Source organism: Camarhynchus parvulus, chromosome 9, assembly GCF_901933205.1.
Source record: "Camarhynchus parvulus chromosome 9, STF_HiC, whole genome shotgun sequence".
Classification (NCBI taxonomy): Eukaryota; Metazoa; Chordata; class Aves; order Passeriformes; family Thraupidae; genus Camarhynchus; species Camarhynchus parvulus.
The window spans coordinates 3,083,925-3,227,612 of NC_044579.1; the positions used below are offsets into that span (position 1 = coordinate 3,083,925).

Below are 143,688 nucleotides of genomic sequence, written 5' to 3' on the forward strand. Positions count from 1 at the left end.
GGCTTTCCATAATTCATCTCTGAAAGCCCTAATAAAACAGCAATTATATAATCAGTAAAAGCAGGAAATCTCTTTTCCTTTCCTTTCCTTTCCTTTCCTTTCCTTTCCTTTCCTTTCCTTTCCTTTCCTTTCCTTTCCTTTCCTTTCCTTTCCTTTCCTTTCCTTTCCTTTCCTTTCCTTTCCTCTCCTCTCCTCTCCTCTCCTCTCCTCTCCTCTCCTCTCCTCTCCTCTCTCCTCTCCTCTCCTCTCCTCTCCTCTCTCCTCTCCTCTCCTCTCCTCTCCTCTCCTCTCCTCTCCTCTCCTCTCCTCTCCTTTCCTCTCCTTTCCTTTCCTTTCCTTTCCTTTCCTTTCCTTTCCTTTCCTTTCCTTTCCTTTCCTTTCCTTTCCTTTCCTTTCCTTTCCTCATATGCTACAAATGATCTGCCGTTTATCCAAGCTCTTAATTTAAGAACTAGCTCAGTTTTCACATCAGAAAACATCACATTTTTTTTCATTAAAGTAACTTTTTCAATAATGTAGTGTGGAAGGGTGTGAGGAATTTTCTGTCTCCTCTTAGCACCCCTTTGGCAAATGGAAAACATAAAATGGCATAAAATAATGGGCATCTAAGTGACAGTGGAGATGCTCAAGGAAAGGGGTTCACAACTGAAAATGTGCTGGTTACAAATGAAAATTTGATACTGGCAAACTCCATCATAAAAAATAAAGTTAAATTACCTCCAATTCCCTCCCATCCTTGCTGGATGTAATAAATCATTGTTCAGCTTTAAAACAAGTGGAAAAGCAGATGAAGGACCAGAAAACTAAAATAGAAATTAACTTAAAGGCAAAATTTACATTTCCAAGGTGTAACAGAAAAATGGAGGCTGCAGTCCTGGAGGTCCTGGAGTTGGAAGTTCTTCCAATTCTTTCTTTTAATTAAATTACAAGAAACAACCACGGACATCCTCACAATTTCTTTGTCAAGCTTTGCATTTTTACACTGACAACCAACAAAAGATAATGGAAAGAAGTAAAATTGAAAAATATATATTACTTAAGATTTTTTTCTCATCTTCCTCCTGAACTTCATGAAGCCAGGCTCAGCTGGACTGTAATTCCTTTGTCCTACCACTCCCACAGCTCAGCTGTTTGGCCTAAGCTGAGTCCCTCCTCTTTTTGGGACCATTGCAAAATCTGATCATTCCCATGATTGTGAGAAAAATGGCTCCAACAGAGGCAAAAAGGTTTGCTCAGTAGTTGATGATGATGAAGGCAATAACTAATATTTGATAAATGTGGAGAACCTGCATTTAAATTAAAATACCAGTTCCCGTTCTCTGGGAAAAAATACAGCATCTCAGGAAAAAAAAACATTTCAAGTCCATCCTTAGAGCACTTTTCCAAGACAGAAACTTTTTGCTTGGTGAATTCCCAATGTCCCAATTCCCCAAGCTTTATCAAACATCACTCTGCAAGACAATATTAAGAAATGTTTCTAAGGGTTGGGAATCTAAAGAAAACCCCAGATGTTTTCTGAGCAGTTTGGAGTCCTTGTCCCTCCCAGATCAGCTGTTGGTGCTGCTGACTTCCAATTCCACTGGGCAGTGCCTTGGATCCATCACAGATCAGAAATTCATTGCAAAGCAAACATTTAGGACATGGGGGAAAGTGGAGAATAACTGGCAATAAAATTATTCTGAAAAAAGGAAAAAAAACTGTAGAGGATTTACCATCTGTTTTGTTTTCCATCCAGGTACTTCTGGGCTCTGAACAAGCTCTTGTGCCTTGGAAATTCACCAGTTCTCTGAAAAAAAATCCCTTGTTGCCATGGAAATACCATCCCTTCCCGATGAATACTTCTTGAAGGTGGAGGACATTGGCAAGAGTAAATGTAAACTTTTGGGGTTTTTTTAAATGATGTGTCAGACAAAAGTGGCTGGAGCAGGGAGAATTCCTCACCCCCCAAAAAACACTCGTGGGGATCATCACCTGCATGGGAGGAACACGAAGAAGCTGTGGTGGGGTCATCGTCCATCCCCAAAACATAACCAGAGTGCCCAAAACACCATCCAACCCCAAATTATCCATCCCAAAACACATCCAGAGTGCCCTAAACACCATCCATCCTCACATTATCCATCCCAAAACACATCCAGAGTGCCCAAAACACCATCCAACCCCAAATTATCCATCCCAAACACAACCAGAGTGCCCTAAACACCATCCATCCCCATATTATCCATCCCCAAAACACAACCAGAGTGCCCAAAACACCATCCAACCCCAAATTATCCATCCCCAAAACACAACCAGAGTGCCCTAAACACTCTCCATTCTCACATTATCCACCACAAAACACATCCAGAGTGCCCAAAACACCATCCATCCTCACATTATCCATCCCAAAACCCATCCAGAGTGCCCAAACCAGCATCCAACCCCAAATTATCCATCCCCAAAAACACAACCAGAGTGCCCTAAACACTCTCCATCCCCATATTATCCATCCCAAAACAAATCCAGAGTGTCCAAAACGCTCTCCATCCCCACATTATCCATCCCCAAACCACTATCCATCCCCACATTATCCATCCCCATATTATCCATCCCAAACCACATCCAGAGTGCCCAACTATCCATCCCCATATTATTAATCCCCAGAACACATCCAGAGTGCCCAAAACACTATTCACCCCCAAAACTACATCCAAAGAGCCCAACTATCCACCCCAAAACACATCCAGAGTGCCCAACTATCCATCTCCACATTATCCATCTCAAACCACATCTTGAGTGCCCAAACCACTCTCCATCCCCACATTATCCACCCCAAACCCCTCTCCATTGCCACATTATCCACCCCAAACCCCTCTCCTTCCCCACATTATCCACCCCAAACCACATCCCGAGTGCCCTGGAGCTCCTGGCACGGCTGCAGAGCAGAACTGAGGGCTGGCTCCGTGCCCAGAGCTCTGTTTTAATGAAACACAAAGTTGAGAGGGATCAATAACGCTCTCCCCTCCCTAACAGCCCCTTAGAGCAAGCTTTGGGAAGGTGATGGGGAAGGAAATTAGATGTCTGTGAGAACTGGCAACATTCCTGGCAGGTTCACACCATGGAGGCTGCCTTGTCATTCCGTGGCAAACCTCAGCAGGGGAAATAGAGAACAGAGTGAAAGACAAGAGTGTGAAAAGAACATGAGAGAAAACCTCTCTTTTCTTCCCCTTTCCCCTTCCTCCCACTTGTTTCTTCTCTCTGCCTGCAATCCCAGCAACCCCCAAGTGAAATTCCCCCAGGTGTGACCCTCAAGATGAGCAGCCAGCCAGAATGACAGACCTGGTGGTGTTCAAATGCTTCCCCCACTCAGAGCCCTCCCATAAACAGAACCTGATGGCTGCTGAGGATGCTATCGACCCTGCAGGAGTAGAGTGGGAAATAAAACGGAGGCACCCCTTCAGAATCAAGCCCTAATCCATCCTCCTGCAGCTCAGACTTGTGCAGTGATTTATGACCGAGTTCCTCCCTCCCCTATGATGCACTTACCATCACAAACAGGCTCAGGGGCCACTCAAAAAAATTAAAAGGCAGCTCAGCATAAGCATGGCAAATCTGTCTGTTAACCTCATGAGTTTCTTCAAAGGGTAATACCCAATGAAAGTCATTTCAAAAGCAACACATGGGAAAAAAGCAATTTAAAGATGGTGTGCCAGTGAGATCTTGTGGTTCTCTAATAAATTGATGTCAGGAGCTGAAATGTTCACAGAATCCCAGAATGGTTTGGGTTGGGACATTTAGGATAATACAGCTCTACCCCTGCTGTGGACAGGGACACCTCCCACTGTCCCAGGTGCTCCAAGTTCTGTCCAGCCTGGCCTTGGACACTGGAGGGATCCAGGGGCAGCCACAGCTGCTCTGGGAATCTGTGGCAGGGCCTGCCCACCCTCACAGGGAAGAATTTTTTCCCTAATATCCAATCTAAACCTGCTCTCTGTCAGTGGGAAGCCATTCCCCCTGCTCCTATCACTCCAGGCCTTTGTAAATTGTCCTTTTCCATCTCTTCTCTCAGCTCCTTTCAGGTACTGAAAGTCTGTGATAAACCCACCTCAAAGATTTCTCCTCTCCAGGCTGAACAATCCCAATTCTCCCAGCCTTAGAGCAGAGCTGCTCATCCCTCTGATCATCCTGGTGCCTCTTCCCTGTGCTGGGACCCAGAGCTGGAGGCAGCTCTGCAGGTGGGGTCTCACCTGAGCACAGGGGCAGGAGCAGTGGGACACAGGTGAGGGTTTAAATCACTTTGGCTGTTTTTATTGAGAACACTCCTGTTTTCAAATCTTCAGCTCTTTTTGATTGTAGCTTTTTATCTGGGGAGCCTGAGCCGGCTGCAGTTCCAGAGCACTCCCACTGATGTCACCAGCATTACAGCTAAGCTGCTTTATGCCACTCCACCAGTTCACTTTATTACAGCTTATTTTCCCCTCTCTTCAGCTGCCTGCTCATCTTACTCCATTCTTCCGAGACTCCTTTTTTACAACCTTTCCAGCATGGATCCCTTCAGTGTTTTTGCCCTCTGCAGGGAGAGCTGTGCTCAGACCATCTTGTACCAGCAGGCAGCCTGAGGAGAGCCCTCTGTGCCAGGGACACCTGGCAGCACTCAAAGCCCTGCTGCTTCCTGCAACCTGTCTGCTCAAACATCCCTGATGATGGGGGAAACAAATCCTGTCAGCTGCAAATCACCTGCCAGAGTGGCCAGGCTTGCATCACAAACCTCTGCACAATCAATACTTGAGGAAAGCCAAGTGGTCCCTTGGTAAGTTCATTTTTTCTGAGAGTTTAGAAAGGTCTGTGGAAGGAAACAGCTCAAAGCAGCATTCAATGTGCTGAATACTTCTTATTCCAAGTGCAAACCTGTGACTGTACCTGTTGAGATTGTATTAGAATGATAAAACCGATTAAAACAGACTTATTGCCTTTCTAAGATCCCCTTTTGGGATGGAAATAGTCCTGCTTTTAAATCATGAATTCATCGGTACCATACGGGTTGCAGACATGAAAAGTATTACCAAAAACTGTGGGACTGCCTTTTGAAGTAATTTTTTAATCTTTCACTGCCTGCCTTACTTGGCTGAAACAAGTCAGCAGAGAACACTTTTTAGGGAAAGCTGAGAAGAAAATGGAGCTACAGCAAATTTCTGACATGGGACCAGAATCTGACACCAGAAATCTCTTGTGGTAGGAACAAATCCCCCCAGGAATTTGAGTGAGGAGCCCATGGTTTGTACACACACAGCCCTGGGCTCAGATCCTGCCCTGCCTGCTCAAGCCTGGCCACAGAACAGGTCCTTGGTTGTCCCAGGTTGGTTTGGGATGCTCAGGAGAGCTCCACATTCCCTGTGCACGCTGGAATTGAACTCCAGTGCTTGACCACCTGTGATGGTGTTCACAGGGGTCCGAGGAAGAGACGAGGAGCTGACTCCATGTTTCAGAAGGCTGATTTATTATTTTATGATATATATTACATTAAAACTATACTAAAAGAATAGAAGAAAGGATTTCATCAGAAGGCTAGCTAAGAATAGAAAAAGAATGATAACAAAGGCTTGTGTGTCGGACAGAGGGTCCGAGCCAGCTGACTGTGATTGGCTATTAATTAGAAACAACCACACAAGACCAATCACAGATGCACCTGTTGCATTCCACAGCAGCAGATAATCATTGTTTACATTTTGTTCCTGAGGCCTCTCAGCTTCTCAGGAGGAAAAACCCTAAGGAAAGGATTTTTCATAAAAAGTGTCTGTGACAACCACCCTTCCCATGAAGAAATTCCTCCTGCTGTCCATCCTGACCCTGCCCTGCTGCTCGAGCTCCTTTCCTCTCGTCCCATCACTGGTGGCCTGTGAGAAGAGCCACCTCCCTTTTTAGAGTTATTTACTACATGTGAGAAACACTTTTAAGTAATAACCTGCTGCAATTTATGGCAGCAGCAGGAAATCCCTGCCAGAGAACAGCCAGCAGCAGGACAGAAGACACTCACCATCATCTCAAAGCTGCTTTTAAGAGCTTGTCCTTTGTCCCCACTGCCCCATTTCAGGCACTGGAGCAGCACCAAGGGGTGAAGAACCCCATGGAGAGCCAGTCCCAGCACTGGGAGCTCAGAGACAGGGGCAGGGTCCCAGCAGGGACATCCCAGCAGAAGCAGAGCTCAGCTGTCACACCCTTGGCATTATCACACCGTTTATTGCACTTTTTCCCTGCCAGATGATTGAAACCAATTAAATTATTGGAACCAGGGAAGTGATTTATCTTCAAAGTACTGCTCTTGCCTGAGAAAATTAGATAAAACTAGTGAATTTTCTGAAGTTTTATTGCTCCCTGTCTTTACTCACGGAAGGAAGTTGTCCACATCTTTTGGGAGAGTTATCTCTGACCTGGAGCAGGAGTGGGTGTAAATCAGCCTTCCAATGAAAACTCCTGTATCTGAATGGGTGTGCCAGATCTAATCCCACAAAAATCCATGCCAAGGAGAGTTAAAATTCCTATTTAGGGCTTTCTTATCAGAATTATTTGGATAAGGAACACATTCCTTTAAATGCCCCACTCACAGACGCAATAAGAGAGTTCCTTTCCTCCTGAGAAACAAATTCAGTGATTGTCTCATTTGCCTGATCTGAGCAGCAAATGTTTTATCCACAAATGTTGTATCAGTCTTACACACAAAACCAAGCCCATGCATTATTTCAATTCTTGAGAAATGCTATTGAGAAACACTCTGCAGCAAGTAGAAGGTGGCTGTCATGGCAAATACAAACCTGGACTTTCAATTTTGTAGTGCTTCCCTTCAGAATTTTTAAGTCAAGATGACTAAAATCCTGGCAAAAAAATTAAAGAATAAGAAATGTTTTTTTTTTGCAGATCCTTGGGAAGCCAAGTCAAACTTTCCTTTAGAAAGGCATTCAGATGTTGACTTAGAATTCCACTTCAAAAGGATCACCAACACCCTACACCCCCTTTTCTTCCATTCAAAGAACTGCCACAACATATTTATTTTCTTTCACGGGGATCTTATTTATTGCTGGACAAGCAGGATACAAAGAAATAGGATCTCTGTAATGCCTTAACCCAGAGTATAAACGTCAATCACATCAGGGAGCTGAAAGGGGGATTTTAAAAGCATCTCAGCAGCTCTTGGGAGAATCCTGCCCCAAATCCATCCTGCTGTTTATCACCTGCACTGTCCTGAAGGCATCAGCTGAAAAGGAATAAAACCAGAGGGACCCTTCCCATTTGCTTTAATGGACTTTGGACCAGTGCCCAAGCACATTAAATTTCAGAGATAAATATATTTTTACTTCAATCAAGTTTTCCAAAGTTTCTGTTGAGATCAATCAGGAACTCGGTGGTCTTGTGGGAAAGAGCAGAAGCCCACGCACAGCTCTGCCTTCTCCTAAAGCTCAAGCAAATTTAACCCAGATTTAGGCACTGGGAATACCAAACATCACTTAAAATATGTAACTTTCCTCTGTTAATGGCTGTCTCTGGCGGCTGTTGCAACTCCGTCCCCCGTGAATCCCATCACTGCCACATGAACTGTTCCCAAAAGCCTTGGCAAGGATTGTCATGCACAACTACCTGGACAACACTGTCACACCTCTCCACTGGTCGGTGTTAAAGCAGGTTTGCCTTGAAAAATAAAGCCTGAAACAAGGACACAGATAAGCCTAACATGAAAAACAATTTGATTAATGCACCAAGGGCCACCACAGGCAGGCAGTGAACGCTGGGCTGTCAGGGCTGCCTTTGGAAGAAATTAATGGAGGGAACAAGGTTTCAGTTTAATGGGATTAGGAGACCTTAAGAAATGCTCATTTCTGTCTCAATTTACCTGACATTTTCGTTTACTTTGCAACCTCTTGTGTAACAGAGTTCAGAGCTCTGCATTTGTAACTAATACATTACATAGGGCTCGTGATAATCTTGTCCTGCGTGGCTCCCACAAGGAATTGCTCTGTCCTGTGCCCTTTTCCTCCCTTCCTTCCCATAGAAAAGGGAGTCAGAAGCAGCCTGAGAAATCTCCCTTAGTCAGCACAGGGCTGTGGCTCAGCCCAGCCTTTACCCTGCAATGCAAACCCATCCCTCACTCCATCACCAGCTAAACGTGAACAAAACAGCTTTAGTCTAAAAGCAATCTAATCTAAACCAGAGAAATACTGTGACATTAAAAGCACTGGAAATAGATGATAGAACATCTCGAAAGCTTTTAATCTGGATGGGTTGGAGATAAGGCTGTTGTCACTTGCAGGAGGCACGACAAGCTGGGTGTGACTCGGTGATGGATGACCCAGCCTGGGAGTGCCGGGTCTGTACAAAAACATTATTTGTGGCCTCCTTACAAACATTCATTGTCACTCTGCCTGTTTTAAATCTGAGCCTGCTCAAGCTTTAAAGGAAGAGAATGCCATAAATAATAGCTTAGAAACTTCTGAAATTGAGCAAAAAGGCTTTTCTGTGCATCAAGGTGGCACTGGTTTAAAGCCCAATATATTGCCATCTCCTCAGACTAGAAGTTGTGGGAGGGTTGAAATTTGGATTCTTCAAGAGTACAAAGGTTTCATTTTGAGTCCTGAGGACAGAAATAATCAGGCCTAAGTCCCAGGGCCAAGCAAAGCTGTGTCCCATTCTCACCTCAGCCCTGCACATCTGGGGCAGGTGTGCAACGCTGGCTTTCCACTCCCACCAGGCACGAAAGGCCATGGCTACAGCAGATCCATTCTTAAAAAGTGGCCTCTGCCTGAAGCTCCTCAGGTTTGAAATTAACTTTAACTGATATGAAGAAGAGAGGGTTCAGTGCAAGCATCAGGCAGCCAGAAGGGAAGGTCCCTGTGCTCCTGCAGCAGGGGCAGACACAGATTTCTGTCACCTCCAGAGCAGCCTCCCCACGCCCTGTGACCCCAGAGAGCTCAGCCAAACCCCCTGTGCCCCCACCCTGCCACCCCAGGCACACACCTGGGGGCAGGAACTGCTCCTTTCATTTCCCCGTGCCCTCGGATTATTTTAATCATCTGGCTCAGAGTTAGAGTTTCTCAGAGCAAGGATAATTTTTCACCACTTAGAAAGCATCAAGCATCTACTCTGTGTGTAATTGAGGTCCTAAAGTCGTTTAGGCAATAACACAGGAGAGCTGTAAAAAAATTATCAGGGAAAATACAGACGGGAGAGATAAGATGCAGCTCTGGGGAAAGGAACAAAAGTCCTTTAAAGTTCCATTCTTCGAGTCTTTGGCTTAATTAATTAACTCTCCTCAGCTTGCTTTGCTTCACTCCCCATGCCTGGCAGTGTCCAAGGCCAGGTTGGACAGGGCTTGGAGCAGCCTGGGACAGTGGAAGGTGTCCCTGGAATGAGATGGACTTGAGGATCCCTACCAATCCAAACCATTCCATGGCTCTCATATCCACAGCACTGATGCTAAAATGGCTCTGAATTAATGAGCACATATTTGACATCACCCATTATCACGTTACTCTGCAAATGTGTCCTTGCAGGAGGAGATTTTATTTGCTTTGAAGTTTCCGTGATACTGGGAAAAAAAAAACAGGCTTTGACCTTGTAAACAGCTCTGCACTTAGGATTTGTTTTTTCAAAAGCATATGTAAACCTGAACAGTCCTCCTGAATTCAGCGTGACTCAAATCTCTGCAGGATTTGGTCTGGCAAATTACACATGCAAATTATTCTACAAGAGGATATTTTGCAGATTGACTTAAACTTGAGGATGAGCCAATATAGTAACTATTGCAGTAAGATATGTAAATTGCTTTGAATAAAGCCCATTTTCTAGTAACGAAATATTTTCCAGGAGAAATGAGATGACAAACATTCAACCAGATACTGCAGAGAGCAGCATCTCCTGAGCAAAAGCTGCCTCTGAGGTAGGAAAGCAGCTCATTGTTTTCTTCCTACAGTGTCTGACCTTGCTCCTTAATGAACAGCAAAGTTCCCGGCAGAGGAAGAATTAAAGCTGGAGTTTTTAGAGAAAGTACCTCTTAAAACATTGCTGTCAGTTCAGGCAAGCGCTGAATCCTCAATTACTTTCCCCAAACTTATCCAGAACAGGTATTAAGCTGGAAAATGGGGGAAATGAGGTTGTCTACAGAGATTTCTTGCCCTTCAGGTTCAAAGAGGAAATTAGAGTAAAACAGTGCCAGAATAGTTGGGTTTTTTCATATTCAAACACAAAATATTTTTTCCTTTTTTTTTTTTAGCTGAAAAGATCCACGATTGCCATGATTAATGCTTTGCCACCACCTAATGCAATCAAGCATTCAGCTCAGCTGCTAATTCCATTTTCATGTGGCTTCCCTGGTACACAGGGATGGGCTGGTACAAGGGGGAGATCAGGCTGGGGGTCCGCTCTTCCTTACTCTGAATTAATGATATCAAACCCTGGGGACAATCCAGGGAAGAAAATCCCTGCAAACACCAAGTTCTTCTCTGGGCTCACACTGGCATTTGCTTTTTAGGGCTAGAGCAGGGAAATCGGGGGAAACCTTAAATTTGGAAGTGAATAACTGACAAGTAACTTCACTGCACTCCAACTATTTGGTTTAAATCAGATGAGCCCTTGATCTCTCATGGTTTTAAAACATTCCAAGAGCATCCTAATGCCTGGAAACTTCAGCTGGATTTCAATCAGGGAAATTACTCAAACCACAAGAAATAAAGCATAAAAGTGACCTCCTTGATTTTGGTTTCTTTGATGAAAAACTCAGGATGAGCTGGAGGGAGAGGATCCTAAGGGCTGGGTAAGGATGAGATCCCAAGTAATGCCTGGAAATATTGCTCCTAAGAAAAAAGGGGAAAAAAACTAATGGCACAGAGCAAAGACAATTTCCCTGGATCTGCATTCTGTGTACATACCTTCATTTGGAAGAGGAGGTTTATTTTTCTGCCAGCTTTGCTTGTTGCTTATTTCTTTTTATTTTTTCCTCCACACTCGCTGACAGAGTTGCTTCGCTTGTTTTGTTCAGGATCATGAATTTCTTTTGGGAACAGGCTCTTCTCATCAAATATTGCTTTCAAGGCTACAAAACAGGAGTGAGCTCCACATCAAAACCAGGGGAACATTTGGTGAGGTGCACTGTGAAAATCAGGCTGCAGGAAGAATTTTGAAAAATGAGAGGGGCAGAGCCCAAGCACTGCCCTGCTCCAAGGGAAACACTGTATTTTCTGCTTCCACTTCTGCTGAAAAATTTAGATTTTTGGCTATTTTTCTCCCAGTTAGAGAACTGAGACTTGTTCAGCCCTGAGTGCCATGGTGTATCTATCTCTGCCTCACACCCTCTGAGTTCATTGGGCAGGTCTAGCACATCTGATGGGACGGGATAATGGAATTTTTATGGTTGGAAAATACCTTTAAGGTCATGGTGGTCAATAAAGGACCACCCTCTGTTCACCATTGGACACAGAAGGGTGAAGATCTCAGGGAGCAGAATTCCTACAGGGCAGGAATGCAGAGACTGGATGGATGAGGAGCAGCCCTTCCTGGGCAATCTTCACCCAGAGCCAGCTCCCCTTTGGGCACCAAAGTCAAACCAGTCCATCTCAAGGGAGGAATCTCTGGCAATGTGCCTTCAGCAGTGCCTTTGTGACTGTTCATTCCATTTTATTCCTTCCCCTTTGGACTGAAAATCTGCTGCAGATCCTGAAACATCCAAAGGGAGAGGCCTCCCTCCCTCATGTGCCACCCCTTCCAAAACCTTCCCTGTATCAAGCAGAACTTTGCTTTTGACTTTTGCACAGGGGCAAATTAATCCCCTACTTAACTCAGGGAGTCTGGACTGGCTTTTTTTCCCCCCCCTTCCTCCTCCAAGTCTCCATTCCTTTAATTTATTAAAACTCCCATCCTGCCATTAAGGACTGAAAAAAAATAATCAAATTATCCTCTACTGAAGCAAGAGCTCTGAAACTGTTCCCTGAAGGCCTGCATGACTGAGCAGGTTTAGCCTGCAGCCATTTATTTACGTGGATAGAGAGGGATGATTTCCAAGGATTCCTCCAGTCCCAGACAAGATTCCTTCTCCTCACGAGCACCAATCCCTCCTGCTGAAGCCAGGCTAATTCATGAATAAGAATTCAATGATATTCACTGAGCTGTTACTATGACACCTGATAGCATCTCGGGAGCAGCGTGGGAGGCAGGGCTGTGCTGCTTTCTTGGGGAAAGGAGTTGCCAGGCCAGGAATTTTGGATATTGTTAACGAGATGATGAGCACGGAACGGGCACAGATCTCAAATTGCTGCAGCCACTTCAGCTGAGAGTGCACTTGCATTTAACAAGGCAGGAAAGCAGCAGGCAGGGGCTGGACTTGATGCCTGAGTGATTGTTATCACTGTAGAGAGCATTAAATCAAATCAAAGCAAAAGTACACAACGCTCCTGGAGCCCTGCTCGTTACTGGCCAGGCAGGAGTCCCTGAGTGCTGAGGGGGCAAACAGCAAAGCATCCCAGGCAACTTTCTGTCCACACTCTGGAGTCTCACCTTCCAGCTCTAATTACAGGCATTTAGCTCTTGGGAAAGCTACAGGGCTTTATCTATTGATTTCTGTAAGTTTAGGACAAAACTTGCAACGATTTAAAGGATTGGGATTTTAAATGTGCAAACTGCATTTCTGGCTTCAGTTAATTAAAAGGAACATTAAACTAAAAAAAAAAAAGGCTAATTAATACATTGCCAGGACTTAATTTCAGATACAAGATAGCCATTTAAACACACCCTCAAATGAGAAAGGTTTTGACTGGGAATTGTTAAAGTTAGCAGCAGAAAAGAATGTGATACAGATTTACTGCTGGCCTGATCCTAAAGGCAGCAGAGTGGCTTTAACGAGTGATGGTTCAGAGCCTCAAACAGCAAATCAGCTCCCAGTGCCCACATCTGCAGCACAGCCAGAGCAGGAAAAACCTCAATATTCAGCCACATAAAAACTGGCCCGACGTGGCAGGGATTTGTGTGAACAATCCAGCTGTTCCCTCTCTGTAGAGGTCACTGAGAAGCCAAGGCCATTTAGAGCTGAAATTCAGATTTGCCAACAGCTGGGCTTATTTACTTTGGTAATGGGGATATTCACACACAACCAGCACGCTCCACTCGAGTTTGGCTGTTAAAATTGCACTGCCCACATCATTTTAATGGCTTTATCCCTCATTTATCTCCCATTTTGAGCGACTCATGGTAATGTGGAAGTGCCAGACCCATTTTTCTTTTGCTTGATGAGGGCAAGGTTTGGACAATTAAAACTAAATTAGTGAGGGAAAATGCTGGAATTGTCTGAATAAAAATGACACAATGCTTACACCTGGCCTTCCACAGAAAAGCAGAGAAAGCATCGCTGCTATCATCCCTACACAGAAATAGCATCCCCTGGTCAGATAGAAACAGGCACCTGATTAAAAAATTCACAGCTCATGTGACAATCAAATCAGCGTCAAAGTATTTAATTTGGAGGTTGCACACTTGGCCTTGCTGAGTCAGCTGCAGGGTGTCCAACACAATCAGGTTCTTTCACCTCATTTCTTTCTGGGGGCTGAGCTATCGACCTCTGAAATCCATCTCAGCCACGGTGAACGTGTCTCACAGCAAAAATCCAAATTTGCACCTCCAAATTCCTGATCCTGGGATCTACAGCCACAGTGAACATGTCTCTGCAAAAGCAAAGCTCCAAATTTTCACCTCCAAATTCCTGATCCTGGGATCTACAGCCCTGGGATCAGCTCCAGCCTGCAGGGTTGGATGTGCCCAAATCCTTCATCCTTCCCACCATGGGCAGGCTGGGAGCTGTCAGCTTTGGAGAGGAGCTTTTCTAAGGATGAGGAAGTGCCAAGCAAGATTCCAAAGCCATCAGGAAGCCTCCTGGAGGCTGCAAGGACACTGATGGATGCACCAGTCAGATGCTTTAATGCATGCAATTAAGCAGCTGCACAGACCCTGTCAAGTGGTTTCCAAATGGACCAAGGGAAGTCTCTCATCTTATTAAACAGAAATCACCTGGTGCAATCCCCAGATGTAATTTTCCTCTCATACCCCCATGTATTTCACAAATTAAAATCCCTTTTCTTCCATCAAACCCATTCAGGAGCCAGTATTCCAGACCGGTGTTTTCAGTTATCATGTGAAGTCTGATCCAGTGCCTGATGAAGGAAGTTCTGATGTTTCCATCAAATTCAGGGGGTTCTGGAACGTCCCTTTACAAAATAAGGAAGTGTTGAGATAGGATTAAGAGTCTCACCACTTACTTGGAGCCTCAAATCAGCTGCTAAGCAATAAATCTTGGAGTTCTCTATTATCTTCATCTCATTTTAGCACAGATGGTAAAAGCTAGTGACCTTTACATTTTTTTGTCTTTCTGTGCTGAGAGCTGGAGTAATGAGAATATAATGAAGGTCTCTTTATTTTCCAGCAGCCTGGGAGGACACAGATTGTCCCAGCACTGCTCTGCTGTCTTTTCCCCAAAGTATTTCTCAGGGAGAGGAACAGAGTCAGACTGGTTCATGCCATCAGTCTCCTTGAGGGCTCCAACACTCAGTGACCCAAACACACCCTTCAAATCCAGGTTTGCTGGAACACCAAATGGAATTGTGCTTCTCTGAGTTGACTTATCTCATCTTTGCCACACTGTTCTACCAGGCACATAATGTAGTTACAGGCAAAAAGTGTTCAGAAACTCTAAATAGAGTAAAAACGTGTTTTGTTTGGGGTGTTTTCCTTTTAGGGGAAATAAAATGTTCCAGGTTTTTCCTAAACCAGTTTCCCCTTCAGTTAAAAAGCCCAGACTGCCTGCTCTGGTGGGATTCTTCCCAACTAAGATGAACACAGGTAAGTGCAGCAAGTGCTGGGAAACTGGGCCAGCCTCTTGAAGATAATTAATAGTGCTAATTACTGCTTTGTTTTGTGTAAACAATTCCATCCTGAGGAAAACTCAGGTGCGACACATCATTTGTTGCTGAGATATTTCGATGCCACTTGAAAGAAAGACACCAAGACTCAGCTGGGATTCAGTACCAGAAGCAGAAATGCTGTGAAATCAGCCGTAGAACTGAAATAAGTCTGTGCTTCCTGTCGGTCACAGCCCTTGTGGACTCTCCAAAGGCAGGAGAAGGAAGGCAGTGATGTCTCCCTGAAGGTCAGGCTGAGGAGGATCCCTGGGGATGGATCCAGGAGCAGTTCCCTGCCTGATCCTGCCCTTGTTTAGGTCCTGCTTTTGCTGTCACCTTCAGCGCTTTCCTGAGCTTTGAACTGTGAGACCCATCTGTATTTGCAGAGCATTTGGGGAGAGATTTTTCATACATGCACAGTTTATATATTTATTCAAAGTATTGATATAGTTATGAATATACAGAAATACAGCGTGGGGCAGACCTTGAGGAAAGGTTGCAGGATGAAAGTTTCTGTCTGCAGTCAAGGAGGAGTTGGAATGGTTTGGGTTGGAAAGGACTTAAAAACTCATCTCATTCCCTTCCACTATCCCAGGTTGTTCCAAGCCCTGTCCAGCCTGGCCTTGGACACTTCCAGCGATGGAGCATCCACAATTTCCCTGGGCAAGAAGCTGCTTCCCCCTCAGGGCCAGCCTCTGCTTCCACAGGGGGATCAAGGGATGGGACATACAGCTGTGCAGCTGCTTCCATCTGACCTGGTTTGAAAAGCCAGGTGCCTGCTAAGGAAGGCAGGAGCCCCCTTAAAATGGAAAATGTAAACCCCCTTCCTCCAAATTATTATAATTTTGAAATTAAGGGACTCTCAAGCAAAGATATGGGAGTAGGAATAACAGTTCTTTACTAGGAAAATTAAAAATACAAATGCAGTAGTACAAAACAAAAACAAACCCCTGCCAGAGTGAGAGCAGGAGCTGCCCCTGTGTGTCAGGGGGTGGCACAGCCCCATCCCATGGGGGCTCAGCCCTCCTGCAGTGCCAGCTGTGCTGCTGCTGCAGCAGGGATCCTGCACAAGGGGGGAGTTTTCCTCTGCAGCTCCAGGGCTGCTGCAGATGGGCCTGGGCTCCCTCTGGCAATGCAGGGCAGCAGAAAGCTGCTCCTCTGGCAATGCAGGGGGCAAAGGCTGCTGTGCTGTGCCAGGCTCAGATTGGATCCAGGTAGGAATGCTTGGCTCCTCCCCTGGGCAGAGCATCTCCCCACAGGATGCTGGAATTGGATCAGCCATGCAGGGACACTCAGTGGCCATGGACAGAAGATAATTAATAATTAATGGCCCATGGACAGCAGAGATCTCCTGGAGGGAGGATTGGTGTGGGAGAGATAAAGAAAACTGCCCCATGAACAGCAGAGAACTGCCTCACCTCTGACAGATGGGAATTGAATACACACATATTTTATAACCCAGGACACAATCAAACGCAAGCAGCAAATCCAGTTGCAGCAATTTAAGGTCACACCAAGAACCTTTTGAATCCAAGAGAAAGTTTCTTCACCATTTTGGAGGGTTTCAGGCCAGGTAAGGAGAAATCTGCAAATCACAGCCTACTCCTACAAATACAAGATGTTTAGCAAGTCAGCCAGAAATCCAACTTACATAATAAGGCTTCTAATCATCTTTTTAAAATTAAATTTTAATTATGGAAAAATTAGTAACCGGTCTAGAGGTTTCTGCATTACCATAAATGTCTCCAAAAAAAGCACATGCTCCAAGAAATACCTCACATTGCTGCAGAGCTGGAAAGTGGGACATGTTGATGGGATCCCAAAGCAATTTTTACTAAAAGCACTATTTCTGAGGAATCTGGCTCCAACAAAAGAGAGAATCTCTCGTGAAGCCACTTCCTAGTAAAATATTTACAAGAACACCCAGAAGCCAGTTTCTTCTTCATGTGCTTTTGGTAAAAATGTACCAAAAAGTGGAACAAGTTCATCTGTTTCTCTTCCAGGCACTGAAAACTCAGAGAAGGAACCTTCTGCCAGGGTTCCCACTGGGCTGGGAGGTGGGAGAAGGGGATCACACCTCTGCTCCTGGCTGGCATGGCTGGGAATGGGCAAAAAATGGCAATTCTTTGGAAAAATGCACCTTTTTGGTAATTTTCTGTTTTCATATAATAAATAAAATAATAAAATAAATAGAATAAATACAATAATAAAACCTACAATTCAGGTGTGATTGCTGACAGCTTTATAGAATGAAATCAAGGGAGAATGCTCTGGAACTGGATTCTGGATTGAAAGTGTTCAAAAAGTGCTTTTCACTCCATATTCCTTTTACTTCTGCTCAGTCTTCAACTAATATCCCATACAGAATTAACCCCACATATAACAAAACCCCCTTCAATTCTAATTCATTTTGATGATTCAGATGATGAAGCTGGGAAATCACATTTCCTCTTTGCCCATCACACGATGGTTCAGTTCCTAACTGAAAGCAAACTTGAGAAAGCAAGAATTTACTTAAAAACTAATTTCTGTCATGTTAACAGACAAATGGTTCAAATTGAAGGCAGTTTAAGTGTTTTCTTTTAAGATCAAATCCTGTCTTCCATCATCCTTAAAAAAATTATTCTGAAATATCCTATTTTTTTTTGCTTTTACCTAATTTTGATATGTCAAAGAATACCCCCTTGTATAAGTTACTTACAAGCAAAATAACTGTTTATCTCCAAAATTTGGAGATTCCTCTTAAAAAAAATGAGGTTGCTTTTCTTCTTGTCTTCATCCTCATCAGCCTTTGTTCTTGTACTTGTTTTTTGCAACATCCTTCCTGTGAAAGACAAGCAAGATTTTCAATTTGCTGATTTTTCTTTCAAAAAAAAATACAGAGGAAATTTTTGCTTGAAGCTTGAATAATTTCTTGTAGTGTTCAAATAAAATCGGCAGGCTCTCCTACAGATAAATATATCAGTTGTCATTCTTTTCCTGGAAGGAAAAAGAGAGAGAGAAAGCACATCCCTCCCCTGGGACATCTGCAGAGCCATAGTATTTATTTCTACCAGAGAGGTTCTTAAAAGTGTTGTTTTTAGAAGTCAGGATAACTCCCAGACCACAGCTGCTTTTTATTTATAGTTCATCTTTCTACCCAACTGCTGCTAAAGAGAGAGAAGCTGTTCCTAAGGTACTCCAGCCTTCCACACGAGTTGTACAGAGAGTGGGGCTGGGACCCAGCATTGGAAAAAAAACATTTTTCAGGAAAGAAATACCCAGAAAAGCTTGGAAGCTTCCCAAGGCCCATGACTTGCTGTTTGTAATTCTAGGTCTGGAGGATTGATAAGGGAAAGTGTCCTCCTCCTCTTCATCTTGTTTATCAAATGGTTTTTGTTGAGCACCCTGCTGGGCACTCGTTGGGTTGAAACAGATCCCTGGACTTCCCTCAACAGCTCAGACCTGGAGTTTGAAGCTTTGCTCCATTTTTCCCTTTGCTAAAACAATGTCAAAAATTAAAGCCACGAGTGAAATTTGATTGATTTGCCCTTGGCCTATAGGGAACAAAAATCAGTGGGCCAGTTTCCTTGCACTCTGGCTGTATTTTCCATAATTTCCCTTGCCTGATCTATCAGGAGATCCTGAGAGCATTGATCAGTGGCCGTCCTGGAGCTCCAGCCTGAGCATCCTACCCAGGATTGCACAGCTTCCAGGGGAGCACAGTTTGCTCCAGATTTCTCCTCCAACACCAAAGGGTCTGAGCTGATGCCTCAGGTTTTATCTTTTCTATGTTTCAGGTTCTGTGCTGCTTCAGTGTGTGGGTCTGAGCTTCATATTATGGGATGGTGAGCTCTGTGCACAGAGCAGGGAGACAAAACAATTCCTGCTCCAGCTGGGCACCAAGGACAAATGATCCAAATCTCAGCCCAGGAGCACAAACACCGTGGGCTGGAGAGAGAAAAACAAGCAGGGTGGGACTGCAGGGGCTAAAGCTGGAATGGGACAATGAACTGCAAGGTGCAAATGGAGCAGAACTGATCCCAGGGAGAGACCCCGGAGCGCTCGTGCATTTTGGGGCCATTTTGGTTCATCTTGGGTGCAGCCCTGGCTGGGCTCTTGTGCTGCCCAAGGTGGATCCATGGAGGAGATCCTTTGGATAAATCCCTGCTTTATTCTGGGACTCTGCCCAGCCTCTGCTCCAGGGCAGATTCTCAAGGCATCAGAGCAATTCTGCGCTGAAGCAGCCTCTGCTGTGCACAGCCTCATTGTTCCAGTCATCCCTTAAACACTGGCTGGCACAAACCTGCAAATCAATTCCCTCCGCAGGAAATACATCCTGCAGGTGGCTGCTGGAAGGATTCATTTCTCTGCACAGTGCAAAATGAGAAAGAGTTACAGCAGAAAACAAGCTTCCTTCAGAACTGTGCCTTTATTTCCTATTCATGAATACAGTGCTCCAAAGTAAATCTCACTTTGTAAACAGTTTTCTTTATAGGACTGAGAGTACCTGGTGAAACTGAATGTAGATGGGGAGGGGGAAAAACTATAAATCAACAGCCCAATGGACAGATTTCTTTGAGCATAGTAAATAAATCTGCATGTTTTCAAATTGTTTTACAACTGAAAAAGACACATGGTGCAGGTTCAAAGAATGGCCAGGAGAAACAACAGAGAATTTATTTCACTTTCTCCAGACCGGAATCAGCTGAAGATCCCACACAAACCCAGAGTGTGCTGTCACACATATCCTGTGCAACCTCAGTGACTTTAGGACTATTCCATGGGCTGAAGGCTGCACACATTAGGATTCTATGTTTGTTGCCAGGCTGGGTTTAGACTATTTAAATTCCCTGTCAGGATCAGTTATGGTCAAATCATTCCCCATAAAAAGAGAAATGGATCCGTAACGAGACTTAATGCTTTGTTGTTTGAAAAACCATTTCAACACACTATTAAAAACTCCAAGGACTCTAATTGAACTGGTTTTTTAAGGAGTAGACAATTAAAGTTTGCTGCATAATTAATACATCACAGCCATTAATAACCCCTAAATGATCCCTAAATTTCATTTTATTCATTATGGACAAATTGAGCCGACTCATTGTACAGGAAATACTTCAAAACACCTGTCAGTGAAACATTCCTTCCACCATCTAGAGAGAAAAGCCTCCTAACAGCTCCCTGAAATTGTTGTCACTCATTAAAATCATCTTCAGACATTGTGTGCCTTCCACGAGTCCTCTGAGCAGGATCACGGGGCTGCTTTAGTCACCGCTCATCTCCGAGAGATATTCCCAGCTTTTATCAAGGAGCTTGTGTTTGTAAATAGGCAGCACAAAAAGCCACAGCTCATTTCCCCACTTTTGTACTGAGCTGCTTCATGAATCCCCGTCTCTTTTGAGGAGAATTTGCGCATTCACAGGGTTTTATTTTAACGAGCTAAATCCTGCCACCCCTCAGGCTGCTGGAGGGATTCGGATCCCGGAGATTAATCACGGAGTTTCAGAGGAGCCATTCACTGAGGGATGATCAAACTGCACAAACAAGGCAGCAGATGGTGGCCAGGGAGGCTTCCAGGCCCTTCTCTAAGGAGCACAACACCGGCTCTGCCTCCTCTGCACATCCCAGCCACCACAGCCAGGAGCTGTGTCCTCACCAGCTGGGAGTGGTGCCTGATCCTTGTGGGACCTCAGCTCCCGGCCTGGCTCCTTTTGGAGCCCCAGAAGTGGAGAATTCAAGGAGAGTTTGGAAAACACTCCCAGGCACATGAAGGGATGCTTGGGAACCCTGTGATCCCTGAAGGTCCGCTCCAGGATGTTCATAGAGCCATGGAAGGGTTTGGAAGGGAATTTAAAGATCATCCAGTTCCACCCCCTGCCACGGGCAGGGACACCTTCCACTGTCCCAGGTTGCTCCAAGCCCTGTCCATCCTGGCCTTGGGCACTGCCAGAGATCCAGGAGCAGCCACAGCTTCTCTGTGCCAGGGCCTCACCAACCTCACAGGGAACAATTCCTTCCCAGTATCCAACCTAAACCTGTTTTGTCGCTGTGAAGCCTTGTCCTGTCACTCCAGACCCTTGGTAAAAGTCCTTTTCCATCTTTTTTGTTGGCTCCTTCAGGCACTGGAAGGCCACAATTAGGTCACCCAGGAGCCTTCTGCTGTCCAGGTGAACAATCCCAGCTCTCCCAGCAGAGCTGTTCCATCCCTCTGCTCATCCTGGAGCCTCCCTGGGCTCTCTCCAGCAGCCCCAGGTCCCTCCTGTGCTGGGGCAGCTCTGCAGGTGGGATCTCACCTGGGCACAGGGGCAGAGTTCCCTCCCTCACCTGCTGCCCACGCTGGTTTGAATTTTGATATTTTAGAGTTTGACAAATTTCTGTCACCTCAATGTTGCATTCATGGCTTCTGGGGATGTTCTGTAGGCCTGCAGAGCCCACGGCACTGGCAGCCCAACTGCTCCCAGCAGCAGGGTGAAGAATAAACCCCTAAAAGCTCCACAAGCTTATTGTTCCTCTGACATATCAGTGACATTCACAGCACCATAAACCTTCCTCATGTGAAATATTCAGCTCCTTAGCAGCAGTCAAACAGACATGCATCCTGCCTGGCACATCCGCACCGCGGAGCACTAATTTATTTCTTACAGCCCTCCTGGGTGCTGTATGTGCTGAGACAACTGCATTCCCAGAAATGGGCATAAATATCTGTATTTATTTTCTCATCATACTGGCTGGGGAGTTGGGGAGAGAGAGAGCCAGAATAAGAATCATACAGAGAAAATGGCCTGAGTGCACTTCCTCCAGCGGAGCGCTCGGCATTATTCCTCATCTGCTGTGCCACAGCTCAGAGTGGGCCCTAATTATGGATTTCCAACTGGCATTATGGTTATTATAGATTAGATGTTCGTCTGTAAAGTCTGTCAAACCAATGAAATTTTCAGGTTTTGAGTAGCCTCCAGGGCAGGGCTCTGCAAGGCTTGCTTTCCTGAGCCGTTAGTTTTATTTATAGTCCAGGACTAAACAAGGCAGGAATTAAGGGAATGCTCCTCGCTGAAGGTAATGGCATGGAAATGCTGATGTAGGTCTGTGACAGCAGACAGCAGCAATAGCCTTGAGGAAATATTGAAAGTGTGGAGCTGAGCAGAGCAAGCAGCACCTCAAGGCTGCTTTTTGTCACTCTGACAGGACAAAGTTGTAAATAACCCCCCCACACTCTGCACTCAATTATCAGTAATTTAGTGGCTCCCAGGATATGGTATGCACAGGAAAGCACAGCTCTCACCTCGGGTTCTCACCAAAATCTCTGGGATGAGTTGCTTTCTCACCTGGCTTGGGCTGCAGAGGCTTTGGGGATTGAAGCACAGCTTGAGGTTGGCATTTTCCAGGCTGCTGTTTTTTTCCAGAGGGTGGGCAGCCCTGGCACAGGGTGCCAGAGAAGCTGTGGCTGCTCCATCCCTGGAAGGGTTCAAGGCCAGTTTGGGTGGAAATTGGAGAAACTTGGGATAGTGGCAGTGTCCCTGCCCACAGCAGGGTGTGGAATGAGCTGGGCTTTAAGGTCCCTCCCAACCCAAGCCATCTGGGATTTGGTCACAGCTGGCCAGCGCCACCAGCCCAGGGATGGGTCCAGCCCTGAGTGAAAACAGGGACAGATTCCCACTGATCCTGGGGACAATGGATCCATCCTGATCTCTGTGACTGGAGCAAAAATGCAGCACAAATTTTAGGGCAGGACACTGATCCCGACCCCCTTCCCCTCCTCCAGCCTGAACAGACAATTGCTTCCCATTGCTGTAATTACCCTCATAAAAGATGCCCAAATAAACCAGTCTCAAAGAAATTAATCCAGTCACACCTTGCTACTTCACAGGAGTGTTTTATCTGCACTGGCTTAAGCACAATTATTATTTCTAATAGGTCGAGCTGGGTTTTGAGCAGAGCTTCCATAAAAGTGCTGCCTGCTGACAAATCAAAGGTAAAGCAGGAACTGCTGCAAAGGCAGCTCTGAACAGGCTCCCAGCATGTTCTTATCAGATCATGGCTACAGGGACTCCAACAGGTACAGAAATCATATAAATATCTCATAATAGCTGTTACCAGCCAAGCACAATGACACCCTGATCTCAAGGAGGCTCAGATCTTCATCTCTGGGACAGAAATCTCCCCCCCTTGAAGAGGTGTGGATGCTTTCCCAGGAGGATGTCAGCACTCACACAGAGCTCTCTGAAAGCCAAGGAATGTCCAGTGAAGCCTTTCAGGGGTGAAATTCTTTCTGCTGCTGTTTATCCATTGATAGGAAAGAGACAAACTGAACCGGGCAGCAAAATTTGTGTCTCCCCAAGGAGTCCCAGGGGCAGGATTGTGTCAGATACAGGTGGGCATGGCCCAGCTCCAATCAGGGAAAACAGATGGCTGCCTTTTCACCAATGGGAATTTAAATGAGACCTTGCCTGATGGAAATAGAAAGCAGAAATAATCACTAACAAAACTCTTATCCTTAATTTCCCCATTTGTTTTTAGGGAGGAAAAAGGGTGAGTCAGTGAAGTGATCCCAGCTGAAAAGTGGCAGTGTTCAATGGCTTGGTAGGAAGGAAAATACATTGATCTTCACCAAAATAGAGACCTTTAGTCCTGCTTCATGTGCAGAATACAAACAGAATTTAGTCTGTCTGCAACAATATTTTACAGGGTACAACAGTGTTTTGGTGTCTGTAGATTATCACTGACTTTCTACTCACCATGGCAAATAAAGCCTCACTTTAAGAGTTCAAAAATAAAGAAAAAATATATCAAAACAAGCGTTTGGATGATGCAGTTAGAATAAGGTGAAGTTTAGACCCAGCTCTCTGCTGAAAACAACATAATGATGAGCATTATTCTTGGTTCACTGCAAACATCCCTGATCCAGGGGTTCAGAGGGAGTTTTGGCTGCTCAGGAGCCGTAATTCCTGTGGACAGCAGCAGTTTGTTCCCATCCCTGGGAGCAGCTGGGAGTTATTCCATAAGCCCAGTAAACACTCTGAATACACACTACAAAGCACAGGGAGAGGCAGCACACACCTCTGCCTCTAAAGGCATTTCCCTCCCAATACCTGGTGTTTTCCTTCCTGAATTTCAGTCCTAAAAGGCAAAGATGTTTGTTTGGAGAGTTTGAAAATAGACAAGGGCACAAAAGCAATTTATCCCTTTTTGTTCCTCCTCTCACACTGAACAACTGCAGTGCAAGTCTTCTCCTTAGCCAGAGCAGCATCTGCATTCCTGGAAATTCTGAGTTTACAAATAGAATGTTTGGAAATCATGCTTCAATATTTTTCATAATAATGGCATAAAAACCTAGCAGAGAAGTGCCCTTTATCATTTCAGCACTCTGATGAGCCTGAGCCATTTTAAAATGCCCTTTCTTGTCTACTGCAAAGCAGAGAGAACAAAGCCTCAGGAAGTCAATATTGGTCAATTCAGTGCAGTAAACACCTGAGCATGGACAGAGCCATGGATTGAAATGGGATTTATCGAGGACAGCTGCTGCCTTAATTTGCAGGAGATCTGGGAAGGCATTTCCTCAGTGTGCTGCAGCTTTTAGAGCAATTTAGTGATGTGCAGCCAGACCCCAATCTTCTTCCTGCACCAGGGTTGCCAACCAGCCAAGGGAGTCACTCAGCTTGGAGGAAATCAGGCTTTGATAGATTTTTATACCTTAAAAAAAAAAAAAACAACTGTAGCAAACAATACATTTCAGCAATTTATCTTTGCCTGCTTTTTCTTATAACATGTACCTGTACCAGCACATCACACTTTTCATGCTCTTTACTGCCAGTGGATCTGCACTTTCCAACCCCAACTTCATGGTGACAGTGAAATCAAACTGCTAATTAAGAAAGAAAAACAAAGGAAGAAAGTATCATAGGCAGAGTAGAAAAATTCTCTGTTGTATTCAGAGTCAATATAGCAAAAAATAAAGCAAAAAAAATTATATATAAGCAAAGAAAAATCAGGTGACAAATCAGTAGCTACTGTGGCCACATCACACTCCTCTCACTATGGATTTTTTATCTGTATAACAGTTTTCCCAGCACCAGTCCAACATCAAGCTGAAACCCAATAAAAATAAAGCCTGTACCTTGCTCTGTACCAATATTTGCTTTTCCTAGGCTGTTTTTTGGTTAATTTACAGTCTGGCTCCTGCAGATTAAAACAGCTTTTGAACGGATGCAGTTTGGGGGAAACACTGGTAGCGCATCTCATTTAAATGCAGTCTAATTCATGCAGTGATAATTTAAATTGACAGGACTTGGAGATAGGAGGTGTTTGCCATTATAAGCTGGAATGCATTTCACCTGCCGGAATTCCAACATATGCATATTTCATGGCATGAATGGATTTCAGAGGTGTTGCATGTGTTTGTTTTATGTCTGTGAGGTTCAGGGGGGCTCCATCTTCAAGTCTTATTTACAGGACAGGAAAACTGAGATAAGGAATTCCCTTGCTGCACCATCCCTGCTGGATTCACTCAACCTCAGCTTCTGGACAGAAATGTAAAATTCTGACTGTTCCTAAGATTTGAACTTCCAGATTATTCTTTGAAGAGCCTCACCATTGCACCTGCTTTTTCATTATTATTTAAAGCAGGGCTGTGGTTTTGTAATGAGCTTTTTCAAAGTGGAAATGGAAAGCAGGTACAATACTCAGAAGACCTGATGAGACCTAATGTTCTAAGGCAGAACTTCTGTATTTAGACAAGCCCTAATGGAGCACTAAGAGAAGCCTCTTTTCCAGGAAATGCATATTATTATTACCATTTATTAGGGCTTCTCTGAAATAACCTTCCTGTGAGAGCACTTCTAATTAGACAAAGCCAAGAGCTTAATTCACATTAACCTCAGCTGCAGCCTCCTGGATAATGGGGAAAGGCAGAAGGGCTCAGGCTGGGTCTTTGTACAGCAAAGCAACAAGAACAGAACATTTTAAAAGAATTTTCATTAGGGAGAGAATCTTCTGCCTGTGAGGCACGTCCAGAAGCAGAAATGCATTACAAACCTGTTAATTGTTATTTATTTTTTAACACGGCAGCACCTGGCTGCACAAAGGCAGGGGAGGCACCACCACAGATCCCACTGCAAAACCTTCCTCTGGCAGGGATAAATGTCTGGTGCCAGGTCTGTAACTGAGGATTCTCCCCCTAAATCTCCTGCTGGGGTTTCCAAGAGTCTCAAACAATGCAGGGTTTTGTGGGCACTGCCAAAAAGGGCAGCAAACCCACGGAGCTTTTGTCAGGTTTCTGACACAGCCTCTCTCGTTTGGCTGGAAATAATTCAGTTAAAACCAGCAGGATTTCTACCATATGTTGCCCAGTCCTTGAATCAAGGATTACAGGTCGTGGTTTTTGTGAGTGACTTGGGGTTTAGGTGAGTGATAAAACCAAACTCCATTTCCCCACCAGCATCAGAGCTTCAGCATTTTCCTGAGCAAGGCAGGGCAGAACAATTCCCTGTGGTCTGGCCATTTTGCACCTGTGTGGATGAAGCTGTGAGACAGGAAAACGCCTTGCAGGGCTAAAGGAGAAAGATGGGCTTCCCCACACCTTTGCAGCCCCACTGGGGGGAGAACCTGGTCCTGCTGGCTTTGGGGTGCTGCCCCCCAGCATCCCCATGACAACACCTTGGGTTTGCAGCAGAGGCAGCAGCTCTGAGTCTGAGCTAATTACCTGGGGACTGCAGGAACTGCTCAAACAGAGGCTCTGCCTTGATACATCTTCATTAAGATCATCTCATACGTTTGTGCTCTAACCTGGGCAAGGCTAAAAGCTGAAATGCACATCACGGAGAGCTCAGCATTGATTATTTTTATTTTCCCCCCACTCCTTTTCAATGCATTGGGAAGGAAGATTTCTGATCCCACAGTGGTGGAGCTTCCAAGGGAGCAGCTGGGTCACTCCTTTGTACCGCAAGTACAGCCTCTGGAAAACGGAATTTAAGGAGGACAAGGAGACAGCAGCTGAATTGAGAATTCATTGATAAGATCACAGTTAAAAATCAGGAGAAGTTTCATTAAAAATCCATCATCATTTGGGGTTTTTTCCCATGTTTTGGCCCCAGGACAACAAACTCCTGTTGTTTGCAGCAAGCTCCCCTCAGAGGGCTGGGTTTGCTGCTGGCCTTCAGTCCAAAGCCAAGGAACCACCAGCAGAACGTGGCATTTCTGACTGCACCATCACAGCCATGATCCTGGGTTTATAAATTACAACTGACAGGCTCTTGATGCTCACGAGCATCCCGGGAAGTGCCCAAATCCAGGCTGGATGGGGCTTGGAGCAGCCTGGGACAGTGGAAATGTCCCTGTCCATGGAGCAATGGCACTGGATGCGCTTCAAGGTCCCTCCCAACCCAAACCTCCCGTGGTTCTGTCATTACCTCCCAAATTCTCTTCCCAAAAGCTTCTCACTGTTTCTTGGGGCTTTAAAAACCAAATTTAAATGTTGTATTTCCTCCCAGTGCCAGTGAAACCTGAGAATTTATCCCGAGGTTTGCAGCCAGGACATAAAACAAAACTGCTGAAGCCTCACAGCGCAAACCAACATTGCTCTTATGATTTAAAGCTGTAAATATGACACTGGTCTATTCTAGCAAAATCTGGTCAAAGCCATCAGAAATCTCTTCTTGTATCCTTGGAAAAATTCATTGAAGTGAGGCAGCATGATGCTGCCCTTTAGAAATTCTTATTTAATTACTGAAGCCCATTTGAGAAGCAATACACTTCATACTTCCCCAATTACAAAGTCTGCTTCTGCCCTTAAAAAAATCTCAAGCAGAGCCAAAACTAAGCTCTGATTATAATTAAATTTCCTTTTTACATGAATGTTGGTATTTTCTTATGCATTCTGAGCTCTCTGCTGGTTATTGAAGGATACTGAGAGGGTACAGGGTGCTCAAAAGCAAAAGAAAGATGAAAAAGAAGAGAAAATATTATTTGATCTACTAAGGAATCATGCACTTTTGCAAAAATATGCTGGGAAAGTTGTGGGGCAAAAAAGGTTATTTAAAAAGAAATCATGGGAGCCATCATGATATTATCACTAATTTCAGAAGGTTTAATACATCTATCTATATAGATACAATTTTTTATGAGCAACTAGCAGAATCAAGAGCATTGAAAAGTACAATTGCACAAACATGAATAATAATTTATAATGTAAATAATATAAACAATAAAATAGAATATAAATAATATCTATTTATATATTATATATTCTTTATATATAATCTATATAAAATATATAATAAATAATATATTTTATATAGAATATATAATATAAATATATAAAACATATCGATTTTATATGTAATATACATTTTTATTTTTATGTATAATATAAATATATAAATATATAAAGATATAATATAGAATTATTTATATAATATATAATATAGTATAATATATTAATATATTATATATAAAATACAGTATATTTATATAATTATATATATAATTATAGATATACATATATTTAATGTATATGTATAAAAATAATTAAAAATTTATTCCAAGGCAAAGTAAAGCAAGAGCAAAGACAAGAGGGAAACCAGGGGGAAATGTTGGTCCTTTGGAGAAAGATTTCAGCACCGCCAAGGCCAGAATGTTCAATCCATTATTTAATTAGTCTTATTAAAGATGTCAAGCAGGGAGTTAACAGCAAGGACAGGAGGGTGAGGGCTGCCCCTGGACCATAATGGGAGCAGACAGATGTTTGCAGAGTCTGAGCACTGAACCTCAAACCCCAACAGCTCTTTGAGGCACCATGGAAAACAGCCCAGGAGCAGGAAATTGAAAAAGGCAATTGTTCTCCCTGGCTGCCAGCAAAGGGAGGACAGAACAACATGACAGCAGCATTTCCATCCAGGAAAAAAAAAAAAAAGTAATCAGGAAGAAGATAATGATGTTAGTGGGCTGCCAGCAGAGGAGGTGAGCAGTGCCCAGGACACCCTGAGCAAGGACAGAGCTCCTGCCACAGCCACAGCCAGAGCAGCACAGGGCACCCAGAAATCCAGGCTCCAGACAGGTTCTCCTCATTATTGTGATGCCTCAGGTTTGAGCTTTTCTATGTTTCACATTCTGTGCTGCTTTAGTGTGTGAGTCTGAGCTTCACATTATGGGATGGTGAGTTCTGTGCACAGAGCAGGGACACAAAACAATTCCTGCTCCAGCTGGGCACCAAGGACAAATGATCCAAATCTCAGCCCCAAGAGCACAAACACCGTGGGCTGCAGAGAGAAAAACAAGCAGGGTGGGACTGCCGGGGCTAAAGCTGGAATGGGACAATGAACTGCAAGGTGCAAATGGAGCAGAACTGATCCCAGGAGAGACCCCGGGAGCGCTCGTGCATTTTGGGGCCATTTTGGTTCATCTTGGGTGCAGCCCTGGCTGGGCTCTTGTGCTGCCCAAGGTGGATCCATGGAGGAGATCCTTTGGATAAATCCCTGCTTTATTCTGGGACTCTGCCCAGCCTCTGCTCCAGGGCAGCCTGCTCATGAATTGTGAAGATTAAACGCAGTCAGGAGAGCAGCAGAGCAGGGGTGGTCAGGGTTCACCCCCATGGGAGGGTGAGCTCAGCACCTGCTGGTTTTTGGTGTTTTCAAAAATAAAACCAGCAAACACCCTGGTGCCAGGCAGCTCAGGTACCACCTGGGTGACAGCAAGGCTCTGGTGGCACGGATTTGGGAGGCAGCACCTGCCAGCAAAGTTAGAGATCAGGATTATTTAAATGCTGTTCTTTCACAAAACACAGGAGTTAATGATATATTTAAATATATCAATATTTATGCACACATTTATGCATATTTACAGTGCTGGAATGAGGTCCAGCAAATCTGTGGATCAAGGAGACAACAAGGCAGAGCTGTGTGGTTATTTTAGCTCAGAGGGAACTGAGGGAAGCTGTGACAGCAATCCCCAGGTACCTCCTTCACTGCAAAGAGGGAATTCCCCATTATCTGTGTTCAGGAAAACTTTGGGGACCTCAAACTGCAGCGAGGAAAATTCTAATTAGACAAGCAGAAAAAGCTTTTTACAACTTTTTTATTCTTTAGAATATAAGTCTAAAAGAAATTATTTGAGTAATTAATGAAGACTCCATTACCTGAAATTTCTGATATTTTAGAACAAATTTTAATGGTCCAGGGCTGCCTCCTGAGAGCCACTTGTCCCCTGTGGCCAGCACCCAGAGGAGTAGCTCACCCAAGGTAATCTGAACAAGCAGTGTGAGAGGGAAGTTCATATTTGGCAATGAAGAAATGGGGGAAAAGAAATAAAAAGATCAATTATAAGAACTGGAAGTTGCTGTTGCAGGTAAAAGGTACAATAAACCAGAAAATGTGGTTGTACCCCAATATAAAAGTCAGAGAGGTGAGGAAATTCATTCAGGAATGGTCAGTTATGGTCACAGCCCCAGATAACTTCAAAAACTGAAGTTTCATTGCTGCTCTGGTGAGATTTAATTACCAAAGCAGTAAAATTCAAGCATTTCACAGCCAAGTGAGCAGGCTGGTCACTCCTGTGAAGGTTCTCCCATCCAAGCTCCCACCCAGGATGCTGAAAGCAGCTTTGGTTTGAGCCCTAAACTCCAAACTCTTCTTCCCAGCTTGTGCAAACCCCAGTTTTCTGGATCAGAGGTTACACAGGGCTTTCCCCCCCATTTTAATCAAAGTGTTTTTAGTAACACATTCATTGGCAGCTCCCACCCATTTTCAGTGTCCAGCTGCACAGTGAAATCTGGCCTTTTAAACCTTGCAGGGAGCATCCCAAGTGGAAAACTCAGATGTTGCAGGACCTGCCCATGGAAAGGGAGCAGCAGAGCATCCCCCAGCTCTGCTGAGCTCTGAGTGTGCTGGCATTCCCAGAAATGAGCTCTGATAAAATCCAGCTCTGTGTACACCAATGGGTGGTGTTGAACATGCCCAGCTCAACAGATGGACAACAGAAAGTGCTCAGCTCAGGAAAACCAGGATCTAAAATTGGAATGTTAAATAGCAGAGGGGAAAATAAAACACAGGACAGGGAATATCAAAACCCAAGAGAGCAGTGAGGGTGAAAAATGCACATTTGCAGCCCAAAAACCACAAGTTTCACAGGTACCTGCCCTAGATGTATTTATCATCTCCACAACCATGGTTCCAGATACTAAAAAGCAAAAATAGCTTTAGTAATAAAAAACACAGGCCACAGGGCAAGAAAATAGGTTTAAATCTAGATACTAAGAACTATAAACCTCTGAGGGAAATAAATCTGTAATCTAAATCACATCCATTTATAGATGGGAGACAGATTTGCTCTATAGAAGGAGCTGATTCATCTAAATAAACTACCAGGCTTGTATTTACAGCTCTGCTGAGATGACTCTGTTCTCCTTCACGTGGGTATTACTTTATTATCAGCTTTCTTGGAGCAATATTTCATTTCAGAAAAATGAACTGAAAGCCCAACATTTCATGCCAAAGCCAGGATGCTCATTCCAGCCAGGATTAGCTGTGGTATTTAATGGTGGTATTCCCAAACCACCACGAAGCAACACCTTACCTTGTTCCCCTGTGAGCTGTGGGGTCATGGGATGGTTTGGGTTGGAAGGGACATTAAAGTCACCCAGTGCCACCCCTGCCATGGCAGGGACACTCCCACTGTCCCAGGTGCTCCAATCCCAGTGTCCAGCCTGGCCTTGGGCACTGCAGGGATCCAGGGGCAGCCCCAGCTGCTCTGGGCACCTGTGCTGCTCTGCCCACCCTCCCAGGGAACAATTCCTTCCCAAAATCCAATCTAAATCCACCACCCTGCAGCTTAGAGCCGTTCCCTGTGTGCTGCCCCTCCATCCCCTGTCCCCAGTCCCTCTGCAGCTCTCCTGGAGCCCCTTCAGGCCCTGCCAGGGGCTCTGAGCTCTCCCTGGAGCTTCTCCTCTCCAGGTGAGCACCCCCAGCTCCAGCCCTGGGATCCCCATTGACGAAACAACAACAGAACTCCTCCTCATCAGAGTTTAAAGTAATCTTTTCTTCTTGTTTTGAGAGACCTGTTCAAGGGCCAGTTTTCCCTCTGACCTGAGAGCATTCTGTGCAGAGGGAGCAGATTCCCAGGGATGCTCTCAGCCAGGCTGGACAGGGCTTGGAGCACCTGGGACAGTGGAAGGTGTCCCTGCCATGGCAGGGGTGGCACTGGGTGAGCTTTAAAGTCCCTTTGAACCCAATCCACTCTATGATTTATGATCATGAGATAACTTCCCATTAAAGTTAGGGCTTGCTTCTTTTCACCCCTCTGACAGCTCTGAAATCCTTTCCAGTGACACACTTTCAAGCTGTATTTTTTTTTGTTTTCCAGGGGAATGCAGAAGAAGATCAGTTTGCCTTTTTCCCTTGGCTGCTTCAGGACGGAGTTGCCCAGGATCCAAGCAGAGCTTTGCCTCTGACCCTGGCTCCATTTGCAGGAGCATCAGCTCATTATTAGGGGAGATAAAGGGGCACCTCTGAGCTTCATTAGGACAGAGAGAAGAATGGGATTTCAGATCTCTGGGAAGAAACCAGCAATCTTCTGGGTGCACAGCTGATGCTGAGTGCCCCCAGTCCTCAACACCTGTGAACATAACAAAGAAATCACCAATTATCTCCAGGTCTTGCCTCAGAATGGGATTCAGGAGCAAATAGCTCACACAGCAGAAGGTCTGCCTTGCTTATTATTTTCCTCATTTGCAACTAAACACATTTTGGTTGGCTCTATAAAGAGTTGTTATTTGTTTTGTGTCAACAGTCAGGGTCCTGCTGTACTATTATTCATTGCATAAACACACATTTATTCCAGCAGTATCCTGCTCCTACTCCAGCACATTTTATTCTCTGGCTTTCAGATTCCTTTACAAAAGAAGAAAGGAGCTGCAGGGATGTTTGTGGCTTGCAACACTTGTGCATCTCAGCTCATCAATCACACTCGTTTCCTTCCCCACAGTCTGGTGATGTGTCTGCATTAAAACCTATTTTTTTTTTAATAATCAGGTGAATCAGAGGCAGCAGAGCCTCTATTGTGTCTGTGGCTCATAAACTCAGAAGGAAATCAGAATTATCAGAGAGGAGCTGGAGCATCAGCACTGGCAGACCTGCATTCTGCAAGGGTCTCCAAAGAGCTGGGAGTGTCAGGCAGGAGCTGGGCAGCCACTGAGGAGGAGATCCAGGAAAAATCCCCTGTGGGATCACCCAGGGCTGGTGCAGGAGGCTCAGGTGGGAATATCATGGTCTGTGTGCACACACAGGGGCAGGCAGGCTCAAACTGGTATTTACTGGGTGTGCTGTGAGGAGCTCTCAAGGAGCTGGTGGAGCAGAGGAAATCCTGCAGGGGCTGGGCTGGGATCTCTGCAGCACTCCTGGAACATTCCTGCAGCATTCCCTTGGCTGGCAGGGATCAATGACGGGGTGCAGAAAAGGAATAAACCTGTGATCACAGAAATCAAACAGGGATTGGCACTCACCTTTCCTGGATCACATTCTGCTGTCCAGAGAGACAGAGATTTTACCTTGTGGGATATCCCATTTCTCAGGAAATGAGTGGATGGCATCTTCCATCTATTATATACATGCAACCATTTTTTACAGTGGTAATAATATAATTTCCTTTCTTTTAATTCCACCTTCATTTATGTGTAATTTCACCCAGCTTGTTTTCCAGACCCCATCTTTTCTTTCAAGCTGATTTATCAGATGAAATCACAGCCACCCTCTAACTGATGCAATAATTCACTCTGATGGCTGACACGCACACAGGTGAAAAAATATTGGCACAACACGCAAAGTCATCTTCATAAATCATGGTAAATTAGTAGGGAGAACTCATTTTCAAGCTTTTAGCATAACAATTAAGATGAGATAGAGGAGAGTGGAAAGGAAGAGCTCAGGGCCGGGTTGGATGGAGCTCTGAACAGCCTGGCCTGGGGGAAGGTGTCCCTGTCCATGGCAGGGTGAAAGGAGGTGATATTTAAGTCCTTTGCAACCCAAACCATGCTGTGATTCTGTGGAACTCCCTGGGCAATCCTGAAAACCAATTCTTGTAAAGAAGGTTCTCTCCACACCAGCAGGAGTACATTAATATCCCTGGCTGCCCTTGAAATGAAGGCATTTAAGGGAGAACTACATGCAACCATAAAGCAGTTCAAGAAATTGATCCTTACAGAAGCAGGCACATAACTTAAACAGATATTAAACTTCACTGCAGGCTGGCAGCAAGGCCATGGAGGAATTTGCCCATGATGAAGTGCATTTAGTGGGAATTAGACCTGGAGGTGTTGGATCCTGGGAGTTCCCCAGTGCTCCTGCTCCAATGCCAGGCTGCTCAGGTGCTGGAATCTCTTCCTGGAGACCTGCCAGGGATTTTTGCATGTGTTGCGTGCAATACATTGAATTTGACAATGCCCTGGGTAATGGGTGCTCAGTCCTGGGGGGAGCCCAGTGGCACCAGTGCCCCAAGGTGTGGGAGCTCCTCTGTTTCAGAATGGACTGTCACAGACATCTTCTCATGAAAAATCCTTTCCTTAGGATTTTTCCTCCTGAGAAGCTGAGAGGCCTCAGGAACAAAATGTAAGCAATGGTTGTCTGCTGCTGTGGAGTGCAACAGGTGCATCTGTGATTGGTACATGTTGATGTTTGTAATTAATTGCCAATCACAGCCCAGCTGGCTTGAACAGAGAGCCAAGCCACAAACCTTTGTTATCATTCCTTCCTGTTCTGTTCTTAGCTAGCCTTGTGATGAAATCCTTTCTTCTAGTCTTTTAGTATAGTTTTAATGTAATATATATCATAAAATAATAAATCAGCCTTCTGAAACATGGAGTCAGATCCTTGTTTCTCCCCTCATCCAAGAACCCCTGTGAACACCAGCACAATGGACCAAGAAGGAATCCAGGGAGGGGAAGCCCTGCCCTGCCCTGTGGGACACAGCTTCTGGAGCTGGGATCAAGAGTGAGAGTCTGGGAGCCACCACTTCAAACTATTCCTGATCAATGCCATTCCCACTTCATGGCAAACACGGCTCTGGAGGGATTTCTCCTCAATGACCTGAACGTTGTCCATGCTGCTGCACACTTCCCTCAGCACAGCAAACCTGGTACCAGTGTTCACAAACTGTTGGGAAGGGTGAACGTTTGACAAGAAAGTCTCACAGATATGTGTGCTTAGCAGAAAGATTTTTAATAGAATCTGATGAAGGAATAGAGATGGAAGCAAGTTTTGATATAGAAGGAAAGAATTGCTGAGCCAGTCTCACTGGATAACCAAGGAGGCAAAGGGTGTGTTAGTTAGAAGGGGTTTTTATGACTTAGAGCAAAGGATAAACCACCCCAAACAAGAAGATGTTTTTACCAAGCAGAAAGAGAGCACAGGCAAACAAGTCAGCAAAGCTGCAAGTAGAAAAAAGGTCTCAGAATTTTCCACTGCAAGAAAACTGAAAAAAATCTTCTAGCTGAAACTGTAAAGGACTAACTTTTAGTGATTGGAGAACAGTAACATGAATATGGTAATTACAGCAGTTATGATAGGCTATAGATAAAAGTTAAGGTGTAGATTGGTTCTCATGTATTGAGATGCTCAGCAAAGAAAAGTCTATAATGCATTGTAACCAAAAGAAAAGTAAATAATGCAATGTAACCAAAACCAAAGGGTGTCCAGGGCTGCCTGCAGCTGGAGCTGACAGCTGTGGGCACAGCTCTGTCACCCACCACCCTAGACTGCTGTAACATCTTGGATGGAATAAATTGCATTTTGTATACAATAAACTGCATTTTGTATACAATAAACTGCATTTTAGATATAATAAACTGCATTTTGGAGACCCCCTGGAGTCCCACATCCCTCATTTCGGCTCTCACAACAAACATTTCTTATTCTCCCACAAAGGCACAGCTCTTCTATGGATGATCACAACAGGTTCAAAATGCACAACTTTCCACTCAAAGCCCAAGTGCCTTTGTAATTTTTGATCTGCAGTCTGTACAGAAAGACAAATAAGGAAGGGTTAGAGCCTGATTGTTGCTCCAGGACTCAAATCTGCAAGGCTGAAAGAGGCATTTATGAGAAGTGGTGTTTCATGAGCTTGGTAATTTGCAGTTTGTTACAAAGACAAATTCGTTTCTGACTAAATTGTATTGTAAGTCAGGCTCCTCAGGGAACATCTGACTAAAAGGTGATGTTAAAGTAATTTCCATAACATCAAACTATGAGACAAATTATAAACTTCATAGAGGAGAAAAGTGGGGGAAAGGAGCAGGAGCTGAGATGGAACAAATTTCTTCATGGCAGTGCTGAGAATGGGGAGAACTCAGATAATGCTGTAAAAACTGCAGTGCTAAAGCTGCTTGGAAACAAGCACAGCCTTGGGTTTCCAGCTGTTTGACAGCAACTGCCTTCACCCCTGAAACCATTTCTCACAGCATCCAGACGCCCTGCAAAGCCTCTCCAGACTCCTGGCAGGGACAGCAGCTCAGCCCCTGATTGGGAATTCCCCTGGGGGGATCTGCCCCCAAAGATTTCTCATCTTAAACAAGGCAAAAAGCAAATCTCACAGGCCAGGAAAGGGTTGAACCTGCCAGGGCTCCAGCAACCAGAAGTGCCCGTGAGCAGTGGGATACTCTGAGGGGAAGGAGCATTTCATCCATTGCTCTCCAAAAAGGGAGCCCCAGCAGTGAGCACAGCTCAGACCTGGCACAGCAAAGCTGATTTGGGATGGTTTGGGTTGGGAGGGACCTTAAAGATCACCCAGTGCCACCCCTGCCATGGCAGGGACACCTCCCACTGTCCCAGGTGCTCCAAGCCCTGTCCAGCCTGGCCTTGGGCACTGCCAGGGAGCCAGGGGCAGCCCCAGCTGCTGTGGGAAACCCATCCCAACCAGAAATTCCCAATTCCCAATCTCCCATCCATCTCTGGCAGTGGGAGCCATTCCCCGGGTCCTGTCCCTCCATCCCTTGTCCCCAGTCCCTGTGCAGCTCTCCTGGAGCCCTTCAGGCCCTGCCAGGGGCTCTGAGCTCTCCCTGGAGCTGCTCCTCTCCAGAGCACCCCCAGCTCTGCCAGCCTGGCTCAGAGGGGCTCCAGGAGCAGCTCTGTGCTCCCCTCTGGGCTCATTATTCCAGCAGCTCCAGGTCTCTCAGGTGTCTGTGGCCCCAGGGCTGGAGGCAGCAGCACAGGTGGGTCTCACCTGAGCAGAGCAGAGGGGCAGAACCCCCTCCCTCACCTGCCCACGCTGATTTGGACTTGAAGAGGAAAACCAGGACTTGTCAGCCTTGGAGTTTCCAACCAGGGCATTTATCAAGCTGCAGTTACCAACTGCAGCACAGAGATCCCATCTCACAGCAGTCCTCACCCTGCAGATTGAAATCTGCATTTCAATGTTTTAACATCACTGCTGTGGTTGTTTTCCCCAAGGAGACAGAGGAGGCTGCAGGAGCTCAGTGTGCCCAGCTTGGGTGGGACAAAGCCTGGGAGCCACTGGAGGCAGCCAACACAAACAGAAAAACCCTGTTTTACAATGGTTCTGAATGTGAGCAATGCATGCAGCAAGGATGAGAGCAATTCACCCTGAATATTAGAAACAGCTCAAACAGCGAGACTGAATTCATGTTCATGTGCCAAGGGAAAGGACTAAATGACAGCAGAGAGTTCCTTTTCCTCCTGTGAGTCCCATCACCTCATGATTCAGTGATAAATTCCCTTCCCACCTCTGCATTTCATTCAGGTCATGCACAGACACAGCACCAGAACAAACCTCCACAGCCTCTGATGCTGTGAGCAGCAAAATACAGAGTCTTCCCCAAAGTTAATCATCTCTCACTCTGCTCCAGCATCTACTGGATATTTTCTTGCTGTTTGGTAATTTCTATTTTCTTCTTACAGTTCCCACTGGACAGCTGTACCACTGACAAGCTGCTCTGACAAGAATTGCCCACCTAAATTATTCAGGGCCAATTTATATTTATATATATAACTGTACTAGTGCTGGACTTTTACCTGGCTACATTTTCCCCACACCCTTTATTACCCAAAAATATAAATGAATGCCATAACAACCTCCCTCAGCCTAGGAAAGACTTAGCAAAAAAACCTCTATGTTTAAAAATAATGCAATTAAAAAGGGCAAGAAAATAATTTATATTTATATTTTTATATATTTGTATCTTAAAAAGATATATTATATTATATTATATTATATTATATTATATTATATTATATTATATTATATTATATTATATTATATTATATTATATTATATTATATTATATTATATTATATTATATTATATTATATTATATTATATTATATATTTAGTTTTTAAAAATCTTCAAGCTGAATCAGGAGTTTTCCTCTGCTAGAGATGTTTTAATTCAGATTTAAAGAAATAAAAACCAATGCATAAAATTTAATTGTTTTTAAAAAAGGATAAAACCTTCTTCTGCAAATGTTGAGCTAAGTAATCTTGATTTTTTAATAATGTTCTCCCCATACACACACTTCTATTTTTCTAGTTAACTACAAGCTTTGATCCATTTTTAGAGCTAGATGCAATCTGTCCAAAGTGACATTTTTTATTCCAAAAGAATTTTGTGCTGAAGAAGCTCACTAAGAGTGAAGCTTCAATTGATCCCTACATTATACCAGCACTCCCCCAGGTCCCAGCCCCCTTTCCAAGCAATTCACAATTTCCAGGACCTCTGTAGGGGGAGGAAGGGAATTGCTGCTGTAATGCACACGCACAAAATGAGTTTGTTTTACCCAGGTGCTTCAGCATTTGCTGCACTTTGCCCCCCAGCCCTGACTCCTGCAGCCAAACCTGTCACTCAGAAAAAGTGAGAAAAGCCCAGACACCCCCCCTGCCACACACACAGAGCCCTAAAATAAATAAAAATAAATTGCAGCAGTCGAGGAGGGCAGAGGCAGATGGGTGGCCACAGCCAGGGCCCAGCTGAGATGTGTGATGGGCACAGAGAAAATATTTCCAGAGGCTCAGCAGCCTTTAAACCTCCTGCCTTGGGTGGGGATTAGCCCCAGGTATTTATAGACCTGATCTCATCTCCTGTCCTGAGTTACACCATGGTCAGGCTGCTTAAAAGTGTTATTGTAGCAAAGAGAAAAATAGAGTAATTGTTCATTATTACATAATAGGGCAATGATTTGCCAAGATAGGCACCACAGTTTCATTTTTTACGTTCAATAGCTCAGAAGTTCTATCTGTGACGTGAATAAAACTTATTTAACCATATAGAGAGGGTGGGTAAGACCCCGTTTTGGGTTTCCATTCCTCTCTCTGGCAAAAGGGAAATAAAAGAGCCCAGAGTTTCACCTGGAACAAAGCAGCACCTGAGGCAGCGTTGCAGGGAGGAGGATTTGTGTCAGGGATGATGCCACTGCTCTGGGCCAGGAGAGGAAGGAGCAGTTTGAGGTACCTGAGCATCTTCCTGCTCCAGGAAGAAAACATTCAGCAGATGAGTGAAACAGTTAATATTTTCACCTTCCACACAACCATTTTCTACAAATTATGACTATTTTCCCCCAGTATTTGCTTCTCCCATTTTCTCCTGGCAATATAATCCATGCAGAAAATTATCCCAGCTCTTTAGCTAAAAAGATACTGACTTATTTATTTCATCTCAATTCTGAAATATTTAGAGGATACCATCCAATTTTGGAGTGTTCCCACACTGCAAGTGATTTGCCTTTGCTCACATTAAATGGTTCTCATTCCAAACACTGCAGCACTCTAAAATGTGACATTCCCTGCCTGCAAAGCTTTCCTTTGTGCTTGGGAAATGCCATTATTATTATTATTATTATTATTATTATTATTATTATTATTATTATTATTATTATATTATATTATTATTATTATTATATTATATTATCATTACATTAAAATTATTATTTATATTATTATTTTTGTTGTTATTATTACATTAAAATTATTATTATTTTTGCAGGAACGTAGCTGAACTCAGGGCCCTGTTGAGTGCAGTCCTCACCTGAGGCACAGGGAAGTTGAGGCACAGAAAATCCAGCAGGTGATGGAGGTCAGGTGAAGTTTGGGCTGGCTGGAACCAAGTTCCTGTTTGGGACAAGGCCACCTTTGTCCCCTGCCAGTGACATGAAAGGGGCTGGGTATTTATTTCTCAAGTGCCACACTGATGAACACGGGAGCACAGAGGATGGATTTTTCACAATAGGGTGATCCATGAGAAAGGGAAAATTAATCCTCTCAGAAACAGTAAAATACAGATTTTTTTTTAAATTTTTTTTAAATTTATTTTTATGTGTAGAATTACCTTTTGAGGGATGTTCTACACATTGGGAAGGGGTGGAGGCAGTGCTGGCAAAGCAAAGACACAGCTTTTGGAGCTCCTTGCTAGGAAGGAATTGCTGTGGGCAAGCAAGAGCAGCAGTCCCAGCCCCAGCAAACCAGAGCAGATTTCCCCACATTCCAACATTCTCCTCCTAACCCTGAAAACCCCTAAATCTTTCCATCCCAACAGCAGCAGCTCTCAGGAATGACGTTCCACTGCCACACCTGGTCTAAGGAAAATGTCAAACCTCATTTTAGTACTTAATTACACAATTTCCAGCTCTGTCCTTCTAGTTCTCATGCTCCAGTGCCCATAGTGTGAGTTCCTGTGTCCAGTTTGAAGTTATTGCCCTGAGATAATTCAGCCTAAAAGCAGCTTTTCACCATGGAGACTGAAAGAGAATTGTAGGTGTGTTAGGTGTGAGAGATGCGGATTGAGGGTTGGCTTTTCCAGCTCTAGTAGCTCAGGGATAAAATTCATACAGAATGATCTCTCTGAGGGATGCAGCAGCTTTTACAACTCCTTTGCTCCATGGAAGGGGAGATTTCAGCAAAGCAGGGACAGTCTGGCAGAGAGAAAGGCATCAACATCATCCCAACAACAGGAACCATATCTAATATATATAAACCCAAAATTCTTACCCAGCTCCCACCGTGGTGAGTGACCCCACATTTACTAATTAATATGGAAACATCTTGAGACATTATTTAAATGTTTAACTAATTTGTAATCATCATCCCCTGCCCGCCCAGAAAAAAAAAACAAAACAAAACCCACAAGACTAAAGCTCACCACTTGGGATAGTTTTCAGAGGTCAAGAAAATAAATGTTAAGTCCATGTTTTTAATTAATTTCTACCACATAATTCTCCTCCAAATGGATTTTGGAAAGAGAGAAGTAACAAGTCTTGCCTGCAAGGCAGACAAGCAGCAGGAGGTGCAGGTTTTGAATTGGCTTTTAAGGAGTCAGAAAACCCACAAAGCTGCCAGCTGGTAAAATTTAGTTCTGGGTCCTCAATTTGGAGAGACAGACAATCCAGAGATGAACAGAAGCAACAGCAGTTTGCAGCTGAAGCGTTCCTAGCAAAATCCATTTACTTTAGGCATTTTTGATGATGAACTTTTCCACTTGCTGCTGAAGTTGGGCTGGAAGGACAGTGACTGATGGCCTGGGGAAGAGCTGGAATGGGAGCTGAGCACAGAACACAGCCCAGTGGCTGCTGCAGTGGAAATAAATGTGTGTGGAGGTGTTCCTGTGCAAAGCAGCCCCATCCATCCTCTGCAGCCTCAAAGGCTTTGGAAATAAACGCAAAGCCTGGGCTGGAATTTGCACCCTGAGCTAAGGCTGAGGGCAGGGCAGGGACACAGGGCACTCTCCAGCCCCAAACCCAGTGACCCCACAGCTTTACTTTGCAGCCTGTGGAAATAAAGGGTGATTTTGTACCAAATTCATTAAATAAACTGTCAGGAGGGGGTTTTGCACCTGGTCCTTCTCTACCACTTAAAATTGCAGCCACGTAACGTGGAGGAGGATGTGGATGCTGCTTGTTTGGGGTAAACAAAGCAGCACCAGCTCACACTGGGGGTTTTGCTTTCCTCCCTCCCTGGGACACCAGGAATGTCCCCCTGGGCTCCTCATCCTTGTGGAGCACAGCCTGGGACAGGGTTACACATCACACCTGACACCTGAGGAAATGAGAATTGGCCAGGGAGCAGCTTTGAGCCGTAATTGCTGCAGGTGCCAGCCTTGCTGTTTAACTCCTGTCTGCCAGACAGAGTACAACAGGAGCTTTCACACCTCAGCTCTCCTCTCCTCATGCATTACTCTGCTAATGCAACTTGCTGCCTTCTATTGGCAGGGAATTACAGAACCATTATTGCATGTTCATGAGAAAAAGCTCCAGATAGCAAGAGGTCAACAGGTTGAGCTTCACTTACTTTGGCACTGTCAGCAGTTGGCACTGCTCGTGTTTCATGACAAAAAAGTCTCTCCTTATGCTGGAAGGAAAAAAACCAAACCCATACTTTGCTTTAATGTCTTGGTAATGCACACATTTGGTTTTGAAAAGAGCAGCTCAGTTCTCATTCAAATAAAAAATACTGACTTGCACAAGGCCTTACTGTTCAACGTTTGCTTTGGGTTTATATTTAAAGCCATGTAAAAAAGGCAGGCAAAACTCAGCTGAATTACATTTTCTTTGCCCCTTATGCTTTGTAATTCTTACTGAATAGAAATAAGGTGGGATTTTTTTCTGTCCCATTACCTGCAGCAACCACAGCTCTTTGTGGGGCTTCAGAGTGCATTAAATTAGTGTCTGACAAGACTCTACCCAGACTCCCTAAACACTGGGGCTGGGCTAAAGGATCACAGGGGGATTTTATTTAGATCTGGCTATTGCAGAGATTGTGCAGTTCCAGAGGATTGAGGGGATTCCCCATCCCTGGAGGTGGCACTCAGTGCCCTGGGCTGGTGGGGATCAATCAAAGATTGAGTCCAACCTTGGAGCTCTTTTCCAACCTCATCACCTCTGTGATTCTGAGAGGTTTTCTTCTTAACCTTCACAGGCAATATTTATTATCCTTACTGCATTACAGCCTTGAAAGGAACTTCTGCTCTCCCATTCCAAACCACTTAAGAAAATTCTGTTTGTCACTCATTAAGCAGCCATAGAGAACCACACAAAATTATTAATACCACAGGGCTGTGCAAACAGCAGGGAAAAATTGGTTACCACATGTTCCTCAACAAGCAAGGTAAAATCCTTCCAATTAACATTTTAGTTAAGAAATTCACTCACCATGCCTTTTCTTAAAGGTTGTAGCTCAGTCTTTTAATTTTTTTTCCACAGCATTTTTCACTGTGGCTCTATTGGAGATTAGATACCCAGCAGCAAGAAGGGAAACTAAGTGAATTATACTTTTAGCTCATACTTTATTCTCTTTACTTTAAAACTTCAGGAACTCAGGCATCAATTTCACCCATCATTTATCCCTGGAGACTAAGGCAGCTTCAGGGAAAAAAGCAATTACCTACTATGGAAAGTCTAGGAGTTACAATTATGAAATAATAAAATGTCAAAGACACGTCTAATTTAGATATAGGGTTTTATACTCAGCTTAGTGAAACAGTACAAAATATTCTCTGGAATTTCTCCATCCATCAGGTGGAATCACTCCTTTGACTGTGATACCAAATGCAAATTCACAAGTGTTTATACAGCAGATCTGAGCGTGCATTAGAAATCAGCAATTGAAAATCTATTTTGCTTACCTTGTCACCAATAATGGGATTACAGCACTAAAAAACCACTTTTCCTTCTGGATACACTAAGTAGAACACTTCTGTCTCCAGAGAGAGTGGAACTCAATTTCCTTTCCTCTTGGTTCTTGGAGGAATTTAATGTCTCTTCCTCTCAGTGTCACTGACAATCCCCCCAAAAACAACTCCACCTGCCCCCATGGCCACCTCTGGTCACTGCTCACCAAAGGAATTCTCATGATTTATAAACCTTCAACAGCAGGACACAAATTGCAAAGGAACAGCAGTAGCAGAGTGTAACCAAACTTTTCACTGAAGTTGACCGAGCACAGTGATCTTCACCCAACATCAAAAGGTTCCCTGGGATGCTCAACTCCTGAACTGCAAATTGTGGCTGTGTGCTGCCAGGGAAAGCCTTTGTGACCTTCACGTGGTGATAAGCAGCACTGCAAGGTGGCACAGAGAGGGAAGAGATAAAACCCTTTATCAAATAATCACAGACTCAGATAGTGCCCAGGTGTGGCAGTGCTGCCCAGATTCACAGCCTTGCCCCTCAAGTGCTGCTGAGCTCCACTCCTGACCCTTCAATGAACATTAAAGCCACGAGCTTGCCCAATCTGGCAAAAAATAATTGTGAGGATGCCAAGCTAGACTGGGGAAGAGATGCCAGTGACCAGCAAGGAGTCAGTCCTGTGCTGTCCCCTCACTGCAGGAGTGCTTGGTGTGACAATGTGCTGCCCCAGCCCCTGCTGCTCCCTGAGCTGTCACAGCAGCCAGGCTGGATGGGGCCACAGGGGACAAAGTGCAAAATCAGAAGTCAGGGAGAAAATGCTCAGGAAATCCAGCAAGCAAACCTAGGGGGAAGCATCCTGCATTGTCTGTGTCACAGCCTTGTGGGGCAGGACAGGCACACAGAAGCCCAGGGACAGCCCCTCCACAGACATCTCCAGGTGAGCCAAACCTCCTCCTCTGCCTCGGAGACAACGGTACTGAGGAGTTTTCCAACAAAATTCAAGCATGTGTTACAGTATGAGGAAAAAATTGTTTTGTCTCAGCCTCAAAGGAGCAAATTTAGCTCCTTGTTCAGTTTAGAGTCCAAACCCTTGGGATTGTGCATCTGTAAGAAGTGAAGCCCATGGTGGTACAAAATTCACTCCAGGACTAAGTGAAGAAGAGGGAAAAAGAACAGTTGGTTGTGGCCAAGGTTAGTGAATTCTTCATCATAAATTAAATTTATGCAGCATATTAAACTTCAATCTTTGAAGGGGTTTTTTTATCCTTTCAGACTGTTCTAAAATGACATTTAACAAGAGGAATGAGGACAAAGAAGCTGGCTTAAAAAGATAACTGGTCAGATTTAGGACCAACATTCCCCAGTACCTTTTAAGTTGTGTAAGAGCAGCCAAATGGCCCAGGAACATCTTTTCAGCCCTGTTTTTTAGCACCAAGGCTGCTGCTAGGGAACCACATTCCCTTTCAAAAGCAACATCAGGCCAGATGAGGAAAAGCAGAAGAGTGAACAGTGCCAAGGCCCAGGATGAGCAGGCAGAGCTCAGGGAGCTCCCAGCACACTCTGCCCGCACTGCTTCCCCAGAAGGGCAGTCCTGGGGCAAGATGAGCCAGGCTGAGCTTGGCAAAGCAAGAATCTCAGGCACAACTGCCAGGGCCTCCTCCAAGGGCAAGGGATAATCACTGCTCTGCCCAATCCACTTATTACCATTGCAAACATCACTCCCGTCTGAAGGGGAAATCAAATAAATGTAGCAATGTAAAGCTTAGATTTGTGGCAAGTTGGTCTGGACAACCTTCCTTTCCTTCCCCACCCAAGTGAGAGAGGCAGAGCCTCTGGAAAATGAGGAGGTAACACCTGCAGAACAAACAAGGCTGCCCTGGACACACAGTGTGAGATCTTAACAGCACTTTAAAAGGAGCACTTTGGTAGGAATCTAGATAAGATCATATGAAAAGATAATATTTAATCCAGACCAACACTACCTGCTGGTGCTGGCTGGAGCCAAGGAAGGTCTGACACCAGGACACTCTGAGATTTCATACTCACCACTTCCCCTCAGCTCAAGACAAACCTTGCTCTGAGCTGGGCACCTGGCACCTCTCACAAATCTGGGGATCAGGATTAAAGCTTCCAGCCAAAACCAAGCCAGCCTAAGCTTTTCTTCACTTCTTTATAGGCTGAGGAAAATCAAAACAAGTGATTAAGACGGTTCTTTGCTTCATTAACAAATATACAAAGTTTTATTTTGTTTATTAGATTGGTTTTCTGTATGTTAACATTATCATAGCAGTTATAACCCACATTCACAGCAGAAATTTTCTAAGAGCATTTTGCAACACTAACTGCTGTATCAGAAATCCTCAGGAGAAACTTATCTTTTAGCTACTCAGGTAACTTCAATAATAAAGTGCAAAACCACAATAAAATTTGACAGACATATGTCCCAGCTCATATTCAGTGGAAAAGAAAGGTTTATAAGACCACTAGATATGGATTCACTGCACACAACAGAAGAATGTGACCTGAAGACACCAGTTTTCAAGTTTTCCCATTACCAGACATGGATTACAATGAATAATTTTCCATTACTTTTAAGGGTAACATAGAGAAATCACAATGAGGTTATAAATAAAACAGAACACATTGGCCAGACAAGCTGAAGCTTAGCCCTGTATTTGGTACCTTTAACCCAATAAAGGTTTTGGGAAGAACTGATGAACAGGAACAGTTCATTTCTTGATGAAATAGCCTCGGATTTGACAAGGAACCAACTGGCAGGACAAAGCACAGCAGCTTGTGGGGGACACAAGTCACAGGTGGATTTTTTATATGTATTTGTTACCACCCATAGACACAGACATGGTCTCATTCAATTTATGATTGCCAGCACCAATTACTGTCCTGCTCAATCCAAGAAAATAGAGAAAACTCAGAATATTATGGGAATCAGGTCCAATTCATAAACCACAACTCAATCTTTTGTGTTTCTCTCTCTCTACAGCTACTGCTGCAGCCTCTCCAGTACCAAACACTCTTTCCAAGACAGATGAAGTATCACAAACTCCAGGGGCCTTTCCCTTCCTTCTCCCTGACTCATGGATCTTCATGAAGCCCTCTGGAGCTATGACTTAATTGAGAATCACCCACAAGGAGACTACCCAACCCTTTTAGTTACAGAATGCAAAGATGCAAATTAAATATCACTCTAATTTCGTCGGCTCCAACATTGCTGTTCTTCTACCACTTGCCAAAATATGACAGTTCAGCAGGCCAAGCTTTAAGAAATACCAGAAAGTCTGAACTATAAATTGATTCTGCATCCCTTTACTAAGCTCAGTTTGCTAAGGACACAAGACACCACTGTCAGAACAGAGAACAGGCTGACCAGCAAGCTTTAAGGACCACGTCCTGCTTATAGCTCTATGTGTAACCAAAAATTGCACAACATACATTCCCAAAGAACTCATTTTTACACAATACTCTCCTTCACATTGTTCTATTTGACTACAGTCAGTGCTCTCATCGAGGAAACAATTCCATGCACAAATAGACAGCAGAACATCCAGTGCTATTTGGGAGGCTGCAGTTTGCATTTTCCCCCCTTTTGATCCTTTCAGATCAGCAAATGCAAGGACCCAGCTGTTGTACCTGGGATAAGGCACTTGCCCCAGATGAGCAGTACAGCACCAGGCCAGTGTGCCAGACAATCTGCAGGGATCTTTTCTTCACCTTTTACAGCCAAACAAGGAATAGTTCTGGAGCAATTGTGCTCTTTCAGCCTGGAGTGCTCCTCCTGCAACAGCTTTCAGAAGCTGCTTCACATTCTTCCCTAAACTTCCTAGTAATGGCCACAGATTTTGCAAACTTCCAGAGGTTTATTCTCTTTCCAAATCAGCTCGAGGTGCACTTCCAAGGGATTCATCAGAACTTGTGAAACATCACCAGGAAATCACAAAGAGAAAATTTCCACCTGTCCAGCAGCAGCTCTTAACCATCTACACAGCCAAGGTTTGTCAGTCGAGGTCTCACTTGATTTCAATTCCCTGAAAAAACAAAGTTGCCTTATGGCATGCATAGTATAGATATCACTAGTGCTACCTGGAAGAGTTCTAGCTCCAATCCTCCTCCCTCCCAAAGGGGACAAATTCAAACCCACTTATCTGAAGAGTTTTAAATTCAATCTTTGCTGCATATATTTCAAATAAACCTGTGCTCCAAACCTTGGAAAAGCCTAGGAGTAAAAAAGCCTGTTAACTCGCCACTAATAGAAGACTAAGAAAGAAGTGAGATCTAGTTTCTATCAAAAACAAAAGCACATCTCACTTCTGGGCTTATTTATTACTTTCTCAAAGACATTTTAATATAATTATTCTGATATTCTGGTCTAGATAACAGCCAAAATCTCAGTTTTAAGGAAAACCCCTCATTTTACACCGATTTGAACTCCCAGTAGCTTTAAGCACCCAAATAATTTTAATTTCTTTTTCTATTGAATGAATGTTCTGCAGTTCTAGAAAGATGAGTTATGCACTTTTGTTCACATACAAAAAGACAGTCTAACAGATGTAAACTATTTATTGAATATTTGCCACCAATATTGTTAAATACATAATCTTGCAGTTTTCCGCTTTCAAGTTAAAATGTCAGAAACAGAACACCAAATATTTACAATTCTTGTAAGGAATGTTACATAATGACACATTAAGGCGTAAATTCTTTTGGCTTATAATTCTGAAAAGAATGATAATAGCAAAAAGTGATGCAAAATCTTTCTTGTGAGATTATGATTAAGCTACAATGTTTTACAAAAATATGGTGTAAGATGGCAATAATCCCATTCAAAATCCTGCATTAGGCCCCTCGAGAGGGGCTGATAATTTATACAGTCAAAACTTTAAAATTTACATATAAAGGTACCCTATCCACCATTGAAAAGTACAACTCTCAACATATACAGTTTTCAGGCCACAGTTTTGAAGGTCTGGAGTATCAAGTTGGTTTGATGAATTAGTCGGTTGGCACTTATGAACACATTTATTGCCCTGTGGAAAGAGAAGAATATTGCTTCAGACACTTCCAGAAACATGGCAGTGGAGAAAGCCAGCATCATTGCCATCTAGAACTGGAGAATTGGAAGCACAGGGATGTTCCACCCTGAGCTGACCTACCTGAAGCTCCCTGCTGGCAGCCAGCCAGCCTCATTTGCATAGCTAATCCCAGGAAGGCTGTGTTGATTTGGCAGGAATTTTAAAAGAATTTGGCTCTCTATCATCACTGACATCTCAATCCTTTCCTTCTGAGATTCAGATAACCAAGGGAAAACCATGGAGCAGATGACTGGGGCTTGGAACCAGATGATCTTTAAGGTCACAGCCATTTTCTGACTCTGACTGTTAAACACCTTTCCAAAGCTGAGCTCTTCACCCCCTAGGAATTCCAGAATTGGCAACTCTTCCCTCAAGGAATACTAAACGTGCCCACATGTGACAGCAACACACTATTTTAGTTACCTTTCTGCACAGAAAGGTGTGGGGTCACAGAAGTTTTCAGCTCAGGAATGACGTCTGAGCATGGCTTGTGTGTAGTGCTGGGGGGAGCAGGGATCTCACCCCATGTGCTGCTCAGACACAAATTCCTCCTGACTTCCCAAGGGTAGGAAATACAGGATGGAATTTCTTACACTACTGCAAATAATTAACACACTTGAAGCTTAAGCCCACACAGTACTTCTGTCCAAGAATCAAAGCTACTAAAGCCTAAACTTCTCATTTTGGTATCAAATTTAGCCCCAATTTCAGGAAAAGGAGAGAAAAACAAGGATGCTTTGATGGGAGCAGGACTGTACTCCCAGCTGGTCTCAAGACTTTTCTCTCCTTTTTAATGCACCATCTCCTGGGTGCTTTCAGCCTTTGCCAAGCTCAACAAGAGCTGACATCAAAGTTGGTTCCATCTTTAAAACAGAACATTTTGGCACTGTCAGAATCTGAGGGGGATCCATTCATCCTCCAAAAGAATCACTACAGTGAATTATACAGGAACAGTGACTGCAAAACCCAAGGTGAAGACCTGGAAAAAGCCTCAGTTTGAGGGCTAAAATGCTCAGCTAGAAAAAGATTCAGCTGAATCATTCCAGATACTGTGAGGGTCTGTAAGAAAGGCCAATAAAAATTTAAATCAAAGAGAACCCTGCACAGATGTTTTGTATTTGCAAATGATACTTCAAATAGGTAAATTACTTTTCTCAAAAAAAAAAAAAAAAATCCATAATTTCTTTGTCCTTGTATATGCACTGAGAAAACCCACACAGGACCAGGAAATTTAACTTCTCATTCAAATTCAAAACTAACACCACACATGGGTGTTACATGGTGGTGAATTTAACAATTTTCCCTTTCCTCAAAGGCAAAGAAACAACATTTTAAAGCAGCCATGGTAATGAGAGGACATAGGTAAGGAAATAATTAGGCAACTCCTAAAAAAGGCAGCTTATGCCTGTCCTATTTTCCTGTTAGTCATTATGTAAATTGTTGAAACAACAGGACAAAAGCATACTTACTTTCCATCTTTAAAATAGGTTTTCAGAGTATCACTGAAACTTTTGGAGTATTTTACAAACTCTTTCTTTTGGTGCTCAAGTGCCTACAAAAACAAAAACACCAGGAGCAGAGTCTTAGTTCACATATTTCTGGGTACAGCGAGAACCTTGAGGTTAAACTGATCAGAAAATTAATTAATATTACATTGAGAACAAAAATTTTTGGGTATTTTTTTCTTTGGAAGAAACAAAGAAGAATAATTTTTTCTCTAGAATTCCTGAGACCTATCATACAACCATTCTGCTGTTAAAGCATGGTTTCATTGACCAGCTAAGCTCTGCTGTTCATCCTTGGATCAAAGGATGCCTCTTGTTTTGCTATTAGAAATACTGGATGAAGAGCTGGTGCACGTACCCGCCGGTTCTGGTACTGGTATTTCTTGAAGACATTATTTACTGTGTCAAGGAGCTCCTTTATTGCACTTGCAATGTCCCTGTTGGGCAAGAAAAGGAGAATTTCAATATCCTCAGGAGATCCCATGAAATGCTGGAATTGAATCCCTTTCTAGCAGTCAAGTATTTCTCAGGGCAGTCTGCACAGAGGAAGTCTCAGACATGATGGAGGAGACCAAATCCAGCAAGTTTGGTCACGTAACATCCTCATCATTTCTAAGTGGGATCAGGCTCTCTAGCAATGGGAACAATGCTGCTACAGCTACAGAATTTCAACATTCAGACTTAAATACAAGAAGTTTGACTTCTCCACCTGCAGCAAAATCCATCATATTGTACTTACTTGATTGTCTGAAGAAACCTCACTCTGTCATTGATCTCATCTGGAATCTTACTAAGAATCTGTTTAAGTGCTCGTGCCTTTTCATTAAGATCTTGGAATTCAGGTTCAGGTCTTTCAATCATATACTCTGGCAAAAAAAAAAAACATATTCAAAGGCACCATAAGTTTGTCCTGAAGTCAGTAGTGACAGCTAAAAACACGACACAAAATGCAGCAGGATTGCCAGGGTGAATTTGAAGGTGAACAAATGAGAAACAGCCACGAGCAGAGAACTGCAGTGAATAACCCCTGTGTGAATCAGGACAGTGCAACAATCACCTTCATTACTGCATGGTGGAAAAAGAGCCCATCTTACTTTATTTGAGACATTAAAGTCATCAAATTCAGTATTAAAATAACTTAAAGCCTGCAGTATATTCTCCTTCTGTGACAGTGTAACTGCTGCTTTTAATTTGAAGTAGGAAAAAAAAAGAGGGTGTTATACTACATATTTGCCTTTTCCTGGTTGTTAGCATTACAAAAGGTGAACTATGCACCCATAAAAATATAGTTCTGAACATTCATTTTCTTTCTTTCCTTATTAGTCAAGTGTGGTCTTCAGGGAGATTTAATTTCTCCAATAGCAGGATTCAAAAATACAAATTTTCTTCTACCATGCTGAGAAAATTCTACTAAGAAACAAATAATCTCTTCTGAAAAAAAAAAGAAGAAATACAGAATTGCATGCTCCTGGTTAACAGTGTAATTAAAAATACAGTTATCCAACACAGGCTTTATTACCTTCTACATCATCAGCAGCCATACGCAGAAGAGACTCTGTGAAATTCACATCCACACTTTTCTTCTCCAGGATTTTCATGATGATGTCCTGTGTAAGACCTGGATTTTCTTTTTCAGCCTGTAAAGCAGAGAAAACTTATATTTTTAAATATGCAAGACCTGGACATTGCAAGCACCAAGATTTTCATGTAAATTGCTTCAGGTGCTGCAGGAGTTTGCTGGGAACTTTGAATGTCTAAGGGCTTTAGACCAGTAGATTACATTAAAAACATTTTTCCACTACAAAATTAACTTTTCTTGGACTACATCATTGATTTTGTATAAGCAACTTTTCCAATAAGACCTTGCACTCATTTTAATTTGAGTAAGAAAGGTTTTAATAAATGTCTCTATCCTGTTATATTTTCATAAACACCAAGCTTTGAGACAAGGATATGGTATCCCCTGGAATTTAATTCACTCCAACACAGGTGCTACTCCCCCACCTTCCCCATGACATTTATAAATGTGCCTCTCATGAATCACATCATATGCACAGACATCATCTGGGAATTGCTCTTTCAGAAAAAACCCAGCTTTTGATTGATGACATATCTAAGTACAGAGCTGGATTAACACTGGAGCTGTTCACATCACCTGTGCTGCTACCAAAAACTGCTCTGTGTGGAAGAAAAATGAGCCTCCATGGGTTTTTTAGCTGGCACTACCATTTTTACCAATATCTCAGTTTTACATTATTTGCATCCACCTTAGCTCCTTCCCACCAATTGTGAAAACACACAAAACCAACCCACACTTGTAGGAGCTCACTTTGAGACTTCAGCCCATCAAGGTACACTTAGATTTCAGTGCAGGAACAGGGAAGTATCCCAGAATTTGCACAGCTCAGATATGTCATGCCTGCCATTATTTTGTTTCAATATTTGAAAAGATCACCACTTCAATAAAGCAATGTAAAGGAATATCTGTATTTTCACTCCTTAGGAATACAATGGAAAAGACAGAAGAATCTTTTTTTTTTCCATTTACTGCTGGATTTCTACACAAACACTGAACTTCATCCACAAAAAAATCCCATTACCACTCACTTTGTAAACCAATTTCAAAGTCTGCTACGTGCCTATTGTTCATGAGAGCCTATTCTACAAATCTTGGGGGTTTTAGACTAAGTTAATTATTTATTCACTGACTGCTCCCTCATTTAAGCTTTTGTTCTATATGGACAAGAGAAGAGTGTTTAAAATTGCTCATTCAGATTTCTACTCATGACATCTGCAGACATCTCAAACTTGCAGTTCATGCAATTGTCCGTTTTATTTTTAGACTACTGGATCAAGGATGAAGTCTCAGATAAAAAGACAAGGAAACAAGAGAGCTGACCTTTTAGCTTCATCTTACACAGCTTACTTTTGAAACAACCATTTTTCAATGCAAGTTACTTCTCACCTTAATAAAAGCTGCTCTCAGCGTCTGAGCTGCAGACAGATTTACTCTTTCTAGCTGCAATAAAAGTTTAGAATTAATTATTAGCATTCTGTTGTTATCAGAACAAAACAAGTCAAGTAATCACACCTTGCCCCATAAAGCAGAATGGAAAGGGGGATTGACAGAAGGTTTCAAATTGCTGGTCTCACTTCAGAGATACTATAAAGTTAATCCCAAAGCAAAGAGTTCCCCCCACAAATGAAAACAAAAATCACTGGATATATTTTGCAGCAAAAGTCCAACAGAAGATTGTGAGAACATCTTGGCAATCCCTGATATTCAGAGAAAAACAAATATTAAATTACAACCATTAGCAGTAAAATTGAAATGCATCAAGCTGTTCACAGGTTTGACTGTGTGCTATTTCCTGCCAGAGAATACCAGAGCTGGCATTTTTGTCAAAACCCTCTGTTAAAGGTAAGAGAAAAGCTCACAACCAAGACACCAGCAACCTTTGATGAGCATGAAACTATTGATGGCAAGAAGGGCGAAACAATGCAGAGAGTGAAGATGTGTTAGACAAAGCTTTCCCAAGATGAACAGCACGTCCCTGTGGCCTCATTTCCCAAAATAAAGGGGATTAGTGCATTCCAAGGTAAACTGGAGCTCACCTCATTAAAGACAGGGTACATAACAGCATAGAGAGGCATGGAAACCATAGAAGTGGTCTCTGCTTCATTCTTCATCTCTTCCATTGTCATCCTCATTCAAAGAGCCACTTCTCAAGGAAAACACTATAGAAGCAAAAAACTCCTCATTCACTGAAATGTCTCTTCTTTTTCCTCGTTGTGCAAGAATACTTGAAGAACTTGGGAAATCTATTGTCCTTAGGGTGTGTGAGAAAAGAGAAAACAAACAAACACACAATTACAAATGCTCGAGAGGGACAAGTTCTAAAAATGACAAGGCACAGATCAATGTGAGTTCTACTGTGTAGAAACCAGGGATTTCTTATTACATGAGACAAGTAAACATGGAATGACCACTTGGTGTAACTTCAAAACCCTAACAGAAATCTATTAAATGAATATTTTAAAGAAAAAGTACTACCCCAAGTGTTTTTCCCTTCAAGTTCTTATGGAATCAATTCTCCCTAAAGCAGGTATTTTATGTGCTATTTACAAAGATCTTGCCACCACTCACAGGCAGCAGCATAAGGCTCCTGACAACTCCCATCCAGGAAAAACTTGGAAAGCACTACATGCTGCAGCCCAAGCCTCATCCAGATGCAATGTGACTATTAAAACTACCTATAAATAGGTATATTTATAAATATTCCATACTGCACATGCATCAAGCTGTGCTTCTGCTGGAGATCAGTGCCTACTTTCCACCCATCTGAACGTGAACACTACATCTTTGGTTTTATATAAGCTGAAGTCATGTTTCCACTCAGGGTGTGCCACCAGCTATGTTAACTCAATGGAAAATTATTGTTCCAGTAACTGAACCTCTGTTTTGGAAGTTCTCCACCCAGCCCAGCTCATCATATCCATCACTGCTCAGACACAGAAATTATGTGGAAAAGAAAAAAGGTCACCTTACAGTTGATAAAAAGCCCTTGTTCCAGCCTGCTGTATTTTCTATTCGTCAGATTCTTTAAAAAATATTTTATATGACATAATTGAGTTTAAAGACCTGAAGCCCACGTCAGAAATAAAGATAAAAAGAAAGATATTAAAGGTTTTAATTTTTAGATTTGCTTGGAGGATTTAATGCACTAGAGGAAGGATTTTTTTCTCCTAGCAAGCTCCAGACACCTGGCATTTGCATGTCTGTGTAATTTACTGACATTTTAGTAAGAAGTGAAAAGAGTGAAATGGTAAGAAACAGCAGAAACTACTGCAGCAATCAATATCACTTCCTGAGAGCATGAACAGGTTAAGAACATGCCAAGACATTTCTTCAAGCCATATCCCTCATTATGCTCTGCACTGGCTGAAGATCTTCAGGCTGTTTAAACAGAAGAACAGGTATTTTTTGTCCAGAGCAGATCTATAATTGTTTAGCCATAATTACACAAGTGAAATTTGTTACTGATTACAGTCAGCACAGAGAAGAAACTGGATGACTACAAATCTTGTGCATATCTCTTTTGGGAACAGTAAAAGCTGAAGAAAAATTCAACATGACTACAGTAAAAACTTTATACAAGTCTTCTAACATGGACTGCTTACTGCAAAACCTCACTTTGCTCCTCCTGCTGTTCCAGCCTCCAAGTGCCACAGATGAGCTGATTCCTCCAGCCCCAGAAAAGGATCCCTGAGGCTTTAGAAAGGGCTCTGGATGGATGAAATGCATCCACAGGGATGGAACTGCAATAATCAGGGGTCTCACAACTTTATCACCCACTCCTGGTATTTTACAGCTGTCAAGAGCATGGAGGAACACAAGTGAATATTCATCATTCCACAAAAAGTTGAGTGTTTTCCCAAGAACTTGTTTCAGTTACATAAATTCATGCCAGGTCTGCTCACATGGGGGGAGGGAACTTGTCTGAACAAGTTTTCACTCCCTACTGCAGGTACAAGCTGTCCCATTTATTATCCATGTGTATTCCCTGCTGGATGGAGATTTGATTTTTTGCTGTTGAATTCCTCCTTTCTGGAAGTTCAGTGAATGTCCACTCACACATCTGCATTCACAGATGAATTTATAGCACATTTTTATCTGTAGTCTCACAGAAAGTTTTTTTAAATAGTTAAATCAGGTCACTGAACATGGTTCTACCCAAAAGATTTTTATCACAGGAAGAAGGGCAAAAAAGGACAAAATTGTCATTAGATATAATTACTTTGTTTTTATGGGTTAGCAGTATCCACACACATACAAAAGGAAATACTAAGTGAAATGATGGATTTTTATGATGATGAAAACCTATTACCCTGTGAGCTACCATGAAGAACTCATTTTCTCCTGAAGAACCATAAGCTATTGTTACTAATCCATGGTACAGTTAAAACCCTCATATAAAAACAATTATACATTATCTATTACCCCTTTTCCAGACACTGACACTCCTAAAAAAAAATACACCACTTGGATTTATATTAACACAAAGAATACCAATTTTGCAACTGAAGAGGTGGGTTTATATATATGTGCACACAAGAAATATTTAAGAACACCAAATGCTTTTGTTGCCAAGGTATGAAAAGAAATATATTCAGTTTATCACACTGCTTGTTCATGATTTCAGAAATCTTCCTGTTTTCCAGAAGATATACTAGGAAGCATCACAGTGTCATGAAGGACCTGACTGCTAAAATTCTCAAACTGTTTATCTTTACAGTTAGGAATCAACTTCACATCTTTTGGATGCAACTTATTCACTTCAGACTTTGCTAGTGTTAAATAGAAAGAATAATTATCTTCCCAAAAACACTGTGTTCATTGTGTTACTGAAAGTCAGTTTGTCATAGCTGCACTAAACCACATCCAAATACCCTTGAAGGCGGTCTCAATCCTGATTAGGGACCAAATCCTCATGAAAACTGAAGTTTCTGTTCTATTTAGATCAATTATCAGCAAGTCTACTAACCTTCAAAATGGCCTGACTCAAGCCAGTTTAATGCACATTATCAGCAGCAAGGAGGAGCTTTCAGCATTTCTTTTAGGAGGTGATCAAAAGCAGCTCTGCACAGCTGCCAGACTTCCTGACAGTGTCTTGTAACAGCTTAACTTCAGTTCCTCCAATCCCAAAAGAGCCTTTTCTTTGAGAGGAGTTTACCCTAGTTTCATCTGTCATCTGCTTTATTTGACATTCTCATAAAAGGTGGGAATAAGATTCCATGAGAAGGTGATTTATTAGGACAGCACAGTGGAATGGTAGAGTTGAGAAAATCCTGGAAAACTGTAAGATGTAGAAAAGGTGTTACTCTGCTGGCAAACTTGTTAATTGGTCTGAGGGGGCAGATGAGGAGAAGGCAGCAGGACAGTGCCAAACACTGAGCTGAGTGTCAGCCCGATCCTCCTCTGTGTTCCAGGGACCCCACAACCCCAAATCTCTGGGTGTGCAATGAGAGAATGGACAGAATGATACAGGAATTGAAACAGAATCTGGATTTGCCAACTGTGCTAAAACAATACAGTTAATACAAGCCTGACTGCTCAGTCCTGACCCATCAAACACAGCAGGCTGGATTCCAAGGGATGCACTAACATGGAATACGTGCTTTCACTGTCAGGATAAATCTTACATTCTAACCTTTAAGTCTCAGCACTAAAATATGATCCCAGCCAGTCAGCAAACATGGAGAGAGCTGGTATATTTTAGATGAGGAATAGATTTGGAAAGGTTTTTTGACAGGCCTATTCCCCCACAGCCACCCAGTGACATTTTAAATCATTCAACTGAACTTTAGCAGGAAAAAAAACCCCAAAAACCCAACTCCTGCCAAGAAGGGTGAAGAGCACAGACCACCACACTTCTTAGATTGTCAGTGTCTAAGTTGACAATCTGCTTTCTCTAATGTGTGCCATTTACTGACAGACTTTTGGTAATGCACTTAAATCAAGCAGAGCTGCTTAATAAGAACACAACCATCCCCCTGTAACTACAGCAGGCAGGATGTGCCCCAAATCCACACCTGCTCCTAGGCCAGGCTGAAGAGGTTTCCATCAAAGAAAGGTGTTTGTGTAACACAATCTTCTGAAGCAGTGCTTAAAGCAAAGAGAGCAGACTCTCATGATTTCAACTTTTCAGGTTCTAAACCAACAGAAATATTTGGTATCAATTGGCAGGGTTTCAGCTCTGTCATCAGCAGATCTACCTCTGCACTGATGTTGTCTCTATTCCCTTCTCCAGGCTCCATCTACCCTAGATCTGGTAAGTGCTTAGATATTAATATTCTTTTTTAGAAAAGTACTACAAAGGAACAAGGCCCAAGGCAGTGATTGCAAATATTATTATTTCAGTGGTTGGCTTCTAGCAAAAATCACAGCTCCATTCCTGCTAGAAAAGACCTTACTGCCAAGAGGTTCTGCTCCACTTTTTGCAAGGAGGATTCAAGAAGAGGTTTCACCTTTAACCTGATCTGAGATCCCTGAGTTACCAGAAAAATTCATTCAAGTCCTGGAAGAAAGAGTGGGGGAAGGGAAACAACAGCATAAATTCCATCTGAATTCAGAGGCAGAGCTTGAATCAAAATGTAAGAGCAATGTGCATGGGAGGAGGGAGTGTAGATAATTTACCACTGCTGTTGTAAAGTTTATGGAAGTAAAAAAAAAAAAAAGTAGAATTTTCTCTTTTAACTATATACACACCCACACAACCTGTCTTGGTAACTCTTTCTATCATTAATGGTCACCTGAATTAAAAAAAACCCGAACCCACACATCTTTCTTTTTCAGTCAGATGTTACCTTACCTGCCACTGTATTTTAATTATCAGTTGCAATTATTTCCCATTGTATAACTTAGATTATTTGATACAAAACTTCAAAGCTTTGTGTTTCAGATACAGAATTACTTTCCTTCTTTTTAAAACTGAGTATGGGTGGATTCACTGGGATTAGCATACAGATCAAGTATTAGGATAACAATCTGTATTTTAAAATCAGCAATGATAAAAAGAGACTTAAAAGGCATCCTACTGAACTGATTCCACATCCTGCTGATTCTTACACCAAATAGTTTCCCTGCAGAGTCAATAAAAGGAATGTCACCAGCAAATAATACTGAAGTTTGAAAGTGTCTTCAAATGCCTCTCACCAGAACAGAAATGCAGTTTTCAAATATCTCCACACACATGTAAGAGTCACCTGCAGTGAAATTCACTCTGGCAAAGCAGAACTGCTTATGCATTTGATTACTGTAAGAGCAGTTCTATGACTAATTCAGAAATGACACAGACCTGTGATAAATCCAAGGTGTCTATTTTTAGAACCATATCAACTCAAAAAAACAAAAACCAAGCCTAGCCTGAAGTCAGGCTTATAATTAGTCCATGTTCTTTTGCTGGACTTCAAAATGGAAGTGATTTAATCTCCTAATACACCCAAGTGTGTGTCTAACACGAGACCCCACAGCCTGTGCTCCAGTTCCAGCAGTCAGCAACACCAGAACTGTTATACAGCATAACTGAAACAGGTCAAGAATGTTGGAATACATAACCACAACAACATTTCCCCGTTTCTCTTTCTTTTTCGCCTCTTTGGGAATGTGAAAGTGAAGCCATTACTTTGCCAAACACAAATAGATATGACACAGCTCCAAAGGAACAAAAATACATTCCAACGTGCCAACACATACCAGAGGAGAATTAGTTCCTCTGATAACAGGAACAGCACAACGTTTCAGCCACCCAGTATGTGCGAGCTACAGGAAAAACACCAACCCAACCCACCAGTTCAGTGAGTGGCTTAATGGGACACCCCAGCCCTGAGTGCTCAGTCCCCAAAGGGGGCACAGCCAGGGGGGAGCCTGCGGAGGAGGAATCCCAGAATCAATCGGGCTGGAAAAGACATCCAAGATCACCGAGTCCGACCTTTGAACAAACACCACCTTGTCAACCAGGCCATGGCACCCACTGCCACGTCCATCCTCTCCTCAAACACCTCAGGAACGGTGACTCCACCAGCTCCCAGGGCAGCCCATTCCGATGTCTAATCACCTTTTCTGTGAATAATTTCTCCCTAATGTTCAACCTACACCTCGCCTGGCGCAGGAAGGGGGAAGGAGCCGAGGTGCCCTTTCTCCCTGCCCGCCGCAGCCACCTGACAAGCGCTCCGCTCCGAGAGGACGAGCTAAAAATAAATACACACAAAAATAAAACACATCCGGGCCTGCGCCCGCCGGGCCCGGCCCGAGCGAACCAGCACCAGGCCAGGAACCCCGGAGCGGGGCCAGGCCCCAGCCCCGCGGCCGCGGGAAGGGCGGGCAGAAGGACAAGCCCTGGGCGCTGCCTCAGGGCCGGAGGAAGGAGGTCACCGCCCGGCCGGGAGGGGAAGGGACACCCCGCGCACCTTCCCCGCACGCCGAGGCCGCCCTCAGCCGCTTCCTCAGCCCGGCCACCCCTCTCGCAGCCCCGGAGGGCGCGGCGGGCCCCGCGTCCAGCCCGCGAGAGCCGGGCAGGGCAGGGCTCGGCACCTCACCTGCCCCGGCCCGCCGAGCCCCCGCTGCTCCCGAGGGGCTTCGCCGCCGCCGCCGCGCCGGAAGCGCCCGCGAGGAGCAGGAGGAGGAGGAGGAGGAGGAAGATCCGCGGTGTTACCACACACCAGGCGTTGTCCGGAACCGCGCGCGGGGCCCTGGGGCTCGTAGTCCGCTCTCCGCGACCACAAGCCCCACAATGCCGAGCGGAGCGGGGGCGGGAGCGCTCGGCGGGGCGGGCCGGGGCGGGGACAGTGCCCGGGCGGAGCGGGGCTCAGAGGAGCCGAGCACAGCCCTCCCTGCACGGCAGAGCCGCGGTGGAGCGCGGAGCGGCGGCAGCACCGCTGGGCAGCGGGCGGGCGGTGGCGGCGGGAGTGCCGGTGAGTGCGCCCGTCCCTTCGCGGGGCTGTGGGACCGAATAAACCGGGCGGCTCCGGCTCGTTTCTTACACGGAGTAGCGGCGGTGCGGAGGAGCCGCTGCCCGTGCGGGGGTCGCCGGCGTTCCCTCAGCGCCGGAGGGAGGGAGGCAGGGACGGGCTGCGCCCGCTGCGGCGGGAGAGGAGGCGTTCGTGATCAGAGCTGCTCTTCAGGCGTGGGATAGCGGCGGGGAGCGGCAGGCAAGCCCAGGAGCCCCCCGGTGCTCGCCCGGCTGCTGCGGGCGGCCGGGGCGGGACGCGCTCTCCGTCCGGCCCCGCGGAGCTCAGCCCGCGCCCCGGCGGAGTTGTGCTCGGGTGAAGGAAGGGTCGCGGTGCCGTGCCCCAGAACCCGCCCGCGGTGTCCCGCGGGTCCCTGCGGCCGTCCCGACCCTTCCCAGCCCTCAGCTGGGCTTCGGAGCCCGCCTGTGAGGGGCTTCTCCCGCCTGTGGCAGCCCCGTCCTGGCGGCTCGCTGGGCGCGCCGCAGAGCGTCTGTGCGCCCCGGGTGCTGGCCATTAAAAGAACTAAACTTGGGCATTATTTGTCGGGGTGGTTCTGTTCCTAGTAAGCTTCAAGGTTTGGAGTTCCGAGTTACATCGTAGGAAGAGCTCAGCGATTAAAATTTAATATTAATATTAAAGCATCAACTCGGTTCTAGGTCCGAATTTGCATTTCTGATGTGTCGCTGTTATCGCTCACTTTTTAAAAAATGCTGATCGCTTCTATCTAGTGTTAAGGCACTGAATTCCCCAATGTGAACGTGGGAATGAAGCGTTAAACTTGTCAGGCTTTGGCTGTAACTTGTTGCGGTGCTGCTGGCAGGGTGGGGAGAGTTGGGTGCCTTTGGGGACAGAGGGACGATGTGCAGATGAGGTGTCCGTGTGTGTGTCACCCATCCACATCTCCTCCTTCTGGGTGGGGAAGAAACAGGAAAAAAAGGCACCTGGATTGTTACACGTGTGGATTTTTTCCTTCCCACACCACCTGGTTTTGTTTTAATCAGATCTCTCACATATCGATGGGTGATCTCTCACATATCAAATACTCTACACATCCTGGTATTAAAGGGCTGCTTAAAACCTGCAGCAAATAATGTGTATGAGTTTTGTACTGTTAATCACCTTTGAGCTCAGCTTCTTCAGTTTTCCCATCATTTTGATCTGGTGATTTGGTCTAACGGAAAATTACGCCTTTCTGTGTAGGGGAGAAGTGTTTAGTAAAATGTTGTAGCATAGATTGAGCCGAATGTCTGCTTAGTGGTTATTTATCTCTTCAGTGAAATTAGTATGTTTTAAATAAAGCTACAAAGCTGTAGTCATAGGGCTGCTAAAACTTAAGATAGTTACCTCTTCTATTAATTTTGTGATACTTTTCCAGATTCTGTCAGGTCTTGGTTGGAGTTCTTGGGGTTGAACCAGATTCACACTTTGTTATTTTACATCCATTGTATTTTTTAGAATTACTCTGGCTTGGTTGAGTGTGATGAGGACTAATTGCCAAGGGAAGGGAGGGAGCAGAAAAGGGTGATTTTTTAAATTTTTTTTTAAGGTGTGGGTTTTCTACAGAGTTACACAGAGCAGCCTAAGATGTAATGCAACGTGAAGGCTTGTGGCAGTGTAAAGTTTCCTGTTAAAGGCAGTCATGAGTTCCAAAATTTGACCTCATGAGACTACTTGTCCTGTATTTTCACATCCTCTAGTCCAAGCTGAGTTGAGATTTTAAAATTTTTTTCTGAGTTTGTCTCTTCATCTGCCATTGTCAGGGATTTGCTCACATGTAGATGAAAGTTATTCATGAACGTGTCAGTCATCTCCTTTCATATTCAGGGGTGAACAGTTCTAGGAGCACTATTGTTGTAACAACTCTCTTGAAATTTATTCTGTTGATGTCAATGTTGTATTTATGTGTAGCTCAGTTCAGTTTATAACCCTGTGTATCACAGCACGTAGCCATGAAAATGGGTTAGTGCCGGTAGAATTCTTCACAGCAAGATCTGACTACTCCCTGCTCTTTAAAGGCTTTTGCAGCTAATGTTTTACTTCTCAAAATTTCATATTTGTTTTTTGGGCTGCTCATCATCACTGAAGACACATTGTTGGCATGCCTGAATACCTTTTAAAATAATTTCTAGCAATTTGTGTTCTGTGTGGGCAATACATTATTCTGTCTGTGTAAAGCACAGGCTGAATTAATATAGGGTACATCTGTCCTATACTGAGTCTTCAGGCTGTCCTTATCTGAATTAAGCTGTGTGTTCAAAATAACGTTAAAAATTGGTGTATAAGCATGGTTTCCAAAGTTAATGTTTGGTTTTCCCTATTTTATATCGCTTGCATGTCTCTGATACAATATAATGGGCAGATGGTAGGGAAAGATGTCTGTATAGTCAGCTGTAATTGGTGATAAATATGTCTTTATGAATATATACATACTTTGTATGGATGAAAAAACAGAGTTGTTTAATCCAGGAATCCCTGTAAAAATTTTGGGTTTAATTTGCCTTCCCAGCATGGTCTTGTGAACTGGGTGATTAAACATTAGCAGAATGTAGAGGTGGGGAAAATAACATACCACGTATTCCTGCAGGAGGCAGGGAAATACTTTGAGTCTTGAATTATTGAATTGACAGGAGGACACATTTTCTGTCAACTTCTTTTTGACATAGTCCTGGATATAAAGCTGTAGCCACTTCAAGACAAAAAAATTAATCCCATAGTTCAGTAATAACGGTGAAGTTTTTGGTGCTCATTTTCCCTCTGTACTTGGCATTTGAAGCAGTGCAAAACGACAGGGATGGACAGATGTATTGATCCCATTAAGAATGTGTTTGTTTCAGGTGTAAATACCTCAGTGCAGTCACTAGGAAGGTTGTGTTGGAGAAGATCTGTAGCTATAAAGTAATGTAAGAATAGTTCCTTGCCTGCTTGTGGCTTGGGTAGCTCTCAATAGCATCTCGTTTGTTGGCCTTAATGAAGTATCTGTGATAAAGAATTGTTCTTATGTGGTGTGATTAAAATATCAGCTCTAAGGTCGTGTTCTGGTTTGTTTAATACACTTCAAAGCTAATGATTATGAGAACTGCAGACCGTGGCTAATGGGATAAAAGCTGTGTGAGTTATCCATGTCCTTTTTGGGCTTTTGGAGTCATTGCAGAGCAGCTGTAGCTGTGAGATGGGAAAAGAGGAAATTTCTTATTCATACGAGCTAATGAGTTAAATGTGTGTATGGCTTTTGGGTTAATGAGATTTGACCTCGTGTGTTGTAAAGAATTTTTGGTTTAGTTCAGTGTTTAAATATTATGATAATTCTTGAGAAATATTTTTGCAGACCTTGAGACTCTTCTTTCAGGAAGAATCAATAATGACAAGTAGTTTACTGTCTAGAAGAAGGAAGTTAAAACAATGTGGTTGTATTTAGTTTTAACCAACTAGTTTCCAATTTATAGGCTGCCTGTCTTTGCACTAATTTATGAACTTTGTGTACTTCAGCCCTGAAGTCTTTCATCATTACAACTAAAGAAATAATTGCTTAGTAATGCTCTCTGTTCCTGCTCTGCCGTGTGAGTCTGACAGTTCCAACCCCATGATGCCTTGATGGCCTAATGGACAATCTGCTGCTTCTAGAAAGATCCATTCTGTCCCAACCAAAACTGAAGCTGTGCCATGTGTGCAGGGGGGTGTCAGATGTACGAGCCAAGCACTTGTTAGCCAGCAGTGATCTCCCCAGACTGTGGAAGAGCTGCAGTCCCTGTGCTTTTGCTTTCCTCTGATTCTGTCATGCATGTTTCCGTGTGTGCAGTGGGTTTGGGGGGATTTCCTCATCTCAGAAAAGAGAACTCTCATTTCCTTTTTAACCTTTCTGCACAACACACTGTAGGCTTTGTTTTGCTTTTGCAGTTCTGAGAATTCTGCTTAAGATAATTCCCTTTGCAGTAAGACAAAACGCCCAAACACCGCTCACCAGTTGCATTCTGCATCTGGTACTGTTTGAGCAGCAGTTCCATTCCAGCCTTGATTCTCCTGTGGAACTTTGGAGTGAGCCGGAGGACTTGGACATCTACTTTTCACTGTGATTTTTTAAGCGCCCTTGGCATGTCAGGCTAGTGTTAGGAGCGTGGGTACTTTGCCAAAGACAGCCTGTCGGAACTGCTCAGCATCACTCAGCCACTGGAGATTGCCTCCTTCCCTGGCACAGCAGCAAAGTGCCAGGGTTTGGGGACTGTCTCCATGGCTGAGGTGATGTTTGCTGCCCTAGTTTTCCCCATACGTCTCAGTTATGTAAGTTGGGAAGAAAGGTCTGAAGATTTAAGGCATTATTTTTTAATTGGTACACCAAAACTGCCCTTTTCCAGTGTTTTTTGGGGTTTTTTTTCCACATTTAAATTAAAGCAGCTCCTGGAGCAGTTAATGACTGTGTACTCCACACAGCAATTGGAGTTCACTGAAGCAACTCATGTTTTCTCTCTCAGATATCTTTTTCTCAAAAGAAGCATTGCTCCAGTTTCTAAACTATTTAAAGTAATTAATCAAAACCTAAGATGACAGGAACAGCTTCTGTAACATCAGGTCCTCAACTTGAGATGAGGCTGATGCAAAGGGAAAGTGCCCAAGTCCCCACCAGTGTGTGTAAAGCCTGTAGGTGAATGATGACCTTTTCATCTGCTAAGAGATATGAGAAGTGGGAGGAAGAAGACAGGGGACCCGAGTTATTTTTACTGTAAATATGTCAGTTTATTGACTTGTTAATTTCAGATTTATTCAAAAAAGCAGGAGGAGGAAACACTAATGTCTGCCAAAAACAAAGTAATTAGTGGGAGTTGAAAGATGTCTAATGACTCTTGCAAGTACTAAAGAGGAATAAACTAGTCTCTTATTAAACTGGATATGGACTTTTAAAAAACTGTAGTAATTCTATTTTATCTTTAAAACATGTGCAATTGCATATGGTAAATAAAAACCTAAAGTAACATTGTTTATTCACAGTAACATTACAGGCAGAGGGTGGGATTTTGATTTAAAAACAAAAATTAAAAAAGCAAAGCTGACTCCACACTTCTAAAATAAGGGTTCAGATAACACTTGACAAAGCTTGAGTTGAAGATGACAGAAGAGTTTTAGATTAATGCTTAATGTGCCTGCTACACCTCCTTGGTCTAGAGTGACAAACAAGATCTTGTTTCATGACTGCATGTGCTATGGAGCAGCTTCTTTTTTCTGTGCCAAGGGACCCTGGTTGTGATTAGTCCAGTCACAGGATCCATCAGCACATCTGCTCTGCTGGTTGTGTCTGCCCAAGGGAGCTGTTGGTGGGATCTGCAGGCTGGGGAGCTAGGAAGAAGAGAACAGCAGGGTCTGAGAATCTGAAGAGGAGAGCCAAGGGTTGGGAAGAGCAGCCATGAAGCAGCTGGAAATGAAACCTGGGAGCTTCAGAGCTGAACCCTTTAATTCAGCACTGCTCTGTCTGTGGTTGCTGTGATCTCGTTTCCATCCTGCAGTGTGACAGATTGGGATTATGTGTTGTCCCCAACTGGTGATCTTGAAAGCCTGGGAGGGCTCCTCTGCCTTTGCCCCGGGTCGTTCTCTGCATCTGAGCTGCTGGCCTGCTTTATCCCACTCCCTCCACGGCCATGGATCCTCCCTCCATCCCCAGAGATCTGCCCCTGGGTCATTCTCTGCATCTGAGCTGCTGGCCTGCTTTATCCTTCTCCATGGCCAGCCTGTCCCCAGGGCTCTGCCCCTGAATCACTCTCTGCATCTGAGCCTGCTGGCCTGCTTTATCCTGCTCCCTCCATGGCCAGCCTGTCCCCAGGGATCTGCCCCTGGGTCATTCTCTGCATCTGAGCTGCTGGCCTGCTTTATCCTGCTCCCTCCATGGCCAGCCTGTCCCCAGGGATCTGCCCCTGGGTCATTCTCTGCATCTGAGCTGCTGGCCTGCTTTATCCTCCTCCCTCCATGGCCATGGATCCTCCCTCCATCCCCAGGGCTCTGCCCCTTCCATGCTCTGCTGTGCCCACAGTGCTCTGTGCTCCTGCAGGCTGTGCTCACAAATCCCTGCTGCTTTTATCCCCCAGGGCTCTGACTTCTGCCACCACCACAAGGACTCAGAGCTGTGTTTGTGGTGCTTTGTGGCTGTTGTTCCTGCAGTCGTGTGCTGTGCACACCTGGCTGCAGCTCCCCAGTTCATGTCACCTGTGCGGTCACTGCAGGCACCAGCTCTGCTTGCTCTGAGTTGGCTGCAGGACAGTGCCCTGGATTTGTCCTCCCCTCATCTCTGAGACACAGGGAATGTCCTGGTGTCACCAAACCCCCCGGGGATTTTGGAGCTGTTGGAGTCTCCACTTGCTCAGAAGCTTGGCATCATCTCTAGCTGACAGCTCCCATCTGTTTTTCCTACCATGCCTCTGTTAAAATACTAAAGAAAGCAGGAAATTAGATATAGGGGAAGATACCAAGGAAAACAAATACCAGAAAAAAAGCAAGCAGAAATATTTAATTACAGGGGATATGGAGCAGCAGGGCAGATAAGATACCCATGACAGTGAGTAAGAATCAAATTGACTGTAAGTAGATCTATTTTGAGGGGATGATATGCATGAAGTAAAAAATGCCATTAGTAGTTTATCATATAGAAGAAATGTGAGGGAGGAAAATGTGCATGCAATATTAAAACACAGTGCACTTGTGGATTTGACATAACAGATAGCAGGTCCCCATACATGAAACGACAGCAAAATACCCTTTAGCTGCAAGGGGACAAGCTTTCACTCAGCCACAATGCAGACAACTTCTTGGAGTGATGGAAGCATATTTCCCAAGAAGAACATGAGGACATCTCATATTTGGAAGGGGAGAAAAGCAGCAGAAATTCAGATCTGCATCTAGGAACTGTTCCAAGGAGCTGGGTCTCATAAGGATCTTTGTTACCTTTAGTGAAAGCCCTATGGAGCTAGAGGTATGGAAATGTGTTCCCACTGTTTGTCATCTCAGCATTGGCAGACACCAATTAAATTGATTTGCACCATCCTTCCCTAATCCTTATCCATGTAACTATCCTATCCTGGAGTTATTACTTAATTCCTTAGGAAGTACAGGGCTTTGGAGGAATCCCCGGGAATATTGCTGAAGCACTGAGAAAGCAAGGACAAAATTAATTATTTGCTTTCAAAGGCTCTGGGATTATCCCAGGAGCTCAGAGAAGGTAACACCAATGGATAGGGTAGTTTTAAGAGAAGAGAGGAAAAAAATTCCTTGTTTTTACATCTTTTGGTAGTGGACAACTCACTTAATCTTTATTTAACCTGTATGAAATGAAAACAGACTCTTCCTACTCATAATGGCTGTGAAGCATGTGGGTTAATTGGTTAAAGATAAAGGTGTATTGGACTGTGATTTAACAACCTCAGTCTATAGAAGCCGTGTAAGCAACTAACTGGGCATCTCATTCATCAGGCTTGGTGATCTTTGCTGGCTCAGAGCAGCCTGGTATAGATTTTTAGAGACACTGGATCGTTCCTATTACTTACTTGAAGGATAAATTGCAACATTTATCACGGCATTCCCATTTTTATTTTGTAAATCTTTCAATACCGCGATTGAAGAACACTTTGAAAGCCAATAAGTGCAAATCTCAGATATTGTTGGAATTGTAAGGGTATTTTGAACCATCCTGATCAAAGTAACAAATAGCATCAATGGACTTGCACAACACATAAATGTTATGTATTTTCAAGGAGGCCATTAGAACACAGCATTCATTTGGAAAATATTTGGAATAATAACCTATCATTCACTCATAGAAAATTTCAGTGTTGGGTGGCGTTTCAGTCAAGAAAATACTTGATATCCTTTAGAAACAAGAAATTGTGCCATCACTGAAGCCTTGCAAGGTTGTGCTGAGACAGGAAGCAGCATATTAATGTGAAATTTCCATCTTTTTCACGCTTAAATGGAGCAGATCTAAAGTCAGTTCATTCAACAAAATGGCAATTTGGATCTATTTTACAGAGCTCACTTGAGGCAATGTGCTCTTGCTAGTTCACTTTTAAATGTGGATTCTGAGACTGTGGAAGATTTTTACATATTTTGATTACCATCAGTTCTGTTTGCTCGCATTTTACCTGCTTGACTAGAGAAATAAAGTTTTCCTGGGTATCTTTTGGCATATACAAAATCTAGTTAATTAAGACATGCTATACTTTCTCCCCAGAGTCAAAGTATAATGTTCAGCTGGCCGACTTGCATGAATAATCCATCACTGTGAATCATTAATTTAGAAGACAAGTCATGGTAATTGATGTCTTTATGCAAGCTATGGAAATGTTTAGGGAAATTGCTTATTTTTTTCTTGTTAGTTCCCTTTTTTTTTTTCATTTGCTTTGGAATATTTCTAGGCCTGAGTAGTGTGGATTCTGAAATGGATTCACCTGAGAGTAAGGTTCTTGTGGGAATGGGATATCCTTCTTGAGTTTGATAAAAATCTGAATAATTTTTGATCTGAAAAACTTTTAAAATCATAAGATTTATCCTTGAGCTAATCTTGTGTGCATACATTGGATGAACTACAGCAAGTTTTGGAAGTTTCTAGGGAAAGGAGCTGGCATGGTGGTCGTAGCAGTGGCTTTAATGTGGTAAAAAATGCTTTAAAAATTCCTGTCATAATTTGGTAATGCAGACAGGGATTGCAAGGTAAGTTGATATTTAGACCTTCCTGTATTACCCAGGATGTTTTTGTATCAAAATAAGCTTATAAAAGGCTGATGATGTGTGTGTATATATATATTTAGTATATGTATATTTTGTTGGAATATGTACATTTAAAGATAATTTATCACATAATTCATAAAGCTCACCTATATGCTACGTTATACTGTAACCATTATTCCTCTGTGGCATGAAAATTACTCATTTTGTTTTCTTTCTGGGAATCTCTGCGCTTTCACTCCTAATTGAAATATGAGGGTTTGCTACCAATTTACAATTATTTTGTCTGCCTTCAGAGCAAGGAAGAGGCAGTTGGTTGGTATTGAATGGGAGCCAGCAGCTTGGTGACATTTCAAAAGTGGGATATCAATAACCCAACTATGACTTAAAGCACATATATATTATGTAATAATGTCATATATGCAAAATATTATAAAGTCTTTCCATTTATGTTAATGGCATTTGGACTGTAACTACACAGTACTAAGATGATTTTTATTCCATTGAGAAAATTTCCTAAATATTTCTTGTGTGTTCTGTAGCTGAAATGCAAAGTGGACCATTTCTACAGATAGATTTAAAATGTAACAATTCTGAAAATGAGCAGGCAGGCTTATTTTGTGTTCTCTGTTTTTTTTTTATCCTTGAATATTTATTTCCCATTTAGGCATCAAACTAGGGGCTTATTTGATCTCATGTGCTTGGCTGCTCCTGTTTGTTCCCAGCTGAGCCCTGATGTGCTGCACTTTGAGAAATCCAGCCCTGAATTTTGACATTTTACACAGGAGCAAAAAGAGAACATGTTCCCAGTAAATTCACATTTGAGCTGAATTCAAATAGGTTTTGCTGTTTGGGTTCAGTTTCATAAGGTAGGAGAGGTGAAATGCTGCTGATAGCTGCAGTTATTGAAAAATGGTAATCACAACTTTCATAAAGTGAGATAAGCCATGTTTATTAATGTTTTCTGTGGCCACAGAGTGACTTGGCCCTGGGACATCAAATGCCTAAATGGATTGTGTAATTAGCTTTTTTCCACTTACAGATCAAGCAGCTAAACACACAACATTTTCTGAGCAGCACAAATAATTTTTGTCATGTTCGTTTAAGCCAAGGGAAAAAAATTCTAATTTTTCAGGTTTTTTGAATAAAATCAGAGCTGCACAGTGAACAGAACTGGGCTCCTGAGGACGCTTCTATGCCAGCCATGAAACTCCTAAACCTGGGATGATTTCTGTGTTCCCACCCCTGACACAGAACAGAGGTTTGAACCATGCTGGCCTGCTTTGGCCAAGAATTCCAAAATTATTGACCCAAAACCATGGCATGTAGTAGCTATGGATAGAGACCCCCCCCCAGACATCCTCTTCCAGAGCTTTCTTGTGTTTGCCAGCAAAATTCTATTGTTTGAGCCTGATGTTTTGTTTTTACAGTCTAAAACTCAGCTTGTCCCATCCACTGTGCATACACAACCAGAACAATATTTTAATGCCTTTTTTCTTCTCCCTCCATGATTGATATCAAAGAGAGGGACTGAAATAAAACATCCCCAAACTGGCCAAGTTTGAGCTTTTAAATCCATATTAATTTCATACTTGGCTACCTCAGCTGGCATCATTGTTAGTCCAATTAAAAAATAAACACCCGCCCTAAAGAATTTGCAGCCAGGCTGTGTCACACTCAGTCCTAGGGGAAAATTCCTTAGGCATAGGGAATACTCCTGGTTTTTGAAAGGCTCTGCTTGAGTGCCTGCCAAATGTAAGCTTTTTTCCCCACAGTAACCACTTTGACCTCTTTGACAGTATCATAAACCAAATAAATACACTGCAAAATCCCCAGTTTGATCAGGACATTACAGAGGAAAATTTCTAGTCTGGATTTCTGGATAAAGTAATCTCAGCAGTTCCTGGAGGGAGCGAGTGGGGAGTTGCCAGTGTCAAATAGGAGGTAAATATTTCTCTCCCTGAAACAATTCAGCAAAAAGACCTCTGAAAATCTGCACAACCTGAGGACTTTGAGGTAGTTGAGCTCTAATTTTGTAATGTCATGGTTTGACTCTTTCTGTATGAGACAGGTTAAACGAGTAGGACCTTTAAAATGAGAACAAGGAAATGTTTGTTTAATAAGGCCCCAGTAAAGATTTTTTCCCTAATGCTCGCTGAATGGAAGTGCAGAGGTGTTTGAGGTTAGGGATCAGCTGTGGCCATTCAGGCTTGTAATTACAGCTGTGATAAGTGTGTTTTCAAGTCTTGCTGTACTAAGAGTTTTCTTAATCCATTATTTTACTTGGCCTTTCATTGCTCCTCCTAGCACATTGTAACAATTCCTGAAAACTTCTGAATCATGGCAAAACAAGTGTTAGGCTATTAATTTCTGGCTCTATAGAGACATAAACTTGAGTCTTGCCTGGGCAAGTGCATGGCCGTGTCTGACATCACTAATGTTGTATTTGGGAGCCACAGCAAGCACACAAATATTACAGCTCTGTGTGCTGAAGACTGGGCTGTTTAAAGTCAATCTTTTTAATGTAGCATTGGGGGGAAAATGTAGTGAACTTCTGGTCCATTTTTAGCAGCCTTTGTTACTGTGGGCTTTGGGAGCTGGAAAAAAGATGGCTCCTGGCGAAGGCTGGATGTATTCTGCTGTTGGCTTCCCTGTGTTTTTATGGAAACAAGCACTGATGTCTCAGCTGGTTGCTCTCTAAGTGCAGAAGTTCGTGGCACTGAATGTCCCACAGCTTTGGACTCGATCCAGTGGAGCTGCTGTCACCTCTGCACAGGCACTTGACTGCTTCAAACAACAAAACTCAGTGTTGTTCTTCACTTCAGGGTAGTACAATTCTGTATATTCTGCCATGGATGAATTTGAACAAAGAAGAAATCAACCTCTAAGTAACTTTAGGTGGATGATTCCATGCTCTGAAGGGGGCCAGCTGTAATTTTAGTGTGTCCCAGTGATAAACGTTGATGAGACGGAGGTGGCTGTGCTGCACAGTCCACAAGGTGCCCAGCTGATCTCTGTGTGCTGCCTCAAGGATTAGCAGAGTTGGTGCAGTGAGGGATGAGCTGTTGCCCATTTACACCTGGGGGTGTATTTGGATCCAGTGGAATAACTGTCCTGTGGTGACAAACAAAAGAGATGTGTGTCATTTGGGCACTGCTGCTCATCCAGCTGCACCAGCTCTGGGAGGTCTGTGTGAGGCAAGGCATTCTGCCTGCTTGTTGCCTAATGGGTTTGGTGCTGAGGCAGATTGACTGAAAATTAAAATATTTTTTCTTCTGTGACCATATTGATGGAACTGCTTGGCACAAACTGGGTCTGAATTCCTTGCTTTGAGGGGCAGCTATCCACCTTGCCTATTTGACAACTTAATTTAGACATAAAAATCAGATAACCCATGTAAAGCTTGAAATTTGGGCTCTTTATATAGGCACAAGAATTCAGGTTAACCTACTTAGTTTGGAAAGCCACGCCAATTAAAAAGATTAACCTCATTTTAAATACGTGTGTGTGTTACCCACCAATGGAAAATACTGGACGCACATGAATCATAGCTCAACACACAAAAGCTGGGAGTAGTGTCAGAGTCTTTGTAGCACAAGGTAGAATTAATATGAACTTGCCTTAAGAAAACCTCTGAGACTTGCTGGAAAACGGGCAGTTTGGTTTGGGGAGGGGAGACAATGAGGTTTCAACTTTCAGTTTTCATTCTGGGTGTTGGAAATGATTCAATTCCTTTCTTTAAGGTGTTGGAGCTTTCAAGTTATAAAAATCTGAATGGAAAACAAAACCAGCCAACCAAAAACACCCCAGCCATCCTCAGAGCAGCACAGCACGAGCATGTTCCTGGAGCCTCAGGGAGGGTGTGGAGATGTGAGCCGGCAGAGCACAGCACAAGTGCTCTGTTCCTCCAGTGCTTTGTGATTGCTCTTGTTCATGGGAATTGCTGCAGCGTTTACAGTCAGGTCTAACGTGATGCAAACTCCTCAGTGTGGGAGAATAAGCAGGATTAAGACAAATTCAGCTCCCTGCATGTGGTGTTTAAATGGCTCATCGTGGAGTGGGTACTTGGAGCAGCGTCAGTTCCCATAAACACAAACCAATGAGGCTTGAACAGTGAGCACAGAAGTGAGCTCCAAGGCCAGATTCCACCTTCCAGGCACAGCTTGAGTGCTGGACTCTGAACTGAGCTGCTTTGTCCATGGTGGGCCAAGAGTGATGTTTCAATAGCCACAAGCCTCCAAGGCCAGGATAAATGAAACTGTCAGAACAAAAATGGGATTTTATTCCCCCCTCAGTAAAATGAGGCTTGTTTTTTACTCTGATTGAAAAAACTATTTGGTGGTTGTGTATCTTCTGTTGTGGATAAGATGCCTGAACAGCGGGAAGTAGTTTTTCCTCCCTGCCTTTCTGTTTCTAACTTTCCAGTTTATCCCTTAAAGCTGCTGCTGCTCCAGATATTCTCTGTGAACAGTTCAGAAACACATGCAGGGCACCAAGCTCACTTTGTGTTTTCATGCCCTGCCAGCTCTCCCACTTGGAACAGCAGGAGGCTGCTCCTGTCCCATTTGTTGGCTTTTGGTTTTTTTTTCCTGGAGTTGGTGAGTTCATGGATGCTTGTGAAGAAATAAGAGGGAGGAAGGATGTGAATGATGATGTGGAGATAAAAGCTTGAGGATTTTAGTGGCAATTCTGGCCACTGTGCCATACTGGGTGGTTCACTCCTCCTGCCTAGATCTGACTTGTCTGTATTGGTGTCTGGAGTTGTGTCTGTCATGGGCAGATGTCCTGGTTGCTTGCTTTTTTTAGATATTTGCAGAGCTGCTCTCAAGTGCAAGCAATATAAAACCAGAGTTGTGGAGTTGTAGAAACCATGGAGATAAGGGAGACAATTGAGAATATTTGAGAATATATGAAAAATAGCAGCAAAGTAAATAGCAGTGATGCTGAGGCCTGAGAGGCAAGAATTGGAGCTGGCCTTAGGGTGGGAGGAAAGAAGAGTTTAGTTTTCTTCTCCACGTGGAATTCCCATGCTTCTCACTCCTTTGGGAAGATCAGTGATCAACATCCTTCAGATCAAAAAGAAATTCTTATGGAATGCCTTGTAGAGGTTTTCCACTGTGAAAAATACACAGTGAAAAAATCCTGCTACTGGCTGAATTTGGCATCAAGATTATTCTGTAGTTTTCAGAAAAAAAATCTGTACTTTGTAACAGATGTTATTCTGTTATGTTAGAGAAATATTTGGAGAGGCTTAATGCTGAATTTTCCCCTCAGTTACTGATTTTGCTGAAATGTCCTTGCTCAGCGAGTCCATTTTGCTGGTTCAGAACTGAACTCCCCTCTGAGTGACTTTTCTTTCTCACCCTTTTGTCTCTGAAGACTTTGTGCTAGACCAGCTTTAGAGCCTTTTTCCATTCTCATTTTGTGCCTCAGCCGTGGCTTTGCTGGTCAGGCTGGGCACAACTGCCAGGACAGCTCTGTCAGCTGGTTTTAAACCTGGGCTTTCCTAGGCTGTACCTGGCTCCTGGCCATGCCAGGACAGCTCTGTCAGCTGGTTTTAAACCTGGGCTTTCCTAGGCTCTACCTGGCTCCTGGCCATGCCAGGACAGCTCTGTCAGCTGGTTTTAAACCTGGGCTTTCCTAGGCTCTGCCCTCCTGTGCCGACAGCTCTGTCAGCTGGTTTTAAACCTGGGCTTTCCTAGGCTCTGCCTGGCTCCTGGCCATGCCAGGACAGCTCTTTCAGCTGGTTTTAAACCTGGGCTTTCCTAGGCTCTGCCTGGCTCCTGGCCATGCCAGGACAGCTCTGTCAGCTGGTGCCAGGGCTGCTGGTGGGGCTGAGCTCTGAGCTGGGTTTGCTCTCAGCCCTGGGGCTGTCAGGACTGGCTCTCTGAGGTGTGAGCTGCTCCCAGGAGTGCCTGGGGCTGGCTGGAAGCTCAGCAGAGCCTGCTGCCATCCTGATTTTGCCATGGAGAAGGGGAGCATGCAGCAGAGCAGCATTGGAGGAATGGTGCCCATGCATTATAAATGCAGCAGTCCTGGTGATGAGGAATTGCTGCTGGTAATTAATCAGGGTATAACATCTACTCTGAATGCTGGGGTCAATTGTTTTGGGTTTGGTTTTTTTTTCTAAAGCAATCTCTGCCTTATTACTGTACTGTAAGAAAGTAATTCTGATCTCAGAAGTGTTAACAGAAGCGAATAATAACTCTCCTGGCAAGAGGGACGTTACCCAAATGTAAATGGAGCCCAGTGTTGATTGCAAGGCTGCAGCCAATATTATTTTGTAGGAAAACAAGCTGGTTTGTATGTCACACTTGCTTTCAGTTCATGCACTGACAGACTCCTCTTCTGAAATCCTGATGCATTTTAATTAACTTTCTTCATCATCTTGACATAGCTATACCATAGCCTGATCTCTTTTCTTCTGAAGTCCTTGTGAAGGGAGCTGGACAAGGTAAGGAAGAATTAACTTCTGCTTTGGTCTTTTGAAATGGTGTTTCACACCGTGTGCTTTTTCTATTTAGTTATTCTGGGATGATTTAAAGATTGTCGTTGTTCACTGTGTTTTGTTAAGGGTATTTGAAAACTTTCCTGAGTTAGTTGATGGACTTTTAAAAGACATTCAGCAAAATTTCCTCCAGAGATGTACAATTTCTAGTTACGTCTCCTGCAATGTTCCCTATTCCAGCAACCCTAAGTAGTGAAGGGTTCCTGTTCTGTTTTTGTTTCTCTTTAATTAGTTGTGTCTTTTAGTCCTCCTACTTTGGAAGGTTTAAAATTGGCTGTGAGAGCTTGTATAATGCCAGGCAAAGTACACAGACTAATGTAATGTATCTCAAGTGACTTTATGTATAAATAGGGAGTTGCAAGAAAAATGCTTGAAACACTGCATTCCAAACTCGCTTGCTGGAAATGCTTCCACAGGATGTATTATTAATATATTTTGGTGCTGCTGAAGCTGTAATATCACCATGCATTACAGCAATATCTGTGACATAAGTGACAGCTTTCATCACTTATACAACTACGCTCCAGTACATGCAGGGATCTCGCCTTTAGACTCCAACTGCAGTGATTGCATCTGGCAGTTGCATATGGTGAAACTTAGCTACTGCCCTTTTAATTAAATTATAGTGGGAGCTTGATGATCAGCTGAGTTTCACAGGAAAATAATAGAAATGGGACTTAGTGTAAGTAAGGAAATTTGTGGTACGTGCAAGAGCAGGCAAGAAGTTGTTCTTGTGTCTAAAATAACTGATTGCAGTGTTCTATCTCTGCTGCTCCTGATGGAAAGAGACTATTACAGAATTAGATCTCACCCTTCCTTTCCCAGATAGCCCTAAGGAAATCTGAGGGAGGAAAAGGAATGCTGCTGTCTCATTTGGGGGATCTTCCCTGGATGGTTGCGCCCTGAGTGGAGTTCTGCATTGGCCTTTTCACTGAAAAGTCATTGCAGAGGTAGGGTGTGTCAGAATTGGTGCTGGAGAGCCTCTGAGAGCCACCTTGCCCTCCTGTGCCTGGGCATTGTCCCTCCTTCCAGCAGTCAGGTTAGCATCTTCACCACCAAACCAGTGTACCTGAGAGATACCCCATGCAGAGAGCTGTGCAGGGCTGACAGCCCTCACTGGACACAAATGGATGCTGGAACCACCAAAACCAATCAGGCTGTGCCTAACTGAGGTAATTCTATGGAACTTGCTAGGTAAACTCCCTTTTGGTCTGCTGGAAGCAGGTCCTGTGTGGTATTTCAGTCTCAAGCTTGAAGCTCTCCCCATCAGACTGTGTTGGCTTTGTCAGATGAGCCACAGGGACACCCCCGGTTCCGAACCTTTTAGAATCCCCAGGTTCCATAATGCTTCAAATTTTCTCCCTCACAGAGCTTGTGGGTTTTGTGTTTTCTTATTTATAACTCTTACTTTGTGGGGCACACTGGAGCTGTCAAAAATAAGGCATTCTGCCAAAGTATTTCTAAAAATTTGTTTCTCCTAGACAGAAGAAACAAACCGAGAAATTGCATATGAGTCCTCCCAGTTGCAGGCCTTAGAGCAGTAGTTTTGGAAACAAGACCACCTTTTTTAATTGTCTAGACATGTATTTAGATGTTCGCTTCAGGCTATTCAAATTTAAGTATTTTGGACATGGCTTCTCAGCATCTCTTTTTATTTTTTAATTAGAGCTGAGGGAATATGCTTGAGGAAGCGCAATTAAGACAACTTTGGCTTGCATAATTGCCTCAGCAGGTTAGTGAGTCAGTGCCAAGCTCCATGAAAGTTTAAAAACATTTGGGATTCAATGGAAAAAAATTGTCAATATGAAATTTTTTCAGTGTAGCATTTGCCTTTCAGGTTTTCTCAATGCTCCTGGTGCCATGGGGTCATTTAAAAAACAGGAATAAAGAATCCTGGAGGGCATGACTTGGCTGTGTGTTGGAGAGCAAGGTTTTAGTGTGGTCCAAACACTTCCTATGGAATGACTGTTCCTTTTCTTAGTCACTCTATACTGGAGTTTTAAACACCCCACTATTTCCTATGTCATTATTGTGCTGCTCTCTAATGAAATTAACCTCAAGGTTTCCTGCTCCAGGAGGCAATGACACCATAATTGACAGATGGTGACAAAATCCCTTAACTTATTAATAAATGTTTGCGCAGCTTGAGATAGAGATGTCATTGCACTGAGACAAACTGATTCCAACAAGGTTCCACATGTGTCTGTTGAATCTCTGCTTGACAAGGTCAGATGCTCACATAGGCTAAGGGCAAACATTTTTAGGGATAAACATTTTTTGCGGCACAGAAAATACAAGTACATCCCCTAACAAGAAGGAGCTGCCTTGCTGGCTAAATGGAACACATTTAGTCACAGTGAGCAGTGATGTGCCTGCCTGCTGTCCAAGGAATGAAGAATTTCCCAGGCTTGTCACCACCTCCAGGGACTGCACTGCTGATACCCAAAGTACTTTGTAGATCCCTTCATGTGCTGCTTGCACTGGCCCTGATAGCCAGTTGGTTATCTATTCAGTTGTGGCTTGAAGCATTTAATGGCTATTTAGTTATTTTCCCATTTCCTTGGCTGTATTCTGCTGCTTCTAAGCAGTAACACCTCCTGAATTGTGTATGGGGTGCTGTGAGGATTGGTGTTTGATTTGCTGCTCTCACCTGCAGCAGGCTCTGTGTGCAGCCCCGGGTGTGAGCACATCCCAGGGCACTGCTGGCTGTGGATCCCTTGCGCTGCTGTCCCCGGCACACCTGCCTGTTGTCCTGGCTCTGGAAAAGAAATTATTTCTCAGGTGGAGCCAGCTCAGGTTTGAGCTTTATTTCCCAGTTCCTGTGCTGGAAGGAGAGAGGGGCTGAGTGCTGGGGAGGGAAAGGAGAATGAACACAGGGAGCAGCTGATGGGAGCATCACATTACTTCTGTGGGGAATTGCTGTGGTAAAACCACAAGGTTCTGGAGGTGAGAATGCTTTTGCTCCAGTAGTGCTGGCTGGAGGTGCAACTTTTGCCCAATGTTCAAATAAAAATCTGAGAGGTTGTATTGCTGGATGAAGCAGAAGGGACTGGAAAGGCCATTCCTGTGCTGTTCTGCAGTGGATCAGGTGGGGTTTGTAAGCAGCCTGAGGTTTGTGGCAGCAGCCACATTCCCCTGTTGTTGTAGGGCCTGAGGCAAGCCTGAACTAGCTGGGAGCAAATCGTGGACATGTCTGGAGCCTCCTCTGCACATCCTTCAGGGTAGCCATGACAACCATTCCTGGTCTGGAGAACAGCTGAGGATCTCACCAACTGCTCCTGCCTCCCCTGGGCTGGGCTGGGGCTCAGGGGGTTCTTTGGCAGGGGAAGTTGGGTTCACTGTCACTGTTCTCTGTTCATTTTCCGAGCTGTTGTTGTTAGTTAGGTGGTGCCTCTCTCTGGTTTCTGTTGGTAGATGTGATTGCCAACAAGAAATCATTCAGAGTAAAGGTGCCTGCAGCAATTCTCATATTTACCAACTGGCAAAGCAGTAGTGGCTGAATTTCACCAAACTCACATCTTTCCATGATTCACCTGCCACAAGCATGGCACTGTTCTGGTTGGGTTTGGGGGGAAGGAGAATCCCCCAGTTCCTGCCTGCATCCACAGGGGGTTTTTCCCCTGACCCAGCAGGTCTTGTTCCCTGAGCAAATCCGTCTGTTACTTTATCAAATTGTTCTGCCGGACTCCTGTCTGCTCCTGCAGCTGCTCTTTACAGGAGACAATGTAATCAGTGCTGTTACCACACTTGTTTTCCTCCCAGGGTTTTTTTTTAACTCACTGATCAGGAATCAGCAGTTTTTCTCATTTGTACTTCCCACACCTTTAGTGTTTAGCTTGCAGGTAGCCAAGAGTAATCTCGAAGGCAACTAATCTTGGTTTAGTCTCTGTGTGCTGAGGAACCAAGGCAATGTATCACAGCTTTGTTTTGTCGGTTTTTAAAGCCATAAATTAGTTTCTTTATAAAACCCTCTGTAAAGGTGTAAAAGAAAAGGAAATTATAACCCATTTTTTCAACCTGTCTGACAAGTACAAGGTACTAGAATTCAACCCTTAATTGAATTTTTGGCACCTTCCTACGCCAAGTCCAGGTCTCGCTGTTTCAAAATCCGTGGTACCTCATGTCTGTGAACTCAGTTGGAGTTTGTTGATAGGATATCTCAAAATATCTCAGCTTCCAGAGAGCGCCTGCCCCTTCTGCATTTTACTGGAACCGAATAGTTCAGAGTTTGTGGGTGTGAGGGGGCGAATTTGTTCTCCTTCCTCTTAGTCATCCCAGCCTTCTGCTGGGGAGAGGCAAGAGCTGGAGAGGCAGTCCTGTATTTATCAGATGAATGTTTTCCTTCAGCCATCACAAGGATGGGTGTCCCTTGTGCCCATGCACAGGAGCACATCTGGGCTGGCCCCAGGGCAGGTGAGCAGCAGACCTGAGCTGGCTGTGGCCACCTGGGGAAATGTGCTGGGCTGAGTTTCAGGGCTGTTTTTTGAAATGCTGAATGAAAAAAGTTTCTTGGGAATTGAACCAGGTGTGACCTCAGTGCCAATACCTGCTGAAGGATGGATATCTGGAATTTTGTTTTAGTGTTCCATCACTGCTTCTTTCCCCTGAGAACAGTTGCAAGCCAGAACAAAACTGATATGCTCTGACAAACCTCTGTAGCAAGTGAGGATTTGTGATACACAGCTGTTGTTCAAGAGGAGGCTGTGGCAAGGGGAATTTGTTTGCACTGATTCCTTGATTGCCTGGTAGGAGAGAGGTGTTCATGCATCAGTTGATGAGATCAAACAAAACTCAGAATCTGTGTGACACACCCTCAAATGAGCAGTTCATACCTTTGGCCTTAATAACTGTATGGCTGAGGAGTGAAAGCATTTTTAACAGCTTTTTTTTATTCTTATATTTAGCCAGTGAAAGCAAAATGTACACAATAGTGTTTGAAACTGATGATTGTTGATTTTTAACCGTTGTTCAGCAGGGACATTGACTCCTTTCCCACTGCTGCAGGATTATTTAACCAGATTGCATTGATGCAGATCAGCAGTGACAGACTGTACTGGGGATGTCTGAGGAAGACAGAAAAGACTGAGTAAAATTTTGATGATACTCCCAGGGACTGTTTAAGTTTCTGGATGTGCATTACATAACGTTCAGCTTCATTTCCTTCATCTTGAAGTGTGTTTGTGAGTAGGGTCCAGGCAATTCAGAGATGCTCTCAGTGCTGCTGCAGTGACAATCCAGGGTGTCCTGGGCTCTGTCAGGAGGGAGATGCTGACAAGTTGCTGCTCCAGAATCAGTCCCAGCTCTTGGTTGGGACCCAGCCCTCCTGCCTGAGGGAGCCCAGACCCCAAAGTAATCCAGCCTGCAGTGAGGCAGGATCAGAGGAGCAGGAGCTGCTCTGGCTGGAATGATAATTAAGAGCTGGATTCCCAGTTGTCAGCATGAGCCAGAAGTGTGAGAGGAATTGAGCTGAGGAATTTACCGCGGACGTTTCCCATTAGATGGATGAGATGAGACCGTTTGCACACTGGCTGGCAAGGATTGATCTGTGGTGTTTTACAGCCTCCTCCCCACTGACCAGCACCCACAGATCTTTGGTTTGCTTTAAAGCACCTTCCCTTGCATTGGACTCATTCATTTATGTGTTTTCACTTTGGAGAGCATTGCCAGCAAAGGAGCTGATAAATTCTCTGCCTGTATCCATGAGTTCATTCCTGCCTCCCTATCTGCCATTCCCCTTGGTATCTGTGTGGGGAACTTCACTGTGAACTTCATTAGAAAGCCTCTCTAGACTAAAATGATGTGGAAGGGCTGGGGAGGAAATCAAAATTGTTTGGTTTTAATTCGTTCCTACTGGGAACTTCTGTTCTGCACAGTTCAGCCTCTTGTGTTGCCATCAGTGGGATTTGGCTTGTAGTTAAAAACATAACTTTGGTACTTGGTCTTGTTAAGAGCATTTCAGTATAAATTTTATTTCTCTCCATCTATGTACTTACTCTATTTTCTGTCCAACTAAATAATGAAAAGTAATATAACATAATTATTTCACATGAGGAGCTTTTGGTGAGTGGTCAGAAAGAAATATGATTTTGATTTGTATGTAATGTTGGGGTTCCAGCATTGTCTAATAACAAATATTTTATTAGCTTTCAGACAGTCTGACCTGCATGTTAAACACTTAATTAAGATGTATAAATTTCTCCCCTCCTTCCCCTGTGCAATTATTTAAGCCTGTCTGGCAGTAGCACATAGGACAGAGATCAGTGATGGAGTGCTGAGCAGCTGCCTCTGCAACTGCAAGGCTGGGGAAGTTGCCTTTCTGAAAATTGCAGATTATTTCACATCTGTTTTAACCACGTCAGGTCTCCAAGTGAGCTCAAGCTGCTCTTGATCCAGGAGTGGAAAGCTTCAGCTCTCTGTGTAATTGCATCCACACTGAGTTGCACAACTTGTTTGTATAGATTAGTGTGGGAGAGCTCCCAAATTCGGGCTCATCCTCAACAAAAGCAAGATGAGCTCCTGCTTATCTATTTCCTGAGCACCGTTTTTGGTGCCACTGTAGACCTGTGTGATGGAGCTTTGTTAAGCTTTTCTTGCCTTGTGCAGCTTTTAGGATAAGAGAATAATACCTGGGCTCAGTCTATCACGGGGATGTGCTGGCTCAAGTCTTATGTAACACTGGCAGAGGCATGCTCCAGGGCTTTTAAATAAAGAAATCTACAATGCCCATGATCACAGAGAAATCCAGTTATTTCCTATAGCAGAAACCTTAATATTCTTAAGTCAGTAATTTATAAATGGGTAGGTTAAAAAAAATGTACTGCTATTAAGCAGTTTTGCTGAGGAAGTTTGTGGTGTGTTGATAATGTTTGGGGTTATGAGTAGTGTCTCAGTGTTTCTGAAATAAATAATGATGGTCAGACTGGTGTTTTGCACTGGGCAGCAGTGCTGGGTAGTTCTGTCAGTGCATTGGAACATGCAGACAGAAGGATTAAAGCTGGTGCTTTAGGCTTCTGTGACTTTCTGCACTGTTCCTAAATAGGATAAGAGCCTTCAGTGGATATTTTTGCTATCTTACTAAGAATCAGGGGAAGCTTGATCAAGTAATCCACAGAAGTGAAGGGATGCCACCATAGATAATTTATTGGAAATTTAGGAAGGAGAATATTTCTTACATATGTAGAAAGATGAGAGGCAAGGCTCTCCTTTTGCCCTGAACCATGTGGGATTGCTGCACTCGTTCATCCCTTCAATTTTCTCAGTTCAGCGCTGAACAAAAGGCTGATGGAGGCTGGGGGACAGGAGGAATCTTAACTAGTGCTGGCACCAGTGGCTGCCAAGGCACGTGTGTGTACCCTGTTGTTCTTTGTATTTTCTCAGCTATAAAATGCCAGTAATAACACTTAAATTATGGATCATTCAGCGCCGAGTGAGTGAATTAGATAATGCTACATAGGCCTTTGAAGATGAAATGCAGAATATAAATGTTGTCTAAAGCTCACTTTGTGCCATGTCTATAAAACCTGGTAGTGCAGCCCCAGCATTGCTGGGAAGCATAAGGAGAAGCACTTGGGCTGCCTGCATGCAAATTGATTCTGTGGAGCAGCAGCATTCACACAAATCTGGGCTGTGCTGACGAGCCCTGCAGCCTGGCACAACAACTTGTAAACACTCGTGGGTAAAGCTCTGAGCCTTGTCCTGTCCAAGCCCTGCTGCTTCAGGAGGATTTGGGCTGCTGTGCCTTGGAGGCAGAGTGGCAGAGGGAAGCAGTTGAAACAGGAGCTCTGCTGCTTGCTGCTTCTCACCCAAGCCTTGCAGCAGTAGTGGGTCGCATGCCAAGGTAGCGCAGAGTTGAAAGGAAAATAAAAAAGGAAGGATGAAGTTACACATTCCCTGCTCCAGGAGCTGGGATTCTACTATCAGTAGTTGTGTGAGCTAAACTGGGGTGGAGTGAGAACTGTTGCTTACCCCAGAGCATTTCAGCAGAGCTTGGGGGATGGATTAGTCAGAAGCATCACCCTTTTTTAAATTTAGTTTCCTTCCTTGTTCCCACTGCTGGATCTTTCTCACTGTACAGTACCTTTATCCTCTGAGTGGGGGTTGACTCCCAGCTAGCAGAGCTACCCAACTTCTCACTGTTATTTACTAACAAAAGGGGGTTTATTTGGTAACTAAGGCATGATTGATTTTCTTTTTTTCTTTCAAAGAATTTTTGGCTGCTTGCCACACGTTTTGCAACTGAGCAACATCACGGAACAGTAACTTTGTCACGGGTGTCAGGGAGCTCTCTCACAGCGTTTGAAACTGTTTTACCTGTTGGGGGCTTCAAGTGACTTAGATAAATAAGGTTCATCTTACTAGAAGGTCAGATGAAAGAAATAGCAGATTTCTGGGTTTTTTGTGGAAAAGTGCAGAAACACAAACCAGTTCCAGGTCAGCACTGCTAAACAGCCACAGTTCCAAAGGGAAGGAGGGAAGGGGTTGCTGTCTTTGGGGTCTTTTCTGTAGAAGCTGTGAGTGTTTTGTTGGTCTGGGGCTGGAAGATTTCACAAACATACCGTTACACAAGGGAGGAGGTTATTTTTGTGTGAAAATACATCATACTTCTCTTTTAATAGTGTCTCCTCCAACTAACTGCGCTGTGCATTGGACTCTAGGGATTTTCTTCCCCCACAGATTTAAGATTAAAAAGTTGATTACTCTTCTTTCTCTCAAGTTGAATTTTACATTATCCAACAATCTTTATTTTGTCCCAAATTTATCTTTCAGACCTTAAAATCTCAAGTCATGTATTTCCTTGGACTGCTGTCCCTGCTTGCTTTGCAAAGCGAAGCCTTCAAGACCAATTTTCCTGATGAAACCATCACTGAGCTGTCCGTGAACATTTACAACCAGCTGAGAGCCAGCAGGGAGGATGAGAACATCCTGTTCTCCCCTCTGAGCATTGCCATAGCCATGGGCATGGTGGAGCTGGGGGCCCATGGCACCACCCTGAAGGAAATCCGACATTCCATGGGCTTTGACAGCTTGAAAAACGGTGAGGCCTTTGCATCATTTATTACTTTTTGTCCTAGAGAAACAGGAGCAAGGGTTGGGAGCAGCCTGCTGATGTCCATGGGTTATAAATCACTGGGTTTCTTGGTGGATTTCTGGGCAGGCTCAAAAGTGTGGGTTCTGCATGAGCTGAGAGGTGCTGACATGTCAGAGCCCAGGACATTGCTCTGGCTGCCCTGGAGGACTCCAGACCCTGGCAGGGGGCTCAGAGACCTTGGCACTGAGTCAGAAACACCTGTGCCTTTGATTTTAACCCATGGAAACAATTACCAACTTTGTGTGAAGAGTTACAAGCCACGAGAGTTTGAGTAGAATGATAGTGAATTTGTCACAGGGTGGAAAAAGTAGAATTTTGGGGATTTAGAATGGGGGTTCAAGAGCCAAGATGGAGGAGTCTGGGCATGTCCTGTCCTTCTTCTCCTTGTCCTCCCTCTTGCCTCTTGTGCAGCTGATTTTTTTTTTTCTGGGCTGCTTACTATTCTGGGATTTGAGTGTGGCATTCAGTGAAAGTGTTCCCACGATTTCTGATTGAAACACATCATTGCCATCAGTTTTAAGGTTTATTTTGTTAGGTTTTAAATTAAAAATTTCACCTTCATGCAGCAGTACAAGCTCCCTATTTTGAAGCAGACTGCTTTAATTCTGTTCAAGATTCCTCATTACCCACCAAGGATTCTGCACTGCCCCACTAAGGATCCTGGGAAATTCTAGACCTACTTTTGGCATAGAAGAGGCTGTGCAGGTCCTTAGTTTCAAGATTTGAAGTTCATTTTTCCTTAAACAACTGGCATTTAAGATTGAATAAACATTCTGTTAAGAATTTCTGGTGGCAAGACTAAGGAATGGAACCTGTGAGAAGAATTTTTTTTAATTGCTTTTTTGGTGTAGAAAGAATTTCCATTGATAGCTTTGCTTCTGGTGGGACTCAAATGTCTCATTAATTAGACTAATTATAGCTAGTAGAAAAAACAGGCTCTGAGTAATATGATCCTGGAGATTATTCCTTCAGATCTGAAGGTGTGTGTGTAGGTTTAGAAACAAGTTTGTTTAAAAAAGATGGCTTTCCTTCGCATAAAACATTTTGGTGACTTTTCAGCAGAAAAGCCATGGAATCATTTTGCTTTCTGAACCACTGAAGGTGTTTTTGTCCTTCCCCAGGTGAAGAGTTTGCCTTCCTGAAGGAGCTCTCTGACATGGCAACTGCTGATGAAAGTCACTACGTGCTGGACATCGCCAACTCCCTCTACGTGCAGAATGGGTTCCACGTCAGTGACAAATTCCTGCAGCTGGTGAAAAAATACTTCAAAGCTGAAGTAGAGAATGTAGATTTCAGCCAAAGTGCAGCTGTTGCTACTCAGATCAATAAATGGGTGGAGAATCACACAAATAGTAAGTGCATGTGATCTTTTTGTGCACTTCCTGCAGGAAGTGTTTCTGCTTCCAAACTTGTGCAGTGGTGTTGGGTTGGTTCTTTTTGGCTTTTATCTGTTCTGTCTGAGACTGAAGTGTCTCCTCCCAGGAGAAGAATTCTAGTATTTCTATTTTTTTCCTGTGTAGGAATGGTCTGTCATAAGTAATATTAGTCATTGTTAATCATGTGGCATGTGTTTGAATATTTGTTCTCTGGTCTTACCATCTGTAACATTTGTTGAATGAGACTGTTTTAATGGTAGGTATTTTAATAGTATTTTAATTTTTTTGTACAAAAGTATTATTGCTAATGGCAGAAAAGTTGTCTGCAGAGGGGTTATTGGCTTGTGCTCTGCATGTGTGGAGTATCACTCCTCCTTTGAGGAGCTCATCCTCACAAGGTACTGAGAAATAGAATAGTGGGGAATAAAAAGCTAATTTTGAACCACAAAAATCAGAGTGTGTAATGTAATATTTTGCAGTGTGAGGAAACGAGATAGCATGTTGAGAGGGTAGTTGATTTTAGGAACGCTGTCAACAGTTTCACAACACAAATTTGCAGCAGGGGAGTTAAGCACAAAATTACTGCTGTAAATATGCACATTGAGAGCTGCAGGATGCTGCTTGGCTTGGCAGCTCCCAGAGAGGTGGCATTTCCTGGAGCCATGCAGAGTCCCCATATCTGGGAGTCTCCTGGTGGAGGGATCAAAGCATGTTCTCATTCTGGTTCCCCACTCTGAAGGTTGAGATTTTGGGAGTAATTCAGGGAGGTCTGGCTCTGCCACAGTTGTACCACTGGGAATTTGGAGGGATTGGAATCACCTGGCAGGAATTAACACATCTCCATGAAGTCTGAGCACTTAAGAATCCATAATTCCTTTTGGAAAAGCACCTTCTGCAATGCTTTTATTCCCTTTTGAAAACGGTCTGGTTTGTTCCAAGCAGCCATTCTGTTCCTAACAACCTGCCCTTTCTCTCAGGCTGCAGAAAGAGCTGGGTGGAGGTGATGCAGCAGATTGCAGAGGGTTTCCATGGATGTGGTGTCTGGCTGAGGGAAGAGGAAAAGCAGGGCCCACCAGGGAAGCTGGGGGGCTCTTGGTGTCAGGTTGGGGTGGTTCCAGTCCCTCAGCTGGTCCCCTTCTCTCTGATTTCCCCCCTTAGGAAAGGAGCACAGCCCAGGCAGGTTGCAGTTCCAACCTGTTCAGCACGTTGGGACGCTCAGAGCAGAAAACAGAACCATCAAAGGTTCCTCTGGGCAGGAAAATTCTTAACATTTCATTGATGTATTAACAAGATGTGGCTGAAAAAACAAAGAAATATGAGTACCAAATAGAAATCTGGAAATGTTTTCCTTTTGTTTTTTCCCAGCTTCAAGTGAGTGTTGGTCACACCTCCCTCCTTAGAACATTCGAGATAAAATGAAGTACAAACAGCAACCCGGAAGAAATCCAGCCCTGTGATACACAAATTTCACACCAGTTAGTCAGGATCATATGCTCCAGAAAGCAGAATTAATTTGTTTTTTAAACCATGGATTAAGGAGTAATAATCAGATGGAGGAATGTGCTTATTTTAACACTTTGCATTGCAACGTCAGCTAAAAATAGAAGTGAGCAAGAAAGCAATCTGAAGGAGGCTGTAATTCCTGAAGAACAGTGACAGATCTGGTCAGTGCACCCAGTTTACCAAACTGGGAACGATTTTGGTGAAATGCAGAGCATTTGAGATGAGCTACAGCAGGTACCAGACTGCATTCTGATGTAAATGACTTATTCAGGAGTAGGAGCAAAGCAGCTGCCATGCTCAGCTGCTGTACCTCCCATGAATAGAGCAGATGCTAGATGGTTTTCCTCTTTTGCTTTTCAAGAGCTAGTGCCACTGGAACAAACACTGGGAATTTATGTGGATTTTTAGTGCTTAGTCCTGGCTTTGAATTCAACAGAAGATCTCTGAAGCTCTCTCAGAGCTGGCCCAGGTGAAGCTGCAATGGGTGCAGCTTTAAATCAAGCACCCATTTAAGTGCTGCTTTGGATTGGAACCAAAGTTTGTGCAAGTTCTGACCTTAAGGTGGAAGTGCTGAACAGTTTCATAGCAGCAGGGTAAACATTCCAAATGTGACCCTTTCTCCACGTGGCTTCCTTGTAGGGTGTATTTAGTAGTGATCAAGAAACAGTTGCCTAACACGTCCTTGATGGAAGGGTTTCCACACCTACACTGTGATTTAGGTTTACAAAACACTGGCACTTTAATTGGAGATTTAATGAAACATCTGAATTGGAAATTACATGTTAACACTGCTTTTTATTTTTTTGCATTTTTCAAGCTGCCTTAAGTTTGGATTTAATGCTCACTTTGACATGCAGACTGACAGCTGGGTTCCTTTTTAGGTATGATCAAAGATTTTGTGTCTTCAAGAGACTTTGGTGCTCTAACTCATTTGGCTCTCATCAATGCAATCTACTTTAAAGGCAACTGGAAGTCACAGTTCAGGCCTGAAAATACCAGAACTTTTTCTTTCACTAAAGATGATGAAAGTGAAGTGCAAATTCCAATGATGTACCAACAGGGAGAGTTCTACTACGGTGAGTTAGACCTTTAGCAATTTAGAGCTACTAAATCTTCACTTAATGGGTTTGTTGCAGTAATATCCACTTGTATTGTTGTCTCTTCTTCTGCCTAGAATTTTTAATGTGCTGTTTGCCCAAAGAAGGGACTCGGAGTTTGTTTTTTTTTTCCTTAATGTGTGTATTATAACTGGTAGCAACATTTATAATGACTTGCTTGGTGCCTTAGGATGGATTTCAGAATATTTATCCATTGGATTGAAGTTCTTTGCAATTCTTGAGCTAGTCCTGCTTATCACAAAAATATTTTTCTTGTGCTGTGCTAAACATTCAAATGAGTAATGTTTGTTCTTTACTGTTGGACTGGTATAATAGAGGTTCTTTGAACAGCAGAACTAATGATCACTTTTAGTTGGAGCTTGAGCTCCAAGAGGTTTCTAAAATGTCTGGCAGCATTTTGCTCAATCTCATCACTGAAAAATCCTCTCTCCTGAATAAGATCTCTGCCCATTTCCCTGAAAGTCTCAGCAGCATTAAATTTTAGACTCTTCTCTGCCTAACCACTGAAAGTTATGTCCCAGAGCTGTGATTATCTACAAACTCTGTGATAGCTTGAGCTTGTATTCTTTAAGAAATCAAATGTAAGCCTCAGGTTCTGTGATGAAGAAACCAATTTTATACCAAATTTTTATATAGACTAAAGAGGGTCATTTTTAGTTCCAGTATCTAGTAAATACACTATAGACAAAAGAAAATAATCCTAACAGGGTTTTTGTTGTTTTCCTGCTCTAGGAGAGTTCAGTGATGGCTCCAACGAAGCAGGAGGGATCTACCAGGTCCTGGAAATCCCCTATGAGGGGGATGAGATCAGCATGATGATTGTCCTCTCCAGGCAGGAGGTGCCCCTGGCCACCCTGGAGCCACTGGTCAAGGCCTCCTTGATTAATGAGTGGGCTAACTCTGTGAAGAAGCAGAAAGTGGAAGTGTATCTGCCCAGGTGAGAGCGTGCTCCCAGGTCCTGCAAGGGGGAATTGCATCCCAATTGATGGAGGAGCAGAGCAGGGAACACCTGAACTGTCCTGCTCAAGCCTGGAGTGATGCAGCAGCCACAGGAGGGGGGCTTTGGCAGCAGGGCCTGGGGATGCAGTGCAGGGTGAGGTTATTTCAGCAGTTGCATCCATTTCAGAGAGAGGAGAGCTCTGCAGAAGGGAAAGTTCCCTCATCCACCCAGGATGATGCTCAGAGTAGTGCAGAACTCATTATGGGTAAGTTCCATTTAGACAGGAGACACAGAAATATTGGAAGTCTGAGCTACCAAATGTTTCATTTAGGTGCTAATTAGGTTTCTGTGTGCTGCTATTTTCAGAAGTTCTATTGGTGTGTGTCTGTGCAGATACAAATGGTTGAGTGTTGAGGGGTAATTCCAGTCCATTTTGGGTTGGTTTTTTCCCCAGCTGTAAAAAGTGCTGCTTTTCCTCCTTAGAGCAGCAAAGAACAACAAGACATCAGTACCAGAAGGCCTGAAATTTGTGTCAGTCCATTTGCAGCCACAGGCTGTGTGCTCAGGGCGGATTTGCCCACATGCACCATTTGGATCTTTCCTGGAATCCTGCTTCTTCCACCTTCAGATATTTCTCATGCCTGGGCTCTGCCTGGCTTGGTAGCAGAGTTGTTTACTACTAAATGTCACTAATAATGTACAGCTGGCTCACACTGTCCTTCAAGTGATTCATGAGGATTTCATGGAAGTGTTTATGTAACAATAGAGCCCATCTCTGAAAGAAATCACTTCCACTTCTTCTATTTTTGTGGCACTGTGCAGTGGGTACGTGGCTGCAGAAAAAATAAACTCAAGTGAATCCTTAAATCATTAAAGCAGTTCTTTGATTTCAGGTGCCTTGGAGATCTGAGCTTGTTCCATTTCACAGGTTCAGGCTCCCTGCAGTCCATCAGCTCCCTTTCCAAAGCAGAGACCCCTGTCCAGGAGCTGAGCACAATAAACAAGGCCAGCCAGGATAAATTAGGGTGAGGTGGACTGGTGCTGTCAGCATGCCCTGATCCCAAACTGAGATGGAATCCACTCCTCTGTAGAGCATAAAGGCAGAGTGCTGAGGGTCCAGCAGCATTCTGGGGCTGTTTTTCAGTCCCCTTTGTAAGAGTTTCTCTCTGATTTTAAGCCCCAGTTCCTTTGGAGGAGCAGCAAGGAGCTGCATTGCAGGTTTTACACACACTGAACCTGCTGCTCTCTGTTCCTGGGATTTGTTTCTTGTTTGTTTTCTCTGGGAGCTTCAGGTTCCAGAGGCCTCAGAAAGTCCACTAAGACACGTGGGAGGGGATTTTTCTCTTAGGCTGCTTTTCCTGCAGGGCCTGGTGTGAATGAGGAGAGAAATCTGAGGATTCCTCCATCCTTAAGCTTTCCTTCTCTACCTGGGACAGCAGCCTCTGCACCAAGTGCTGAAGTTGGGCATCTTCTCTCCAAGAATTTCTAGAGTGGGAGATCCACAGCAGATTGTAGAGATCCTCCATTGATTATGGAGAAAATCTGTAAAAACCAGTTTCCATATTGAAGCATTTTGGGTATCTAAACACATGAATGGTATTGAAAACATAATTAATTATGTTTATGACTTGGATTCAGTTTGTATTGGTGATCTGGGGTTGTGTTTGCAGGCACTCCAGGGTTCTCTGGAGCCAGGTTCTCGCATGGGAATTTGGGGCCTGGGGTTTGTGTGATGATAAAATGTCCTTATTTATTCTGCCTTCAGGCTGCTTGGTTCTTACCCAAGAACCCCAAAGAATGGATAAACACCTGCAAATTCAGGCTATACAGAGGCAAACACATGCTAATCACCTTCAGTGTTTTCAGCTTACAAAAGTTAACTGTCCTGAGCCTGGAATTGGGTAGGAATCCTGCTGTCTCCTTACTAAAAATCCAGAAATTAATTGCAACTCCCAAGGTGTTGGATTCCATTAGGGATTCAGAGGTGATCTACAGGATTTTGTCAATGCTCTAAATAAACACTTCATAAATATTTGATGCTGTGACTCAGAAAGGCATGTTATGAAATGTGGCCTCCAGGCTCTGTCCACTGAGAAATTGAAAGCAGCACTGGAATAAAATTAAATTTTTATATCTTGAGAGATGCTATCCAATTATAAAGTGAACATTTTTTAAACTTATACATTTGTAATGGGACCGAATGACTTGCCAAAGCAGAGTTAATCACAACTTTGCAATTTCTGTCTGCATTATCTGTGTGCAAATGAAATTGTGTATTATTCCTCTTAATAGCAAAGGAGAGATTTGTACAGAATGGTTAAATTATACTTCCTCATTTTCATTTCCAAATCATTGTTTCCAGCTTAACCCAGACTAAAATGATCAACATTTTAATCCACTTTTTGCATAGGAGTGAAACAGACCATGAATCTAATTTACAAAGCTGTCTCTCCAACAGAAATTACTTGAAGAGCATGGGAGGAACTGGTACCTAATAGTGATGCTACAGTTTGCAGATCCCTTCTTCAGGATTGTTCCAGTGTGCCCAAATCTCTGTAACAACCTTCTTGCTTTTTTTGTGCATTTAAAATAGCTTTAAAATCTTTAAATGGTGCCAAAATGGTAAGTGGTGTTAGCTGAGGGTTGTTTTCTTTAAAAGAAAAAACAGCAAGCACTAAAATCACTCCTCAAAACTCAATATAAATCCAAACCAAAATGAAAAAAAAAATCCTTGAGCTTTCTGGTTTTACTTTTTAACCTTGCTGTCCCAAGTCCCCTTTTGATGAGGAATGGGCCAGTGCTGGTTGTCCTTGAGACACAACCACAGAAGAGGCACAAAACTCCCCTGGAACACAATCCCACCCAACTCCTGCACATTCAGCCCTGGAAGGAAGGAACTTCCCAGAGAAAAACCCACAACCTGCTTTGCTTCCCCTGCCCAGAGCAGCTGAATGGTTGTTGTTTTGGGGTTTTTTTTTTTTTTGCCTGGTTTTGCTGTTAGTGGGGTTTTTTTGCTCTCTGGCGTGTTTGTTTTCAGAGTATTAAATCCTGGAGGCTGCTCCTAGCACCTGGGGACAAGCTGGCTGAAATTCCAGCCAGGATGCTGGAACTGATAGCAGCTGGCACTGGAGCCTGGGTGCCAACAGTGCCTCAGTCCCCAGGGCCTCTTCTCCAAATGATCCCTCAGGTTTCAGCTTTATATTTTTCACATTCTGTGCTGCTTTAGTGTGTGGGTCTGGGTTTCATATTATGGGATGGTGAGCTCTGTGCACAGAGCAGGGAGACAAAACAATTCCTGCTCCAGCTGGGCACCAAGGACAAATGATCCAAATCTCAGCCCCAAGAGCACAAACACCGTGGGCTGGAGAGAGAAAAACAAGCAGGGTGGGACTGCCTGGGCTAAAGCTGGAATGGGACAATGAACTGCAAGGTGCAAATGGAGCAGAACTGATCCCAGGGAGAGACCCCGGGAGCGCTCGTGCATTTTGGGGCCATTTTGGTTCATCTTGGGTGCAGCCCTGGCTGGGCTCTTGTGCTGCCCAAGGTGGATCCATGGAGGAGATCCTTTGGATAAATCCCTGCTTTGTTCTGGGACTCTGCCCAGCCTCTGCTCCAGGGCAGCCTGCACAAGGCAGCACCAGCAGGAGTGTTGATGTCAGGCACTGCAGCCGTTCCTCTGCCTGTCCTTGTGCAGGATTCCATCTCTTAGAGCCAATCTGAAAACCTGGAATTGTCTTGCTTTGGCTCACTCAGAACCCTCAGGAATTTTTGAAATGATGGCATTTGGGATGAATCACTCCAGGCTGCAGTTCCCTTCTCCTGGATGAGCAGACCCTGTACCTTCATCCTCCTTGGCTCTTGAGCACCTAAAAATCACAGAAAATTCAGTGTTTTAAGGGTTGCATGATACCATAGAAGATGAACACATCTTCTTTTCTTTCTTAAAAGGCTGTAAAATAGAAGAAAAGATGGCCTGATGTGGAATGTTAATGCTTAACTACAGAATGTCAGTGACATAAATGCATCATTTTATTCTAATGCTTGTGCAAGTTTTAAATTTCATTAAAATGTCCTGATTCTCAGCTAAAATCTCCAGAGACTTGCTGGTTTCTCTACCTAATCTTGTCTTCAGTGTCTTATTTCTCAGATTTCGCTTTGTGGTTTTTAAAGCTCTCAGTTGCTACTCTTCCATGATTTTTGATAGTGAAGTATTTAAATCAGTTTTTCAGAGTATTTTTAGCATCAGGAGCACCTAAAAGCTGGTGGGGGAAATCAAAAATGACCATCTGGTTCATGATATGCAGCAAACAGTGCAAATAACCAAGTGCCAGGGGTAGTGTGGTGGAGCTCAGCATTCCCAGAGTCTGGGAAATGAGCTGGAGTGTCAGTTCTGTGCTCTGGGTTGTCAGCTTTGGTTTTGAATATCATCCTCACTGTCTGTAGGGAGTGCACAGAAATCCAGATCTGACTGAGGGGTAACTCCTGCTGAATGTTTGTGTCGAACTGCAGAGCCTGAAATGAAATTTCAGACTGTGGAAGCTGCCCTGTTACTTTTGAGAAAAGGCTGGTCCTGATGTCAGCTGAAATATTGGAAATCTCATTAATAATTGATCTGTAACTCTGCCTGCTTCTCAGAGTATGTGAGGAAAGAGGGGAGATCTCTTTGGAGTGGGGTTTTACCACAGGACAAAACTCTAAGAAGGGAACTAATGAGGTTTGTTTTCATAAAGGGATCATTTGATATTTGCACAGCTGATGTTGTATTATGGGTTTGTTTTGTTGGTCACAAAAAGGGGGAACTCACCTCTGCAGATGCTGGGCAGCCCCTCACTCATCCAGCTGCTCAGGATTTGCTTTCCTGAGCTTCCAGGCAGGGATGGAGCCTCCATCTCCAGTGGCTGTGCTGTCCTTCCCCCAGGCACTCCTTGCCTTTGCAGCCCATCTGTTTGCTTTCCCTTTCCTGACATCCATGCTCAGTGAGCCTTTCCAGGTTTATCTTTTCCTGAGCCTCTCTCTCCCAGGGCTCTCCCTGGCTCCATGTGCAGGAGCATCCTGTGCCACAGCTGCTTTCTGGGTCACTTGCATCTCTGAGCAGATGGGTGTTTGCTCTCTAATGGTCCAGAGACTTAAACCCACCTGATTTCCATTTCTATCTTACTCTGTTTCTCTGCACTTGGAAAAAGATGCTTTTTTTTTGCAGTTATTTTTCTTATTTTTTACTTCAAAGTCTGCTTTCCATTCAGACTTTACTTGCTGCTTTCTTATCCTGATATTCTTTACAAATTTGACACTGCTCCTGCCTAAATCATGTTGAAAGCTTGATGCATTTAATATTGGGGTGAAATAAAAACCACAAAGAGAAAAAGCTCTGAAACTTTTATAAAATGTATTTTAACATTGATTTGCATTCTCTGTAAAGGAGGTGCAGTTGGGAGTGGTTTTCAAAACGTTTCAATGTAAATATAATATAGAAGGAAATATTTCTGAGTTTATTTTCTGTGGAATTCTTTAATGTGCACGGACAGGACCTCTGGACTGCACTGTACTAACTCTAGCATTGGGAGTCAAGTCTCAATTCAGCTTTTTTAGGGTCTTTACCAAAGTCTCTAAAGTAGCTGTGGACATGTTTTACAAGCGTGTTGTGAGAGTAAAAGTGGTTTTAGTTTTGGAGCCTAAAGGTCTGGGAAATTGGATTGAAAGAGCAATTTGTAGAGTTGTTACCACAGTAACTGATGCAGGATCTGCCAGAACACCATGAGAAGCTTCTTCAGTACTTGAGGTTTTGTTGGTCTCTTCTGATTCTTTGGAGAACTTTCAAGGCAGTAAAACCACAAGAATCAGTTCCTGTGTTTTTATTCCATGCATGCCCTGGAGTTGGTCTGGACAGAGTGCATGAACACTGCTGATGCCACCAGTGATTTATCAGTGCTGAGCTATCTCCAGATCCTATTTTAAGTCCTAAAATTATTCTTTGGATAATGATAATTCTGGATGATATCCATTCCACCCCAGATTTTTGGCTTCTAGTGGCATTTCTAAGTTCATTATGAAAGTAGATTATGTACTGGATTTTTTTCAGGTTTGTGTAAGTGAGGAAGATCCACTTGACTCTAATCCAGTTCTGTTTGATGTCCAGATGATTCCTTTTCAAGCTGCCAAGGCTGGTGCATGCCAAGGTTGGACATCTCAGCTCTCCATCAGCTGTGCCCTGCCCACAGCTCTGGGCCAGATTTTCACTAGAAGAGAACATGTTGTTCTCCCAGGAGCTGGGGAGTTCAATCCCAAAGAAGGAGATTGCCCAGAAGCACATTTATTTGTTTCTAGCACTTGTGTGCCCCATCACCAAGGACCGAGCTGTGGCTGGGGCTGACTCAGTGGCTGCAGGAACCAGAACAAACCAGAGCAGCCTCCTACAGAGCATGCTGAGTGTTGGACAGCTCCAGCCAGCACATTGTAAATCACAAATAATTCACTGCTCACTCTGCAGAGCCCCCAGAGCTCACCCCTCACAAGGATTACAGTCACTCTCCTGTGGCAGCCTGTACACAGCTGGTATTTCTGCTTGGGGCTGCCATTACTAATATTTTTCTGCCATGTTTCTGTGTTTCTCCAGCTGTCCGGTCTCAGCCTGGCCACGCATAAAGGTTTCTTTTTGTTCTGCTGACACCAGGCGTAGCTTTTACAATGTTTGAAAATCAGCTTGTAAATGGAACAAGCTTCTGCTTGTTTTCCACTCTCCCAGGTTGCCCAGAATGTTGCCTTCAGGACAGATGTCAATTTGTCCTTCCAGCACACTAACCCAGCCTAGAGCAGGGCTTTTGCCAGGTTACTCTCTGTGCATTTACACTAACAGCTATTTGTTTTCCCCGCTCTTTACTCACAATCAAAACCCAATTACAATTGTGCCAACACACTAATTAGAAGCTGAATCAGCAATGCTTCATATTCATATTCATAGCTGGTCTTTTTTATATTATCAAAGTGAAAATGGAGTATGTCTCTTACTCCTCCTTTGCCAGCAGCTCTCTGGGAAGTTCTGCTGTCCTTTGCCTCATTTGATATTCTGTTCTGGTATCTGCACAATTAAATTCAGGTTTTAGAGGAAACCTCTTGTGTAAAAAGTAAGCATTTCCATTAGCTGCTGCATAATTTTGCTCTGCAGTTTTATGGGCAGGGGGCTGCACATACCATTAGCATATTTTTGATTGCTTCTGTATTAGGAAAAATCCAGCTGTGAGTAAACTCATTTGTTTATAAGCATTTTTGGAAGGTGTCACTAGCACTAGATCTCCTACTTTGCATTATTTATCTTGGTGTTTTCACCTAGAAAATTTAATCTTCTAATAACAGTAAGTAGTGCTTACATCTGGCTTTTTGTAATGTTCTCTTCCATTCTCCAGGTTCACAGTAGAACAGGAAATTGATCTGAAGGATGTCTGGAGAGGTCTGGGAATTACAGAGCTGTTCAGCAGCAGTGCTGACCTCACTGCCATGTCTGGTAAGAACTTCTTGTCTTGTCTCTCAAGGTAGATGAGGGAATACATTTTTCACCTGGGAAAGTTCACTCTGAGTGTTTCAGAACTGGCTCTCAGTAGAGCTGGAGACAAAGTGCAGTGCCCTGCGAGAGGCAGGTGCAGATTGGAGCAGGGCGTGGCTGCAGTGCCTGGGTGGGATTCACACCCCAGGGGGGTCACTCTGTGTCTCCAGTGCTCTTTGTTCCCTGCATGAGGAGCATTGAGCTGTTGCACCATTAATTCCTCTCCTCAGTGTGAGGAATTAATTTGTCCTTGTCTCTTCCCTCATCCTGGGACCCCCAGTTCACAGGGATCCCAGGATGAGGGAAGAGACGAGGATCTGACTCCGTGTTTCAGAAGGCTGATTTATTATTTTATGATATATTAAAACTCTACTAAAATAATAGAAGAAAGGATTTCATCAGAAGGCTGGCTAAGAGTAGAAGAGGAAAGATAACAAAGGCTTGTGGCTGACTGAGACAGTCTGGACAGCCGGACTGTGATTGGCCATTAATTAGAAACAACCACATGAGACCAATCACAGATGCACCTGCTGCATTCCACAGCAGCAGATAATCATTGCTTACATTTTGTTCCTGAAGCTTCTCAGCTTCTCAGGAGAAAAGATCCTAAGGAAAGAAGTTTTCAGAAAAGATGTCTGTGACACCCCAGATACCTGGAAGCAGCACGGGAAGGAATAGTTTGGAGATAAAAACAATTTAGTCACAAATGCCACCTGCATTCAACAGAAGTTGAAATATCCAATACCTTCAAAAATCCATGTGGAAGTGAGATATTTATGCTTTTAATACCTCCTAAAGTTGTTCATGGAGTCACAGCATGGTTTGGGTTGGAAGAGACATTAAAGAACATCCCATTCCACCCCTTGCCATGGCAGGGACACCTTCCACCATCCCAGGCTGCTCCAAGCCCTGTCCAGCCTGGCCTTGGGCACTGCCAGAGATCCAGGGGCAGCCCCAGCTGCTCTGTACTGAAGTGGCACCTGTGTGATTTTGGGGGTTTTTAGCTCCATGTGTTACTCCCCAGCCCTCCAGCAGCTCCTTGGCTGGTGGGAAATCCTGTTCCCCACTGTCTGACCCTGGGACAGTCATTCCCGTGTGCCTTGGTCCAAGCACTGCTCATAAAGCAAACCTTCCTCCCTCATCACAGAGCAATGTTTGTGATGTTCACAGCCTTTCATTCTAAGTTTGAAATATTCTTTATAGTCTATCATGTAGCTTATTCCACTGGTTTGCCACCTTCACTTTTCCAGTGAAATTGAGGAAAAACTGGCTTTAGCTAATATGAAAAGAGTTGAAATAAATGAAAAACCCATTTTTCAAAGAAATAGCATTTTTCTAAAGAAAAACACCTTCATTTTCTCTGCCAGCTCAAAGAAAAGTCAGCTTCCCTTTAAATTCTGGTCTATTTATAGGAAATTATTTACTTGAGGAAAAGCTCCAAGGAGAATGGAAAATGCACAGGGAACCACAAGGGCAGCACCTGGCTTTTATTTAGTTCCATGTAAAATTCATTTATATATCAGGGACGTCTACTTACCAAGAGGTTGGCAGAAAGAACCACATGCTTGTGTCTTAATCCATGTGACTAATGATTTATTTAAAGGGTTTTTTTTATTATTTCTGACAATTGTACTGTACAAAATAAACACCATGTTCTGCCTGGCTGAATTAACTGCTCTGCCATTTAAAGATTTACTTGTTATTTAAGTAGAGAGCAGTGTGTAGAGAAAATCCATGAGTTTTACTGTAGCTTTCCTGCTTTTCACTGAAAATAGGTTGTTCTACCTGGGCATGAAAAGGTTATTTGTAAATTAAGAATGAAAAAAAGGTTTTGAAGTGTTGTCCTTAATGAAAACCCCACAGTTGATACTGTCTAAATGAAGTTTTAAGTAGTTAAAATACAGAATACTTTCCCTCTTTCTAATTTTCATCATTTAAAATATGGATGGAGGAAGGGGAAATAAGTCATGAAGACAAATTGTTTAAAGCTGACTTTTACAGACACCTGAATGGGACATCAGGAAATGGAAGTTGGAAGTTTATGTGCATCTCAGGGTCACCCCTCTGGAAAATCTGGCGCTTCATGAGGTCTTAAATGCAGATATTTCAACCAAATCTTTAACTGGACACTTAATTTAGGAAGATGTAAATCAAAGTGAATTTAAAGAGATTTTTGAGAAATTTGGTTGCATTTACAAATCCTCTCCTCCTCTGTCCTGTTGCTCTGGCATTGCTGCCAGGAAAAGTCTTCTGCAATTTCAGCAGCAGCCCAAATCCTGTCGTCAGCTGCAGGCAGATTGGTGAGCTCAGCAAAATTCTCTGTGGCTTTAGTGGATATAAACCACACTGCAGGATTATTTTTCAATATTCAGAATTTGTTTGCTGTTTCCCCTTCAATCTGCAAAATGGACCCAGAAGGACCAGCTCTGCCCTCTGGAATGTCTGGGCTCTGAGCAGCCAAAGGGAAAGTGTTAATGAGGTGCACTTATGTTACTCCCTGGCAGGAATCAGGTTCTTTGACAATTGCCACAGGTGAGTAGGAGGACATTCCTGTCGGGCTGTCAGCTCTCCTCTAGTCTGACTCTCACTTTCAGCAAAGACTTTGACAGTATTTACTTGCATCTGATTCCATCAGGTGTCCAAAATAATCTTGAAACAACCTCTGCTGTTTGAGATGTTGCCATTGTGACTTTATCCCATCACATAAATTTGCTGCTTGAGTGTTTTAACACCACTGAAGACTTAGCACTGAACTAATTTCAGTGCTAAAACTCCCCTTCTCCTTCAAATGGTTATAATATTTCTGGCTGTTTTATAGAGCCTTAAAAGCAGCTGCTTTTAATGCAAGGTGACCTGGGTGAGCAATGAAGGGATCTCAGTGACTTCCTTCACAATAAGAAGTAGTTAGAAGAGCATCAGCCCAGTAAATAACTCTTGGAAGTCTTGACTGACATCCATATAATTTTTCTGGGGCAGCCTAAGCAAGAAGAGCCAATAAAACCCACGCGGTATTTTTTTAAAAATGAGATTTGCAGAGCAGCCAGTTGGCAGCTGAGTGGGAGGCTGCAGCCATATGGAGATAGTGACAAATGAAGTGTGGTGCCAGCAGAGTCGTGCTCATTAGGGGGCAGCTCCAGCTCCCTCCCACTCCCCAGGGGTCAGCATCCCTGCACAAAGCTGAAACTTTGCCACCAAATCCACAGGGGACTTCCCTGAGGTGTTCACAACCAAGTCAGGAAATCCACATTTGCTTATATGGAAATCCACATGAAGAGAAGCTCCTGGAGAGAAACGAAGTGATGGGAGATGCTCATTGCAGCCCCACCTTGTTCCCTGTGAAAGCCATAAGGGAATGTGGATAATCCTGAGGAGATGGAGCATTGCAGCCAGGGATGGGACAGTCCCAACCTGCAGCAAAGGAAAGGCTGCCTGAACTCTCAGGGACAACATTATGCTTTCACAGGAAAATAGATTCATTCACTGCAGGGAGAGATGAATGAGAAGGATGTGATAGGAGCAATATAAAGAGAAGAATCTAGAGAAGGTAATTTGGGATGTGGAATTGCTCTTTTCATCATCCAAGGACAAAGATAACCAATGAAGTGAAAGGCAACAAATGGAAAACAAATAGAAAGTGTTTCTCTCATGGAAAACTTAACCACAGGGATCTTTGCTGGGTGTTCCTTGAGATTGGCAGGGCTGAAAAAAATGAAATTGCTCCAGAGCAATCAGAACTCTCTATAGTGCACTGAATAAAGGCACTCTGTGGATAGAAACTTGGGTTAGGGTACAAGACACATGCTGCTGAGAGGATATTTTATGTGTGCGCTGCAGTTTCCATTCACAGGGCTTTTTGTACCTTCTTGGGAAGCAGCAATTCCATAGCTGGAATTGTACTGGGTGTACTGGTCTCATCTGCAGTGGCACTTCTTGTGTTCCTGTCAACCTAAAACGTTGGTTTTAATACTCAGATCCTGTGAGCTCTCACAAGTAGCAACCCTTTATACCTGATGGCAAATGGTAGCAATGTTTGTGCTCTCAGAATTAGGGGCTCTGAGCCCACCAGGTGGAGACCAATCTTCTGAGGTGCTATCTCTCATCAGGAATACACCTTGGAGTTCCATCAGCACCACCAAACTATGCAAAATAAAGCACTGGGAGGAAAAATGTGGAATATTTCTGTGAGTGTTACAGGGCACAGATCAGGCTTCAGTGCTGCAGTAATAAAGAAGTGATTAAAATACATGATTAGGCTAATGGGTGTTCCCTCACTTATTATGTTTTATTGAACATAAAAATGTGTTTGGATTTAAGATTTTTGCTTAATGTTAAAGACAAGTGGGTGCTGCATGTGCTGTGTTTTAAAGGAACAGGGTGGAAACTCAATCCCAGCTCTCAGGGCAGCCTTGCTGAAGCCTTGGGACTGAAGTCTAGACCTGGTCTCAGTTTTCGCAGCCTGGTCTGTGTTTTACTGCACACAGTCCCTGAGGGGATGATGTGGGGCTTTTGTTGGTGTGATTGAAGTGCAGCCACTGAACTGGGAGCTTTAATTCAGTGCTGAGTGCACAGAGCAGCAAATGAGCTCTGCTGGGGAAAGACTTTTCCAGCTGCTGCTCCTCCTGCCTTTGGCTTGCTTTGGCATTACAGCTGCTGAGTATTCCAATAGAGCTGATCCTTCAGCATCCCACAAAAACCTGTGAGACATTCAGCAGCAGCAGGCTGGGACTGAAATTAAAATACTGACAGAGAAGGATGGAAGAGAAACAAGATTGAAGAAAACTAGCTCTGTGGTGGTTCTTGCAGTAAATATTTCTATTCAGCTTCTTGTAAATATAATAGAAGAAAGAAAAGACCTCATTTTCCTGGAGGAAGCCTGTGTTGTACCTAGTGCAGAAATTATTTTTTTATGCCTATAATGTCATAATCTTTTTTTTCCCCACTAATTGTGTTTAAAATCTTGTGTCCAAGGGCTGGTTTTACCCTCTCTCTATGTACTATGCTGGGCAGTCCTGAGCTATTTTAATATCCATGGTGTAGGAGAGCACTACAGATCTGAGTGAGGTAAATGGTGCTGTTAAAAGGCATTGGCAGAAGGGGTTTAATGCAAGAAAGTTCTTCTGCTTCCCTGCCTGCTGTAGAAGGTGGATAATGGTGTTGGGGTTTTGGCAGTGTTTGGGGTGGGTTCTTTAAATGCTTCAATCTTATTGTTGAGCCCCTTGAAACATGTTCCCCTTTCCTCTGCAGATAACAAGGAACTTTACCTTGCAAAGGCACTTCACAAGGCATTTCTAGAAGTTAATGAGGAAGGATCAGAAGCTGCTGCTGCCTCAGGTACCTGACTGAAAAGCAGAATTAAATCAAATGTCTGGGTATTCTGTGCTAATTAATTTTTTACAACTGATTTGCTGTACAGGCAGAAAAGCTACATAGCAGCATGGAGACACAGCATAGCAAATGTGCTGCTTGCAGAAGAGAATTCTGCAAACCAGAAGTGTTGGCATTTCTGTAATATGTTGTACCAAGAGTTTTGAGCATCCTGTGAAAAATCTCTATTTTCTGATTGTCAGGAGAGTACAGACTGCAATTTATGTTTCCTTCATGGAAGTTGAGTATTCATCATTTTTCACCTGCTAATTGAGATGGTCAGAGGCATTTGATCCAGGAGAGTTAGAAGGAGATGAGGGGGGTTGTGGCAGCTGCATTTTAATAAGCTCATGTCCAGAAAAACAAGATGGGAAGTGCTGAATGCACAACCAGAGCTGTCCCCTGTCATTGCTGGGCACTGCTTGCTTTACAGATTGTCACTTGAAAATAAGTTACATTCGTTGCCCATGTGTATCATTAGGTGATTTATAATTGCCTCTCCTTTGCCAGCCTTTGAGGAAAGGAAGAATTGCTGGCCAGGTCTGGGTTGAATTGTGCCCAACTCTCTCTGTGGCCGTGCTCCAGTCTTTATGAACAGTGGAGTAAAAATTTAGAAGTAAATGAAACACTAGGAATTAGTAATAGCATCCTGGAGAAATCCATGCACCTCCAAATAAAAATAACAAAGGGCCAAATTCTGCCTGATTCACAGTTAATTTTACCTTCAGCTCTGCAATATTTAAAAACATAAGCCAAAAGCTGCAGGATCAGCCCATTTAATTTTGCATATTCCCTGGTTATCAAGGGTTCCCTTTGCCTCTCCACTGTGTAAAACAGGGCAGCAGAGCTGGTTAATGCAGTGCACCTCCCTCTGTGAGTGAGCAGCACTCACAACTCCTCTGGAGGTTCTGCATCTTAAAATTTATATGCTGCTCCCTCAGCCTGGGAAATTGCAGCACTCTGCATTGTTAATCATTCTTAAAGCCAGAATAGGCAATTACTCTGCAGGTCTCTTTCCTTTTCAGTGAATGTTTTCCTGCTGTTTCTGGTGCTGAGGGTGGGACCTCAGGGGCTGCACAGAGGTGAGGAGCAGCAGAAGGGGCAGAGCTGTTTGACAGGGTGCCTGTGTTCTGTTTCCTCTAGGAATGATTGCCATCAGCAGAATGGCAGTGCTCTACCCCCAGGTCATAGTGGACCATCCCTTCTTCTTTTTGGTCAGAAATAGAAGAACAGGTGAGAATATTGCAGACTTCTCTGAGTTTTTCACAGCACATCCTCAAGCAGTCAAAGGAAAATTGCATGTTTTGAACCAATGGACTGGGCCTGTATTATGCATTTCCTTAGTTTGTTTTAAAATACCCAGTATTGAAAGACTCACCTTTTCCATGGCCTCGAATCTTTCTCCAGATAAAACACCAACATCTGACATAACCCTGAAAAACACTCCCAGAAAAGAAAAATTCACCATTTCTGTTGTGAGAACAGAGTGTTACTGCCCTGAGTATCCATAATCCTTGCACTCCCTGGGAGCTTGGCTGCAGTCAGCCCAGTGAAATATGCTCCCAGTACCAAATGATTTGCATAATGGAGGCACATTACAGCTGGGAATAATTCTGTTGTGCTCTCCAAGTGCTCTGTGGCAGGTGAGGGATGAGAGCAGCACTCACCAGCAAAAGGGGCAAGGATTAAGTAATTCCTGAGTCTGGTATTTGTAATTTGCTGTAATGATGTGGATGTGACTGGGTGATAAAACATTGCTGTGCACCCACAGGGTTTTTATGGATCTGCTTTGTGGAACTTCATTCCCACAAACTTCATTCCCAACAAGGCAGGATACCAACTCTTAGGGTTTTTTTAACCATAATAAAATTAAATATTATTACACATTAGGCAGAAAATATATCTGGAGAAGGGTATCTAGTCTTTATTGCTACTCAACATCCAAAAATCTCCCCAAAAAGCAAAGTTCAAATCAGGACAGAGTGGAACTTGGTCACTTTGGGACAGTTCTTAAAATTGCAGAACCTTTGTTGCATGTAGAAAGAGGAGCTGCCAACAACTGTAGCTAAAGCCTCAAAGCTTGTTACTAATCCAGAAATCTGAGGCTGGAAACGTTTTGAAAAAATCCTGTTGGTTGCCCTTCCTGTACCAGGTTCTGAGACGTTTGTTCCTGTAACAATCACACAGATTGTTATTGTTCATGATTTAAGGTATTCATCACCTTAAATCCTCAGCTCCTCCTGTTTCTGACACGTTTCCCTCCCTCCCTCCTTTCCCACTTTCTCCACAGGTACCGTGCTATTCATGGGAAGGGTGATGCACCCCGAGGCAATGAATTCCAGCGGCCACGACTTTGAAAAGCTTTAACTGCCACCAGCTACCAAGAGGAGATAAGCACATAAAGTTTGAAGTTAATATATTTAAGGTTTGCTGTGTTTTCCCCCAAGACACTGTTTCAAAACGCTTTTGGATCTCACTGTGTGCAAGTCAGTTCCCAGAGGAAAGCTTACAGTATTAAAGCAATGGTTCTGTTCCTGTCATTGTGATTGCTGTGTCCTTAAAATAAAGTTGTGTACATGTCAACAGTTGTTTCTTGTTCTAGTGAGTTGTAAAGCAGAAAACTGCAAATCGATTATTTGTAATTTTTTTACAGTCCAAAGACTGACTTGATCAATGAGCCAGGAGCAGAATGTGTGCAGCTCTGAATAATGCAAATGGCAGAGCTTGGTGGGCATTGCTAGAGCTGAAGAAGCACATGTGGACACTGTGACCTCCTCCTGTCCCTGGCAGAGCAGCAACATCACAGCCTGTGATGCGCTGCTCAGCGCAGAAAGTGGAACTCACTGAGCCCAGTGGATTTGATTCTTGCCTGTGGTAGACTTTGTGTGACCTGTCCCACGTGATTCTCAAGTGCTGCTTTTTGGATGCTCCTGCATGTGACTGCCACTGCCCCCCTGAGTGTTGGTGAATAAAATGATGCCAATAAAACCCGATCGCATGAATCCCCGAGACCTGTCAGTGTAGAAAGCTCTGTGTGTGACTGAAGTAAAGGAGTTCACTGGTAATGCCATTGGTGTGGACATATTTTTTCTCCCCCACAGCAGTTCTACTCTTCAATATCTCATTTCAGGACTCTAGAATGTTCTTTCTCAAGAAAAACCAAAAAAAAAAAAAAAAAAAAAACCCACTCCGACTTAATTTTAAGTGTCTAAAAATGTTCAGTTCGTAAATAAATATCTAAAGGAACAACATCCTCCTTTTCATTTCCTTACTTTTCCTTGAGAACAGACTGGCAGGAAGGAGAATGACACCTAGCACAAGGAAATAGTAGCAGGGGAATTAGTTGCTGTTTCCATTTGGAAGAGGAGGAGCAGTACCCACTGTCGGCAGAGAGACGTACAATTATTTCCTCATTGTGCAAAATACAAAAAGAACAGAGGTTATTAAAAAGGTGAGAGAGAACTGGAGAAAAGGAGGGAGGAGCTCCTTTGAAACAGATGATAAATACAAACCTTTGGATAATAAATGGGTTTTTCTCAGTCAATAGGAGTTTTCTCTTTGGAATTCTATGGGAGCAAATGCATTTTGGCTGAAGTGCAGTTGTAGGCTTCCCTGGCACTCAGAACAGCAGAGATACTGCTCCCAAAGTTATTCATGCAAGGAGAACTTCCAAAATCTGACACATTGTTCACTCTTTCTGCTGCTGGTGCAGGTCAGAGCAGGACGTGAGGGGTGTTCTCTGTGCAGGCTGGGAATGCTCCCTTGGAAAAAAGGGCTTTTGGACCCATTTCCAGCCCTGCCCCTTGAATTGTTTCACAAATGGGGTTCTGTGTGTGTAGCTGGTGCTTATTACCTTGCTGTATTATAGTCTGGACTTGGTGAGGCAGCTTTTGTATTCAAATGTGGATGGAAATGGTAATTTTAGCTGTGTGTAGCTAAAAGTGTTATGCTGGGGAGGGAAAGGGGAGTGCTGCTCAGAAGGAACAGGGGCTAATTTTACCAAAATCTGCCTCACTGCAGGTAAAATGAGCTTTGGTGTGGGTTACACAAGGCTGGTTCTTCACATTTAAATAACTCTGTGGACATCCCCTCATGTCTGTAAAAGTCACCATATGCTGAGGATCTCCTGTGGGTTATCTTAGGGGAACCTGTTTTTTAAGCTTTTGAACATTTTTTTAACCTTTTTTTTTTCAGGCTATTTTTGTGGTGTTCACACTGACTGAGAAAGACATGAGAAACCTTCAGTTGTGTTTCTTTTCAGTCCATCAAAAGTTCTTCCTGACCAATTTTGCCTTTTCTCTGTATCAGTTCCCTTGCAACATATATATATTCCTTACTAAGGGAAGGGCTGAAAACAGATTGGAGCTAAAGCTTTGATTTGGAAGGACAGCTGCCAGGCAGAAGGGTTTATAGAGGATACCAGGCAAATGCACTGAATGCCCCTGCAGCTGGATTGAGCAAAACTACAATGGAATTATGCAGAATCACAAATTCCAAATCAAATTCCCAGGATTGCCTGAGTGAGGACACAGGAGAACCAGCAGGAACAGAAATGCCAACACTTGTGATTTCTCCTGCTGCTCTCCCAGGCCTTACAGATGCAAAATAACATTTTTCTGTGTCTTGAAAATTGAGAATTACCTGGTTTGCAACAACATGAATTGATTTATTTCCATAGTTTTGATAAGATTATAAGTATTGTTGACAGTTCATAGGTACATGGATGCTGTTCCATGATGGTTTTTACTCCAGATTTTGTATAATGTTCCTTTCAAAGATACCACTGCTTTTTCACTACAAAACTAGCAAAATCATTTTGTCTTTTTTTAGCTTTTTTTTTGGTTTTGGCAGGGGCAATTTGTCAGTTGTAGCTCATCTGTGAGTTTAGGTGTGGAGCCTTCAATTGAAAACTGTTTTGTGTTGGAGGCTCTATCAGAAAACAAACCAGTGACACTTCTGGAATGGTGCTGGTGACGTGACCCACGTGTGACAGTGCTCAGCTCCTGTGGGTGCAGCTGCAGTTGAGTTTCCTGATGGGATCCTCCTCTCTTCCCTGCACAGGTGGGAATGATTTCCAGAGCTGCCCTTGGAAAGGTTTTCCCCAAGAATCCCTTCAGCAGAGGTGCTACAACTCAAAATGGATTTGTTTGGCTGCTAGGATCCCACTTGTGCGTGACCTCAAGCACCTGAGGGGTTTTGTAGGGTCTGTACTCAACCAAAATTTTCCAAATTTTGTGAATTAGAATGGGTTTGTTGCTGTTCCAAGCACAAATTTTCATTCTCCTTCCGCAAGTGGCAGAGTGAACTTTTGTATCAGCGTGGGAATCAAGGACATGAGGTTCCTCAGAGAAATGGGATCTTGGTGTTGCACCAGAGACAAACCCAAACTTACTCGAGGCTCTTTTGGCTAATTTTTATTTGTCAGTGGTGGACAAAAGAAGAAACCACAAGATGTCACTCTATCCCAAGGAGCTGAGAAGGACTTTCCTTTTGACAGGAATCCTGTGGGAGTGTTGCAAAGCTGGATGTCCTGAACAGAGCTCAGGCACAGGTAGATCTCGGTGTATGGGAGATGCTGAGTTTGGAGGATCATTAGCCCCAGTTCCTGGGATTAATAATCACAGATGGGGGGAACAAACCCCCAGATACCTGCTTTGTGTTGCAATCCTCACTCTGACCTTGGTGAGGGGCTGCTGGAGGGAGTTCATTGCTCCCGGGGGAATTTTTGTCCTGCTGATGCCTCCTGTGCTTGGTGTGAAATGGCAGGAATGGGTTGTTCTTTAACCCATGGGCAGCCCCAGAGCTCTGCTGGGGTTATTTCTGAGAGCCACTGCTGCAACAGGACCCAGAATTTCTTTTCTACAAGTGATAAACAACTGGGATTGACTCACTGATGTGCTGTTCCCTTCTGGTTGTCTCCTAAATTCCCCCCTTCCCTCTCTGCCTTACAGAGTCCCTGGAATTCCTGCCCAAGCAGATTCCCTGGCACAGCGAGGTCCCACCTCTGTCAGGGCTTCTCCCTGCCTGGGGAGGAGGCAAGATTGTCCCTAAAATAACAAATGGTGTTTACAAGCTCGTTCTTGAGTTCTTCCTGTCCCTTTTATCGGGCGGTGCTTGCTGTTGTCCCTGCAGTGGGAAACAGGAATACGCGGATTAGAGATGGATGAGGCAGCCCCAAGCCAGGGGCAGGCAGGAGGGAAGCAGCAAGGAGCTGCCTTCCCTTGGGAGCTGCTCTGCATCCCCTGGGTTGATTTAACTGGGAAAACTCTCTGGATTTCCCGAGGTTTGGATCAGGCTGCTGCAGGGTCAGGGCTCCAGACAGAGGGAAGGCTCCGGCTGCTCGCTGGGACCTCTGCTCCAGCAGCTCCTGGGGCTTCCAGCTGGGGGCTGTGGAGCGAAGTTCCACATGAGAAACCATCCTCAGTGCACATGGGAATGCTTGGAAACTCGTTAGCACTCTGTGTCTGTGGGCCCCTCCACAAGGGCTTCTCGAATGACATTCCTTCTACGCAGCACTGCCTTCCAACAGCATCCACAGGAGGATGTTTTTCATTTTCCAGCACTAATTAGAAGCCCAAGGCATGGGCCAGTTGCTGTGGGCATGAGGCAGGCTGCATGAAGAGCTGGGCAGGAGTGAGGGATGGCAGTGCAGCTGCAATTGCAGATTACAGAGCAGCAGTGGGGCTGTGAAGGATGCTCAGTCAGTCGCTCTGAGTCATGTGGAAGGGTGGGAAAGATAAATGTGTGAGCCCAGTTACAGATATTGATTGTAAAATTCTGTGTCTGCTCAGAGCTGGCTGAGGGAAGAATTGGAATTGTCCCTGCAGCTCAGGAATTGAGCCCACAGCCTGGGTTTTTGTCTTTTCAGGCACACAATCACAATGGGAATGATGGCTCAGATATGAGGCAGGCTTTGCTGGTAACAAGGTGTTTTACTGGCTCTCATAAACACACAGCCTCCCTGGGGAAGAGTGATCTTCTTGGACAAACTGAGGGAAAATTCCTGCAGAAAAACTATTCTGTGTTTGTGGAGAAATGCTTTTAAGTTAGGAAGGGAAAAGATACAGAGGAAATCTGGGTTGTGTCTAAATCATGTTTTTAATGTTCTCATTTAAAGGGCTGGAATTGCCTGTGGAAAAAGATGAGCTTCAACCTTTCCTGCAAGTATTCCAATGCTACCAAAAGAGTTTGGAGCCAGTCACAGTTTTTCACTCTATTTACTCTTTCTAAAAGTCATGTTTTGAACCAAAACTGGAATCCTTGCAGGTGTTAACTGGGTGATAATTCTGCCTGAACAGAGTGAATGAAATATCTTAAAACTTGATAAGAATTAAAGATATCAGGAAGATTGCCCTGAGACCTGTGAGGATCATGCTCTGGGCAATGCCAAAGCTCTCTGGTCACCAGCAGTGTGGCACAAAAAGTCTCTTTATTTGGGGCTTTTGTCACTGCATTTTGTAAATGCACGTTTCTAAAGGCAACAGCCACAAAGTCAGCAGAGCTTAACACAGGAACAATAACATTTCTGGAGTTCATCACAGGACAAATACTGGTCCCAAAATTCTTTGTCTCTGCTGGGGAATGCTGTCCTTGGGTCAGGCTGGGCTCAGCAGTGGGCAGTGCCAGTCTGTCATTGCCAGGAGCAGGGCTGTGTAAAGCTCTGCCAGCTCCAAACCAGGGATGTGCCTTCATCAGCTGAGCTCTTTTGGCAGGACACCTGGAACGAGCTCAGCTTCAAGGTCTGCTCCAACCCAAACCATTCTGAGATTCTGTGACTCTGTTAGAGCCCTCAGCAAAACCCAGAGAGGTAAAAGAGGCCAGTTCTGCTGCTGCTGCCTGGTTTTCATCTGTCTGCATTGATTTTTCCTTCACAGAATTTTCTCCTTGGTCTGTACAAAAAGAAAAATCAGAGACAGTGTGCTCCACTTTATAAGCTCACTCCAGATTTTTTGATCAGAAATCATTTGTGAATCACCCCAATATTTCAGAGCCAGTCCCACTGCTGCAGTTCCATGGGCAGCAAGGTGACCAGGCTGTCTGGAGTGATCAAATTCATTTATTTTCCAATGTCATTCCACATTTAACGTGCATATGCTTATAGATAAAATTGTTCTGAGGAGGTGAGCTCTTAATTACTGAGCTTTTGAGTCTGAGCACACGTGGGGCAGAGAGTCTGGGACCTGAGCAGAGCAGCCTTGTGTCAGCCTTACAGAAAGGCAGGGATGTCTCCAGCCCTGGTGAGCACAGCCAGCACATCCTGAGGGAGAGATGCAGCGAGCTCTGAGCAGGAATTAGGGAATGTCTGCCTCCATAACCTGAAATGCTTCAACCGGGCAGACAATCTTGTAGTGTCAGAGCAAAGAGCATCAGCAGAAAAAGCTACATTGTCATCTGCAGCCTGTTCCAAACCCCTTTGTGCTCCATCATGAAATATTGCCATCCCTTCAGGCAGCTCTGTGCAGGTTTCTCTCAGGCCATGCCCTGAAGCCTGAGTTCAAACAACTGGCTGGGAACTGACTCACTTGGCATTTTTTGTGACTAGAGAAAATTTTCTCAATTTGCCCAATTTTGCCCAATTTGCAAAAATTACTTTAGGACACTTACCTGGAAATATAAAATGGGCTTCTAATCACAATGTTTCTATAGAAAAAAAATGGCAAAAATTATATGCATGCAAGATGTAGAATTTATAAAATTGCATTTTGTCTGTGTGCACGTGCACTCATTAAATGTGGATGCATTATGGGAACCACAAATCCTGTTATTATTTTGTTATTAAAAGTAAGCAAAACCTAAGCTATTACTGCATGAAACCATGAGATAATTCAAAATAATGAAGCCACTCTGTGCCTCTTGCTTTAGAGGCTGGAGGGCTTTTTCTTGGTGCCTGGAAGGGAATAAAAAGGTTTTATTAAAAAGGACACACCCCTGGTTTGGAGCTGGCAGAGCGTTACACAGCCCTGCTCCTGGCAATGACAGACTGGCACTGCCCACTGCTGAGCCCAGCCTGACCCAAGGACAGCATTCCCCAGCAGAGACAAAGAATTTTGGGAGCAGTATTTGTCCTGTGATGAACTCCAGAAATGTTATTATTCCTGTGTTAAGCTCTGCTGACTTTGTGGCTGTTGCCTTTAGAAACGTGCATTTACAAAATGCAGTGACAAAAGCCCCAAATAAAGAGAATTTTTGTGCCACACTGCTGGTGACCAGAGAGCTTTGGCATTGCCCAGAGCATGATCCTCACAGGTCTCAGGGCAATCTTCCTGATATCTTTAATTTTTATCAAGTTTTAAGATATTTCATTCATTCTGTTCAGGCAAAATTATTTTTTCCCCTCCTTTCTCAGGCACTACCTTGGCTGGGTTCCTGTCCTCCAGTGCCCCAAGTTAAATGAGGAATTTTGGCCTCTTGAAAGGGATGGCAGCAAATTCCTCTGCCTGCCACCCCTGCAGATGGAACTCAGCAAGTCAATGGGAGCAGACAGAGGGGGAATAAAGGGATGTCAGTGTTTGACACTGGGACATTGGCAAAGCTCCCCAGGCACTGAGAGCCCTGAAGAGGAACCACAACCCCTGGCAGAGCTCTCCTGATGGAATTGCTTTGGAATTGCTTTGTATTTTCTAGACAGAACAACTTTCTGGTAGATTTATTGGCAGTGCACTGTGTCTCGAGCACAAGTTAATTCAGGCTCTCTTAGCCTTGATAACACTTGCTTAAAATATGCTTCCTCCTCTGGGTGACAAGAGCACAGAGATGATGTTTTGATAGTTCCATGAGAAGTGGCTTCCAAAAAGCAAGCTGGAAGGGTATTTTTCAGAAGGGCCATTACCCAGCTGGCAGCCTGTTCTCCACCCTTCATGGCAGGCATGATAATCTGAGCAGCATTCAGGAGCAGGGCTGAGCAGAGCCTTTGCTGTTTTCCCAAGAAATGCATCCTGATGGCTCCATGGAGAAAGGTTTTCAAGTGGAAAGGTTGTTTTACATTTCTATCTCCCTCAGTGCTGCCTTATTTTTTAGGGTTTCTGTACAAAGCCCTTTTTTTTTTTCCACTAGAGCCTGGGGAGTATTAATTTTGCAGGTGTGCTCACACTGAGCACAGACATCTGAAGACAGCATCTGATGAAGCAGGGGGTATCTGTGACAGCCTGGTGCCTTTGTGTGCCATGCAATGGTGATTCAGTGCTGTAACACTATCTGAACCTGCCCAGACCCAGCAGCTCGGGCTCATCCCTCCCCAGCACAGCTGGCAGAGCAGACGAAATCAGAATTTATTGCTGGTCTCAATCTCAGAGTTTAACCAGCACCTTGCTGTTAGAATTTGGCTTCTAGTGGGGAATGGAAATGTTCTTTTCACAGCTGGGCACACCTGGGAGCCCAAGGGAGGGGCTGGCTCAGCCTCTGCTGTCAGGATGGTTCCCCTTGTGCCCTCCTGCAATCCCTGGCTGGAATTTGGCTCAATCCAGGTTTGCCTGCCTGCCTTTCCTTCCCCTGGCAGGGACTGCACGGGGAAGGGGTGAGGTTGTGGGGTTGGGGTTTGGGGTTTGGCTCCAGGTGCAGCTGGGGCAGGGCCAGGGCTCAGGACTGGGCTCTGCTCTGCCCCTTGGGCTGCATCCCAAGGGACACATTGCCCAGAACACTGCACGGAATGGGGAGGGTGACTGATGCCCTGGTGGCAGGAATGGGAGAACCCAGGGTGGGAGAACCCAGGAGTGGGAGAATCTAGGAACAGGAACAGGAGAATCCAGAAATAGGAGAATCCAGGAATGGGAGAACCCAGGAATGGGAGAATCTAGGAACAGGAATGGGAGGATCCAGGAGTGGGAGAATCCAGAAATGGGAGAACCCAGGAGTGGGAGAATCCAGGAATGGAATAACCCAGGAATGGGAGAGCCCAGGAATGGGAGAATCCAGGAATGGGAGAACTGAGGAGTGGGAGAACCCAGGGGTGGGAGAATCCAATGGGAGAATCCAGGAATGGGAGAATCCCCTCAGCTCTGGCTCTGGGCTAAGGTCCCTGCTCCCTTACACTCCCATGATGTCTCTCTAATGCTGGAAATGGGAACAATATGAGGCTGTAAATTGCTGAGTGTAAAACAAGATAAAGGCTGATGTGCAGAACATCAACCTGCTGGCCAAATCTCCCACTGGCCAAATCCCCCACTGGCCTGCTCGGGCCAAAATGCCAATGGATTTATGCAGCAGGAAAACCCAGTGAACAACCAGAGCATTTCTAAACAAGCTGACAAATCTGCAGCACTTGGGAGCAGCAGCTGATGCTCCCTCAGAGATGTAACATGATTCCTGTAATCACAGAAATAGATTTAATTTTGTTTATTGAAACCAGCCCCGTGTTTTGCTGTGAGCATTCATCATCTGGTGTCACAGAGCGGAGTAGGAAATGTCACCCTTTGAGTCACATCCCCAGTGACTCTGTTAGCAATGCTCTGGCTCTACTCCACAGCTGGAGAAAAAAGGGCTTCATGCCTTGCTGGCTGTGGAGCAAACACACTCTTGCAGCTTCATTCTGTATTCAGCAGCTCTCCAAAACAGCCAAGGCAGCATGAAAAATGAGGAGGAACACGACTGAAGCTCAGCTGCTGATCCTTCACAACTCAACTGCAAAAAAAAAAAAAATATGAGGGCTGGAAGGAGACTTTGAAGTACAGGTATCAGCAGAAATGTTAAACTGCCCTAACCAAGAAAAAAACACCTGGTCACTCAGTCATTTAATAAATGAAGACAGAGCTCTCTTCTTCCCCCAGTGCGAGGCAAAAAGAAAATTCTGATTTCCCAACAGGGAATTCAGCGTGGAGCTGAAAGATGGTGTGGTTAATGGCTGCGACTGGGTCAGTGAGCTGGCAGGCTGTGGCTGGGGAATATTGTGACACAAATGAGTTTAACAGCACATCCACAGCCCCTCTAGGCCAGCAGTGGGCTTGGGGCCCCTTTGAAATCCAGAGATCAGGATGGATGTGAAGTGCATGGGGTTTAATCCCTTTTACCTTCCCTAAAAGAAAAGCTGCTTCTCCCATCACCTCATCTCTGTTAAAGCAAAAATGTGAGGTGGGGAATGACCTCTGGAAAACAGAGCTTTGTCTGCAGAGGGGACTTTGGGCTGAAAAGAGCCAAAGCAGAGTGAGGCACTGGCTGAAGTCATTCCACCAAAAGTTTATCACTGAAAGAATAATAAAGGACTGGAATGCCCTTCCCAGGGAGGTGGTGGAATCACCATCTCTGGATGTGTTTAGAAAAAGACTGGACATGGTGCTATAGTCTAGCTGAGGTGTTAAGGCACAGGTTGGACTGGATGATCTTGGAGGTCTCTTCCAACCTCATTATTCTGTGATTCTGTGATGTAAGAGCTGAAATGAGGGATGTGGGACTGCAGGCTGCTCTCCAAAATGCAGTTTATCGTATCCAAGGTGTTACAGCAGCGCAGGGTGGTGGGTGACAGAGCTGTGCCTACAGCTGTCAGCTCCAGCTTGCAGGCAGGCCTGGAGCCCTTTGGTTTTGGTTACAGTGCATTATAGACTTCTCTTTTGGTTACATTGCATTATTTACTTTTCTTTTGGTTACAATGCATTATATACTTTTCTTTTGGTCACAATGCATTATTTACTTTTCTTTGCTGAGCATCTCCATACAGTAGAACCAATCTACACCTTAACTTTTATCTATAGCCTATCATAACTACTGTAATTACCATATTCATGTCACTACTCCCCAGTCACTAAAAGTCAGTACATTACAGTTTAAGCAAGAAGTTGTTTTTCAGTTTTCTTGCAGTGGAAAATTCTGAGACCTTTTTTCTACTTGCAACATTTGCTGCCTTGTTTGCCTGTGCTCTCTTTCTGCTTGGTAAAAACATCTTGTTTGGGGTGGTAGTTTATCCTTTGTTCTAAGCCATGAAACCCCTTCTAACTAACACACCCTTTGCCTCCTTGGTTATCCAGTGAGACTGGCTCAGCAATTCTTTCCTTCTATATCAAAACTTGCTTCCAACTCTATTCCTTCATCAGACTCTACATTTAAAAATCTTTCTGCTAAGCACACATATCTGTAAGAGTTTCTTGTCAAACTTTCGTCCTTCCCAACACTGTGATTCACTTCTAGCCCTTGGTTTGCCTTCACTGGGCTGTGATTGAATCCCAGGAAAAGCTGGTGCCCATGGAGGGAGCCCTGCCCTGCTCAGGGGCTCCAGGCTGAGCTCTGGGAAGTGTAGGAGCATTGTGGGGTAGCACAGTCGGGACAGAGAGCAGAGATCTCTGCAGCCAGGTCGTGGAATTTGGGGTTCATTGCACAGGGTCTGGGGGCAGGGCCCTGCTGGGATTTGGGGTTTATTGCAAAGGGCCTGGGTGCAGGGCCCTGCTGGGATTTGGGGTTCATTGCACAGGGCCTGGGTGCAGGGCCCTGCTGGGATTTGGGGTTTATTGCACAGGGCCTGGGTGCAGGGCCCTGCTGGGATTTGGGGTTTATTGCACAGGGCCTGGGTGCAGGGCCCTGCTGGGATTTGGGGTTTATTGCACAGGGCCTGGGTGCAGGGCCCTGCTGGGAGCTGCCAGGCACAGCTCAGAGCAGGCCTGAGAGAAGAGAGGGGGAGAGAGGATGAGAGGGTGAGAGAGTAAAAGCATAAGAGACTAAAAGGGGTAAGAGAGCGAGGTTCCTGTTACAATACAATAAATCTTCTTCTGTGCTGAATATTCCAATTCTCACTCACCAATCTGGTACAAGATACAAATCCTATAGCATTTCCATACAGCCTATAAGAATCACTACATTACCATACTGTGTTACATTATAAACCCTAAAAACTCCTCTTTGGGCCCCTTCTGCCAAGCTGTAGGGTTTGCTCTGCCCCTTGGAGCTGTCTGCAAGCAGAGGGTGTTGTTCCATCAAAAGGGGTTCACCTTCAGCCAGCCACACCATTGTTTTCCAGTTGTTCAGTAACTGAGGGATCTCAAAGCTTGCTTTCATTTCAATCTCGCTTATAGTTTCCATATTCTCAAAATCTTTTGCCAGACAATCACATTGATAAGTCTTTCCTGTTTCATCTTCCCCAACAGGGAAGCCCCAGCAGCAGCTCTGCTGGGCCAGCCCTGCTGTGCAAAGCCAGGTGAACCACGCAGGGCAAGATGCTCCAAGGTCTCCTTGGCTTTTGAACATATCCAAGCCCAGAGCCCCTTCTCCACTGAAGCCAGCAGAGCTGATTTAACACGGAGATTTCCAGCTGTGCCTTGTGGATGGAAGATGCCTGCAGCTGAGGAATCCCCTGCTCAGCAGGCCCAGCTGTGGGACAAAGTGGTGTAAAACCAGCCAGGAATGGCTCAGCTCCCCCAGCCCTGCTGGGAGGAGAAGGTGCTGCAGCCCTCAGGGCACAAGGATGTGACACAGCAAAGGCAGCCCCTGACTTTGAGCAGGAACACGTTTCCATTCCATTTAATTTCTTCCGGCAGGCCCTGCCAGCTCCTGGCTGTAAATGCAGGGATTGTGGACAGCCACAGCAGGTCTGTCTCCTGCCCAGAAAGGAAGCACTGCAGAGGAGCAAGGCTCATTCTTTTTTCATGTAACACAAGGCGGCCTTCTGCTCCAAATGAAAGCAAGTGGGAGTAAATTATTTGGATTTCCCGACAAAAGCTGCGTGAACACAACACCTTTAATAAAAACACTTGATTCTTCTCATCATGCTGCTCTCCTCTTTTCCCCACCATCACAGGAGGCTCTGCTTGCCGCTTTCAGCCAGAGAACATCTTTGTTATCCTTGCAGACACTGAATAACCAGGCATTCATTTGAACTTAATTTTTTTTGGCAATAAGACCCAGGGAAATAATAGGGATAAAAAAATGGGAGATGTCAGGAACAAGTTCTGCCCGTAAATACATGTTCAGAGTTCTCAGCTCCTTCTTTGATTGGAATGGGGACAGGGAGCTCTGAATTTTAAACAACTGAGTTATGTTTGCCATTAAACTGCATTGTTTTTCCATGTTTTCCTGTTTTTTCCCCTCCTTTCTAAGCTCCTGCAGAGCTGGGTACTTTTTACCACCTTGGCCCAGCAATACAATTATTTTCCCATCCCATCCTTAAAGAGATTTTGTCTCTTTGTCTCAAATATCTCCTGTATGACAACCTGGCAAAGCCACTTTAATGAAGAAATGCTCTGGTGATTCCCAGGCATTCCTACATTTGCAAAATGTGATTTTCAGGAAGGCAGGGGTTTGACCAATGAAATAAACTGATTTTTTCAATGTATTTCAGGTAATGAATTAAAAAAAAAAAAAAAAAGAAAAAAGAAAGGAAACATAACTCTTTAGCAGCTGGCAGCAGTTTCAAATAAATACAAGAAAATGATGGAAGTGTAATGGCATCTGCAATGGGGGGAGTTAGAGGAGAATAACCAGAGATGCTGCTTCCAACCACACAGGGGAAAAGGAGGCTGCAACAGGAAATTGTCTATCAAAATGAATTTTAAATTATTTTCATATGATTAAAATTACCTGATGAGATTTATGTTTGATAAATTAGGAAGTGCCTAATGAATCTTGCACCCCATGGGGAATTATTAACAATTAACTCGTGAAAAGATGAGACATGAGATCCATGATGAAGGTGTGGGTGGAGGAAATGGGGCTGACCCCAGGCTGGAGGTTCCATCCCTGGGTGGTTCCATCAAGTGCCTGATCTGTTTGTCCTGGCAGCTTTGGGTGTTTGAAATTGTGAGGATTGGGCAGGAATGGCAGCTGGGGGAGTGGAGAGTGATGGGGAGCTCATTAAATGGGTGGCAGTGAGCCCCAGACCAGGGGCTGTGTGGGGTTCATTCCCTCTGGGGAGGTCTGGCAGGTCCCTCTGGGGTTTTTCCCACATTCACACACAGGTTTGGTTCTTCCCCAGCTGAATTCCAAGGCTTTGCTCCTGAGGGCTACAGGGTTAATCAGGATCTCATGTGCATCTGTGGGTTAGGGGTGCAATGAGTTCATTCAGTGCAAAAGCCATGCTTTGAGGTGAAAGGAAAAACAGACCTTGTGACAGTGTTCACAGGGGTCTCAGGTAGAGGGAAGAGAAAATCATCTGACTCCACGTTTCAGAAGGCTTGATTTATTATTTTATAATATATATTACATTAAAACTATACTAAAAGAATAGAAGAAAAGGTTTCATCAGAAGGCTAGCTAAGAATAGAATAGGAAGGAATGATAAGAAAGGTTTGTGGCTCGGACAGAGAGCCCGAGCCAGCTGGACTGTGATTGACCATTAATTAGAAACAACCACATGAGACCAATCACAGATGCACCTGTTGCATTCCACAGCAGCAGATAATCAATGTTTACATTTTGTTCCTGAGGCCTCTCAGCTTCTCAGGAGGAAAAATCCTAAGGAAAGGATTTTCCATAAAAAGATGTCTGCGACAAGACCTCATTTCAGTGAGGTAAATAATGGCAGAAATCATTAACCAGGAGTGTTGGGTGCCACCATCTCCACTTGGGATACAATCATGTTTTCTCTTTCATACAGGCAAATGAAGAGGCAGTGAGTTATGTCCATTATTTCTTTTGAAAAGAAAGTTTTGAGAAAGAAAATCTTGAGATGGTACTTATTTGCACTTTCCTCAGTGTCAGATTCATCCAGAAATTGTTGACCTTCATTTTGTTTAGAAAAAGGCAGATTTAATACTGGTATAGGCCTCTCCTAAACCAAACAAAAATGCTTTCTTCATTCCATAATAATCTTTTCTTATAGCTTCATCCAAAGATTGTTAAACCAAAGAAGGGCTCACTCACTCTTCAGTGCCAGGCATTGTCATTATGACTTTCAAGCCCATTGTTTTTCCAGAAGAGAGAACCAAATTTCAGTCCCTGTTGCTTGGTTACAGCCCCTCCAAGCCTCTTGGAACCCATGGGTTTGTAACACCTCAGAAAAGCAGGCAGATACAGTTTTCCCTTCAATTATTTATGCAGCTAGTTGTTGATTCCTTTTTGTCTGGTGACCCTGATGAAATGTTTCACTAACTCCGCTCCTCCTGCCCAAGGCTTTATTCTGTTGTCCTTGGCTTTTCCCTGGGAATGCTCTCCAAGTGGGAATCAAATGCTTTCCTGGAATCCTGAATGGGCAGCACAGAAAGGCAAGTGTTGCCTGGGTAACTCAGCAAAATAACCCAAACCTGTTGGTTGGAGTGAGTGTGCAGCTTGCCTGCCGAGGCACAGAGCAGCACTTGTGCACCAAAAGTGAGCTCCTCTTCAGGGCCATGCACATCACACCACTGAAACACCCCAAGAAATTCTCTCTTTCTAACTGAATAGTCCAACACAAATGCCCTGGATCCCTGGACATATTCAAAGCAGGTAAGATCAATAAAAGTTGGCTTTCTCCTGGTGCTGAAGTGTTGTTACATGTTTAGGTCTGATTGTACTGGTGCCATGGACCTGATGGCTTGATAGCAACAATTTGTATCAAGTTAACACGAAAAAAAAAAAAAATTTTACATAAAGAACATAAAATTATGTCAATAATTTGATTTATCCCTGAATTAGATTTATCTAAACTGATTTATCCCTGAATCAGAAAAATGTTATAATAGAGAAATTTCTTTCAAGTATCCTTTAACGATGATTGGAAAATGTCAGCTCAGAAACTCAGCAAGTAATTGCAGACTTTAAAGCCAGACTGTTCATCCAGTCTGGTCTTAACAAAGTCAGTGGCTGGGAATCCTGTGTGAATGCTGACCCTGGGCACAGGAACAGAATTTCTGCTCCCGCAGTGCCAGGATTTCATGGTCTGAGCATCTCAGTTATTTCTGTATAAAAGGAGGAGGGATAATATTATTTCCTTTCTTCCTACTCTTTGTCTGTGTGCTCTGTTCAATTAGAGCACAAACCCTCTGGAGCAAACTCTGTTTTCCTGACTTTCTGTGGTGCCCAGAACAACGGGGCCTCTGGTGGCCTACAGCAGTGAGAATAATTGGGATTGTTTCTGTCATTAATCAGACCACAGGATGAGCTGGATTCTGCCCAGGTCCTACAAATTTCATGGACATGCAGGGAAGAATCCAATGGGACAAAAAAAAAAAAAAAGTGAGAGACACAGGGTTGAGAGAGACACCATGCCCACCGTGTATTTACCCAATTCAAAGACAAAATTACTGCTCAAAATTAGATAAAGTTGGAAAAAAGATTTCTTTCTTGCAGAGCTGAGGACACACTGCTGAATTTCTTGTCAGAAGCACATTTTTATGGGCAGGTTGTAAAGATCTGAAAAATAGTGTTTGTAATGGAAAGGCCGACACCATGTAAAATATGTCGTTCCTCTGCAATAGCACAGAGATAATTTTTCATGGGCTTTATGAGGAATGCATTTGCCATAAAAGATCTGAAGCCCATTAGGCTGTGATGGGGACCAATACCTTTCATTTTATAGACAGAGGAAAAAATGGTAAGTAGAAAGGCCCCAAATTACAATCTTGTTTGATTTAGATATTAATTTCTTTATTCTTAGCAGACAGAGAAATGATTCGCTCAAGTGACCTGATGAATCTCTTAAAACCCTGTCCTCGCCCACCCAGTAATAAACTCAGTTCTTAGCACATAAAGTTTTAATGAAACCTGGGTGGAATGACTACTTTGTTAAATTCCACATAATGATCTGTCAGTTCAACATTTGGAACCACGGAATGCCTGTGCATGGAGCTGAAATTCTCTAATTACCATTATTCCCCTCTGCTTTGCTGGCATGGTGAAATTTGCCAGCAGAATTTCTAAGAGAAGGTTTTGGAGCCTTCAGCAACCATTGGGGAAAGCACAGACCTTTCTGTGTAGAAAGACCTTATAATGATCAGCCTTTGTAGTGACCTAAAAGAGAAAAGAGAAATGTGAAGGAAAAGGAAGATAAGGAGTAACTTTTCTGTGAAGAAGCTGGCATTTCCAACTGAATATCCCCAGGCAGAGAGGATTGTGTGCTTTTCCCACATTGATTTTAATCTATTTACCCCCTCTTATTTCAGGAGAGAGCCCAGGAGCTGAAGTGAGGAAGGGGCTGTGCCTGTGGTGTGGGAGTCACAGATCAATAGGGCACAATTTACAGCTCCATTGTAACCTTCCCCCAAAACCTGGGTCCCACCACCACTGTTGGAGCTTAAAAGCCACCTGGGAACTTCAGCAGGGACTAACCAGTGCCCACAACCACACTGGGCTGCTGCAATCCCACCCTGGAGTCCTGCCAGCACCTGCACTTTGTCTGGGTGAACAAACAAAAATCAAATGCATTTTGAAGGGAATAATTCACTGGGCCGATTCTCAGAACCTACAGCTTTAACGGTCTAAGAAAAATATGATATAAAAACAGACACAAACCTGGCCTGTTGGCTCCCACCAAGAGAAGAATCTCTTGTTCTCCTTCTCAGCTGCAAACCTGAAGAAGGAAGCCTGGAAGATGTTCTTAAAATGGCTGAGCATGTTCAAATGAGGCAAGAATGCCCAACGGAGCAAAGAAGCGCCCATAAAGAACCTTCCTGAACATTACATAAAACCTGAGCCTCTTTTTATCGAACAGATACATTAATAAGGAATTTAACAAGCCACTAATGAAGCAGGAGATCTTTTAGGCAACAAAAATACAAACTTCAAGAGGGCAAAACTGTGAAAGGAATTGAAAGCGAAGCGGTCAGCATGCGCAGACCAGAGATTCAGCTGGATGATCACGTATCCTGCTACAGGTATCACCAACCTATCTTTAGGCACCTTCTGGAAAGGCAGCTCACTGATACCAGCTGGATCAGCCCAGGAATTTGTTTGATGTGCTTAAGAGGTTGGTAACAATAGCTCCTAAGGTGACGGCGGCAGCAGCGTTGCGTGGTGACAGCGTTTCCTTGGAGACAGCGAATCCATCCATCGGGATCCCGGCAGGTTCCCCCTCTCCAGAGAACCTGGAACTCCCTCCCTGAGCAGGGCCAGAGATGGGAAGATAAGCCCTGCCTGTAGACAAATAGCCCTGTGCAAGATGTGAGGATTTTATGCAGCAGCCAGACATGTCTGAAAGGTAGGAGGGTGCAAGGAGACACGAACCTGTAGTCATTGCTTGACATGCTTTGACAACAAAGATAGAGTTACAGGATTGAGTGTCTTTTTAAAATGTACCAGCCTGTATTGCTGGAGGAGATTGCTGTGCAGGGAAAACAGGAGCTCAAATAGAGCTGTTTTTCTTGGTGTCAGTGCCTGATTGCTGGAAGGAAAAGCTGTCCCAACAAAAATGTTGAGTTTGCTGTGAAAATGTGTGGATTGAGATGTGGGCTTTGTGTTGGTGCAAGCTGGATCCATGAGGAAAATGTTAGTTAATATGCTAAGAGTGTATCATTATGGTGATGGGACCTAATTAAGTTAATTATGTCTTGGGGGGGGGCAATTTTATGAAGCATAAAGCAAGATAATTGATGCTACAGCTATCAGCAACGATGCTTTGTAGCCATAACTTACAGGTGTGTTTGTCACTAAATTATGCTCAGAAGAACTGCTTCAAAATGTTGCATAATGTCTCCTAAAACTCCTATAAAAATAATTGAAAGGTAATAGAGCATGCAAACACTGTGTCCATATCTTCTACTCTCCTAAGTTCAGAGAGTTCTTATAATAAATGTTTGCATACAAGCAGAGCTGCTCTGGAGCAGTAAATTGTGTGCATTTGAAATGAAGCACAGCCTGAATTCTGAGTTTGCCATCTCTTAAATACTTTCACAAGCTGTGCTGGTAAGTTATCCCTGCAGTTCATTTATGGCTTTGGCATTTGCCATTGACTGGGACAACACAAATAATTGGGTGTTTGGAACCTGTGAGTGTTCACTTATGCGTGCAGGTGGTTTGGGCAGGTCCAGAACCTCTCTTAGAGCCTGCAAAATCAGCAGCTCTCACCCAGTCATACAAATTCTTTGCTTTGGGAGGATTTATTGCTCTTAGTTTCTCTACTTTGGAAATTTTTTTTCTATTCCTTCAAGATGATCTTGAAACACATTTGATTTGGTTCCTTCCTTTAGAATGGTGCACATTTTTCACTCCCACAGCATCAGGACTGAATGTTCTGAGAGCACTTTGCTGCTAAATAAGAACCTGACCAGAGCTCACTGAGCTCAACCACAGGAGCAGGGCCCCTTCCATCAGATGTGGGCTGTGATTTGGTGGGAGGCAGCAAGCACCACGGGAATCCTGACTCTGGATATGTGAAGAGTTATAAATAACCCTACTACTTGTTCCCAAACCTTTTATCCAGCGCATTTCAGATTTAAGGGGAAAGCAGCTGGGGCTCAGTGGAAGGTAAGGATACTGATTCCTGAAAAGCAGCTGGGATAAGGCTGTGAGAAGCTAGACGAGACCCCAAAACTGCTCAAAAGGCTGGGACAAAAAGCCTTTCAAATCCCAAATGCAAGAGTTTGCTCATAACCCCTTTATCCTCACTCCTCTTTAGCTGAGCTCCCATTTTTTGTGCAGCAGAGCTGAACCTGAGCTGCAGAGTCTCAGATGTTTGTTTGTTGAGGCTGCTGTTCCATCAGGAGAAAGGCTTTGACTGACACTCCTTTTTTAACAGCCAAATAGCTAAAATATACACAGGAGGGACTTTTCACTCTGTTTCTCACTCAGTATCTTTCACTGGTGCAGTTTCAGAGGCAGCTCAGCTTCAGCTCTTCAAAGTCTTTTCGTGGCTTTTAATGTGTCCTGCACTGAAAGGCAGCTGCATTCAGAGGGGCTTGCACTGCGCTCAGGAAACCTGGAGCACCCTGAGCTCCCCTGCAAACCTGGCCAAGGTGTCAGTGAGAGCAGAACCTTTCCCTGAGCTCCCTGCAAACCTGGCCAAGGTGTCTGAGAGCAGAACCTTTCCCTGGGCTCTCTGCAAACCTGGCCAAGGTGTCTGAGAGCAGAACAATTCCCTGGGCTCTCTGCAAACCTGGCCAAGGTGTCAGTGAGAGCAGAACCTTTCCCTGAGCTCTCTGCAAACCTGGCCAAGGTGTCAGTGAGAGCAGAACCTTTCCCTGGGCTCTCTGCAAACCTGGCCAAGGTGTCAGTGAGAGCAGAACCTTTCCCCTGGGCTCTCTGCAAACCTGGCCAAGGTGTCTGAGAGCAGAACCTTTCCCTGGGCTCTCTGCAAACCTGGCCAAGGTGTCAGTGAGAGCAGAGCAATTCCCTGGGCTCTCTGCAAACCTGGCCAAGGTGTCAGTGAGAGCAGAACCTTTCCCTGGGCTCCCTGCAAACCTGGCCAAGGTATGTGAGAGCAGAACATTCCCAGCCCCTCAGCTGACACTGCCATGAGCTGGGCTTTGATCAGGGAGCTCAGCAGTGCAGGATTTCCAGGGTACAGCCTGATATCTCCTCAGTCGTGCTCTGAAAAAGGCTGGAGCTGCCCTGTTCTCATTCCTGACAGTTTGAAAAACAGTTCAGGCACTGAATTCCTCCCTGGGACTTCCACTGAGGAGAATAATGTAAAATGCAAGGGGTTGGCCACGAGTGCTTCCAGTTACCCCCCAGCCTGTGCTCCCTCTTGTCAGCTCTCAGGGAGCACTGCAGACTCCAGGGTGCCTGCAAAGAATTGTTTGGTACAGTTTTGTGGGGTTTTGTTTATTACTGAGATGAAAAATAATTTTGTAATGATTTGGTGTCAGCAGCAAAGCTGTAGCCAAGTTAGGGCCAGCCTCAGAAATCAGGAGCTGGTCACACAGAAGATTTTTTCCCCCGATTACCTTTTGAAGTTTCCTTTCCAAACCTCTATTACAGAATTCTTAAAATATAGTCAAGTACCTCTGCTTAAAAGACATCATAAATAGTCCCCCACAGCCCCCAAAAAGAGGGAGAATGGAGGAATGCAATTGCCACAGAGGGTTTCCATTAGTGAAATTAATTCTTCTCTCATAAGAATTTAGGCCCATGATTTATGTTAACCACCAATTTCTCACTGCGGGCGAAGTGAGAGGAAATGACTCAGCCTGGACAGACATCATGAATCTAATTTTTTTCCCTTAATGCTTGACATAATCTAGTGTGCTGCTCCCAGAGGTGTCATTGGAGATTCATATCCAGCCAAAGGGCCTCACAATCAAGGCAGGAAATTTTGTTCCTTTCATGTATTGTGAGATCTGTAATTGCTTGGAATTGCATCCTGCCTCCTTCATTGCCACTCCTTTTGCATCAATTCTGCAGCAAAACAGGAAGGTAAACAAAGCAAGGGAGGGAAAAGCTGTGTGGCACTTGGTGCTCCAGAAAAATCTCTTGTGACATAATCTGGGGGTCCAGCTGATGCTTATTAAACCCAGGCAGTTCTGAGATGAAAGATGTTTCTTTCTGTCACTCCTTCCCATGGAAATCTCACTACCCACCTGACTGGGGAAGTTGTATCCATCACATATTTATTTTTTCCTGGAACTTTATGTTGTACTTGCCATCACCAATGCAGAGTTTTGTGAGTGGGTTTCCTGCCAGGAGATCAGAATAGATATCATGTTCAATGGTTCAGCTGAAATGTTTTATCCCACATTTCCAGGGGCTGGGAGTGCATATTCCTGTCTCAGCAGAGGAGGTAGTATCTAGCTGAGAGGAAGGTAGGTTTTGAAAAGTCTTGCAGTTATAAATAGTCATTTGAATACATCCTAAAAGATCACTTCCAAACTGAGCAAAATAACAGATCTTTTTCTTAAATACAAAAGAATTTCTACAAATTTCTTTGCTCTGATCTCATTTAACATACAAGGATGTAAAAGCAGAACATACAGCAAGATAGAGCTAAACCAGAATTCCCAGCACTTTTTTTTTATTTTCCCTGGGTTTTTTACCATTTACCCAAGGTAAATCCTCTTTTCACAGGGCTGCTGTGAGTGAACTCCTGCTGCTCCCCAGCACACATCCCCCAAGGGGCTGCTTGCCTCCAGGTGACCTCAGAAAGTCCCTCAGTAAATATCTGTTATTTTCTAAAATGCTGAGCCCACACAGCTTCCAGGGTGTCCTGGTTTAGGGCAAATTTGGTAGAGAATCTCCAAAAGGGGCCCCTCCAAAAGGCAAACACGGTCCCTGCCCACAACTGGTTCGGGAAGGATTCCTCGGAGAGAAGTGGAAAGAACCTGTTTATTTAACAGGCAAAACACCCCCCCAGTGCACAAAATGAACAATACCAGATGACAACACTCTGAAAAAGATGACAAATTCAGAAAGTCTCTCTCGGGGGTGCTCGCTCTGTTCTCAGTCCCTCCGGCCTGGGGCAGCTGCTGCCCAGAGTAGGCCCCGCTAGGCCACAGGCTGCAAACTCCCGGGGTTCCCAGGCCCCAGGCCGGAGCAGGTTCAAATAGGTCCAAAAAAAGGAAAAGAGAGACAGTCCAGGAAGAAATTTGGACTGTTTAGCTAAACTAGCTAATGAGCAGAAACAAAAGCAAGCAGAAGCAGAAGCAAGAGCAAAGGAAAAAGCCAAGCAAAAAGCCAAAGCAGCACAATGTACTGCCCTGTCTGTGTGTCCTGCCAGCCGTGGGGGAGCGGCTGATAAGAAACCAAAACAAAACTTTCACCCTTCAGAGCCAGTCTTGAAGGCACAGAACATGAAATCCAGCATAAACAGCGCACACAAAGGGGGATACAAGCATCATAACGTCACCCTAGGACACTGGGAGTCACCTACAGCTCACTGGGGCTGCTGTGACCCCATTAAACCCCAACATGAAGCAGAAGGGAGCAGAGCAGTTTGTCAGGGCTGCTCCTGCACTGAGCTCACCAGGACATCTCTCCTCACCAGGGTTTGCCAAAAATCTGTCATTGTGCATTTCAACCAATGCTCTGCTCAGCCTGTTACTCCCACTATGAGACCTTCCTTGCCTCTCTCCCCAAACCATTTTAAAGCCGCATTTTTTATTCTGTTTTATTCTGGTTTATTTATTTCTGCTCCTGATTCCAGTGGTTTTATGATGCTGAGGCTCCCTGGCAAGAGCTCCCCAAGCCTGTAGAATAAACATCAAATTACAGTGTGCTGGATGCACACCCTGACTAAATTAAATCATTGTTTTCAATTGTTCTGTGGTAAATTCCTAAATTGCAGCTGCCAGCCTGCAAATTCTTCAATCCCTCTGAAGCACAATTGGAGAAATTGCCCCGTTTGGGGTGTATAAAATGTGACTTTTAAGTGTTCTTAGGCAAGGGACTAAGAGAGCACATGAACACAGAGCTTCAGGCTGAAGGTTGGACTTGGTAACCTTGGAGGACTTCCCCCTAATGATTCTATAATTTGAAGACTCTATTGAAGAAAATTCAGCTTTTCTCCAGATCTCTGATGTTCTAGGATCTCCAGACCCTAGAACATATATCCAAGAAACTAAAATAAATACAGTAATATTAGTAAAACAATGAGTTAAACCACATGTACAGTGGAATGAAATAAACAACTGAGGTATCTTTCCATGCAATCCAGATCCATAAAAGCAGGGCTCTCCTGGGTGGAAGGGAACAAACACATCATGCTGTTGGACAATTTCAGCTCTTTCTTTTCTCTAAAACTCAGTTTTTCTAACAAAGTGCCAGGAAATTCCTCTTTCTGGTGTTTGGAGACACCTGTGAAAGGCTCCTGTGTGTAAGGAGATGCAGCTCAGGTGAGAGGGCTGCCCATGGTTTGCCCTCAGGATGTGGCTGCTGCCTGCTGGCAAGTCCTACCCCCAGATATTCTCTATTTTCTGTAATTATTTCCTGTAGGTATTTTCTGTAATTATAAAACAACCCAAAAATATTTGCATTTCTCTGGACAGAATCTACACTGGCTCAACATCTCCTCTCTAGTTGCTCAGGTCTGACTACAAGCAACCAGAAGTTCTTGAGCTCCTACTCCTCCGGCTGCTCCATCCTGAGGGATGGCCACAATATTCTGCCAGTTTTACCCCAAAATAGAGGAACCCTCGGGCAGAGCTGGGACCCCAGGCTCCCTTTCCCAGTAAGTGTTGGGTTTCCCAGTCTAATTGCAGGTTTGTAGAAAAGAGACATTGACAACACCAGAGGAACTAAGGCAGAAATCTCCTCCTCAGCTTTGAAGAGGATTTCGTTTACCTCCTTTTATCCTCCAAAACTGGGGTGGAATGATGTTGGGAAGGATGAAAGTTTGACAAGAAAATCTCACAGATATGTGTGCTTAGCAGAAAGATTTTTAAATGTAGAGTCTGATGAAGGAATAGAGATGGAAGCAAGTTTTGGTATAGAAGGAAAGAATTGCTGAGCCAGTCTCACTGGATAACCAAGGAGGCAAAGGGTGTGTTAGATGGAATGGGTTTTTATGGCTTAGAGCAAAGGATAAACCCACCCCAAACAAGAAGATGTCTTTACCAAGCAGAAAGAGAGCACAGGCAAACAAGTCAGCAAATGTTGCAAGTAGAAAAAAGGTCTCAGAATTTTCCACTGCAAGAAAACTGAAAAACAACTTCTAGCTTAAACTGTAATGTACTGACTTTTAGTGATTGGGGAGTAGTGACATGAATATGGTAATTACAGTAGTTATGATAGGCTATAGATAAAAGTTAAGGTATAGATTGGTTCTACTGTGTTAAGATGCTCAGCAAAGAAAAGTATATCATGCATTGTAACCAAAAGAAAAATAAATAATGCATTGTAACCAAAAGTCTATAATGCAATGTAACCAAAACCAAAGGGTCTCCAGGGCTGCCTGCAGCTGGAGCTGACAGCTGTAGGCACAGCTCTGTCACCCACCACCCTGGCCTGTGTAACTCTTCGATGGAATAAACTGCATTTTGTATACAATAAACTGCATTTTGAAGAAATGAGGGATGCAGACTCCACCTGGAGTTCTGCATCCCTCATTTCAGCTCTTACAGAATATAAACAGGGTTCTGTTCTTTGGGGTGAGCTGTGGCAGGGGATTTGCCTCAGCCTTTGAGCACCAAGCTGCAGCTCTGGGCAGGGGGATAATGAGCCCTGAGGAGGCTCCCTCCAATATTTGATCCAATTTATTGGAGTTAACCAGGGTGAGCTGTGGCAACCTCCACTGAGCTGTGAATTCCCACAGCATTCACCAGCTCCTGCATGTGGCTCTGATTGGGGCATTTCTGCTCTAATAAGGCCAGAAATAAGAGGAAAATGCAGTGCCAAAACCTCAAGAGCTTTTACTGATTTTTATATCTTCATTTTTCCCTTTTTTTAAGCTTCCCTCTGACTCCTTCAAGTACCTTGGCTGGTGTGACATAGAGGAACACAGTGTGCGAGGGAATCAGCTCCTCTGCCCCCGAGTGAGAGAAGGTAAAGATCAAAAACACACTTCGACATCTCAGCCCTGACTCCATCGAGTGAAAAAGTGCATCCTTAAAAGTGATGAGCTGAAATCCTGCCCCTTTTCAAAAGAATGGCAAACTCCAGGATTTCAGCTCACAGTGCCCATGCTCGCTTTTATTTTTTTAATCATTAGGAAATTATCCTTTGTCATTTCCAAAATTAAAAACAACTGCCTGAACTGCAAATTGAAAATTTTTGGTATTAATGTGCTGCTGATTACTTCTCTCAGAAGTTGATTAACATTTGACTGTTCAGAATGCAGTAGCCATGTGCCAAACAGCCAAGCAAGAGGGAAACCCTGCAAACAGTGGCACATTTCTTGTATTTTAAGACTAAATTGGCTCAATTGCAATCTACAGACACACTCAAGAACAGATGGGTTTTAAAATCCAGTATTTGCATGTTTGGGAGTAAACAGTGGAAGATTTCCAGCCAGTCCTTGCTTTAATCAGGAATTTGAAGATGCCCACAGCTCTAGACTTTTCATTAAGACTTTACGCCTTAGTGTGTGTGTCTCAATACAAATGAGGTTTGGAGTGGGGCTGTTGGTTTTTGGCACTGCTCTGGAAACTGAAACATTTTCCTCTCTCAGGACAATCAAAGGCTAACTCACAGTATGGCAAGGAATAAGGAGAATGTTAGAGCTCAGGTCCTTATGAGCAGCCCTTCAGAAATGGTTTTCATTCTGATCTGTAGCAGATCTGTCATTTACCAACCATGCACAAAGACTGCAGATTGCTGGCTGAATTATGGGCCTGGGAATGGTAGAAAAATCTTCCCATTAATTTAAATCTCAGAAGCCTGGAAAGTCACACACCTATAATATTATATATATTTCTTCATTACAGAATCTTCCCAGCAATATATATATATATATATATATTCTTCCAGCAAGTGACTAAGTGCCAGTTCTGTATCAATCCTCAACTGTAAATCTTTTTCTCTGACCAGGACCCTCAGAAGAAGAGCTGTTTTTCAGGAAAGAAGAATATACTCTGAAAAGAAGAAGACAAGTAACTGACGCAGAGAAATGGGAAAAGAGGCTGCAAGAGAACTGGGAAAACTGTGCTGTAAAACTTTCTCATTAACACTTTGGACTGTAGCTGTAAAGAAGCCAAACAATCATGTGCTGGCTGCTCACTGCATTTAATAGATTTAAACCTGTGATAAGGAAGGTGTCCCTGGCTGTGGCAGGGGGTGGAATTGGATGAATTTTGAATTCCCTGCCAACCCAGCCCATTCTGTGAGGACTCTATGAATATTTAAATCTGGCTGCTGCACAGAACATTGGTGCCAGCTGAGTTTAGAGGCCAAACCAAAAAACCACAACCACTCAGTCCTGCTCCCTCCCACACACTGGAAACCCCACTCATGGAGGAAGGAGGAGATGGACACTCAAATTCATGCTTGAGAGATGGTTTCTTCCTTCCTTTCAAACAATTAAGTCTATCACTCTGATTCTGAGGTGGATTTGGCACTTGGTACCACCAATTGTTTTAAGAGCAGCAGCATAAAATGTATTCTCATTTTGACTACCTCTGACTGATTCTATATTTAATGATATAGCTATTACAAAGCAAGGGGGGAAAAAAAGTGATTCCTCTTATTTTTTCCCTTCCCAGGAGCTGAACCTTTCCTTCCAGGACCTGGGTGATCTTTACCAGGTGGAAAACCTCAAAAGAATCCTCCGCAGATTAATCCGGGTGGAAAAGCTTTGGCTGGTGGACAATTCCCTGACAGACCTCAGTGCCATAAGGTTGCCAAGGTAGACAAAATGTCCTGCTTCTATTTTTATGTAATAGCCCAGAAATCAAAATTTTCCTGAAGTGACAGCTGGAGCAGGCTCTTGAGAGCTGCCAGATCTGCTCTTGGGGGGTGCTGGAGTGAGAACCCAACAGTTCATTGCGGAAAATACCCAGTGAGGAGATCACATCACATCCCCTTTATTCCTGGGGAATAATTAATGAGTCCAGCCAGCTTCAGGGAGATCTGTGCCAAAAGGGGAAGTTGTTGCACACAGAAGGAATCTCTGTGAAGAGATGGGGGAGCACAACCCAAGCAGAGATGCCAAGCACGACCATGAAAACTATAAATTTATTTTACCATCCATCTGTTGCTACTCTGCTGTTGTGTATTTAGGTGTATGGAGAGCTGTAGTATTGAGAACAGAAATAATGATGCATCTGTTGTACAAGATAAAGAAATAAGGGAATAAAATATAACCCAGTGTATAAAACCCATCCCTGTTGTAGGGGTTCTGTCCCAGATGTGATAGTGATGCCATACACTTTGTACTTTACAGATGCAGAGAGCTAAATGTAAATAAAAACCACTTTACATCCTTCAAACAGCTGCCAAAGATCCCCCAGATTCAGCATTTATCTCTTGCTGAAAACAACATCACGAGCCTGAGCGGGATTTCAGGCTTCAGGCACACCCCACTGGAATCCCTCATCCTCAAGAGGAATCCCTGTGAGTTCCAGGAAAGATACAGACAGCTGTAAGTCTGACCCTCTCGTGGCTAACAGAAGGGATAAACACAAAAAGATGTTTGTCAGAGTTTCAAAGGAATGGGATCTCAAACCCAAGGAGCTTTCTAAAGAAGCTTTTCCTTTTCCTGTGGTTTAATGCTGTAAAATGCTCCAGGAACGTGGGTTAGTGAGCTATTATGCGATAAAAGCCCCCAAATATTCAGAAACTGCCTATGATGCTTTTCAATGGCATGACTGGAACTGAACTAAGCCCATGGATCAAGTTTAGAGAGAGTGAGCAGGGCAGATAAATTAGATTCCCTTTTATTAATAGAAACTACCTATTACTCAAACTCTCTTCAGCCTCCTTGCATCCTTGGTGGGTTCTGCCTAAATTGCATTACATGTCAGAGCTGGGATCAGGGGGATGTCTTGAAAGATGGGAGCAAAAGCAGCAGAAAATCAAGTTCCCTTCATTTGATTTTTCTGGATTCCCCTGTCCCTTGAGCAGCATTTGGGATGGGCTGGAGATTTAACAGAGCAGCCTCAGACACTGGCAATGGAAATTCCAATCCAAGGCATCACAATCCAAGAAATTCAGGAGAATATAATCTATTCTAAACCTCACTTCTTGAAAATCTGCGTGGTTGCATGTTTTGCCCCACTACAAACACAGCCAGGTGTTGATATTTTGAAGATAAACCTTGCAGAGTGTGTCTGAAATCTCCTCCCATCGTTCCTGGGAGGGGGAAAAAAGAAAGGAGAAGTCTAAAATAAATGTTTAATGAAAACCTTTCTGAGTTTCCTTTAGCCTTGTGGGCATCCCTTTGGCTGCTGATAAATGCAGGGAGGCAGATATCAGCATGGAAGGGGAAAAGTATATTTTAAATGATTGATTTCACCTTTTGTTTGCATATCTACAAGTCCAGGAGAACAAAAGCAGAAAACCACCTTTTAATAATTCCTAATTGTGTTTCTGCTCTCAATCTGCCAGTTCTTAGGGCAATTAAATATTGGTACTATTTGGTGTAACTCTGGTATTGTGTTCATTGTCAGTGTTGGAAGACAGATTCTTGAAGTGCTTTATTGGGTCTGAGGATATAAAGGTGGTGCAATGAGAGTTTTAATTAGCTCTTTATCAGATAAATTCTGCAACAAATGACAAATCAAGATTTCCAACCCACATCTATTTTAGATATGTTTGAATCTACTGTTGCTTTTTTATCAGTGCCTGTTTTGTTCTCAACATTTCCCAAGATTATTTATCTCAATTTCTGTTCTTTTCTTTTGTCTCTCTTTAAGTGTGTTCTCCAATTTGCCAAACCTGAAAATACTGGATGGTATCCCAAAACTGCCAGAGGACTGCTCACCCCCTGAGGTCAGGTTTTTTTACAGAATGTGTACTATACTCTAGCACAGCATTTTTGTAGGATCTCAACTGTGCTACAACCACCTTGCTTAAAAGAGACTGTAAATCCTGCTTATGGAAGATCTATTTTTTTTTTTACTGGTCAAAGAGACATTGAAACAGAAATAAAATATTTTTGAGTGCATTTATGGTACCAAGTAAGTATGGGTATGGATATGTAAATAAGACATAATGTTATACTGGATATAATGGGTTTAATAAATTTATTATTAAAATTAATTGTTATTATTTATTAATAGCAATTTTTAAGTTTATTATTAAAAATAGTGTGTGATTTTCTCATCTAGGAGCTCTGTGTCAACAACAACTCACAATTATTGACTCTCACTGCATTTAATTAGAGCATATCCAAGCTCAGACCCCAAGCTCATTGTGGGAAATGACACAAGGGATGAACACCCAAAGAAAAGGAAAACAAATTAATAAAAAGCCCCACCAATGTCCAAGTGCTCTTTAATGAGCTTTGTACATGGGAAAAGCTGAGCCACCCCAACCATTTTGACCCTAATGATTAAAAAAGATCTTCCTTTGGAGTTTGGTGTGGCCAGAGAGCACTGGGGAGGGAAATCATGAAAAGGAAAGGAGTTTTTTTGTCTCTGCTGGCATTGTTTGGGGATGTCCTGTTGCTTAATAGAGGCTCCTCAAAGCAAACCACAGGAGGGAGAGACCTGACAGGGATTTGGGTTTCTGGATGCAATTATCTCTGAGAGGTCTCTGTCCTTGCCTTTGATTGATTTGCTGTCCAATCTTTGGGTTTTTTTTTCCCAACCAGCACACAAATAGCTGTGCCACCAACAGTGCAGGGGGAGAGTGGCAGAGCCCAATTAAGGGAATTGCCTCATTCCAGAGGCAGCCAATAAATTCTCTGCTGTGTGCTGGCTGCAGGGCAGCTCAGGTGGGCTCAGCTGGGGATGAAGGAGAGCTCAGCCCTGCAGGGCTCTGCAGTGCCAGGGCTTGGAGCACAGAGGTCACAGCAGCTCTGTTCAACATCTGTGCTGCACCCAGGCAAGGGAAATCAGCAGCTTGGGGAGTTTCCAGGCTCTCCCTTAGGGCTGCCCTTGCCTCTCCCACAGCCCAGCAGGCAAAACAGGGGATCAAAATATTGCACGAATGAAATCAGATTTTAAATGTGCTACGGGATCTGGCTCAGAGGATTTTCTACAGCTGGGACAGGCAGTGGAGCGCTGCAAAGAGGTGTCAGCTTGATGGTCAGCCTCAGGAAATCTTGAAATTTGGGGAAGCAGAGCAGGGCTCACAGGGCTGGATCAGCAGATCCAGGCAGTGGGATTTACCCCAGCACTGGGAGCAGAGCAGGCAGTGCAAACCCCTCCATAAACACACCCCAGGATCAGGAGGGAAACTCAACAACAACACACAGCAAAGAGCTTTCAGAGCTTTCACAGGTTCAGAGAGAGGGGTGTGGTTTGCACAGAAACAGCAACACAGCCAGGGCTTTGGGCAGGGCAACAGAACATTGTGTGTGCCCATGGCAAACTGCTCCAGATGCTGGGGAGGGGATAAGAACAACATGACAATGTGAAAGCTTTCTGTGGGCTGAGGGTGGTGATCTAGTTCAGGTCTAGACATGAATCCAGACACCCTATAACTCATTATCATTATAAAGAACCCCTGTCGTGTCTGGGAGTGGAAGGTTGAACACAAAGGATTAAATATTTCATTTTCAGCTGAAGATATGTGTGAGAGAACACTGTGGTTTTGGAAATGAGGCAGGGAGCTGGAGCAGAGGGAAAACAGAGCCTGAAGAACCTGCCTGACTGACCACCTGACCCTTACTGACCACCTGACCTTAGTGACCACCTCACTGACCCCTTATCCCTACTGACCACCTCACCCTGGAGCCTCCTTTCCTTCATTTCGCTGTTTGAGCAAACCCCATTGATTGGAAGAGGAGGCATTCACAGAATTAGGGGCTCATCTGTTTGATGGATCTGTCTGAGCCCTGGGAGCTGTCACTGCCATTAATATTGCCTGGGGTGAAATAACATGACCTGAACCATCCAACAATGAGCACTGGAGAGAGCAGAGCAGCCACAAAACCCTGGCCAATCAGCTCCAGTGCAGCTGCCAGAAGTTCAAATGAATTAGGGGGAAAAAAAACCCCTATTTTATTCAGTGGGATGAGCTGCAGCCAAAAGAAACACAGATTTCACAGAGAAACACTGAACTTTTTGACAATAATAACCAGCTGCAATTTGCCACTCTTTCTTCCTTAAGCCTTTCTGGGTCTCTTGGTTGTTGAGTTTTTGCTGAAAGTTGTACCCAGCACGCCTGAAAGAGCCCACCTGAGGCAGCTGGCACTGGGTCTTGGCTTTAAAGTGCCTTTTTTTCCTCTTTGTGCTAATTTTTTGGGTTGTGCAGATTATTCTCCAGTGCTTCCTGCAGGCCTCAAAGAATTCCAATTCATAGGATTTCTAAAAGGATAACATCCCCTTATTATGGAGCTCCTTCAAATTGCCTAGATGTTCATGTTAAAGTTCTCTTTTAGAGCCACAATGGGCTGGTTCTGTGCAGGGAGACTCCCAAAATTCTCTGTGGGGCTGAGCACACTCAGAGCACCCCACACATCCCTCCCAGGCTGTTTCTGCTGGGCACTGTTTCACCATTTCTTCCTGAGAATTAGGAAATTCAAGTTTCCCACCTATAGTTTCACCTTGAGCTGGAGCCCAGTGGATATTTGCAGAGCCTGGTTTGGGAGGGAAAATATCAGGGAGCCCCAGGAGCTGCCTGGGCTCTCACAGGCATCACTCCTTGTTGTTCAGCTCCTCTCCCAGGTGTTGCTGGAAATTATTGTGGTGGTCAGGTGGGGGTAACTCAGTGCTGCTGCATGGATGGACAGGATGGGCCCCACCTTGGACAGGTCAGGTTGGGATGGATCCTTCTGGACCAGCCTCAGGTAAGGGGAGATCCTGCACCCAAAGGTGCCCAGACTGCCCCACAAACTGCTGCAGCTCAGCAATGCTCAGTTGGTGCCTCAGAGTTTGGCTTTTGTATTTTTCACATTCTGTGCTGCTTTAGTGTGTGGGTCTGGGCTTCACATGAGGGGATGGTGAGCTCAGTGCACAGAGCAGGGAGACAAAACAATTCCTGCTCCAGCTGGGCACCAAGGACAAATGACCCAAATCTCAGCCCAAGAGCACAAACACCGTGGGCTGGAGAGAGAAAAACAAGCAGGGTGGGACTGCAGGGGCTAAAGCTGGAATGGGACAATGAACTGCAAGGTGCAAATGGAGCAGAACTGATCCCAGGGAGAGACCCCGGGAGCGCTCGTGCATTTTGGGGCCATTTTGGTTCATCTTGGGTGCAGCCCTGGCTGGGCTCTTGTGCTGCCCAAGGTGGATCCATGGAGGAGATCCTTTGGATAAATCCCTGCTTTATTCTGGGACTCTGCCCAGCCTCTGCTCCAGGGCATTGGGGCAGTGCCAGTTCCACCAGGATCTGCCTCCACATCCCCTCCATCCCCATGGGTGTGCTGGAAATCCCTGTGCAGTGCAGGGCTGGGCTCTGGGAGCAGCATTGGGGCTGCTCTGTCCCAGGAATGGCAGACTCTGCTTTGCTCAGGTACCACTTCATGAACTTTACTCAGCAGGTATTCATTTACCCAGCATTTTCCCATTTTGCAGGAATAATGTCCTGTACAGCTTTTTCATCTCCTCAGCTGCCAGAGGGGATCAGGCTGTTATATACAGGGGAAAATTGCTCTCATAATCAGTTCTTGAGGGCTTTTGTTGCTAAGTTTTTATTGTATGATGGAGAGTCTGTGCTGCTTTAACATTACACAGTGTCTCAGCCCCTAATCCTTTCACAATTAAGCAAATATATTTTGCTTTCTTGAGAGATAACAGAAATCCTGCTCAAAGCACAAAGCAAAGCCAAACAATGGGAACAAAATTCTTGCACAATGAAATTGCAGGAGCAGCACTGAGGAAGCATTTCAAAGGCAGTGAAACCTCTCCACAAAGGTAACTCCAGCCAGCAGGAATGGTTTTAAAGTATTTCCACGTTTTTCATGCTCTTTTCTTTGACCTTTAGTGCAAGGCCATCTGTGCTGAGCAGCTGATTCTTGTGGTCCCTTGAGTGGCTGCTGCAGATAAGCTTCAGAGTGTATAATAAGGACTAAAACCTGTTGGAAGAATACATTTTTAAACCTTCCCCCTTCCAGATAAAGTTTGCTATAACTAATTTAGCCCCTGAAGGAACGAGTCTATTAGCTCTTTGATAGCTAATTTAATTCCTGATAATTTATTGTGCTGGGTGGGTTGGCAAAACAGATTCAAAGGCCTTTTGGAGGATAATAAGAAATCATCAGGGGAACTAAAACACTGTGGAAAAGGGAAATAGCTGAAAGATGAGGCTGAGAGAGCTGGAAGTGCCTCCCTGGGTTGTGTGAGGAGATTGGCAGCTTGAGGGGGGATCTGAAGGCAAGGGCAGTGTCTGGGACAGGATAAGGTGAAGAACCTGCCTGGAGGGAAAATAAAGTGTTTTAGGCTCAGTGTTGTGGCAGTTCCTGCTTTTCACTGTCAGATAAAAGGGTGTGTGATGGAGTAGGGGGCAATGGTTAAAATGGAGGGATTTTTTCCCCATAACCTCAGGGATTCATGTCACTTCTTTGATTTTTATCTGTTGTTCCCATTGACCTTTATCTGCAGGTGAGGCCGCAAGGTGCTGATGTGTGCACATCCCCTGCTGGCTCCTGTTGTTGGCTCTGGAGCTGGCACTGTGCAGAACCAGTTCAGTGGGGAAAGGAGAGCATTTATTGGCACTTGCTGTGTTTGTGGCACTCCAGGCTGGGGCAAGGTCCTGCCAGGGAGCAGCAAAGCTGTTCCTGTCTGCAGGACATCCTGCACTGCGACCTGCAGTGCCTCAGACCATCCCCACCTCCCCAAAGCCCCCTGTGAGCCCTGGCCCTGCTCCTCCTGATGGGTTTTTAGCCCCACAGCTGCTGCCAGGCTGATTTGGTGACTGCCAGCTGTGGGCAATGTCCCTGCCACAAACCCAGCCAGCAAACCCTGCAGCTCCCTGCTCTGGAGCAGGACAACATTTCAAGGTGGGAACCCTTCTCCTGCTCCCTTCTGTAGCCTTGTCACAGGTTTTTGTGCCATTTTTTCAGGCTGGCTTCTTTCCTTTTCCTTTCCTTTTCCTTTCCTTTTCCTTTCCTTTTCCTTTCCTTTTCCTTTCCTTTTCCTTTCCTTTTCCTTTCCTTTTCCTTTTCCTTTTCCTTTCCTTTTCCTTTTCCTTTCCTTTTTCTTTCCTTTTTCTTTCCTTTTTCTTTCCCTTTTCTTTTTTTTTCCTTTTTCTTTTCTTTCCCTCCCTAAGATGCAGCCATAGCATTATTAAGGAATAACTTGTCTGCACGAAGCTGGAGGTAGAACAGAACACCCAGAAACAAACCCAACCATTCAAAAGGAGTGTTTGCACAGCTCAGACCTCAGGGGACGAGGCTTGAGAGGCTTTGTGCCACCCCAGAGTGCACGGAAACCTTGTGGGGACATCCCTTCCCCTGGGTGATTCTCCCTCTTGGAGAGCAATGCTGCCCACAGGAGCAGCTCCCAAAACTGCAGCTCCTCGCAGAGGCACAGCTGTCAGGGCTGACAGGTTGTTAGAGATTCATGCTCACTTATGAGCCATGAAATAAAGCTCATCTCCCCTGCAATTTACTGCTATGCAGTGCCATTGATTTTTATGGGAGCTGCCTGGTGTTTCATAGCACAGTGTAATTCTGCTCCTTTTTTTTTACTTGGACATTTCCAATTTGCCCATCGTTCACTTAATGGCTCAGTCAAGAACCCACTGAGCTTTTTATAGTATTTAAATGGGAGACATTAGCATGGCATGGATGCTTTAATACACCTATGGATGAATCTTTAATACATTCTTATTGATCAAGGCCTAATATGATAACAGAGGACTGTCCTCCCTGTTTACACAGGCAGAAAACTCAGGCACAGAAGGGGAAATTATTGCAAATGTCACGTGCAGGATTTAGCAACAGAGGAATCAAACCCACTTATTCCAAGCTGTAGAATCACAAAATGGTTTGGGTTAGAGGAGACATTAAAAATCATTCCGTTCCAAAACTTTCCACCATCCCAGGCTGCTCCAAGCCCTGTCCAACCTGGCCATGGACACTTCCAGGGGCAGCCACAGCTGCTCTGGGCACCCTGTGCCAGTCTCTCACCCCCTCATAGGGAAGAATTTCCTCCCAATATCTCCTCTAACCTCACTCTCTGTCAGTTTGAAGCCATTCCCCTGGTCCTGGCGCTCCAGTCCCTCCCAAACAGTCCCTGGAGCTCCCTTCAGGTACTGGAAGGTCACAACTGGGTGACCCACACTCTTTTCCAGCCTTTCCTCACAGCAGCTGTTCTCCATCCCCCTGTGACTCCTGGGTGCTTTGAGAAGGTTTTTATTGCTGTTTTTGTGCTCAGAACAACCTCCTGTGTCTGCCTCTCTGGTTTTGCATAGCTCTGTTTGTGCTGGTGAGGTTTAACCCTGCTCTGCCCTGAGCCCTGGTTCACAATTAGATGAGAATTGTTGCAAAGCAGCTAAAGCAGGTTGTGGGGTTTAACAGGCCCTAAAGGAACTAATTAATTAATGAGGGTAAATTGTTGGTAAGATGATGTGAGCGTGTGGAAACAGCTCTTGGGGTCATTAAAAACCAAGAACAGATTTATTGGCTGCTCAGATGTCAATGAGCTTCCCTTACAAGCGTGGACATTGTATCCTGTGAGGGAGCTGGGACAGGCAGGGAAGGATCTGCCACTGCTGATGCAATATTAACCAGAATTCCTCCACTTAATCCTCTTATTAGCTATTGCATTACTGGGCTGCCAGTGCTGCTGCCTGCTGGGGAGGGCGGGGAAGGAAGGAGCTGTCACCTCCTGGGCACATTTCAGGGGTTTGGACGCTGGGGGTGATCCAGAAATCCATTTGCTGTCGCAGACATCTTTTCATGAAAAATCCTTTCCTTAGGATTTTTCCTCCTGAGAAGCTGAGAGGCCTCAGGAACAAAATGTGAGCAGTGGTTATCTGCTGCTGTGGAATGCAACAGGTGCATCTGTGTTCGCCCATGTTGGATGTTTGTAATTAATGGCCAATCACAGTCTGGCTGGCTCAGACTCTCTGTCTGAGACAGAAGCTTTGTAATCATTCTTTCAGAGTCTATTCTTAGCTTAGCCAGCCTTCTGATGTCATCCCTTCTTCTATTCTTTTAGTATAGTTTTAATGTAATATATATCATAAAATAACAAATCAAGCCTTCTGAAACATGGGGTCAGATCCTTGTCTCTTCCCTCGTCCAAGAACCCCTGTGAACAACATCACAATTTGCAGGAGATGGTGCCCAAATGGGCTCAAATCCTGTCAGGAATGGGGGAAATTCCCTGATTTGCAATGCCCACCCTGCTAAGGAGCTGGGGTGCTGCCCTGCAAGGATTGGCTCAGTTATTGGGTGTGAGCCTGGTAACACAAAATGAGCATAGCCTTTCCATCCCTACCCATGAGGAACTAAACATACCAAGCTCTTCCTGCAAAGCTGAACCCTTGTTTCATTGTTTCTCCTGTGCTTTCCTTGCCTGCATTCTCTGAGATGAGTTTTGTGGGTTTTGGAGGTCAGGAGGGGGTTCCAAACCCCACTTTGCACACCAGAGGGGTGTGAGGGATCATCAGCACAAACAGGCAGAGGCTTCTGAGCTCCCCTGAACCTGACCTGAAGGCAGCTCCTTTGGGTCTGGGAACAATTATCCCAAGAAAACACCATCAGAAGGCAAACTGCAGCTTTATGGAGACAAGGGAACAAATCTGGAAGCTGAATCTGTGCTTTCACCCAGCCTGGATGCTGCTCCCCACAGGAGGCACCTTGAGCAAAATTGGGAGTTTCTCAGAATGAAACTTCTCACTGATGTTTTTGTACAGAGCTTCAGGAACTCAACCAGGAGATCTCCAAAGCCCAAAACCCTGAGTTCCTGTGGATGATTTGGGGGCTGTGTTGCAAAGCAAAGGGACTCAGTGCAAGAATGAGGATCAGCCTGCATCACTTCATCCTGCATCACGTTCCCAGCTGCTGGGATCAGAGAGAGGTGATGTGGGATAAGCAAATCCCAGATCAGGTTATTCACCAACAGAATTGGCAGTTGTGGGATTGCCCAGGAAGGGAAAATTGATTTTTATTTAATTGTTTTGTCCTCTGCTGCATAAAATACCAGCAACCCAACCTAGAGCTTAATCTGTGATGCTGTACCTGCAATGAAAAACACCACATCTGTTGCACACCAAAGAGATTTAAGGCACCTTTCTGGAAAGCCAGGGCTCTTTGAAATATTCATGAATCTTCAGCAGTTTCCTAAGATACAGAGGAATGTCAAATAATCTCCTCATCTGTAACATTTAATACCTTGAGCTGGGAAACCTTTGCAAGATGGAAATGCCCCCTCCCTTCTCTCCTCAGGACACTGAGGGTAATTCCTGTGATGCAGATCAGGTGTGGAGCTGGGGTTAATTTAATGGGGATGTCACTGCAAAGGCTTCAGTGCAAGGGGCTCAAAAAAGCAGATTTTAGTGACAAGGGGAAGGCCTGAGGTGTCAGTGCCATTCGGGGATGCACGTGGAGCTCTGGAAAGCCAGAACTGCTGAAGGCAGGAGAGCTGAGGGGAGTGATGCCTCAGGTTTGGCTTTTGTCTTTTTCAGATTCTGTGCTGCTTTAGTGTGTGGGTCTGGGTTCACATGAGGGGATGGTGAGCTCAGTGCACAGAGCAGGGAGACAAAACAATTCCTGCTCCAGCTGGGCACCAAGGACAAATGATCCAAATCTCAGCCCAAGAGCACAAACACCGTGGGCTGCAGAGAGAAAAACAAGCAGGGTGGGACTGCAGGGGCTAAAGCTGGAATGGGACAATGAAGTGCAAGGTGCAAATGGAGCAGAACTGATCCCAGGGAGAGACCCCGGGAGCGCTCGTGCATTTTGGGGCCATTTTGGTTCATCTTGGGTGCAGCCCTGGCTGGGCTCTTGTGCTGCCCAAGGTGGGTCCATGGAGGAGATCCTTTGGATAAATCCCTGCTTCATTCTGGGACTCTGCCCAGCCTCTGCTCCAGGGCAGCCTGCACAAGGCATCAGGAGGAATAAATCAGGGGGAGAAAGGCCAGAACTGGGCATTGTGCTGCATTCAGGCAGGGCTGGAGCAGGGGTTTCTTGGAGGCAATCTGACAGGAAGCTTTGGATGGGGAATGCAGCAGGCACTGAGGTAAACTGCAAATTTAATGATGTTTGCTGTGAGGACAAGCCCTGAGGGGGATGTCTGACAGTGTGGAGCCACCATGCAGAACAACCTGGAGAGCTGCTCATTACAGAACAGCCCAAATCCACGTGGGAAGTTATTGCCTGCTCTTCCCTCATCCTTGCACTGAGTCCCCTTGCTTTGCAGCACAGCCCCCAAATCATCCACAGGAACTCAGGGTTTTGGGCTTTAGAGGTCTCCTGGTTGGGTTCCTGAAGCTCTGTACAAAAACACCACTGAGAAACTTCATTCTGAGCAACTTCCCAATTTTGAGACTGCTGAAAAATTTTCCAATATTCTAATTTTAAACTTTCTCCAGAATAAATCTGTCTCTTCAGGAACAACATGGATTGAGGCTTTGCAGATCTGTCACTGTGAATTATAACACTTCCACAAAGACTTTCTTCAAATCACAGCATTATTTTCAACAAATTTATTTTAAAACTCATCAAAATATTGATTTTGAGGTTGGAAGCATCTCAGTATTTTTCATTATTGCACCACATCCCTTCCTTTTAC

At 44.1% G+C, this 143,688-nt stretch overlaps 2 protein-coding genes across 3 annotated transcripts; one reads left to right on the forward strand and one right to left on the reverse strand.

Moving 5' to 3' along the window:
- Positions 1–45,700: 45,700 nt before the first annotated feature.
- On the reverse strand, positions 45,701–60,369 carry PDCD10 (programmed cell death 10). 2 transcript variants are annotated; one of them, XM_030954645.1, is made up of 8 exons: positions 60,174–60,369; positions 53,691–53,905; positions 53,041–53,094; positions 51,595–51,712; positions 50,815–50,941; positions 50,434–50,512; positions 50,040–50,122; positions 45,701–48,525 (listed from the first exon to the last, which is right to left on the reverse strand). In XM_030954645.1, the coding sequence occupies exons 2-8, from the start codon at positions 53,784–53,786 to the stop codon at positions 48,444–48,446; spliced, it is 639 nt and encodes a 212-aa protein (XP_030810505.1). In that variant the 5' UTR covers positions 53,787–53,905; positions 60,174–60,369; the 3' UTR covers positions 45,701–48,443. The 2 variants fall into 2 exon arrangements, with proteins under 2 accessions (XP_030810505.1, XP_030810506.1); XM_030954646.1 differs by having other exon boundaries at positions 53,691–53,897; positions 60,174–60,302.
- Positions 60,370–60,482: 113 nt separating this feature from the next.
- SERPINI1 (serpin family I member 1) lies at positions 60,483–105,785 on the forward strand. Its single transcript, XM_030954539.1, has 9 exons — positions 60,483–60,548; positions 84,556–84,823; positions 85,999–86,229; positions 88,638–88,832; positions 89,607–89,811; positions 97,215–97,312; positions 102,596–102,682; positions 103,859–103,948; positions 105,006–105,785. The coding sequence occupies exons 2-9, from the start codon at positions 84,574–84,576 to the stop codon at positions 105,080–105,082; spliced, it is 1,233 nt and encodes a 410-aa protein (XP_030810399.1). The 5' UTR covers positions 60,483–60,548; positions 84,556–84,573; the 3' UTR covers positions 105,083–105,785.
- Positions 105,786–143,688: the final 37,903 nt, after the last annotated feature.

What these genes read in the sequence shown, in the direction of transcription:
- PDCD10 (XM_030954645.1), bottom strand. Translation starts at nt 53,786, where the DNA reads ATGAGGATGACAATGGAAGAGATGAAGAATGAAGCAGAGACCACTTCT. An exon ending in GGCTGCTGATGATGTAGAAG is followed by an intron (nt 50,942 to 51,594) that starts GTAATAAAGCCT and finishes TTTTTTTGCCAG; the next exon opens with AGTATATGATTGAAAGACCT. An exon ending in ACCAGTACCAGAACCGGCGG is followed by an intron (nt 50,123 to 50,433) that starts GTACGTGCACCA and finishes TTGTTTTTGTAG; the next exon opens with GCACTTGAGCACCAAAAGAA.
- SERPINI1 (XM_030954539.1), top strand. Translation starts at nt 84,574, where the DNA reads ATGTATTTCCTTGGACTGCTGTCCCTGCTTGCTTTGCAAAGCGAAGCC. An exon ending in ACAGGGAGAGTTCTACTACG is followed by an intron (nt 88,833 to 89,606) that starts GTGAGTTAGACC and finishes TTCCTGCTCTAG; the next exon opens with GAGAGTTCAGTGATGGCTCC. An exon ending in GTGGAAGTGTATCTGCCCAG is followed by an intron (nt 89,812 to 97,214) that starts GTGAGAGCGTGC and finishes TCCATTCTCCAG; the next exon opens with GTTCACAGTAGAACAGGAAA.